At 38.2% G+C, this 121,896-nt stretch overlaps 5 protein-coding genes across 10 annotated transcripts in view; 2 read left to right on the forward strand and 3 right to left on the reverse strand.

The window, feature by feature from the left end:
• LOC139974043 (uncharacterized) overlaps positions 1-6,276 on the forward strand; it is a 20,132-nt gene extending 13,856 nt beyond the window's left edge. The window contains exons 10-11 of the mRNA XM_071980958.1: positions 300-390; positions 3,506-6,276. Coding sequence (XP_071837059.1) covers positions 300-390; positions 3,506-4,274 — 860 coding nt within the window. The 3' untranslated portion in view covers positions 4,275-6,276. The remainder of the gene's footprint in view (positions 1-299; positions 391-3,505) is intronic.
• A 5,080-nt stretch (positions 6,277-11,356) lies between these two features.
• On the forward strand, positions 11,357-29,967 carry LOC139973270 (uncharacterized). Its single transcript, XM_071979825.1, has 7 exons — positions 11,357-12,116; positions 16,111-16,458; positions 18,820-19,215; positions 20,011-20,289; positions 23,106-24,017; positions 25,439-25,523; positions 27,592-29,967. The coding sequence occupies exons 1-7, from the start codon at positions 12,032-12,034 to the stop codon at positions 28,448-28,450; spliced, it is 2,964 nt and encodes a 987-aa protein (XP_071835926.1). The 5' UTR covers positions 11,357-12,031; the 3' UTR covers positions 28,451-29,967.
• Positions 29,968-30,310: 343 nt separating this feature from the next.
• On the reverse strand, positions 30,311-91,644 carry LOC139973268 (uncharacterized). Of its 4 annotated transcripts, none has more exons than XM_071979822.1 (31): positions 91,475-91,644; positions 89,958-90,069; positions 88,482-88,628; positions 87,034-87,160; positions 76,977-77,074; positions 71,985-72,095; positions 70,429-70,517; positions 68,302-68,479; positions 67,805-67,857; positions 66,709-66,754; positions 64,262-64,366; positions 62,244-62,307; positions 60,420-60,586; positions 58,062-58,187; positions 56,148-56,292; positions 55,056-55,910; positions 54,239-54,329; positions 51,778-51,908; positions 48,720-50,140; positions 47,589-47,677; positions 47,008-47,080; positions 46,063-46,308; positions 43,452-43,580; positions 41,370-41,522; positions 40,063-40,135; positions 38,537-38,758; positions 36,750-36,928; positions 35,497-35,591; positions 33,821-33,961; positions 32,952-33,099; positions 30,311-31,758 (listed from the first exon to the last, which is right to left on the reverse strand). In XM_071979822.1, exons 2-31 carry the CDS (start codon positions 89,991-89,993, stop codon positions 31,702-31,704), a joined length of 5,595 nt encoding a protein of 1,864 aa, XP_071835923.1. In that variant the 5' UTR covers positions 89,994-90,069; positions 91,475-91,644; the 3' UTR covers positions 30,311-31,701. The 4 variants fall into 4 exon arrangements, with proteins under 4 accessions (XP_071835923.1, XP_071835924.1, XP_071835925.1 ...); XM_071979823.1 differs by having other exon boundaries at positions 51,787-51,908; positions 62,244-62,310; XM_071979824.1 differs by having other exon boundaries at positions 46,063-46,272; positions 62,244-62,310.
• A 1,479-nt stretch (positions 91,645-93,123) lies between these two features.
• On the reverse strand, positions 93,124-97,889 carry LOC139973271 (serine/threonine-protein kinase mos-like). The gene has a single exon (XM_071979827.1). The coding sequence runs from the start codon at positions 97,276-97,278 to the stop codon at positions 96,040-96,042; it is 1,239 nt and encodes a 412-aa protein (XP_071835928.1). The 5' UTR covers positions 97,279-97,889; the 3' UTR covers positions 93,124-96,039.
• Positions 97,890-104,971: 7,082 nt separating this feature from the next.
• On the reverse strand, positions 104,972-120,331 carry LOC139973543 (uncharacterized). Of its 3 annotated transcripts, none has more exons than XM_071980297.1 (5): positions 120,046-120,331; positions 109,643-109,939; positions 108,976-109,203; positions 108,280-108,385; positions 104,972-107,805 (listed from the first exon to the last, which is right to left on the reverse strand). In XM_071980297.1, the coding sequence occupies exons 1-5, from the start codon at positions 120,107-120,109 to the stop codon at positions 107,100-107,102; spliced, it is 1,401 nt and encodes a 466-aa protein (XP_071836398.1). In that variant the 5' UTR covers positions 120,110-120,331; the 3' UTR covers positions 104,972-107,099. The 3 variants fall into 3 exon arrangements, with proteins under 3 accessions (XP_071836398.1, XP_071836399.1, XP_071836397.1); XM_071980298.1 differs by lacking the exon at positions 120,046-120,331 and adding an exon at positions 115,663-115,827 and having other exon boundaries at positions 104,972-107,802; XM_071980296.1 differs by lacking the exon at positions 120,046-120,331 and adding an exon at positions 115,663-115,825.
• Positions 120,332-121,896: the final 1,565 nt, after the last annotated feature.

Consider the following 121,896-nt stretch of genomic DNA (forward strand, 5'->3'; position numbering starts at 1 on the left):
GTAACGAAAGAGGAGAACAGGGAAGGAAGTGAAGGGGTCGGGGAGGGCGCCGTGAAGGGGTAGGGGTAGGGGGAAAGGGCATGGCTTGCGAATTGCGACTCTGGTATGTCGACCATCGTAATTTTTACGAAATTTCGACACTTAATCATTTTCGAACATTTGCATCTTAATGTCACCGCTCTTCCTACCGACACAAGTGGTTCCTCTAATATAGGCAGACCTTTCTACGTCATATGTACGTCATGTATCACACGAGGAGATAAGAATTAACATTTCTTTTATTTATGTTATTTTATTAGAGACGTCTGTGCCTGCTCTGGTCTGGATTCTTATCGTCATCGTTATTATTTGTCTAATCATATTCCTCGCAGGATGCATCGTCATAAGAACGTAGGTCAAAGTTCACATGCATAAATTATGGCAACATCTCACCGAGAAATGAGAAAAGTGGAAGAAATGATATAGCATTTGGAACATATCTTCTGTCCGATGACGTGATACGAATGTCTCGTTCAACAGGCAGTGCATCATTTAAACCCTCTTAAAAAAAAAACAAAGACAAAAAAAATCATCCAATCGCCATTGGCTATTTCTTTCACTTTTGTCATTTCTCCGCAAAAATTATGACACCACACCCCTAAATTCATGATCAGCTATATTCCCAAATCTTGTCGTCAAAAAATACCAGAAGTATTCTGTTATTAAATAAAAGTAAAATGTTCTGCGTAGGACATGAATAAATCGGTAAAAAGGAATGCATACCGATATTAGGCGCTCAAAACATAATCTCGCTTACTTATAACTTCCATCAGAGTAACAATATGCCTGAAGTTTTACTTTCATATTAGACGGAGTCTGACAGATATTTTTAATAGCCGATTTCTGCCAAGGGAAAATGGTCAACATGATAAGGGTGCCGTGTCATAACTTCAAATACCGGTGGGCGTTTATTTATCTTAATATCATCTACTTCTTAACATCATATTTTCTCTTCCCCCCTCTCAGAGGGTCCCACTTCAATATTTTGGATCCTCCTCATATTTGGGATTATCGCGATTACGATTTTACTGATCGGTTGTATCGCGGTGCGAAGCTGCAGCGAACAGGAGAGAAAGAAGCCACAGACCAGCTCGATTTTAGTGGTCCCTGCCGAAGACATGAGTCCGGAATACCCTTCATTCGGTGACATAAACAGCGGCGATGAACGTATCTACGAGGAACGGACTTATAACTACAACGATGGTTATAGCTCAGGTTCTAACGGTTACGAAGGCCATAAGTAACCATTCTCTAACGTCAAGAAAGAACCACACGTCATCCAGTGACGTCATCCAGTGACGTCATCCAGTGACGTCATCCAGTGACGTCATCCAGTGACGTCATCCAGTGACGTCATATGGTGACGACCTTAGTTTTTAGTCACTACATTGCCATTACCAAAGCTATACTCGTATACACGAATCTTAACCGCTGTAAGTAGAGGAGAATAAACCCAAACATCCAGTCTTTTTAAATTCCTATAATTTAACCTGCTCGAACTCCGCTGTACATGATATGAAGTTTTAACTTTTAAAGGTGGAAATGTTAGCATTGCACCAATCACGTTCGATGGTGTCAGCTACGAAATTCTTACGACACAGTGATCTTTATGGAGTATTGTACCGTGCGACCTCGATCAAATATTACGTACCATCAGACATCTTCACGCTTAGTTTTGTATATGGATCAACGCAGAACGCATTATAACGTCCCAACGCGCTTTATTCTATAAGAAGAAATGGCAGAACTCAACACGACGCCTCTGCGGATACGTGTCAATTGATATGGATTTTATACAGAGAACTACAGTACGTACAGACGTCTATATACGTTTCATTATATATAATGAACACCTCACGGCGATGAAGAACACAGTGCTTAGGCTATACATATATCGTATCATATGCACAGAAGACTACATTCAACAAAGAACCAGCATAATGCTCACAAATGGATCCGTTTTCCGGCTGCAACTTTTTTTCCTTCTACAATGTGTATTTTCAAATTTGACGTTCCCATAAAACTTGCCTTTTGTCAATTATTGTTGAAACGTTGTTTAGCTTGCTAAATATGTATATGCTATTATGAGAACGCTCCACGACCGTTGCATAGCAACGTTAAAGAATCGAGGCAGTTAATTCCTTAGTTTCAATGCTCAACGTAAGGCGTACTTTATTTCAGAAAGTTTGCTTAGATTCCTTAACGTGATAGACTAATACGCGAAATAAAGTAACAAAAATTGTGAAATCAGAAATTTAGTTTAAAAAAAAGCATAGATATGATTTATATATTGGTTTAATGTAGAACCAAAGCAGCTTGACTTTCGTTAAGCCATATTTATATTATTTCTTTTGTGTGCTTAATTTGTTTTTGTTTTGGTAGGCCTATATGTTTAAAGCTTATAGTATTAACCCTTCTTCAAGGTGACAGTATATGGAGAACATTGTATACGCTTGAGTTCAAAATATAAGATTACATAATGGTTAAAAACAAAATTCCGAAATTTTAGAAATGAAAAATTCAACTTGAATAAAGGTGGCATTTGCAAAGCTTAAAGTTATTTCATTTTTGCTTTCAAAACTAAAAATAACTGTCCTTATCATCTTGAATTGTCTGTGAATACATTTGGAATTTGTGATTGCCCTGTTTGGATTCTTAAAGTGTTACCTAAGTATCTTATAGGAAGTGTGCATGGTTGCGAGCATACATGGTTGGAAGCATACTGGTTGCGAGCCTCAAAGGACTTTCATACCGAAAACAAATATGATTAGCCCCCTCTGTTACCTACTTGATGAATGTACACTCGGCCTTTAATTGTAAACTTTAAGTTCTTTCTGAGTAAAATAAACGAAATATTTACGATTGTTCCTGTTACAATTATTATTATTATTATTGAGTACTTGTTTTTAGTATTGAAATATCTGTTTAGAATATTTACGTTCTTAAGCTTCTGATTTTTGTGGTTGTTAAATGTATTGTCATATTTCTAGGGATTATTAGCAACAACGCCGATGATGATATTGTTCGAATATATGTAGTGTTTTATTCACTTTGACGCCTCTATTTAAAAAAATATTAACCAAAATATCAAACAGTATATTTCTCAAAATTCGTGATATATTCGTATTAAAAATTTGATGTAACTGAGATGGAAGAAATGTCAAACCTCTTTCTTGTAGACTGTTTAGGGTGGCACTATAAATTTAGAAGTACTGTAACGTACGTGTTGGCAAGGCAATGAGATGGGTTTTTTTTTTCAAATGCGTAAAAAAAAAAATTATCTTTCTATTTTCCTAATTGACTCAAAATGTAGCATTTTAAAGAAATGTCGTTTAATACGGAACATAATGTAGTGTATTGTTGGCATTTCTATTATTGTCAAAAATAACTTTGGAAAAATATATTCAGTTGATTATAAAAATGAACATATGTCTGACTGTCTTTTTTTTGTCTGCTTATGTTTCAGCGGTTCTTCCTCCGGTCCTCGCGATTATAAACATCGAGACCCTTACATCAGTGACGGTATCGTGGTTACTAGAGATGGCGATAAACGGAGAGATCAATCAATGAACCACCACCATATTCCAGCCACCACAGGGACCGCTTTCGTTGGTCCCGCCGGTACTACCGTTCCACGTCGCGATCCTGAAATCGGTATACCAGCAGAGAACTATAGCAGTCGGGCAACATCGGTTGCATCCGGTACCCTTCGCGGTAATCAGGGTTTGGATCTCACCGAGACTGACGCAGACAGGTACATCGATTCACTGTTCGATATCGAGGGTTTGGAAACAAATAATAACGCAAATAATGACGAGGTGATTGGCCCCTACCATCCAACGATGGGTGGTTTTGGTACCCCATCGAGAGGGCCGAGCCCATTCCATCACCCAGAGGATGACGATTACCCCCCTCCCCCACCCGAAGCGCACCAGTATCACGATTTAGAGCGACAGCGGTTAGATACACCGCCGCAACAAGGTATATACGCTGACACCCCCGGAGGACGAGGCATGGACCTACCGGCACACTCAGGTCCCTCTGGGTCAGGATCGAAGAATATGTACCTCCCTCCCTCCCACGGTTACCCCTCTGTATCGGACCCAAATAATGCACCCAGTCCAGCCCCATCGGAGGACAAATCTACGCAAAATCCAGAGAAAGAATTTCTCGACGAGGTGGACGACTTTTTCGATGGAGTTAATAATAAGATCGATAATTGTATGATGCAGTAAAACCGATATCGCAAAAACACCGTGAACTTGAACACCGGATACAAACACACCGTAAATATCGTTACACCCGTTGTGGTTTCATAAAAAGCTTGGTGATCAAGATGGTTCTGCTAAGGCTAGAATGTCACCCAAGGCAGCCACATGAAAGAGAAACTTATGCATGCATTCAAGTCAAGTTAACGACTTCTACCGAGCAAGGCACTTTAGTCCGGTGTGGTTGTTATCATCACCATCAAGATTGGATGTGGTTTCTCTTCAGCCTGTTAAAAAACAAAACCGACACTAACCGATCGTTGTCTATGACACAGATATTTGTTAGCGTGGTATGTTGTAGAGAAATGATTATTTCGGATACACGGAAGCAGATCGATTATACAGGTAGTATGAGCCACTCAGAATAACGTGGATATCGGTAAATCGCTGCTGGGACATTTGAAGGTAATTTTTAGTCCTGGTCAAGAACGCATGTTTATTGAGTAAAGGGGTTCTAGAAAGTATATGCACCACATTTAACCAAATAAATATGAAAATGAAAAAGTTACAACTCCTTTTAACAACATATTCTTAGGTCGGGCAATATAAAACTTTGATTTTCTTTTCTTTTCACTTAATTTATGGGTTTTGTATTTTGGAATATCAACTAATGTTGTTTCTACTTGAAGGTCAAATGTTGCTTTCAAATGGTTATTGAAAAAATTAGGAAATCTACCGACATGATAAAAATACAAAAATGCGAGGGAACTTGATACACTTCACAGGGCATGAGTCGCCATGATGATCACGTGATCACAGTTATGATATCAGAGGATTGCGATTCAGACTATGGGATAAATTTACCATGGTGCCCTAAAGAATAAACTCCCCCCCCCCCCATCCCCTTATAAGATTTTAAGAGTCATGTGAATTTACTACATCAGACAAAAAAACAAATGTTTATAACTTTCGTTTATGTTGTCATGGTAACATACACCCTTAATTGTTACTTTTTGGGGGTAACTGAGATGATTAGTGTATATACTGTCATGGAAAAATTTGAAAAAAATATTTACATTTTAGAACAAAATTGTAGATATTTGATGTCTATTGTTTTATACTATAGTAGAGTTATTCAAATGAAGTTTTAAAATCTATCTTTCTCTTTTCATGAAGACATTTATAGCCAATCGGCAACATTGATCTTTAAAACTTTAGACAAGATATAAGGATATTAGGGAGGCTTGGAAGCAGAGAGGAGAACAAATTCGAAATTGTTGGCAACACAAATTGACTTAACCGATGTCAAGTTTCTTGGTGGAGTCCGTTTGATGTTGTTAAATGAAAAAAACAACCATTACGTTTCGGAATATAGCTGAAATTTACTCAATTTTCCAAAACATGAATGAACCCAAATATAGACCAACATATAGGCTTGGCCGGCTGATAACGAAGTCCAGAGATCTCTTGCACTTTTATCCAACCAAATGTGCCAATCATGTGCAGTCAAAATATGGTATTCAGATTATGAGAAAGAGTAAACATTATTCCACGGGTGTTTCAATTTATCGCAGGGCTGGGAGGGTGTGTGTAGGTAGTGGATGGGGGCGTGGTAGTTTCTAGTTTTCGATTCATCTAAGATTTTTCTTGGGTTTCAAAGTAAGTCCGGTAGATTAAGAAAATTGGAAGAGTGGATTAAGTTTGTGAACATGAGAATGAAATGTTTATATGAAAGACGAAATATGGAATAACTGTGTTACACTGGTTTTAGAAATTACTTAAATGAATTCATTATTTAATTACGAAGATATATTATACGTCTCTTTCCCTTCAAACTATCTATTTATCCCGTTTCATAGTATTATGCATAAATTGCTATTATAAATTGATTTTTCTAGAACAAAATTAGTCGAAACGAGAAGATTCTCTAGACTTTCATGCAATAAATGTACATTTTTTTTTCCATCTTTGACAAATAAAGAAAAAAGAAAGTCAAAACGTATAGTATTGACACGTTTTCATAGAAATATGCGTCCTAATCAATTATTCTGTTAGTGTTTCTTAATTCTTATTTAAATATGTAGTAGATATTGTGGTGGATTTTAACAGTCATGTAAAATCTGCAAATACGCTAGAAATTAAGAATATTCTCAAATAAATGTCCCAGAATAATTGTCATAACTTCCAGGACGAATATAGTTAGAAAGTGTTAGCAGACTAAAATGTTGGATTAATACCAATGTTTTTAGAGAGGTGATTCAATTTGTACCTCGAGGACGACTTGAAGGGGCGTACTGTGGTTCAAATTGTAATAGAATATTGACTTGTTCAAGAGTTTGCGTATGATGTTGATAACTATAATGAAAACTGTCTCTTTAAAAATGTTTCATTCAATATTGGTTTAGATTTAGCAAAGCCATCAAGAACATTAACTTGTTCGAAACTTTGTCCCAAATATGAATGAATTTTAGTCTTTTTTGTAACAGTAATCAAGTTTGAGTATTTATATGCATCAACATAGAAAAAGGTTATAACTCACAACTGATGACGTAATTAGTGAGAGTGAGTGGAAGAGAGAAGGACACCAAATAATTAATACTGTTTATAGTATAGTAATTGATAGTAAAGCATAGTGTATATAACGTACTGTGTTTCTTAATGCTGGTTTTACACTTGGACGTATAGTAAGTATTTACTGGGACGATGTGGCGAACTACACACACATGGTTAATAGAATACGAACAAATAAGGCTGGAAGTCCTCCCTCCTTACCAGCCCCCCCCCACCCCCTCGTCCCCAGGGGCTACGATGGGCACGTCTGGTTCCGACGCATGCTACATATTTGCTTCTTGAAAACGAAATTTCGATTCGTTTGTCACGTCTGTCACGGATCGACTATGGAGTACGTGGTTCATCTGTATATAAGATGTTGTTTGTAAAGAGCGCCCTCGGAAATATAACCTACACTAACTGGGTGGTTCCAATGCACCAACATAATTTTACGATCCTATGTGAGGTGCAGATGCTTTATGACGTCAGACAAATAAGAACATTCACGATGTATTCGATGGTACAAAATTAGTCTGTTTCATTGCAGGATTATTGTCTTATCATAGCATTACGGACTCGGCCTTTTGGCTAAGATCATGTGTAGTATCTGTTCCCTTTCGAGGGGAATCGTGATACTCACCTCACGATGATCACACAGTCACAGTCTCGATGCAAGGGGACTGGTGTCGAGAGCGGATCAGTCGTTCGGTTGTTTGGTTCTTCGTGCCCAGGTTCTTTCCTGGGTGACTTTTCTTAAAACGTAGCATTACGGACTCTGACCTCACACACTATAAACTATCACATAATATGGCATATTACACTATGGCAGTCACAACAAATGGTCACGTGCATTCGCCGAAAACCTGCCAAAACATGAATAAAATACAATAAATTGAAATTGAAATCAAAAAATAATTGTTAATATATGTGTTAGTGCCATCTAGTGACAAGTATACATGCAACTTACGCATTCATTTCGTCATGCGATCAGTTGGATAATCACACTCGTAAGAAACTAACCGTATAGAAGTAGCTGTGTAACTTGGATAACCAAATAATTTTACTCATCGCCGGGTTCACTAAACATTACCTGAGTCACGGTCTTGTAGACATACGAAGTTTATTAGTATTTGGTTTAAAACGTTAGCATGTATTGTCTCAGCATTAGACTGTGTCATTATGTCTCAACTATAGACATACTACAATGCATAGAATACAAACACACTAAGGAGTGCAGGCTACAATTAGTATGCCAACTATTTTAGTTGGCGCGCATTGATATTATTCTTATAATGTGAGAGGTGGCACATGAACAAACTGGAACATAGATTTTACCAGCTCAGGGATCAACTGAAAGCTATGGGTCCTTTAAATCAAACCAATATTTGGCGCCATGGACGAAACTAGCACCTTTCGCGACTCCAGAGGAAATATGTGTCTCCAGTCGCTAAACTTGGTGACGTCTTCGGCGCTTCTGACCCAGCAGCCAATCAGCTCCGCCGAAACGATAGGCTGCTGGTAAGCCCATTCTTCTCAGGTTGGAAATACCTCTGGCTCGGTAATTAATACAAATAATAATCAGCAGTTATTTTTACGACGCATAAGCGACCACAAATGTGGGAGAAGCCTGGAAGGGCTTATGGATTACAACTTACACGTCGGGTGGCTTCCAATTCAACATTTTAACTCAAATTTGGAATCTTTTCAATTTAGAAAGTCATTTCAGGTGGGAAAACAGTATAGATTGCTCTTGGATGAAAACCGGCCACCTTACTATGACCCGGCCGGGTAATGAACTAAGCATCATTGCTTCAAACGCCACCGCATTTATCCACTCGGCCACAGCACCGGTAAAATGGCGCTATGTTAGTGAAAAAAAACATGCTATAGCCTATACCACATAATGGACATATCTATTAAGACGTATGTCTACTCTCAACGTGAAATGGATTTTATTATTTATATGATATTGATTTAAGTACGCTCGCATTATCGAATTTATTATCCGGTAATTATTGATTAGTATTTCTGGTCCCATCGAAGAAAAGGAATTGCCTTCGAAACCATGATTGTCGTGGCTAACGCTATAGGCCTCGTTATACCATTTAATGGAAAATATGTTCATAAACCATCCTTAACGCATCACCTATAGGACGACTAGTCTACTGCAAGGGCTATATACAGAAGTGACTCAACAGGACGATTTTCTTCTGAGGCAGAGTAAAACAAAGACAGAGAAAACCAGTTCTTTGTTTTAAAACCTTTTTTTTAAACCCCTTTTTTTTAAACCATAGGAGTGTTAGCTCAGTGGATAACGCCGGTACCCCCTTTCAATCATAAGGTCCCCGTTTCGAGTCACTACCAGATTAATGTATGTCGTCCGGTTACAGAGTTGTTGACAATTGACAATTCATAATCATGGACGTTAAATATGAATGTAAGAGACTGACTTCGGTCAGCTTGTGGCTTTGATAAGCCAATGATGGCTTCTTCGCGAGTTCCTGCCTGCAGGAGGATCTAATATACATACATACATTTTTTGTCTGCCACTGAAAAAGATCCTGTACGGTTTGAAACGTCTATGCCCTCTAACATTCACATGTTCTTACAGGTAACCCGCCATGCCCTCTCACATTCATATGTTCTTACAGGTAGCCCGCCATGCCCTCTAACATTCATATGTTCTTACAGGTAGCCCGCCATGCCTTCTCACATTCATATGTTCTTACAGGTAGCGCGTAATGCTCTTTCACATTCATATGTTCTTACAGGTAACCCGCCAGACCCTCTCACATTCATATGTTCTTACAGGTAGCCCGCCATGCCCTCTCACATTCATATGTTCTTACAGGTAACCCGCCATGCCCTCTCACATTCATATGTTCTTACAGGTAGCCCGCCATGCCCTCTCAAATGTTCTTACAGGTAGCCCGCCATCATCCTCTCACATTCATATGTTCTTACAGGTAGCGCGTAATGCTCTTTCACATTCATATGTTCTTACAGGTAGTCCGCCATGCCCTCTCACATTCATATGTTCTTACAGGTAACCCGCCATGCCCTCTCACATTCACATGTTCTTACAGGTAGCCCGCCAGCGAATATTTTTTCCCCAAACTGAACTGACACTGAAATTATTTCCTCGATTCTGATTGGCTGATCAAAACCGGAATGGTAGTCGGCGTTTATGAATGAATGTATGTGACACTGTTAGTGTTGATCATACCAATCCTCATGGGCCGCATCATGTCAAAAATACGTGTGTAGGCCTTATACAGGCTAAGTTAAAGTCTGTAGGCCTACGTGTGCCTTCATGTAGATACAATGTGAGGCTTCCAGTTATCAAGAGCTACTACAAGGGCGGTAGGGCCTATATTAGTGAATTTGAGATCTCGAACTAGTACGAATACGTATATACGGTTAATGCAGGCCTACTACTGTATGTCACCATGTATAAGAACTTCTAATTGTGCAGGTAAACATATGTGGTTACGTACGTATAGGTTATAATGCTATATACAACTAGTTAACAAGTCAAAAGACACAGACATATCGTCAAATGCCATGTTTGTGTACACTCACTGGCTGACACACACTCGCTCGCGCGTCTTCATGGCCACTACATATTCGACTAGGCCTATCATGATTCATTGACTGAATACATTTTGAATTTATGATTATAAAACTAAAAGTATCGCAACCAAACGCCACGGTACATATGTACATCGGCTACATGTATACAATTACAAATGCACTGTGTGTTATTGTGTTGTATACTATACACAGTACAATAGGCTACATTACATGTATGTGTTGTGTAGAGCGGAGTCAAGCGAGTAAACAAACGAACGAGGACTGCCTATAATGGGCGCAGTAGTTGGGAATAGTTGCTTCACTCTATACTTTCGTTCAAATATACCTACTAAAACTTCTGGAAAGTTGCTAATGTTAATATCTTGAATTTGAATGTGTTGATCATACTGATATCGACAGATTATGGAGGATCCATGTTGAAAACTAAAGTATATCACGTGCTCGCTGATAACCAATCAGAATCGAGGAAATAATTTCAGTGTCAGTTCAGTTTGGGAAAAAAATATTCGCAGCCCGCCATGCCCTCTCACATTCATATGTTCTTACAGGTAGCCCGCCATGCCCTCTCACATTCATATGTTCTTACAGGTAACCCGTGATGCTCTTTCACAATCATATGTTTTGAAAGCCCGTCATGCCTTCTTACATTCAAATAGTTTTAAAGAGAGCCTACCATAAGAATAATTTCCGCCCGCTACGGTATTACCAATCTTTGATAAGACTGCTTGAAAACTGTATCCATTTATTAAAGGACCATTCCATTGCATTAATATCTGATTGGAGAGTCCGCGGTACCCTCATTATTTCCCTTTGCACTTCAAACGACTTAAATCAAGTCGAGTGATGACGCGTTTAGACACATTCCTCTATCCAATAAATTGGTTTTATTTGTTATACAAACTATACAATAGAGTCCTGCCGCATACATTGAATAGCATCCTCACCCACTTTATGGAACCCCGTCAGTAGCACTCGCTTCATCGATCATCATAACAATAGAAAGTTGTTGACTCTCTTTCAATACACTGAATAGACACGGAGCGAATTCAATGTTTTGAGTCTAACGGGAATAAATGGCAAAAGGCAAGTTTCTCTTTGCAAGGAGGATAAGAAGGTTCTCCGACTATTCATCAGTCCATGTAGAAAAGAATGAACCTTTCGCTGTGGATGTAATGGCTGTTTTCTTCAGTTCATTCTTAAACAGGCTGAACGTATACTGTGCTTGAATTTCGTGAAACAGCAAGGAAAAGTCTTTATTAGTCTAAAACATTTGACCTTCTTATCTTATTTTTTTGTTGGAGGAGAATTTGGGACACTATAGTCAACAGGACATTTTATTATCTCTCTGGAAGGAAGCATTAACACGTTAACCATATCATAATATTGCTGAGATGTAAAGAAAACAAAATGTTGTCTTCAGTCAGTCTCGGGAAGAGATAACCTTTTCTGTATGAAACGTCACCGATGTAGAAAAGGTCACCAAAACGACGTTGTCATGTAAGGGTTGTAGCGACTGAGTTATTTTGGAAGCTTTTTCGTTAGAGAAACATCGCATTTTTACTACAATTGATATTTCTTGCTTGTGTTTGTGTTTTTTTTTTGTTTTACTAATCTCTTGTCGGACAGTTTAAGGAAGTAACATGGGCTACGTAACTTTATTTGTAATACCAGTCATAATCTTCGCCAGCCTAAGAACGTGCCATGGAATAAGAGGTGTCGATACAGGTAAGTCCTCAATAAATGATAATTCAAGCATTGATACTAACATTTTACCTGTAATGTGCTCCGAAGGTCTGTTACCGATAACATTTCATAATTTGGCTTACACAATTTTGAATTAGATTATTAGACAAGAATTAACGAGCAATGTGTCTTGTGTTCTAATAATAACGTTCATTGTTTAAATTGCCTTTTTAATATAACTGTGCTTCATGTGAAAATATAATGCCATGGACGTGTTGCCTTGATGATGTATACTGTTCATGTCAGTTGTCGTTGTGATTGTTCTTACTCACATTAAGCCTAAGTATTCATGATTGTGGTATGTAACACATTATAGCCTAACAAAGACAATGCACCTGTTTTATGGCCATAGTATATACTCTACAGGTAGTAACAATCGATGCATTTATTTTCATGGATGTTACTTATCGGGACTGTGACATAAGATAATGTTACTGTAGTGCTCTTTACTGAGAAAAAAAAAACACAACGGAAAAGTAACGTTATTGGAAGAGTTCTAATTTGTCAACCTTACAGCTGCCTGAGTTACTTTATTCATCAGTGGGGTGGTGGCGACATAGGGGTTAGGGCGGGGGGGGGGGGGGTGAAAAAGTGTCCAGTCGAGTGGGCGAGAGGCAAGTGAAGCAAACTTCTTTCAGTATTTTTGACTATTTAAAAAGGGTGTTTCAGCTTTCCATGGTCTCGTTTATTTATTTCTTATCAATATATTTTGTTGCTATTTGAAACACCATAAAAACCAAAACTTAAATAAAAAGAAATCACCTAAGGCCTACACCACGTCTTGGAGATAACATTTCATGTTTAGTTTACAAACGGTCCCAACTGATGTAGAACTCAACCATACACACATGAATGGGGTCGCCAGTTGTTTTCGCCATTTGACAAATAGTAGAGGGTTAATGCGTAATTGTTTGAAACAAAACACCCAATTTTCTGGCATGCGAGCAACCTGCTCTGTGTGTGCTTGGTAGGAAAATTGAGGGGGTGGTAGTGTCCATAAATGAGGTGCTAGGGAAGGAGCCCGAGGGTGGAGTGGGGATGGGGTACTCTGTTTAACTTTCAAAGAAATAATTTTTGCCTGCTAGAATTACATAAATTTTCACTCAATAGCCTACAACATGCATGATCATTGTGACCAGGCAGAGGTTCACGTAATCTTCCAGATGTTTTACAAGAATGTCTAACGTACTATAGTTGCATATATAATGTATAAACTGGATCTAGAGCACCATAACACCACATAATATAACACCATCTAGTTTGCACCATATACAGAAACTGTTACCCGTACGGTTTCTTTATACAGTAAACCTATATACCTGCTCCACATGTATACAATACAATCACGTAAAACTCCACACACTTGCATTACGCTGCATACAATACACGATGCGTTAAGTCTACAAAGACTTAATTACGCAATAAGATATTGTGGTTACAATTAGGCTAGCTTCAAGACTGATATTACTGACTTTCTTTTAACATTCTGTAATGATCAGGTTAGGCTTATAGTAATAATTGAGCCCATTGGGATATTAACGATTCACTGATTGTGACTGTAGAGGCAGGAACTTTTGATTGTTTACATTGTTCACGGTTAACATAAAAAACGGAAATAAACTTTTCATAAAATATAACTCTACAAGAATGATTCAGAATTTGAGTTAAGATGTTGAGTAGGAAGCCACCCGACGTGAAAGTAGTAATCCATAAGCTCTCGCGGCCTTTTCTCACACCCGTGGTCGCTGAAATAACTGCCTGATTATTAAGTACTATATTGACATTATTATTATTATTATTATTATTATTAAGAATTTGTCACGTGAGACGAGGGAGAAGTTATAGAAAGGTGAGATACAAGTCTATTTTTGTTTAAGAAAAAGTCGCCCATTTCGCTCTCGTTGTGTTAGTCCATGCTGTTTATGCTATAGGTGATACAGTGTTTTTTGTGTTACTCAAAAGTTTTGCGCTCCATCGAACATAGATGATACACGCCACACAAAAAAGAGCTTACTCTCATTTGCACGATGTATAGTCACGTGATCTCTTTACTTGGATGGGTAACTATAGGGACCGAGCTATAGTCCCTGGTACTTTTAGCAGCCAGGTGTTTGTGCTGTCCACCTAACAATGCGAATCAAGATGGCACATTGCACAAACTTGTATGCACTTTTATGCGGTAATCCTAAGACGGGCCCAAACACCTCTGCCCATATGGAAACTTAACGGAGTGGTACCTATACTGTAGGTTTGGTCTATGCACATAACATATAGCCTACCATTTGAACGACTGATATGAAGTGTGCTGAGCCATATGCACATCATATGGAATACCAATAATAATAACCAGTAATGAAATTACCTATATGCACACGTATCATCCCAACAATACTGTATATATGGCCTACCGTATGTATACTTCGAATATTTAATGTGGTTCTTTCTAGACCGTTGAGGTATTAAAATTTAAATTAAATTAAAAACCAAAAACGGTCAATAGTCGGAACTTGATACAGTTTCTGTGTCATATTCAAACTGTACTGTTTGGTATATCACTGTTATCCAAAGTAAGGCATATATAGGCTACAATACCTGCCAACATTAATGTGCGACTAACGATTTGATGTTTTTGTCTCAAGGTGGAATCTCCAAAATCTCACTTGACAAAATTCCTAAACCTTCAAAACAAAGGGAGCCTTAAGCAGATTTCAATGGGAGTTGTGTAATAGGTTACGTATAGGACTATTATTGGAAAGAGCATACAAGTTATGAGAAAGGAAAAGAAAGGTGTCTAGGAATACAATGACGCTGTGAACACAAAAACAAAATGCTAGAATGATATACTAAAACGATGATGTTTATATGATTTTAGAAAGGTTTGCTTTTAAACAATTTACGTTTTTAGCCAAACATCTCGAGTTTTTGTTTTGTTTTCTTGGGAACATTCAGGTCAACACTAGTTTGGAGGTGTGGTTATGGTACACCACTATATATGTTCATATTACTTTAGTAGGTAAACATGTTGTCCGCTCTTCCAGTAATAACGTCGGTATCAGGCACCAAAGGTATATAAACGGTCCGGCGAAGAGATCGTGCATTTAGAAGTGTAAACGTATATTGATTCATCACGTGACTTGAGTAAACATATCAAACTAGTGTGAAAATTGTCTGATCTTTATGGTATATTGTGTGTATTTCGTTAGGTGATTATTACATTTTAACCCTCTCCTATTCATTAAATATCAGATCATGAGTCAAGGTGTACAATTAGAAAATGTTTCGACGGCTTGTTAATGAAGCAAACGGATAAAAGCCTATGCACTTAACGTGTGCTTGTGATATAAAAGGATCTGTTCCGAAATGAATCGTTAATAACTCGTTTGTTGAGGATATCCACCCCCAGCCACCCCACCCTTTTAACAGCCACCTTTAAGCAAATTCTGAAATACTTCGCATATAGTCCCGAATCCAGATTCTTTTCCGAGTGTATTGAAAATAATGTACTCGAAAGCAAAACTGAAAGTGTGTAGTTTTATAGCTGACTTATTCTGGGGACTAAATTAATAATATGTATGACAAGTAAATATATAGCATACCTATAATATTAAACTGCGTGGAAATAGAAAACTGGAATTTGCACGGCATTCGGCAAGAAAATGGGGCTAAAGCGACCGCAAATGTGGGAGAAACCTGCAAGGGCCTATGGATTACAACTTACACGTCGGGTGGCTTCCAATTTAACATTTTATCTCAAATTTGGAGTCATTTCACATGAGAAAACCGTAGATTGCTCTTGGATAAAAAACACCACCTTATTATGACCTGGCCGGGTATCGAACCCGGAACCTCCCGATTTGCTAAGCCTCGCTGCTTCAAATGCCACCGCCTTGATGCACACTGCCTACAGCACCGGTATTTTACCAAACATAACCAAAATCAACAGTTTACATACATATTTATTAAATATATTTTACAGATTTCTACAGAGGATGCTTTTGGGACAACGCCAACGACCGTGTGCTTTCTGACCTCATCTTCTGTCCTAAGAGTGAAGCGGTCAACCAAGAGTGCGTTAACGACTGCAGCCTAGGTCAACCCTACTGTCAAAGTAACAGTAAAATGACCCTTGAACTCTGTAGGTCCATCTGCGAGGCGCAGAATTTCCGCTTTTACTCGCTACAAGCTGGTAGACAGTGCTTTTGTGGCGGTGATTTTTCGCAGTATGATGTTGGAGGGCAGGCGCTTTTTTGTGACTATCCGTGTACTGGAAATAGTACGCAGTTATGCGGTGGCGAATACCGTATGGACGTATATGAAATACCTGGTGAGATATAGTATGGCTTGTAGCATTCATACAGTGTATGTATTGTGTTGTATATGTTTGTGGTTTATAGACTATCCCAAGTTGGAAAATGGGTCTGGTAAGACCTGACGAAGGGAGTTGGAGGAGGGGGGGGGGGTGCTGTCAGGAATGAAGGATACTCTACCAGGGCCCGGGGTCGATTTAGGGGAAACCAAGGGAAATATTGAATGCAAACTATTTATCCATAATATGCACTTCCGGAAAATGGAGACTTCAAGAAATGGGGCTCGGTGACGTATTTTGGGTAATAGGTGGCGATTTGTCGCCCAATCCTTATGGTGTTCACGGCTGTCCTAATACATATCCACTCTACAATAATATTCTTTAGGAGGGATGGAGATGGTCAACATCTGAAGTCTGTCTAGCAAATGCAGTTTGTAGAGAATCTTAGTGTTAATTCCAAAGTTATACTGGTTTTGATTCCCATTCCAGCCAATTATGCCTCGCTCGTTTAAATTTGATGATATTTATACGGAAGCGTAGAAAGGACATGCCAATTGACGTTTTGATGAGATGCAATCATTCGTCAAAATGACAAGAATCTGAAAATTAACATTTTGTCGACCAATAGTAACTTAAGCACATCTGGGAATTGACGTTTTTGACGAGATGCAATTTATCTCGTCAATATTGAAAATATCTGAAAATTTAGGATTTGGCGAGATGCATCTCGACAAAGTTTCCCGATTTTTCTTCATTTTGACGGTCATTCTTCTCGACAAAAAGTCAGTTTTCAAATTGTTGACATTTTGACGACTCGATGCATTTCGACTAAACGCCGTAAATTTTCAGAGTTTTGACATTTCGACGATTATTTATGATGTCGTCAAAACGTCAATTTTCATATTTTTGTCATCATCGCGAGTTCAAGCACGGCAACACCGTAATTTTTCAGATTTGCGACACTTTGACGATTTAGAATATATCGTCAAAACAAAAACTGTCAACTTCTTGTCATATTGACGAGTTTTCTGCATTTCATAAAACGTCAATTTATATGTACCTTCTACGCTTCCGTACAGAACCGAGAGAAACAGGAGTTTATTTGAAGCTGAAAGGAGAGTCTGCTCTTTTATTCAAATCAAAATATGGACAAAGCACATTCAGCCTTCAGCTATTTTAAAGAGATTGAAAAGGTTATAATACGGTCTGATAACCTAGAGGTTACTGGTTTTAATAATTGTCACGAATGTAGTCTAAAACCTTTGTCAGTAAACCTCAATAAAAGCCGCACATGTTCGGCCACGTTTGGTATTATGTGCAAGACTTACAGATCGCACATCTTGATTATAACACTCACAAAAGACCAAATTACTAGTAATTGTTACCCAGAGATTTACTTCGTTCCTCGCTTACCTGTCTCCTCACAACCTTAGCACCCCTTCTACCGTGCCTATAATGTCCTTGGTAACCCTTAAACACTGTGCGCCCTCTATAACCGGCTCCCCGGTCATTGCCCCTCCTTCTCATTCTACCATTTCATGTGTCTACATGCGTTTTTATCGATCAGAATATTTCCAAAATAATTGTTACTCAGAGTTTCACAATTTGAGCAATCATCAGACAAGAGAGTTGTCCGATGATCCCTAATTGCAAAGTCAGATTGCAAAGTCGGCAATTACTATTCTTGTTAGATTAGTTCAACAATGCGACACACAGAAACGATGTACTCAAAGCCGAAGACTTTGTTGGTACAAATCCTTTGGCCAGAGAAATTTTGCTATTTAAAATCGTAGGGTCGGCACTGTTGTTCAATGTTAGAGGGGAAAAAAACATTCAACAGGTAGAATAACTCATCCAAGGAATATTAAAATTGTGCTTGGTATTATTAAATTATTAAATGTTGATAATATTATGTACCGTAGTTAACATGTCATAAAATTTTAAAATATGTTGTGTTTGGTTAAGAAATTGTTAACCCCCTATACAATAGTCCATGCAGCTGAAACTTTGTAGGTTAGTCCACTATGCTGATAGGGGTAACGTAAGTTGGCTTTAAATAAAAACATAAATGGACATATTATGTCTATAACGGAATTAACTACTTTACGGCAGTTGACGTATCAGGAACACATTGATTTTTATGTATTCTGAAATACATTTGACTACTCATAAATGTATAGCACATGCCAACCTACGAATAGAACCCATGTGACATATCTTACGCGGTGCAGGTAGGGGGGTAGGGCCCCTGCAATATTATCTGAGAATTAATCAGGTCACACTTCCAGAGTCTATGCATGCTAAGTTTTTCATTACCGCCCTACGTACCTCTCGGGAAACATCTCTTACTGTAGTTTTGGTTTTTTCTCTCTTTCAAAGTTCCAATCATAGGCTCTGCTTGCTTTCATCCCGGTTACGTTGACAACGCCGCCAATGTATCGCCTATCGATCCGGTGTTCTCCGGTGGATCCATACTCTCATACGGAGATGCTTGCCCCGAAGGATACCTCCAGGAGGGATCCAGTGCACTACTATGTCAGTTAACGGGAGGCTGGAACGTGTCTCTCCCAACATGTACCCGTCGGTGTTCAGATCCCCCGGTGCCGATGTTCGGTGAAATCCGTATCGGAGGTCCTAAAACGGTGTATTTGGCTGGAGATTCCTTCTTGTATATTTGCACCATTGATTCTGGGAAAGCCTTTGCGACATACTATAACTTGAAATGTAGTGAGGAAGGTGAATGGACAGGGAATGGTCTTAATGTCGTTTGTCCAGGTAAGAAGCCGGTTTTCGGTTTTTAAGTCGGTTTGTTAGGTATAGTGCATTTAGTGACTTAAAGTGTTAAAAAATTCTTTTCGACAGTCCATTGCGTGTGTTACTTACAAGAATACCGTAGTTTTGTATTCTATGCGTATTGGTACCAGTTTACCATTGCACCCCCTGTAACATACCTAACGTGTACATCTATGTATTTATATATGAATACACGTATGTGTAGACCTATATATACACCTACATGTACACCTACATGTACATCTGTGTGCCTGTGTGTAGAGCTATATGTATTTCTATGTTCATACTATGTGTACACCTATGCGTATATCCCTACGTGTACATGTTATGTGTACACATACAGTATGAATACACCTATGTATGTATATGTAGAGCTATGGATCCACCTAGGTATGTATACATCAATGTGTACACCCACATGTACAGCTATATGTATTTATATGTTAATACTATGTGCAAACCTATATGTATTCGTCTCTGTGTGTACATGTTATGTGTACAAAGTCAGTATGAATACACCTATGTATGTATATGTAGAGATATGTATCCGCCTATGTATGTTTACATCAATGTGTACACCTACATGTACATCTGTGTGCCTATGTACAGCTATATGTAATTCTATGTCGACACATAGCATACACCTTACGTGCACACATATTAATACACCGATGTGTAGAGCTATATGTACACCTTTGTATATATACACCTATGTATTCCTACTCTGATACTTCACATGATCCTCACGTTCTATTTGACGTCATTTTACATTCGTAGATCCGACGATAACACTTCCCCCGTCAACAACAACAAGAACAACAAGATCAACTACGACGGTACCGACGACTACAGTAAGAACAACAATACAACTAACGACGACGCCTCCATCACAGACGACAACTCTGCTGACTACAAAGGCTGCGACGACATCTATGGCGACTACACAAAAGACCACTGAAAGTCAATCAACTGAGAAAATAACTACGAAGTATGAAACCAGTCTGCCTGTCATATCATCAACCGCTGCCGGGTCCACAATACCTTTAAGCACAGAAGGTGAGTTTCGAGTCAATATGAGGGGGGGGGGGGGGAGGGGGGAGGGGGAGCTCTCCAACGTCGTTTCGAATCTACTATTATTTAACAGTATAGTTCAAGGTTAACTTGTATTAAACTGATGAAAAGGGGTACAAATTCTCTTTTCTTGGTGAATATGGAATTCCTGCGAAGAGTTTCCATGTATTGATAATTGCAGGCGTAACAGTTTGTACCTAGTGGACTTGAAGCAAACATGTGTGACGTCATAGTTGTAAACTGACAACAATTTTTTTCTGCTTAGTTCTATTTTTTTTTTTCAATTTCTTATGGCCCTGGATTCGGTTTTTATACCTTCGGTACAAATTGTGTCAGCTTCATGTCTTGCTATCTCGAAAGAAGATTTCATCGCGATATTCAGAAACATGTTCCTTTTTCATCTCATTTATTTACTCGCAAAACGAGTTAAATTTTATTCTATTACTTTTGTAAGGTTATCCATTCAACTAGCCTACAATAATAATTCTCCATTCTAACTGCGTTGTATGCACCTTTATAATTGTGATCTTAAAGCATGTGCGATCCTATTTTTCGCTTAATAGGTTTAAACTATCAGAGAATGTTCAGTAATAAAATAGCAACTAGTAATCCCCGTTATTTACAGAAAGCTAAATTTAATTAAATCACCTTGACGACAGACGGTCTAATAAAGACTTGGTTTGCCGTTAATTGCTACTAAAGGAAACCAAGACTACAGCAGTAGCTGGTAATGTAAACAAGGCACCAGCCTTGACATGTTGTGTAAAAGATGCCTGCCTATAGGAATAGTTCCGTTTTAGTTCCATCGGTGCGTGGGTTTGTCTCTACGTTCGTTATGTTAGAGATGTGTCCTATATATTGATTATGTACTATGTATAGTATCTAAACATAACAGCCATGACTATACATAAGAATTGTAAAGTTTCCAAGGAGAGCATTTGCAAAGCGCGTAGATACATCTATAATATAAAAAACAAAACAAATTAAGAATAAACATACAGCACTGAATATAGAAGTTATGTTTGTCATAACTGACGTTCCATGCTTGAAGAGGAGTAGGATTAAATATCTAGTGTTTGCCATTTTGCAGGAGATGTAATGGTGTGAATGCCATATCTTTGACGGCCTTCTTATGTCATACATGACAAAACCACCGTCGGTTTTAACATAAGGTCATAAGATCCCCCACCCCCCCCCCCTTCCATATTCTCACCGAAAAATCCAACGCTGTCCATCAAACGTTTTGGAGACATGAAAGAGTGAACTATGATCAGAGGCAGTGGAAGTGGAGTCGATCTAAAGAGACTTGGAGATCGGGGGAATGGAAGGGGAGGGGGGGGGGGGATATTGGAAAGGGAAGGTTTCAAGGGAAAGGGGACATCAGGGGAAATTGAGGCATGCTATACTTGTGGGTGAAAACGACGGAATAATCCCTAAGATCCGGAAGGGAGGGAAACTGGGCGATTTAGTTCGCTCCTCTCTTATACCTGTCTCCCACTCCACACCTGCACTTTCCATCTTACTGAGCTACACATTGGAACGTTTAGAACTGCGCCCTCGCTCCCTGGGACGCCGCCCACTTACGCCTCCTTCCGTATCTACCATCCAGGAAGAACGCTACGCATTTTCGTCAGCAAAATTTGCTCTAAACGTTTTGAGGAGTGTCCGAGAAGTGGGGCGCATTCCAAAACGTTCCAATCATGTAGTTTTGGTAGATAAGAGAGTGCATATGTAGCCTTGGAGACAGGTAAGTATTGTCACTCGTGAAACCCTAAACCAGTTTTCCAGCACTACTGTGAATGTTCTTCAGCAAATCGGCACTTTGTATCACATTTTCTATATTTTTCTTTTAAAATAAGGAGCTCTTTTTAGCTATTTTTGATCCTCTAGTTCGCCAAAGGGACCTTTTCTCTATGACAGCATGAATAAAGAATAATTTTCTTTAAGAAAAAGTTGCGCTTGTAAATTTATATAGATGGACTGAGGCACTTATGATGTTTTCACAAAACTGGCAAAGGGCGGGGAAAGGGGCCACTGTACTCCTCGAACATTATCCCTGCACTGTGGACACATAAAATCCTACTCTACATATAGGCTTATTCGATTCCCTTGTTACGTAGTGTCATTCCAACAGCGTTATATTTAACTATAGTGCATTTTATGAGAATTATCACACCAATGAATGAACATCTCAACTTGATAAAGCGACCAAATAATTTCATTGTTGCTATAGAATATAACGCAATCAATATTTGAGTCTAAGAGCAGGCTTTATAAGCTGTGATCATATATTGATTGTAGTTTTCATAGTTTAATATTATATTAATATGTTGGTCGATTTACATGAGATACGCAATTGGGCACCTGATGGTTGTAAATGATCGATAGTTAGCGGTGAAGTATACAGAGGTCGCGAATTAACTGTTCAAGTGTAAATAATATCGTGCATTAGCTGTGCTGTACTATAGTTATTATCTTGTTTCCAGGTGGGGGAACTGTATTGATGATAAATTGAACGGAATGTTAGGTGCCTGGGGTAGTCGGTTTCGTAGTATCCAAGGACGGGGTTTATTTGTTAACACTTTAAAACAATTAAAAACGTACTTACTGCGTGAAGTCTCAATGTTAACAAAAATATGAGTCAATTGTGAACCTTCCGTCAACTTTCTTATTAGAGAATGTGATGTCACTCACTCATTAGTTCTAGTATGAAAAAAAAATGAAGGTTAAAATACACTTGGTGTACATGTCCGTTTGTTTTACGCATGTGTTCACTGTTCTTTTTTCTTCTTTCAACGCAGCCACGCCAACGATCCGTGTTTCTACGAACGGTGTGAAGAATACTGAAGCCCATACCACCCAAACTACTCAGACACAGAACATTTCAACCGTATCGTCGAATGTCACAGATGAACCGCCAGCGGTTACATCGGAAAGAGTCACAGATACACCGTCAACTGTCACAAGTTCTTCGCTGGAGGTCTCATCCACAAATCTTGCAAGTACCCGTATACCTTCGACGGGGACAAACACACCGTCAACAGTGACCAATACACCGCCCACAGTGACCAATACACAGCCCACTGTGACCAATATACCGTCAGCATTATCAAATACACCGCCCACAGTGACCAATACACCGCCCACAGTGACCAATACACCGCCCACATTGACCAATACACCGCCCACATTGATCAATACACCGCCCAGAGTGACAAATACACCGTCAATAGTGACCAATACACCGTCAACAGTGAGCGATACCCCTTTAGTTAGGTCGAGTGCCGTTATGCAAATTACGACAAACAAACAAACAACAGCGAAAGCCACGGAGGAAGTCACTACAGCTGGACCGGTAAGTACTGCGGCACCATCGAGTCTGCCAACTACCCAGACGATAACTGGGAAGGAGGTAACAAACCTCCTCACTACTGAACGGATGACGCATTCAATACCCCCAGACACCACACGTGCATCTACAAGAAGCTTCACGGGAATAACGAATGGTGGGACACAGCCCACTATCTCTGCGTCTGTAGCAGATACAACAACAACTAATAATGTCACAGGAAGTGACGGCACAGCGTCTTCAGTGCATATCGTAGCTATGACAACAGCTTCATCTAGTGAAGAACCGGAACGAACAAGACTTCAGACGATGATCCCTAGACTGACGAAACGACCTGATGTTGGTGGTATAGATACCGTCAAAAGTAAGATACCTTTCCATCATTGCAAGTTGCATGTTCCATTGAATTCGTCATACCCAGATGGGTACCATCATCGATAGGTACCATCATCGATGGGTATCATCATCGATGGGTACCATAATCGATGGGTATATTTTCGATGGGTACCATCATCGATGGGTACCATTATCGATGGGTACCATTATCGAAAGGTATCATCATCGATGGGTACCACTATCGATGGGTACCATTATCGATGTGTACCATCATCGATGGGTACCATCATCGATGGGTACCATCATCGATGGGTACCATTATCGATGGGTACCATCATCGATGGGTACCATCATCGATGGGTACCATAATCGATGGGTATATTATCGATGGGTACCATCATCGATGGGTACCACTATCGATGGGTACCACTATCGATGGGTACCATCATCGATGGGTACCATAATCGATGGGTACCACTATCGATGGGTACCACTATCGATGGGTACAATCGGCAAAGGGAACTTAGAACGATAACCTCTCTGTATCTATCACTTTAGTCAACCAAATTGGCACCAGGAATGATGCAATTAGCAACATTCAATATGTGGGACACACAATGTTCTGGAGTAGATTTAAAGGGTTATTAATAATTCGCTGATAAAAGTCCAGTGAAAATCTTGCAAGCTCTAAAATATCTAGTCTAGTCTAATCAATGATGTGTAAATATTCTATCGATTGGTAAACATAATGGTTTCAACCCAAAACAGTTTTTAACCCATCACAGAGTGCGGCGTAATGATTTTTTTTTTACAGCACAATATTACAGTTTTGCATGACAGCATCTCGGTTTATTTACCTCACAACATTTCTTGGCTAGAAAATGTTGTATTCGATTGGCTCAAATGTCTCAGTTAGACAACACTTTTTCACCTCAATAGAGTTTACGTAACATTTAATTTAGTATTATAATATTGCGACATGAAGTTTCATCTAATTTACGGAGTGGATCTGTTAAGATATATTTAACTTATCATTATGATGTGTGGAACCTTGCAACATTCCAAAAGATCTTTACAATTAAGTTATTTTGCCAATAAAATAAAACTGTTAGCAAACTGCTTATCCACTAAAGAGCCTGCGTAAGAGAAGGTGTAAAAAGCCTCTGAAGAAGATCCTGCTAGGATCGAAACGTCAGGCCAACTTACCTTTACACCAAGTTATTTTGCTGTCAAGTTTGAAACTCATACCTACTTATAGGAAACGTAGCATGAGAAGAAAAAAATTGAACGAGTTTGTAAGGTGATCACAAGAATCATATAAAAGTAGTTTTTCTTGAATAAAGATGCCCACTAATGCTTTACTTATGAAAAGATATATATATATATATATATATATTTTTGATTTTAATGATATTTATCATCTCTGTAATTTCTCCTGCCTCTCACCAGCTCTTCTCCCTTACCTTCTGGCGGCGGCAGGTCTCTTCCTTTTCGTCATCATTATGACATTTGCAGCTGCTGTCACGTGTGGCAGGTAAGATGCAGTTGAACATAAGTACATCACGCCACTCTTACCTGTCCCCATGCGTATGCACCCCTTTCTACCTAGCTTAGGATAATCGGTAACATTCTTGCACAGCGCCCCTCCCCCTTTGACTTCTCCAATTCGTGACCTTTGTCCTTCCAAATTTACCATTCTGAAGATTCCGGCGCGATTCTAGGTAGTTTAATTTTTCTCAATTATTATTTTTTCTTTCTACGCGAGTCATAAAACAGTAACATTGGATGCATGGAGTCACGTACCAGACAATCGAAATCTAACTATACCCCTTCCTACAATGCTGAGCAATGTACAAGGGAGGCCCGTAGGATGCTCGATCCTATATGGCTTTAGGGTACACATATACGACCAGTGCAAAATGAAGGGCCTACGTTTTTCTTCGTGCCAAGATCGAAATCTTTCGCCCAGTTTGGCCCGGTGGCCCTCAACTGAGAACCCCTGATGTATGTGGTTATATGTGGTAACTACATGTGATCGCAATTCAAACAGCAGTTTGTCCTGAAGCAATTAACATTTTGACGGCCAGTTTGCATAGGGAACTATTATAGGGCTCTTTTAATGTTTTTTTTAAATAAATATTATAGTGAATTTGTGGCAAAGGGGAGCTGTCTGTGAAAGGATGGGAGGGTGTCGGTGAAGAAAGTTCCAAATGGTTGAATATATGAACGAAACTGGGCAATTGTGAAACCGTCCGTCAAAAGAAAAAAGAAAAGAAAAGAAAAGAAAGACCAATTTCTTTCATGAAATTCAAAACGTCCGGAGACAAAGGTGACTTCTTCACCCAGTACCGAAACTTGGGCCCCTTTTGTGTAAATAAACCAATGTATTTGATGGCCTTGTGCAGTGATCTATCGTTCCCTATTGAAGAACACGAAAGTCACCAAGGCGTGACTTGAAGTACCTATAGTGATGATAGAGGTGTAAACTCACATGCACTGAAATGTGACTGGATGATCTATAGCAATGGTTCATTGAAAAGTGTGGGGCGGGGGTTCAAAGGCCAATTGATATCCAGCATGGGGAAGATTTTAACGACTCACAGAATAGGTTACTTTGCATGAGTGGGATTAACATGCGATGTACAAATGTAAGGCTTTATATGAATGTGTTCTAGCAGATTATTCCCCCCCCCCCTCTTTTATGAAGAAAATTACAGTTGTAAATTGAGTTACAAGCGGAATCCCCCCCCCCTACACACGTCTCTTGGGGTTGCGTTGGGTGGATAAGGATATAAAATATGGGGGGGGGGGCGGGGCATTAAGCGCCAATCTACAGTGTAAGCAGTTTGGTTAATGGAGATCACTTTCGTTAAAGCAGCTCGCTTTTACTAATTTCACAAATAAGAATATCTTGTAAGGCTTATTCAATTCCTTTACCAAATGAAAGTAATTATGTCCCCCTAACAACCAGTTACTGTATTGCAGTTCTCTATGCTACTTTCAAAGTATCTCCATGTGTGCTAATGACGAAGTCCACATAATCAAAGGGGATGAAATAAGCAAATTGAGGTCCAAATTTTTACATGTAAAATTAGGAGAATTCGCGTTACTCTCTATAGTTACGAAATCACCGTAGGTTATATATACTAGTTAAACGTTGATTATCTAACTTTCTCGGGTAAAGCTTTCTCGGGTAATATATATTTCGTGCCAAACAGAGTGCAACATCCATGAAAGAACTTAAACAACTGAATATCATTTCATTAGCAACATTTTGGTAAAGTCTTGATCAAGAACCTAATAGACCACACGTAGCGCAGACCAGTGTCCTGCTGTGAAAATAAGAGTGCGCCCTCGTCTACCTAGAATTTGTATTCGATGCTAATTATGCAGGTAACCCTCGAGTGTGACAGCCTATAGTGAAAGCGCGCCCTCGTTTACAAATTACAGAGGAAGTTAGTGTTATTTACCGCTTTTGCGCCAAGTTCTAAATAATCGGCATTTTTTTGTGACATGTTTAGTTTTGAAATATTATTTTCCGTTTCTGATTTTTCTTTATATCTCCCGTTTTTTTTTCTTTTCATTTTTAAATTCCACTTTAGAAAAATGCCGCAAGATAAGACCAGACTTACACATGGGCGTTCAAACGGTCAGGTCAATGGGAGAATTAATGGACAGTCAAATGGCGGAATGAATGGGCATGCGAATGGTCACGTCTCTTCAGCAGATAATAATAACTTTGCTAACCCTTCATATAAAGAAGGAGGCGCAGCATTTGATAACCCGGCCTTCAGCGATGATTTATCTAACTTTAGTGGTTCTCCAGCTCGCACTGGGTTTGCTTCTTTTAGAGAATCAACGACTTATGACACTGTAGATGAAAAGGGCAAACTTTCCGCCTCTCCAGGAAGTCCCATTGCTATAGGAGGTGCTCCACCAACACCACCACCCCTTCCTCCACCTCCTCTCCCATCATCAGGACCTCCAACATTGCCAAGGAGGCAGGAACGACCACCCCCCGCTGTCCGGAGGTTACCACCCCTTGGGGATGTACCAAGGGGGTCTTACACGCTACCTAAACCTTCAAAAACTTCTCCGAAATGGGAAGAGACACCTTCCAGGGGACCGTCGACCCCTCCAGCGACTTTACCAAAACCAGTTAGGAAATCCAGTTCCACAAGAAAGGAGCCATTAGCATCAACTCCGAAGGGAGCAATTTCACATTCTGAACTCTACGCAGCTATTAACAAGAAACCCAAACTAAAGAGGACACACGCGGTGGCATTGCCTATCCAGGCCGGTGACTTAAACACAATCGACAGCAGTTATTTATCGGTTAGCGGGTATTCGACACTGGACTATGATGAAAAACCAACTGCCTCCAAATCAGATACACTCAGATCAAACGCCAGTGAACAGTTCTTTGATGAAGATGCAAAGCAGTTGGCGACAAGACTATAGTGAATATTCATACTGAATTTATCATGTGAATATTCATATTGTAGCTCTTATGTGATGAATATTCATATGCAGCAAGCTCTCATTCAATTGCTATGGACAGATACTTTCAGAACAAACGCCAGTGAACAGTTCTTAAATGAAGGTGCAAAGCTGTTGGTGACAAGACTATAGTGAATATTCATACTGAATCTATCATGTGAATATTCATACTGTAGCTCTTATGTGATGAATATTCATTATGCAGCAAGCTCTCATTCAATTTGCTATGGACAGATACTCTCAGATCAAACGTCACTGAACAGTTCTTAAATGAAGGTGCAAAGCTATTGGCGACAAGACTATAGTGAATATTCATACTGAATCTATCATGTGAATATTCATACTGTTGCTCTATGTGATGAATATTCATAGCAGCAAGCTCTAATTCAATTTGCTATGGACAGATACTCTCTGATCAAACGTCAGTGAACAGTTCTTAATTGAAGATGCAAAGCAGTTGGCAACAAGACTATTGAATATTCATACTGAATTTATAATGTGAATATTCATACTGTAGCTCTCATGTGATGAATATTCATACACAGCAAGCTTTCATTCAATTTGCTACGAACAGATACTCTCAGATCAAACGTCACTGAACAGTTCTTACTGTAAATAAAGGTACAAAGCAGTTGGTGACAAGACTAAAGAATGTTCATGCTACAAGCTCTCCTTCAAATTGAGGCACCTTTGGCATTCTAAAACTATGTTTTCATTGTGATTTCTACGGAGTGGATAAACTTATTGCTTTTAACATTGTGAGTCATGAGATTGGATCTAACTAAAGATATATTACTTTATAATATGGTGCTACAAATGGATGAAGGAATGCTACTATTGACAATTTGGCTTTCGATAGATACTCAAACTTGAGTGGAGTTTTTTCTTTGAAGAGGACATATTCTGGGAAATCTGGACTTATCCATTACTAAGGGTGGGTGGGTGTGGGGGGTTCCCATTGAAGAATCAATACTACCTACATATTTGACCTAGATTGACCTGCTTAGAATCATGTTTCTGCTCAGAGTCTAACAGACAAGTATTATTGGAAAATAATAACTGTTATTTCAGTCAATAAAGGAATTTAAATCTAGACTGTGTCACTTACTTTCCACAGGGTGAGGGCCCTCCTCCCAAAACTCACCAGATATTAATTTTACGCCACTTGGGTTTCATAAATTTATATTTTTCAAAGATGACTAATAATTTAAAGTTATTTAATGTGCTCGACTCGGCCATAAAGTATGCTAGATATGCCAACAAATTACAGGACCTTCAAATGTATATATATTATTAACATACCCGTCCAAGTTTCCATTATCAATTTTCTTTGTTGCTTTTTTATATCATTTGAAATTATATTCAAAAGACCTTTTAGGAAGTATTTACCCATTATCACTGTAACATCAAAATTTTCTATTACTTTATTCCACTTTCAACAAGATTATTGTAGCCAAAATTAAATGGACTAAAGTGTACACATTTTGTACCTATAAATTACATTGTTACAATGTAATTTAATTTATGTTAAATGGAGAGGAAATAACTCAGGAACATTAGTTACTGACAATGTTCTATTTTAAACAATCACAGAGTGTGTTTTTTCGTTCTATTTGGTGTCTAGATCAATGGCATTATCACTCATAATGGTTGTAAGACCTCTGTTATGGAAGGTATAAGGAATGTGTTATGTAATTATAAAATGATATCAATTTTAAAATTATGTTGTTAAAAAGGTTTAAACAGCTAGTGATAAGTCCGAGTGTGAAAATAAAGAACAATCAAAGGATGAAGAAAGACACATAAAACACTTTTCACTAGTTTTCTTTATTTTTTATCTGAATACTGCAAACAACAATAATGAACTCAACAGTTACTAACATATAGAAATACTGTCCATAAACTTGGACAAAATTGAGCAAAACTATCAATTATAGGATGCTTAATTAACGAGGGAGGCTTGCTACAGGGTTTTATCTGTTGTAGAATTTATCTGTATCAATGATAATGTAAACTGATGTAGACTAGGTGATTTCAGACATGTTTAAAAGTCTTACCCAGGGTATTATGATGGACCGACTATAAAGTTTCATTCTTTACAATATCATTCTTTGCAATAAAATGTTACTTATTATGAATTTTTATTTTTTTCATTCTAATTTTTAAGTGACAAAATTTTGTATATTGTTTCTGAGCATATTAAATGTGAAAATATGAATAAACATGAGGGTTCATTTTAAAAGATGCTAAATCACAACTTAGATGAAGGTCCGACAATATCATATTGACATCATATGAAAATATGAATAAACATGAGGGTTCATTTTAAATGATGCTAAATCACAAGTTAGATTCAAGGTCCGACAATATCATATTTACATCATATGAAAACATGAATAAACATGAGGGTTCATTTTAAATGATGCTTAATCACAACTTAGATCAAGGTTCAACAATATCAGACTGACATGCTAACACCGACAAGTGAAAACGCTGATGTAGGGTGGAAGAAAGAATTATTTCAGGTCTCGGGCCTGGTTGCACTTTCCAGGAAATATCTCGAATGAGGTACTGATGCTCCACCAGCCTTTGGAAGCAATTATAGCATCAATATTAACCCACCAACAGCTATTAAAATTGTGGTTGATTTCTATCAGATCTAACATATCAAAAGGCAAAATAACTTTGCCAAACATTTGGTCGAGGCACAAAAACCATGTCTTTCCAGAATATAAATAATTAATTTTTTCAACAAGTTAACTTTTGCTTGAAACAAGTAAAATATAAGAGTAAACACAGCACAGTGTGCTGTTAGAAAATTCTTCCAAATTGAGAGAAGGAAAATTAATAAATTATCAATAACTTATCATCTTTTATTGTTTTCTTTTTGCCATTTTCTCTCTCTGCGTAAATTCATTGCAGATGTTATCTTCTTGCAGAAAACCTAACCCAAAGTAGAATGTAATTGACTTGCAAAGGTTTCCCTCTGTTAAAGTTGTGGAAATATGAGAATTTGTACTCAAGTGGCCCATATTTCAACCATATAAATATGATAAACAATGCTACAGACTTTTTTACAAATCGATCAAGATGCAGATGGCACCACTTACTGGATTTTATGTAAATACAAAAATTAGCGGACGTCTCACATCTGAAGAAAAAACAGCAGATTATTGTTAGAGATGTTTCGTTAAACCTCAATCTTGTGTCTTTCACATGCAGAGGTAAAAGTTCAATGCTTTCTTCATTTGGTCCAGTTCTTGAACACGCTGTTCAAAAAAGAGTAAACATGTATTCATTCATACTTAGTAAAGATTCCTAAATCCTATTGGTCCATTCAGGTCAGCTGACCGTGGTTAATCCTGTGAGTAACGCACGGTAAAATTACGGGGCATCACTTTAATAAATCTTTGGTTATATGTAACCAAAAACGTTTTGTTTTATGATTTTTCCCCCACACAAATGGTAGTGTATGAATGAACAGGGTTAATCAACGGTCTAGCGTGCGTTACTCACATGATTAATGCACTCCGGGTGTTAATGCTATCGCTGGATGCACTCGGGCTCCGCTACGCTCCGCCCTCATGCATCGCTTGCATTATCCCCCGATCGTGCATTAATCCTGTGAGTAACGCACGCTAGACCGTTGATATAACCCCTTATTGATCATTTTTCTAACTATGTATGTTTTTTTGACAATGTCTACCTATGTCTTCATGTTATATGGGACTTAATAAATGTGGGCTTTTTCATTAATGTGGGGTTTTCCAATAATGTGGGCTTTTCCATTAATGTGGGGTTTTTAATTAACATGGACAGATGTTTGTACTATGTATTCTCACCTTAGTGAATGTTGCTTCTTAGTCTGAGGAGCATTACATCATACCGAGGTCCAACAATGATTGATTGATTGATAGATTGATTGGGTTGCACCTTCCTTTTTAAGTTTTATATTTATGTGAGCTAAAATTAAACCATGCATAGTCGTATACTCCTTTTCCTAACTATTAAGACTGTGGATACAACCAACCACTTGACATTGGAAGTGAGTGACTTGTAAACCATTTAGACATTTTCCTTCTGCCTATTGACTCGGTAGTTCTTTGCCTTAGGGTAGGGTGGGTAAAAAAAATTGGGGGGTCTGTCTTAAGCCACAGTAGCTTGGTAAAGTATTTGATACCACCAAGAAAATGGACAGGAAATTCAAAGTGCCAAAGTGCCAAAAAGATACAAACATATAGTTATCAGCTACAACAACTAAGAGTTGAACAGCTAATTTGGGAGAGCACAGAAACTTTTTTCACAGAGGTTCTTAGGTCAACAGTTCAAATCCCATTTGACCCAACACTTTCCCCTCTTCTTTCAAAATTTGTTAAACAATGTCCCAGTGTTGTTATTACCTTGAGTTGTGCAAAAAGAAATACAAACAAAAGTTAATAATAGTGTGCTCATCTACACTTACCATGTCACTGACAATCTTTCTCCTTAACGATGACAGTTCCTGGTCTAATATGGCCGGAATGGTCTCCATCAGGGCATGTCCGAGGTACCCATCCAACTCTTGAAGTTTTTGAACATAGTTCTCATGTAGGGAGCGGATGACCTTTAAACTGAAATGATAAACAAAAACATACATGAAAAGATGCTGAAATTGTCATTGATGAGGACAGCTTATTTCACCATGGAGGTAAATGAATACACACTTGTCAAATGGAAACCATAGAAGAGATAGTTGTTCTTCAAGGTTGTAGGAGAGGACAAGAAGGGGATATTATTTTCCACAAGCTATCCTGACAAGCTATCCTGACGAGCTATCCAGACGAGCTAACGTGACGAGCAAACCTGGCGAGCAAACCTGACGAGCTATCCTGACGAGCAAACCTGACGAGCTAACCAGACGAGCTATCCTGACGAGCTATCCTGACGAGCTAACCTGACGAGCAAACCTGATGAGCTATCCTGACGAGCTATCCTGACGAGCTAACCTGACGAGCAAACCTGACGAGCTAACCTGACGAGCTAACCTGACGAGCTATCCTGACGAGCTATCCAGACAAGCTATCCTGACAAGCTATCCTGACAAGCTAAGGTCAAACTTTACATATGACAGCTGTTACGGATATAGAAAAGCATAACGATAAGTACATTGAAACACGAGGACATGCAACTAGAACTATTAATTGTTTAGGAGTTTAGTTGGAAGTATCGCAGCATGGGTCAATGACCAATCCTGACATGCCTGGATAATCAATGTTTCTATTTACATGGCAGAATGTGGCATTAGTCACTTCACTCAAATTTATACACAATACTTTCAAACAACTAACTTACTATTTTGTATCATCGAAGCTCTTCATCTTTCGAGCTGTCGCCTGAAGTTTCTCTGAAGCTTTTACCCGCTTTTCCATGTCCATGTCGAGACCCACAATCTCCTTGAACAGACTCTCACGGAATTCATGCAGGGCTGTGCTCCTGTGAACAAGATGAACCAGGTACTTTAGATGGCAATATAATACGCAATGAAAGAGATAGGACGAAATCTTTATTGGGCTACACATAAACATTCTGTTACATAGAGGTTGGTAACGCCAGTGAATGTGATGGTCAGTGGAACATTGCAACAATCATTAGCGCAATGAAGTAATATCACTGCTTTGATTCCTCTCACATGCCCATACACTCCAACTGTAACATCCAAATGAAACCAAGACATGTTGAAGTGAGCAGTATAGCAACTCTGCTACTGTAGAGTGGCCAGATAGCAACAACTGTATGCCTCCACCAGTTACAGAAATTACCTCTGGGTATACACTTGGCATGAAGAGCAAAAACTTCAGTGTTTGTTATCAAGAATTGGCCCTTGAACTCGTTAAATAGCAGGTATAGCAACTCTGTTACAGATTGGCCAGATAGATAGCAATGTCAGCTATATGCCTCCACCAGTAACAGAAATTACCTCTGGGTATACACTTGGAAAGAAGAGCAAAACCTTCACGGTGTTTGTTATCAAGAATTGGTCCTTGAACTCCTTAAATAGCAGGTGTAGCAACTCTGTTACAGATTGGCCAGATAGATAGCAATGTCAGCTATATGCCTCCACCAGTAACAGAAATTACCTCTGGGTATACAATTGGAAAGAAGAGCAAAAACTTCACTGTGTTTATTATCAAGAATTGGCCCTTGAACTCGTTAAATAGCAGGTATAGCAACTCTGTTACAGATTGGCCAGATAGATAGCAATGTCAGCTATATGCCTCCACCAGTAACAGAAATTACCTCTGGGTATACACTTGGCATGAAGAGCAAAAACTTCAGTGTTTGTTATCAAGAATTGGCCCTTGAACTCGTTAAATAGCAGGTATAGCAACTCTGTTACAGATTGGCCAGATAGATAGCAATGTCAGCTATATGCCTCCACCAGTAACAGAAATTACCTCTGGGTATACACTTGGAAAGAAGAGCAAAACCTTCACGGTGTTTGTTATCAAGAATTGGTCCTTGAACTCCTTAAATAGCAGGTGTAGCAACTCTGTTACAGATTGGCCAGATAGATAGCAATGTCAGCTATATGCCTCCACCAGTAACAGAAATTACCTCTGGGTATACACATGGAAAGAAGAGCAAAAACTTCACTGTGTTTATTATCAAGAATTGGCCCTTGAACTCCTTAAATAGCAGGTGTAGCAACTCTGTTACAGTTGGCCAGATAGATAGCAATGTCAGCTATATGCCTCCACCAGTAACACAAATTACCTCTGGGTATACACTTGTAATGAAGAGCAAAACCTTCACGGTGTTTGTTATCAAGAATTGGCCCTTGAACTCCTTAAATAGCAGGTGTAGCAACTCTGTTACAGATTGGCCAGATAGATAGCAATGTCAGCTATATGCCTCCACCAGTAACAGAAATTACCTCTGGGTATACACTTGTAATGAAGAGCAAAACCTTCAAGGTGTTTGTTATCAAGAATTGGCCCTTGAAATTGCTCTGAACATGTTTCTCTCACCTTCTCCTATTTTGTCCCACCCAGAGTTTGCTGAGATAATTCTGTGTTGTCTTCAGAGCTGCATCTGTCATCAACTTTGCCTGGGTTTTCTTCTCCTATAAAACAAAGAGAAGCCAAGGAAATTAAAATTTCAAAAATGATAAATAATAAACTAGCAGTAGGTGCAACTGGAAGAAGAGAACAGAAATGGACACATTTATTTCATAAAATCTTAAATATCTTCTTTTATCCTTCCGTTAGATCTCTATAACCTGCACTAGATGAAAGACTGTCTAAAATATCAAATTCCTCAGTAGGCCCCTAGCTACTACATCACCAATAATCAATCGTCTTCTTTGCTCAAGTCAATCTTATCCGAAAATTATCTGAAAAATATTTTGACTCGTCGTGACGGTAAATTAACCCCAAATTGTTTGGTGTAATAAAGGAACAGGAACGCTTTTGTCTGTGAGTCTGACACAATACCTAAATGATGTTGAGTTCACATATTGTGAGTAGTATGGTTTTGACGAGAACCCCACATATGTGCATGGGAAATAATATAGTATTCACATTCTGTATAGCTGTAGATTAATATATAAATGGTAAATTAACCTCAAATTGTTCAGTGTAATAAAAGAACAGGAACACTTTGTCTGTGAGGCTGTCACAATACCTAATATGATTTTGAATTCACATATTGTGAGTATGGTTTTGACGTAAACCCCACATGTGTGCATGGGAAATAATATAGTTTTCACGTTCTGTATATCTGTAGATAAATAAATTCTGGTTCTAATTAACAACTGATGAGTCGCTAGAAGCGAGTCGGTACAAGCGAGTCGATATTCTTAGTTAGCATAGTTGTCTGTACTTGTTCTGGTGGGTTTGTATTTTAACACTGTAAATGGAGCAGTATGGATATATTGCACCTTGCACATCTGTATCGTGTTTGGGGCCTCTTAATCGTACTACAGGAAATTCTACTCTTACTCAAGCTGCTGCACTATTAACAGAGTGTTTAAAACTGGTATTATACATCTCTGCATTTGTGTAGTAATTAGCATAGTGAGTTGCTATACAATAGAGGAGACATTTATTCGCTGATCATGTGACCAGGCTTTAGGATCAAATCTGTGATCACTACACCAAATCAACAACACTATGAATGCTGTATACCTCTCTAAGGGAATTCCAATCCAGATGGAAGTGCCAACTAACTATGCAAAAAACTACTTTTAAAGATCTTTCATAATTAGTGAAGTGATTCTTACACTCATTTGTTTCTGTAGCTTCTCTCCTACAATGGCCATCATATCCGGGATTGGGAGGCTACCGGTAGAATGCAGCCAGGATGATGTTGTTGAACTGGAGGATGGAATAAAACTAGCATCCTCATCATACTCATCCTCATCTTCAAGGAAGTCATCAGTTGTTGTCTGCTTCCCTAGCACTGAAGACAAAAGCCAATTGTTTCTCTTATGGTTGGGTTATGGACTTGAATTCTTGAGCACATCTTTCTTGCAGGATCAAGGAACTTCTTTATTTTATGTCACTCAAACCAATCATTTTTGTGCTTTTTCTAGGCAACAATTTTTAATTATTCTCCGTTTAATAGCTTCCTATTTGTGCAATGCTTCACAAAAGTTAATGCTGTTAGTTATATGGCTTTCAGTGTCCTAACATATATACCAATATCCTTGGAAAAACAAAAATACAAATATATCTTATCTTCTTGATACCTAGTCATTAATCAATAGTGTACAGACCCTCCTGTTTCCTTCCTGCTAACCTCTCCTACTTTTCGTCTTTTATCTTGAGCTGTGCCATGCAGACATTGTCTACTAACATGTGGGTGTCACGTTCAATACATACCTCAACACTAAAATACATACCATACTAACATTACTTCATGTGGGTTAAAATCAGCTTCATTACATACTTCAACACTGCATTACATACTAACATTACTTCATGTGGGTTAAAGTCAGCTTCAATTACATATGTTAACACTGCATAACATAACATACTAACATTCCTTATTGTGTGTTAAAGTCAGCTTCAATACATACCTCAACACTGCATTACATAACATACCAACATTACTTTATGTAGGTTGTCAGCTTCAATACATACCTCAACACTGCATAACATAACATACCAACATTACTTTATGTAGGTTGTCAGCTTCAATACATACCTCAACACTGCATTACATAACATACCAACATTACTTCATGTAGATTGTCAGCTTCAATACATACCTCAACACTGCATAACATAACATACCAACATTACTTTATGTAGGTTGTCAGATTCAATACATACCTCAACACTGCATTACATAACATACCAACATTACTTCATGTAGGTTGTCAGCTTCAATACATACCTCAACACTGCATAACATAACATACCAACATTACTTTATGTAGGTTGTCAGCTTCAATACATACCTCAACACTGCATAACATAACATACCAACATTACTTTATGTAGGTTGTCAGCTTCAATACATACCTCAACACTGCATTACATAACATACCAACATTACTTCATGTAGGTTGTCAGCTTCAATACATACCTCAACACTGCATTACATACTAACATTACTTCATGTAGGTTGTCAGCTTCAATACATACCTCAACACTGCATAACATAACATACCAACATTACTTTATGTAGGTTGTCAGCTTCAATACATACCTCAACACTGCATTGCATAACATACTAACATTACTTCATGTGGGTTAAAGTCAGCTTCAATACATACCTCAACACTGCATTACATACTAACATTACTTCAGCTAAAGTAACAAAGATTCTGCAGAAATCTTCTTGGGCCTTCTCATGCTTGAGGTATACAACATTAGGCAAATTTGAAATCCTCTCCTCTCTTTTCTGCTATGAACTTTATATTAATTATATATACTAGCTTGTCTATTTGAATTGGATAATTTTATCACTCCTACACTCAGCTCTACGGTCACTTAAATGATGTTCATTTCTAATGAAACCATAGAGCAAAAATCTTTGAAAAACATCTTAATCAACGGGTACCTGCATGCCTTCGCTGTTTAATCTCCTCCTCAAAGAGTCGGCGAGGGTTCATGGATCTCCTGATGAGAGGAGGATTGGGGCCGAGATTGGCGTCATCTAGTGACTCCTCTGGGTGAGAGTCATCTTCCTCATCCTCTGCTTCATCCTGCCTGATGTCTTCAATCAGATGTTTATATTTATGCCTCAGAGTAGACTGAGTCAGGTGGCTCATCTTTCCTGGTCCTGTATATGATAAGATTCAGATACAAACTGGTGAGAAACATCATTGGGGCTGAGCAGTGACACAAACGGGGGTTAGACATCAATGGGGCTGAGCAGCGACACAAACGGGTGAGAAACATCATTAGGGCTGAGCGGCGACACAAACGGGTGAGAACCATCATTGGGGCTGAGCGGTGACACAAACAGGGGAAAACCATCATTGGGGCTGAGCAGTGACACAAACGGGGGTTAGACATCAATGGGGCTGAGCGGCGACACAAACGGGTGAGAAACATCATTGGGGCTGAGCGGCGACACAAATGGGTGAGAAACATCATTGGGGCTGAGCGGCGACACAAACAGTTGAGAAACATCATTGGGGCTGAGCGGCGACACAAATGGGTGGGAACCATCATTGGGGCTGAGCGGCGACACAAACGGGTGAGAAACATCATTGGGGCTGAGCGGCGACACAAACGGTTGAGAGACATCATTGGGGCTGAACGGTGACACAAATGGGTGGGAACCATCATTGGGGCTGAGCGGCGACACAAACGGGTAAAACACATCATTGGGGCTGAGCGGCGACACAAACGGGTGAGAAACATCATTGGGGCTGATCGGCGATAAAAACGGGTGAGAACCATCATTGGGGCTGAGTGGCGACACAAACGGGTGAGAGACATCATTGGGGCTGATCGGTGACACACACGGGGGAGAGACATCATTGGGGCTGAATGGCGACACACACGGGTGAGAAACATCATTGGGGCTGAGCAGTTACACAAACGGGTGAGAACCATCATTGGGGCTGAGTGGCGACACAAACGGGTGAGAATCATCATTGGGGCTGATCGGCGACACACGGGCGCAATTTAACCTTGATGCAAATACTCTCAGAGACTGTGCTTGCACGTACTGTAGACTTCAGAACAATGGTACCATCTAGACGAAGAGTGACTAGAAAGCTGTTTCGGGAGAGCTAGTTTGAACTAGAATGGATCAACGACCTGACAGCAAGGTAAAATCTTTCATTCAGGTATGGTACAGTGTGCAATAGTTGTGTGGAGACAGGTGAGTGAGGAGGCAAGTATCAAGAAATATAATCTTCTTGGGAATCATCTTGATGTGTTTTTTCTTAATTAAGTTAATCATTTATACAATTTTCCTGTATATTTTGTGTTTTTGTTAACTCTTCTAAAGGGTCCCCTTCTTGTAAATATCATGTAAGTATTTTTGTGTGCTTGCAAGATTAAACTAAATAGTTTACATGTCAACAGAAAGAAAACGAAAGACAAAGGAAAATTAAAACCAATTGAACCTACCTGAAAACAAAGCAGACTCTGCATCATCCATATCATACTCAAGTAGATTGTCTTCTTCATTTGTATCATTCTCCTGAGATAAACATATAGATACAGAGAGCAATTACATCAGCAGAATTATGGGATATAAAGCTATTGGTCGGGAGAGTTCTGCTTGGAAAATAAGGAACAATGCATCAAGGAATTAGGGGTATTGGGTGAAGGGGAGGGGGACTGGGTGGAGGACTGGAGGGGGACTAGGTGAAGGGGGACTGGGTGGAGGGGGACTAGGTGAAGGGGGACTGGGTGGAGGACTAGGTGAAGGGGGACTGAGTGGAGGGGAAGCGAGACTGAATGGAGGGGGACTGGGTGAAAGTGTGGGGCTGGGTGAATGGGAGGGGGCTGGACGGGGGACTGGATGAAGGGGGACTGGGTGGAGGGGGACTAGGTGAAGGGGGACTGGGTGGAGGACTAGGTGAAGGGGGACTGAGTGGAGGGGAAGCGAGACTGAATGGAGGGGGACTGGGTGAAAGTGTGGGGCAGGGTGAATGGGAGGGGGCTGGACAGGGGACTGGATGAAGGGGGACTGGGTGGAGGGGGACTAGGTGAAGGGGGACGGGGTGAAGGGGGACTGGGTGGAGGACTGGAGGGGCACTAGGTGAAGGGGGACTGAGTGGAGGGGGACTAGGTGAAGGGGAGGGGGACTAGGTGAAGGTGTGGGGGCTGGGTGGGGGACTGGGTGAAGGGGGACTGGGTGGAGGGGGACTGGGTGGAGGGGGACTGGGTCAAGGGGACTGGGTGAAGGGACTGGGTGAAGGGGGACTGGGTGAAGGGGAACTGGGTGAAGGGGAGGGGATGGGTGGGGGACTGGGTGAAGGGGGACTGGGTGAAGGGGTACTGGGTGACGGGAGACTATGCAAAAGGGGGAGGGAATTTGTTATGGCACAGATTATTACTCGAGAACAGGGAGCTGCAATTCAATAACTTCTGTCCATATTCCAATGTGGAATTTATAACAAACCTGACACTTGGTGAGGCAATCTCATTGTGATGGCTTTCAGTGTGCCAGTATTAACCAAATGGTACTGATGAAATGCTCATGTCATGGGTTCCCTGGCCTGTGGCTGCTGCCCTAGGGCTAGATCTGGACCACAAATAACAAATGGCCCACATTTGGCATACAATCTTTTCTTACTTTTAAGGGAGAACTTTTTAATTCCACATTACCTGTTAAAAAAAAGAAATAACCAAAGCCACTAGTTGGTTGTGTTACTATAGCAACTAGAATGATATTGAAAATAAAATATTGTACATAAAACAAGACTTACTGCTGATGTGAGGTCTGCAGTATGGCTGAGAGGGGAGACAATTACGACTTTAGATTCCTTTGGTTTCACGCTTCTTGATCGCTTTGAGGACTTGGAAGCACAAGACAAGTCAGGTGTGAAGTCAATGTCATGTTGAAGTCCAGTTGCTGAAATCTTAAAAAAAAAAAAAAAAAAAAAATTGTTGAAAACAGTTATGGTTTATTCAAACTTGAGTTGAAATTTCAGAAACCTTACTTTATGTAGAAAATGCTTTCTTTTAATGTCTATGTGGATGACATATATATTTACAATAGAACCCAAACCATAGAGTCACACAGATGATCTATTTGAATATTAGTGAGACATTAACACATGGTTGATGATATGCACAGTATCTTGTTTCTTCTAGACCATTGTTATAAAATGTTTACATAACTATGTCTTATTGTTTTTCTTGATCAAAAAATAGTAGACACCAAGTCTACATACAGACTACTAGGTTATTTCTTCAGATGTAACACATAACTCACTTGACCATTGCATCTAGGTAAGTTAACCATTACACCAAATTACCATGGCTCAGAACATTAGGTCAGTTCTTCAGATGAACCACATGACTAACTTAACCATTGCATCTAGGTAAGGTAACCAATACTCCAAGTTACCATGGCTCATCAACTAAAGTGACTGGACTATATCGTCTAATACACAGACTATAAGGTCAGTTCTTCAGATGTACCACATGACTAGCTTAACCATCGCATCTAGGTAAGGTAACCATTACTCCAAGTTACCATGGCTCATCAACTAAAGTGACTGGACTATATCGTCTAATACACAGACTATAAGGTCAGTTCTTCAGATGTACCACATGACTAACTTAACCATTGCATCTAGGTAAGGTAACCATTACTCCAAGTTACCATGGCTCATCAATTAAAGTGACTGGACTATATAGTCTAATACACAGACTATAAGGTCAGTTCTTCAGATGTACCACATGACTAACTTAACCATTGTATCTAGGTAAGGTAACCATTACTCCAAGTTACCATGGCTCATCAACTAAAGTGACTGGACTATTAAGCCTAATACACAGACTATAAGGTCAGTTCTTCAGATGTACCACATGACTAACTTAACCATTGTATCTAGGTAAGGTAACCATTACTCCAAGTTACCATGGCACATCAATTAAAGTGACTGGACTATATAGTCTAATACAAAGACTATAAGGTCAGTTCTTCAGATGTACCACATGACTAACTTAACCATTGTATCTAGGTAAGGTAACCATTACTCCAAGTTACCATGGCTCATCAATTAAAGTGACTGGACTATATAGTCTAATACACAGACTATAAGGTCAGTTCTTCAGATGTACCACATGACTAACTTAACCATTGTATCTAGGTAAGGTAACCATTACTCCAAGTTACCATGGCTCATCAATTAAAGTGACTGGACTATATAGTCTAATACACAGACTATAAGGTCAGTTCTTCAGATGTACCACATGACTAACTTAACCATTGTATCTAGGTAAGGTAACCATTACTCCAAGTTACCATGGCTCATCAACTAAAGTGACTGGACTATTAAGCCTAATACACAGACTATAAGGTCAGTTCTTCAGATGTACCACATGACTAACTTAACCATTGTATCTAGGTAAGGTAACCATTACTCCAAGTCACCATGGCTCATCAACTAAAGTGACTGGACTATATAGTCAAATACACAGACTATTAGGTCAGTTCTTCAGATGTAACATATAACTCAATCAGGAAAACAACACTTTCATGGCCTCGAACCACCTTTTACAAGCTTAAATCAAGGTCAAATGGGCTTGAATGTCATCCAATGATGAGAGCACTCTGTTTTATATGCAGTTAAACAAGTTTTGATTCAGTTATCAGAATTTATAACAGAACGGATTAACATAAACATTAAAGGCATATATACCCTGAGGAGCTGACATCATCATCAATTTAGCCTTTAAGGTGCATTAATATATCTTGAAAACTAGAATACCAGCAATAGAAACACTACTATATAGCATTACATACCTTCTGTATTAGGAACTACTGTAGCACTACATACCTTCTGTATTAGTAACTCTGGCTTTCCTAAAACTTGATCTCCCGAGCCTTGAAAGTAGTAGAGATTTTGATATTCTCTGTCATCTTCTCCAATAGAATCCTTCTTTCTTCGCTTCTTAGGTGCAAGGAGCTATCAGTGAGTGATATTCAATAACAGGACATATTAATAACTACTGGAACAGTTAACACAGCCCAGACAGGACCATACCAGAGCACACCTTCCTGTTTAATCTTTAGTCTATGCATAAATGAACGAAGGTCTGGAATACACAATGGCTACTGGAACAATTAAAATACCTTAGATGGGACCATACCAGAGCACACCTTCCTGTTTAACCATTAGTCTATGCATAAATGAACGAAGGTCTGGAATACACAGTGGCTACTGGAACAGTTAAAATACCTTAGATGGGACCATACCAGAGCACACCTTCCTGTTTAGTCATTAGTCTATGCATAAATGAACGAAGGTCTGGAATACAGAGTGGCTACTGGAACAGTAAAAATACCTTAGATAGGACCATACCAGAGCACACCTTCCTGTTTAACCATTAGTCTATGCATAAATGAACGAAGGTCTGGAATACACAGTGGCTACTGGAACAGTTAAAATACCTTAATGGGACCATACCAGAGCACACCTTCCTGTTTAGTCATTAGTCTATGCATAAATGAACGAAGGTCTGGAACACACAGTGGCTACTAGAACAGTTAAAATACCTTAGATGGGACCATACCAGAGCACACCTTCCTGTTTAATCTTTAGTCTATGCATAAATGAACGGAGGTCTGGAACACACAGTGGCTACTGGAACAGTTAAAATACCTTAGATGGGACCATACCAGAGCACACCTTCCTGTTTAATCTTTACTCTATGCATAAATGAACGGAGGTCTGTAATACACAGTGGCTACTGGAACAATTAAAATACCTTAGATGGGACCATACCAGAGCACACCATCCTGTTTAATCTTTAGTCTATGTCTAAATGAACGAAGGTCTGGAATACACAGTGGCTACTGGAACAGTTAAAATATCTTAGATGGGACCATACCAGAGCACACCATCCTGTTTAATCTGTAGTCTATGCATAAATGAACGAAGGTCTGGAATACACAGTGGCTACTGGACCAGTTAAAATATCTTAGATGGGACTTCACTTCAGAACATGATTTAGTAAAAAAAAAACTAAAAAAAATCTTCAATGGACATTAGCAGATATTCATAATAAAATCAATCTTCCCCTTATGTCTCTCTACAAATTACGTACATGTACTCTTGCAGTTTGTATTTGGTGGTACCATTACTCTTACCTTTGGAACCCATGATTGGTTGGTACCATTATTCAGCATGACAAATCTCTTTTCCATCACTGTATTACTCAACAACACCATTAAATTACACATCATGAACCAGAAGCCTTAGTGTTACATACTTAGGGTTACTGTACATACAGGGCCTAAAGTGTTACATACTTAGGGTTACATACAGGGCCTTAGGGTCACATACAGGGCCTTAGGGTTACATACAGGGCCTTAGGGTTACATACAGGGCCTAAGTGTTACATAGTTAGGGTTAAATACTAAGGGTTACATACTTAGGGTAACATACAGGGCCTTAGGGTTACATAATTAGGGTTACATATAGGGCTTAGGGTTGCATACTTAGGGTAACATACAGGGCCTTAGGGTTGCATACTTAGGGTTACATACAGGGTCTTAGGGTTGCATAGTTAGGGTAACATACAGGGCCTTAGGGTTGCATACTTAGGGTTGCATACTAAGGGTTACATACAGGGCCTTAGGGTTACATAGTTAGGGTAACATACAGGGCCTAAGTGTTACATACTTAGGGTTACATACAGGGCCTTAGGGTCACATACAGGGCCTAAGGGTCACATACAGGGCCTTAGGGTTACATACAGGGCCTTAGGGTTACATACAGGGCCTAAGTGTTACATAGTTAGGGTGATACTAAGGGTTACATACTTAGGGTTACATACTTAGGGTAACATACAGGGCCTTAGGGTTACATAATTAGGGTTACATATAGGGCTTAGGGTTGCATACTTAGGGTAACATACAGGGCCTTAGGGTTGCATACTTAGGGTTACATACAGGGTCTTAGGGTTACATAGTTAGGGTAACATACAGGGCCTTGGGGTTACATACTTAGGGCTACATACAGGGCCTTATGGTTAAATACTTAGGGTAACATACAGGGCCTTAGGGTTGCATACTTAGGGTTACATACAGGGCCTTAGGGTTGCATACTTAGGGCTACATACAGGGCCTTAGGGTTAAATACTTAGGGTTACATACAGGGCCTAAGGGCATCATTAGGGTTACATACAGGGCCTTAGGGTTGCATCCTTAGGGCTACATACAGGGCCTTAGGGTTACATCATTAGGGTTACATACAGGGCCTTAGGGTTGCATCCTTAGGGCTACATACAGGGCCTTAGGATTACATAGTTAGGGCTACAGGGCCTTAGGGTTACATACTCAGAGTTACATACAGGGCCTTAGGGTTGCATACAGGGCTATAGGGTTACATAGTTAGGGTAACATACAGGCCTTAAGGTAACATACAGGGCCTTAGGGTTGGATACCTCAGTAGTGAGCTCGTCAGCAGGCCTCTTCCTCTTATCCTTCTTGTGACTGATCTTCTTGGTGCTCTTAAAAACACCTTCGTTGTGTCTCTCCTTGGTCCATCTTCGTCTCTCTACCTTTGAGTATGTCGATACTCTTACTTTACTCTTCTCCACTAACCAGCTTTTCTCGCTCTGTCTGTCAGACATACAGGAGCTCCGTCTTTGTGACTGGAAGGAGAGGCAGTCTTCATCATCATCATCCAACTATTAAAAGTAATGAGTGACTAAACTTACCACATTTGTGCAGTATCATGCCATATTAATGCTGGTCTGTTGTTTGCGACTTGTAAAAGACTAGAGGTAGATCCAGGATTTCAAAAGCATGGAATTGTGGCAGTGGGAGGGGGCGGGGGGAGGGTTTTGAAAATAACCTCCTTTAAGAGGGGTGAGGGAATTCTATCACAGAATTTTTTTTATATGTGAAATGGTGTTTTCTGAGGCATGTTTGGACTATAAATTAGGCCTATAATTAGGTCTAAAAGCAATATTATGCTGATACTGTAACTCCTTTTGCTTTAGTGTGGGGTTGAAAAAGAGGGAGGGAGGGGGTGGGGGCACATCCCACTGGATTAGTCCCTGATGACAGTGAATATCTGTCCAAATTCCTATACAGAAAGTAGGCTAAATTGAAATGCATCTATGCAGAGAAGGTTAATTTGGATGCATCCAACATGAAAGCATTGTATAAAAGGCTAGGGAAAAATGTCAGTGTTTTTCTGAGAACAATGTTAATGAATACCATCTACATATAAAGGCTTGGTTCTATTATATTAAATACTTGACAATCATTGATATTAGAGTTCTGTTACAATGTCTGATTGACTTAGAGATTTCAAATGATCTGACCGATCAAGTAAAGGATAAATTGAACATGATATTAAAAACAATTAATATCAATGTTACCTGGATATCTAGGGGCTCTAAAGAGGTTTCCTCGAACGACGGATGCACATCATGATCATCATCAGAGTATGATCTGGGGAAGATGATATCGGAAGAACGTGAATATAAAATAATATTTTCCCTTGTGGATGGGATCAAATTCATTTTCTGCTACCTCCTTATTAGTCAACAAGGGACCTGTACCAATGAATATATTTTTATAAAGAAGTTTTTTTTCTTCCTACAGGATTTCTAGTAAATTCACAGAATAGCATCATGTTCCTTTATCAGTAAATTGCCTTTCTATTGCCCAACAATATCCACACTACAACTTTCAACTAATGTCCCAGGGTTTGCTTCATTTATCTTGTACTGTACGAGCAATTTCTCTGTCTACACTTAATTATTACTGTTGTATCCTTGCATTAGTATGTTGTGCCCTCTAGTACCCTCCACACATCCCTCCAGGAACTAACAATCGATGTCTATTAATTATAAGGCAAGCACCCAATCACAACATTTCCTTGCATAGTTCTGCACCGTCGTATGGCATGAAGAAAAGATGCAATTGTTGGAGCAGAGATTCAGTAACAACCACTTACGTATCCTGGTCCGTGTAATCAACTTTGGGCAATCGTCTCTTGGAACGATTCTTCGCAATGCCTGCATCACCCGACTGGTGGAGTATGTTCTGTAAAGCGTCAAAAAATCATAATAAAAGTAATATGAAGTAACAAATTTGGATGAAGTAAATACAACCTATGAAGAGTCTCAATGTGTTATGTGTTTGTTCACATTGTATCAGCTTCTACTGATAGGTTCAGATATTTGATTTTATAATCGACAAGAAAACTAGCCCAATGGTATACATGCATAAATACATGAGAGAAGAGGAAGACAAGCAAGGCTTTCACCGGCAGTCCTCCTTTATCAAGGCACATATTACCAGTCTAATATTACAGAAACTAAAAGGAACATTTCAACAGATATAAAGAGTTAACACGGATCTAACATCTCAACCCAAGAAAATGAACAAGAAAAGAATAAATTCCAGGGAACAAGTTATCTGGTATCGTTACAAAATGCTAGATGGCTACATTTAAAAAAAAAATGAAAGGATTCATGGAATGATATTTATGCTTATACTCTTTGTGTCATAGCTATTTTGAGATAACCAAAATGAAAACATCTTGCAATATGCATACAGAATTGAAGCATTTAATTATTCCCTGATTTCCCTGATTCCCTGTAACTTTCGTCTCTGAGTTGTTCCTAAATATTGGTTTTCATATTTGAGTGTGCATTTGATCCCAGTTATACTGATTGCATTTGCTTTTAATTTAACCAAGATAAACTCATAGCACTTGGTCAAGATTAAAACTAAATGCACTTGATCCCATTTATACCTTAATGTACACTTGCTCCCCCATTGATCCCAATTATGCATATTGCACTTGATCCCAATAATGTTGATTGCACTTAGAGCTTGATTATGCTGATGACACTTGCTTTCATATGAATCCAATAACAATCTGACCGCACTTGCTCCCTACATTCTACAAAAATAAAAAAAACCTCACTGATCCCAGATATACTGATAATGTAATTTAAAACTTAATCAAATAACCTTATAAACTTGAATAATAATTATATAGTTAACATTTTGGTTCCTATATGGAGATCTTCTAACACTACACATAATTGCACATTTATGTTTTGCATTCACTACTGACCTGACACAACCTGCTGAAGGACTGAACAGACGTTTCTCTTCTGGTATCATCTTCAAATTCCAGGTTCAGATCGCTTGAACCTTCATCCTCCTCTTCTCCATCTTCTATCTCCGATCCGTATCTGTCACAGTCTTCCTTCGATAAAGCCTTCCCTTTCAATTTCTCCGACTCTGAGACGGTTTTGTCCTGTTCCCTCAATCCGGACATTCTTCTTTTGCGGGAAACCTGAAGCTCTTTACCCAAAGCTTGCAGTTCCTCCTCTAATTCTTCAATCGTGCCTCCATGCACAGAGGAAGACTTTTCTGATGTTGTTTCTCTTTCACCCTCTCTGTATCTTGTCTCCATCGATGACAGCATCCTCCCAAATAACTGCTCCTCCACTGCACCCTCTGTGGGTTCCCCATCTTCATCTTGAGTCTCCTGCAAACCACTTTCCATCAGAACATGATTTCCTCCTTTGTCTCTGGTGTATAGCATGGTCTCTCCTCTTCCTGCCTTCTCAAGGCTCACCAGCTTTCCAGCCATCTCCTTACTAGCACCTACCATGAACTGGTTGAGTGAACTGACAACCCTGTGCAGTTCATCATCTTGGAAGTCGTCCTCAAAGTGGGGAACGTCCCTCATCACCTCAATTTCCGGTAGCAGCAGCATCTCTCTCGAAGCAAAACTGACATCCACATCTTTGTCATCTCTAGGAGAAATTTTGCTCAGAGACTTTTCTGTTTTTCTGGTATCCCTTCCATCTCCTCCTGCTTGCATCCTTGCTGCCTCTTCCTCCCTGACTCCACCAGGATCCTCTCCCTGTCCATCTGCGGGTAGGACTTCATCACTAACACCTATAGGACTCCCACGGCTTACATTAACATCAGATTCACCACTCATTTGTTTCTCCACCTCCTCCTCTTCCGTATTCTGCCTCTCAACCTCTCCTCCTAGTTCACCTTTATTGTTTACATTTTGGTTACTATTCTCCTCACTATTCTTATTATTTCTCATATTCTCCTTCACCTTACAACTCCTTCCAGCAGTCACACCTAGGGAATCCCCCTCACCATCAGCACCTCTTCCATAGACTGATTTGGCTGCTTTCGTGCTGGTCAGAAATTTACTTGGAAAGGACATGAATGACTTTTTCCTTAAAAATGCATTTCTGTCGGGTACGTTCAGGTTTGGCTTGGTGATTCGTTTCTTTTTCTGCTTTTTCACTCTCTCAGCACTTTTAACCTTTTTATCAGAACTCTCCCTGAGGTCACTGAAGAGGTAGGGATCTCCAGACTCAATGCTCGGAGACAAGGCTGGAAGAGACTGGCTGAGAAACTCTCTCGTCTGATGTAGAGTGGAACTCTCGGAGCCTGTGTCATCCTCTTTGGTTTTACGATGCTTTGATGTCAAACTCTTTGAAGTTCTTGTACGAGGTTTACCTGTTAGAAGAAACAGATATACCCATAACTTTACAAATATTAGAGTGCATTTTTGTTGCAACTGAATGCAAAACATGTAGTATTCACAGAAAGTTAGATGTCGGGCTACACATTTGCAACAAATGATGACAATGGTTTATATGATCGAATTCTACCAAAACTGTAGGCATGTTTACAAATATAAAACTCCTTTCTTAGAGCCTTACAGCTGAAGTTGCTCATTCTTTACAGCAGGGCTAAAATCTACAGCAAAGGGTTTCACGCACCTCATTGTTAATGAAGGAAAGGCATTTTTTTTTGTAGTACCTATCACTACTGAGGATATGAGAGGTAGGTCACTAGGTCAGATTATTGGTTTGTACATGTTTACAATGGGATGATGGATTTTATAAAATGTACTATATAATATTATATGAAATATAGATTATATCAAATGAATTATATTACTATATGAAATATAGATTATATCAAATGAATTATATTATTATATGAAATATAGATTAAAGAAAATATAACATAATATTATATTATATAAAATATAGATTATACAAAATAAAAATATAATAGTATATAAAATGTATAAAATATAGATTATAAATAATATATTATATAATATTATACAAAATATAGATTATATATAATATATTATATAATATTATACAAAATATAGATTATATATAATATATTTTATAATATTATACAAAATATAGATTATATTCACACTAATTAATCCAGCCACTTTTTAGTTGATTTGTCTGATGTGTTCAAGTGGTGAAATGTCAAGACTTAAATGTGTTGTAGAAACACAACCAGGATTGACAGCATTGTTTTCCAATGGTTTACAACCACGGTGGTCAAACTTTTAATTGGTGACGCGGGACTTCCACCTTCATCATCTTTGTGACACTTCTACCGTAGCGGATGTTGTGACCTGAGAAAGGGGTCATTGGTGAGGAGGGGCCCTTTTCCCTTTAAGAAAACTTTCATATGAGTAAGGGTGCTTAGTTATGGAATGATGTAAGGCCTATATTTTGCTTTATTTTTACTTTTGAAGTAACTAATGTGAAAGCTCTTTTTCACATTTTTGGCAAACCTAAAAAAGGGGCTCAACACCCAGTTTGACTACTAGGGGTCATCAACACATCATAATTAATGTTATGACTAAGGTCCCCCTTTAACATTATTAAGTCATGTAATATAGTATGCAACTGAACATAGCAAGTCCCAGGGAAAGAATGACCAGACCAAGGCACCGGATCTAGCCAGATAGAGCTGGCTAGACCAGCTGCCCTTGGCAGGCTACGGTATAGTTGGTGGTAGTTTTATGTTGTGAGTTGAGAAGTAATTTGTCCAGAAGGTAAGGAGTTCCCGATGTAAGTTTCCCAGTTCTTTATCACGGATGTGCTGACCAACTTGACCTTTACTCTAAGTTGTCTAATGTCACAAGTTTAGCAGGCTGACCACACCGAGGAATATACACACATCTCAAAATGTTGATTGAGCATGATTGTTTGACAACCTGCGTGTCTTTATTCAAAATCTATTCACAAAATAAAGTCAGAGCAAGCTTTTTAATTCTTTCAAATCTATATTTAGGTTTCCCAAGTTCCTATTTGCTGATCTACTGATCTACTGACCTACTTTACCTTTCCTCTTTCTGCTCCGTCGTGGCCTCTGCTTTGCTTTTCTTTTCTCCTCTGGTTCAGAGCTTGTACTTTCTGTCACCTTTTCAAGAATGTCACTCAAGTCTGGACTGGCAGATTTCCTTCTAAAAAACGGAAAGAGAGTAAAGAACTTAATTAAAGTAATTCCACACTGTTTACTAGTACAGCCAAATAGTTGAAGGACACACTAACTTGGAATGAGACATCACTTTTGAATGAAATAGTAACTTTGAACGAGAGATAACTTCAAATGAGACATAACTTTTAAAGGGACAATAACTTTTAAAGAGACAATAACTTTTAAGGAGAGACAATAACTTTGAATGAGACATCACTTTTAAAAAGACAGTAACTTTGAACAAGACATAACTTCAAACGAGACATCACTTTTAAAGGGACAATAAGTTTGAATGAGACAATAACTTTAAATGAGACAATAGCTCTGAATGAGACAATAACTTTGAATGAGACATCACTTTGAAGGAGACAATAACTTCAAATGAGACATCACTTTGAAGGAGACAATAACTTTGAATGAGACATCACTTTGTATGAGACATCACTTTTAAAGAGATATCACTTTGTATGAGACATCACTTTTAAAGAGATATCACTTTTAAAAAGACAATAACTTTGTATGAGACATCACTTTGAAAGAGACATCACTTTGAAAGACACATCACCTCGAATGAGACATCAACAAATCAGGGTTGGCATTTTCCCAGGAAAAAACCTGTTTTTCCCACTAAGCGGTAAAAACCAGGTAAAAACCGGGAAAAACTGGTAAATACCGGTAAAAACCGCCTCCGTCTCGAAAACTAGAATTAATTGTCCGTAAAATGCAGGGTCATCAGTAGGCACGATATTGTTTCATGACAGGCATATTTGATTGAATATGGGAGTTTCTTAGCTTCATTTTGAGCTATTTTATCACATTCTTATTCTACTTTTTGTGGAAAAAAAGAGTATTTTTTGTATTGCACATGCATAGTTATTCTGTCACGATCTCTTTAGCAGTATGCATTGCCTATTGCCCAAACCATTATAGGTCTACACTGGGACATTCACCCCTCCTAAATTCTTCAGGCCTAGTATGTGGCATGAACAGCGGAGGATAGAACGAAGTGGCGAACCATGGCATCCAAAGCCTCAAAGGGAAGGAACCATATAATAATATAATATTATGTGCTCAGACAGTTCATTCCATTAATACTATAGGCAACAGTCTATTGAGGTGAACTTCAATCCAGGGGGCTCAATAGAAACTGCTTTGAAACTTTGTAAGGCACATGGGCCCAATTAAAGTATTAAACGCACAATGGCCCTATGGAGCCATTCACACAACCCAACTGTTTACCTTGATGCAAACATGGTCCAATTATTATACAACTTCATGCATGAGTGATTAAACACTTTGAGGTTGACAGGTGAGGTGATACTGGGCACTTCCTGTGTATAGGCTAACTGAAGAGGTAGGAGTATCAACAACACAAGTAACTGTTCCAATTGTTACTTATTCTCAAATTAGTTGATGTCACAACAGTCACTTAGTACAGTGCCTATAAGCAATATAAGCATAGTACAGTGCCTAGTGCGAAGTGTGAACAGAGTACAATTTATTGCAGACATGAAGTGATGGTTCTTGGATGTGAATCATCATTTGGATCTGAGCAGACTAATGTGGCATGTATAATATGACGAACCATAGCCCTAGGAGGCACCAACAGTTTGATATGAGTCCATTCTCTAGATAATGGAATTATGCATCTCTATAGGAAAATAAAGTTGGTTGATTTGAGCATCCAATATATTATTTATTTGAATTATTTATAATAGTCTAATCGGTAAACTCACAAGTTATAGATCATAGCTGTTCTTTGGATGTAACCCAACCCCCTACCATAAGATGCCATTTTCTTGTAGATTCTATGCTCCTCCACAAGTTCCACATGAGTTTTTAGGAATTATATATAATTTGAGGTTTTTCCCGGTTTTTCCCAGTTTTTCCCACTTATAGGTGGGAAAAACCTCCTGGTAAAAACCGGTAAAAAACTTGTTTTTACCGGGGCGGTTTTTACCGCCCGGTAAAAACCGGCCAACCCTGCAACAAATACTGAGAAGATAAAACATATAATGGCTCTGAATGAGACAAAAACTTTGAATGAGACATGACTTTGTATGACACATCACCTCGAATGAGACATCAACAAACACTGACAAGATGAAAAATATAATGGCTGACCAAAAACACAAAACAGCAATCACGCATACCAAAAACAAAGCATGGAGAAAGTTACTACTAATGCACTTCCTGGAGAAGCACATGAAGGGTGTCTACTTCATTTATAAAGTACCAAATTGTCTAAATTTCCTTCAAAGGTCAGTTAGGAACACCTCTAATCGTAGATAAAACAAACACATTTGATTAATTCACCTCTCATCATATTTAGGTGCCGCACAGTAATCGTCAGGTACAAAGTCCTCCATACTATCCTGGGATGGGTATGTACTGGGAACGATCATCCCTGACAATAGAAAACAATCAAATTGAAAAAGAGAAAATGATAATTAATTACATGCTAATAGTAATGTTAATTGTCATATCATTTCTTAAGGGAGAAAGACAATCTGTTAATCAACTGAAAATTCATTTCCTAACTAGATGTTCAGAAACCTCTTACATGCAAAGTGACACCAGGAAAATAACTAAATGGTGAGAAACCAATTATTTAGCGGTAGTATATTACTTGATAGTTCACCCCCACCCCCCCCCCCCCCCACCACCCTCCCCATCTCCGTCTACATCTACTAAACCTTTAAGTAAATCAATTCTGAGTAATAGGTGACTCAACAGTTTGTTAAGTTTACCATACAAATTCAACATCACCAACACTCATAAGGCCATCTAGCCTATCCTGACCACAGACATAAGATTCCATTTTATCAGACAAAAGAAAAGAAATCAACATTCTCTCAATGGATAATGCCGATATATTTAACTAAAAACACCATTCCAATTATTGCCTACCAGGTCAGACACTTTAAACCAGTGATTCAAATGGATACATTCCCCAAAGGGCATAGAGAAATTTAGAAGATTCTAGAGAAGGCACAAAGCAGCATGGCCCACCCCTGCACCATAATAGGTTGCATTTACCCTGTGACTTGTGTCATACGACCTAGAAATATAAAGAACGCAACAGCTTATAGTATTGTTAAGTACTGTACATTGAAATAATGTATTGTCTAACCTTCATCTGGATCTTCGAGGAGTCTGCTCTCTTCGGAATAAAGCTGGAATTTACCTCTCTGCGATCTCCTCTTCCTGCGGGGGCTGAGTGCGTTGAGATTCTCCAAGGCCTCCAGGCGTGGACTTCGTCTTTTTCTGCCCCCGGTCGGCCTGGGCCTCGTGAGTTTGTTCTTTTTTGGTTGGCTTTTCTCACTCTCACTAGCCTGGCTGTCAAATCTATTTTGATTGATGGATTTATTCTCACAAATATCTGCAGTGTCCTCTTGGGTTTCATTTATCACAACTTGGGACCCTTGGCTTTCGGGAATGACTTGGGTAGTCGACAATTTCTGGACTTTATCCGGCTTCCGACCTGTGGTATCATTTCCTGAAGCCGTTAAGCCGTCTCTGGGAATGGAAGATTTGCGTAGGCCCTCACAGGAAGTTGCTTCTGTGTGATTAGTTGCAGTCGCAACTGAAGAACTTGTTTTTTCGTTTCCATGAAGCTCCTCGTTAGCTTGTGTTACACAGGTTTGCTCACCTCTATCCTCTCCCATGATTTCATCACCGCAATGGACGACAGCATCACCCCGAACGTCACCATCTGATTTCCGCTGTGGGGTACCATCATCTTTGGTACCTCCCTCAGCAGCGTCTTTACCACCGGATTTATCATCTAATCTCTTTGGTGCTGGATAATCCTTCTTGTTTACTGCCACAGGGGGAAGGCATAGCTTGGGATCGGGGCTTCCTTTCTTTGTCTGTCCTTTGTCTGTGTCACTGCCAGAGGACGCTTTGTCTGAGACTGTCACATTTAGGGGAGTCTTCACCCTCTTTGTAGGTGCAGGGTGTTGAGGAGTCTTTGGTTGGTTCACATCTTAAGGAGGGAAAAAAGAAGGAGAACATTTATAGTGTGCTCAGAAGTGGGGCAAGAGTCCACTCGTTGCAACTGACAAGTCTCCTCTATGTTCAGAAATTTCCTCAAATCGACAGCTGAACGTTCGTGGTTTGTGGTTATGTTTTCTCTGAACATCTTAGCTGAGAAGAATTGTTACAACATGCAACATTACTGGAGAAGATTTAACAAATAAAATGATCAAATTTTCAAAATCACCTGGATTTTTCTTTTTTGTTGTACTTGATGATGGCTTCTTTCCTTGGGTACCACTGGATCTGCTTCCAAGAGGAGAATTCATGGAGTTGAGAGGTGCTGATATCTTGGTCCGCTTTACAGGTATGGTAAGTGACTTGGAAGTTTCCTTGGTAAAGAAAATGAAACATTATAAAAAAGTATAAACAAATTTTAAAAATGGAACAAAAGAAGTGAAGTGGGAGATGTGGATTCTCAATGCATAATTACAACACTTTTTCTAAGGTCCAATTTCAGAGACTATCATCAATTACCCACAGTTGAGTTACGTCCCTGCAATACTGTATGTCTGTGAGGGAAATCTTCAATCATTTCATTTTGACTGGTTGCAACAGTGGTAGGATAGGAATGTCAAAGGTCATCATATTGGTGAGGTGAGGTACAGGAGGAGGTGGACTGTGTTCACCACTGTCTTGTCTTGCACGTAGCAAGCTGGAGTCCCTTTGGACTGACAGTAATCACCCCCTCCATGTCCACCTTGTGAGACAAGTAATCCCGCACAGTTGTCTGCTCAGGCAGCCTTCTTCTGTTTATTCCAATACCCGCTATCCTTTATCTTTCATACCTCAGGCTAGTAAAATTCATAATATTAATTTTAAATGTTAGATTTGTTTTCTTGCCATATCTGTACAGCCTGCTGCTTTTTCATGCTTACTGTCTTTGTGGTTTTAATTCTTATTCTTTTATGTTTTATTGACTTGCAAGCACTGCAGTTTCCTTCTAAGGATCAATAAACTTATTTTAACTCTTACTCTTACTTTATAACCCAAAACATGCTAGAAAGTAAAATGGTGAATTCTAGCCTTCAAATTCAATAGTACATGCAGCTGCCTTCGATGTAAGTTGCTTCCCCCGCCGAGACATTTTATTATAATTAAAACTGAAACATAAATCACGAGTAAAAGATTGGAACTATTCAGGATTAAGACATTGTTTTAATACCACGCTAAAGTTTCAACTTCAATTCTGACAAGGATGGAGAAATTAAAAGAAAGAAAAAAAAAGACAGGAAATAACAGAAAGAAATGAAAGAAGAAGAAGCCAAAAAAAAAGAATGATTGCACAAAGCACTCAATCAAAAGGATGGAATAAATTTCAATATTTTATGCCTCACCACTGTTCTTGAAACTTAGCATGCCTTATTGGAAATAAAAAAAAAAAAGGGGAGGGGGAATTTTCGGCTACAATGGGATTCAATCCGGTAACTTCATGGTTTAATGGTTCAAATCCCATGCTAACCAAAACTTTTATGTGCTCATTTCCATTATAATGTATAACTTCCCAGTTTCTGTCATTTTGCATTTAAGTCTTGTCATACAAAACCGATATTTTCAACTTGAACTTTTTTCCTTCACCTACCATCATGTCTGATAATATTTCTTGGCAAAATGTTTTAAAATAGCACTCAATGACCTAACAGTTACCATGCACAGTTCACATGTAATGCATCATGGAGATTTCATGCGGGTTGAGCAGTTCAATTGATACTTGATCATTAATTGCATTGGATGACATGATCTGAGTGTTAGAGTATGAATTCAATACATACCATGGTACCCATACTTTTATACAAATGACATTTCCAAATCTTTTCAAGGCCGAATACAAAGTCATAGTTTACTGTAAAGCCTACACACTAATGATAACCTATCATGTTAGGTTACCCACAGTTAGCCTAACAATTGTAATTCTTGCAAAAAGTATCCTAGAACTCCATTTCATTAATTTTTTGTGAGCCATGAACCCCAAACATTAGATGCTGTAACCATGTACCGTAGTCTTCAAAATAAATGACATGAAAAGCTTACTTACAAAGTAATCATCCCTGCGATTGAATAGACACAAATGCAGATTATTCACAATTAATCGCTGACTTACCGTCTTAGATTTTCCTTTAGGCGCGGTGCTCTTACCACCGTAAAAGCTTTCTGTAGCAATGCCTCTTCCGTCACCCATCCTCTTGAAGAGAACCTTGATGGTGCATTCAGATGATTTCTTTCGAACCTAACAAGACACCAGACAGAGAGAGAGAATGTTAAAGATGCTAAGAAATCTCTGACTAGGCTTTAAGGACGGTTCAAACCAGAAATTTTGGGCCATTTTTCACTAGAATATGGTTCAAACCAGTAACCACATGTCAAGTTTTCTGTTGTTACTAGAATAATGTTCAATCCAGTAACCAAGTTCTTTTCTCTACCGCAGATAGGTGACAGAATACTTCAATTGTATAGGACACAGGCCTAACACACCTAAAATTTGATTTATATCTCCTTATTTTTACTCATTAAAACACTAATGCCTGTTTGCTTCAAGTTCACTTTTGAGACAAATTGTAATGACTTCAAATATATCTTAAAACTGGCAGATAGAAATGAAGTTCACAAGGAATTTAAACAGTTCACCCGTAAAGTTTATCCTACCACAAAACACCTCTTTGTTTACTTCTACAAACACAAATGGTAGGCCAAACTAAAAATTTATCTGGCAAATTATGTTTTTTCAACTTCTAGGCTTATTCTTTTTACTTTAACGTTATTGAATTTGCAGCTGCCAGAAATATTTCCCTAGTGCGTCATGATATTTTTTATCCTATTTTTCATCTAGAATTGACGAAAAAAGGTAATTTATCCCTCCAATATCTTCAGCTGGCTTGCTACAGTATATATGGACAAAGCGTAAAGAAATTACTTAAAGTTGCAGAGAATGACAAACTTAACCAGTCACATACCTCTTTAACCTTCTGAAGCAGTCTTTACTTGTTATGAAATATCCATCACAGCAGCAATTAGCTATAATCATCAAAGACTAGTAATAATATGTTAGCCTGTCATAACTTGATGGTCAATATCAAACAAATTGGGTGTTTACCACAAAAGAACGGTTGTTTATGAAAGGAACTTTCAGCAGACAGAGTCAAGAGACTTCTTCTTGTGGTTGTAATCTGCAGGGACCCTTGAGATTTGGTTATTAAATAAAAAGATCTCTCGACAGTGAAGTTGAAAAACCCCAAAAGAGGAAAACCGTTGCTATATGTATATTCAGAGATGTGCCCACGCTGGGCGGCCCCGCCCAGCACTAAAAATTATTGCCCAGCACTGTCTTAAAAATCATGAATCCCGCCCAGCACTATTTTCATCTAAAATCCCGACATTCCTAACAATATATTCAACATAAATTGGGCCTAGTCTATGCCAAAATCATACAGACTAATAATGCATCAGTTACGCATGCAAGAAACATTATTTACGGCTCTCAATCGGTTAAAAAATGTAAATTGTTAGCAAAACTACTACTTGTGTATGTGCTTAAAAGCTAGACAAGTGCCAGCATTTGGCACCTGAGCACAATCGAAACACCCCCCTCCCCTTAGACCCCTTCCCTCGGGACAGCGATCAGTATACCCGGCACTCAGGAAATCCTGGGCACATCCCTGTTTATGATATATATTGGAATGGTAGAATTGGAAAGAAAAGGTGCAATGACCAAGAGAGGGTCATCACAGCTCAGTGCAAGCATGTTATTGATTGTTATAGGCTCAGTAGTAGGAGTGCATATGCAGGGAAGACAGGTAAGTGAGGCATGAAGGAAATATTTGATTTGGCATCACGGTAGGTTGCTTTGTGAAAATGACATTTATGAATGATGATAAGTTGGATTGGTAATACCATCATTCACACAAATAATGATATGTAGCACATGCAAGTTTTGGGTCATCAAATTGCTGACAGTCAGCCCGAAGGTAAGGGTCCGCTAAACGGGGTCCACAATAACAATTACACTAAATGAGTGGTCTCTGTCATAAATCAACGGAAAAAATGTTTCTGAATCTGTTTCAGAATTTTGAACCAAGGGGTAGGCTTTATACCTGGAATTTTATCAGCTTACAAGCTGTACATATGAAATACACTGCATGAAGTCAAGCTACGGTGGGTGGTGACATATGTACATGTGCTAAAAGCAGACTGACTGAATATGTTGGGCAATGATCAAATTATTGGTCACCGATCGCTTTCTCTATTTGTAATAAAACTTAATGGAAAGAAAAATTTGCAAATTAAAACTTCCCATGGTTGCTTCTTGAGGCAACTTTACGACTACTTTGGAAGGTCTTGGTTTGAACCTGCAAAAACTAGATGTGCTGTGGCTGCTATCATCACTCCAAATGCTACCGAGTTTGAACATACTGTACAGCGCACTGGTAACATAATAAGAAGGCAGTTATTTAAGACGACTTACCTGGCTGTGGATTTTATCAGGCTGAAAACATGAAGTTAGTGGACACTGCAAGTCATGGTCAATAGTAAAGACGATGAGTATACGTTTAGCATCACTCTTAGAGCAAGGGAGGATTTTGGAGGCGGGTACTGACAGGGATATCTCTACATGCTGGAAGTCACCGACCCCTAGGCAGAAGACACACCGACAGGACAGACAGACAGACAAATAAAGGAAACTTAATAAGATAAATAGATATAATGACAAAGTAGCAGTGGCAGCAAACAGATGCAAAGCAAAAAGAATGAAAGCATCAGAGAGTGTAGACCATGCAGCAGCTATCAATTCATTTCTCTATCAGGGCAAAGTGAGAAACATGGAGTGGAGCAAAGGAGGGCCAGAGAGAATCAATATATATATATATCATTTTATAATACCCATACTGAGCAATGTGCAGGGTAGGCTGGTAGGGTTCTATAGCCTATGGCCTTAAAGGCCTGCTGCTAACCCAATTGGTAGAAAATTGTGGCTGATTTTCTTTTTGGAGACGGGTAGCCTGTTGAGTACCACTGGTTTAGAATCATCAAACAGGAAATAGTGTTTGTAGTTTACTCTGTCCTATCAATGAAGCATTTAGTAGATTTCTTGCCAAAACCAAAATCTTCAAATTTACCTCCATGAACATTTATATTACTTTCCAAACTGAATATTGCAAACAGAAAAATAAAAGAGTAACGTCTGAAGAGCTAGACAGCAAAGAAAGACTGCATGAGGACTAATTACAAAGCAGCTGATGGTCTATGTGACTGGTCTATGTGACTGGTCTATGTGACTGGTCTATGTGACTGGTCTATGTGACTGGTCTATCTGACTGGTCTATGTGACTGGTCTATGTGACTGGTCTATGTGACTGGTCTATCTGACTGGTCTATGTGACTGGTCTATCTGACTGGTCTATGTGACTGGTCTATCTGACTGGTCTATGTGACTGGTCTATGTGACTGGTCTATGTGACTGGTCTATCTGACTGGTCTATCTGACTGGTCTATGTGACTGGTCTATGTGACTGGTCTATGTGACTGGTCTATGTGACTGGTCTATGTGACTGGTCTATGTGACTGGTCTATGTGACTGGTCTATGTGACTGGTCTATCTGACTGGTCTATCTGACTGGTCTATCTGACTGGTCTATGTGACATAGTTTCTCTAAAAAAAGGGTCACAAATATATATGTGTTGCCACTCTTAGTTTATTTTTTTGGTTGCTATTAATGTTGACACTCATTTGAATCTCACCCTAAGTCTGATGCTTCTCAGAAACAACTATCAATTTGAACCTTTCAGCTTTACCTAATGTGTTTGTCACTTTCTTATTGTACTGTATGTAACCCTTCTTAGCATATAAAAATGGGACAAAAGATGTTATTATTAACTAACTAAATTGTAAGGCTAGTTAAATAGCTAAACCCACATATGGGCAAATTTTTGCCACAGGGCAGATTTTCTACAGGACTTTAGGAGGCTGTTTGCCAATTTATTAGGACTGTTCATCCCGCCTGCATCCTGCTTACTTTAACTCTTGCTTTTATATATATATATATATATATATATATATATATATATATATATATATATATATATATATATATATATATATGACCAACATGACATTGGGTGCAGATGATTTACATAGCATGCATGTGATTAACATTCAAAGCATTGTTGAATAGGAGAGGAGAGAAAAGCAAGTTTTAACAAATCTGTAACATTAAAATCAAGGAGAAACAACCAGATAAATGATTAAATGGCCCAAATGTCCAGCAACCATGTTAACAAGCACACTTACTTTTAACGTCACATTTGTTAACTGCATCATCTGATATGGTAATTGTTTCCCACATGCAAGATTCCTGCTGGAGAAGAAGTTCAAATAGTGGGCAGTTACTTTTAAAAGGAAAATACTCAAAAGCAGTCGAAACCAACAAAAAACAAATCCTTTGATAAAGGGTTAAACACAATAATGAGCAGCTACTACTATCATGGAGGGAAAAGTATTAAAGATCTATGCTGTAAATTACTCCATTGGTTTATTATTTCCATGATTGCAAAACGTACATAGATGATCGATGACACGATGTAAAATCTGGTCAAATCACGTAGCAAGGGACAATAATGTTAATGTTACGTTTTGACCAAACGGTTAATTATGGTTGATGAATTTTACTTGTAATTACATAAAAACAATAACAAATATTAAGTTACTTCTATGGTTATGTGTACACAAGCTGCAATACATTCTTACTGTAATTTGAGCATTGTGAACAGCAATTTTCTTTCGAATATATATATATAGTATATACTACCTTCACTTTGAAACATATTTGAACTAAAAATTTCCTCATGGGTATTAACCAAAATTCACTGATTTAAATAAGTTGAATCTGCCTCAAGCTGTATGGAAGCCAATGAATATGGGCTTGGATTTTATTTCTCAGCTGTTTTAAATAATAATAATTTTTATTTTCCTAGCAATATCAAAATAATATAAAGCTCAGTGTATAAAATCAAGGTGAAACATACTAACCAAAATATCAAGAAATTAAAAAAGAAAAAAGAAAAAAAAGGAACTTTAATACTAAAAGGTAGATCTGAAAAGGATCTGAAGAAAAAAAGGAGGATGTTCAAAATTCTTTTTTTTTCTCAGAAATAAGACTTTTACTGATATAGCTACACTTATCCAACTCTGAACAGCTTTTAAAGCAGTTTTAAGGAAATACATAATTATGGACTTAACATAGTTACAAAACTATTACTTTTACCCTCGACATTAAAAATAATTCAATTGGTGTCTGGCTCATATAAGTGCTACATGATTATACTTCATGATGGCAATGTTTAGTCAGTTTCCACAAATATCTTCCCAAACAGACTGGATGATTTCATAAGAGGAGAGGTCAAGTTATATGACCTTGCTCTTACCGGTTATGTTGAGTGGTAATACATATTGCAACAAGTTTGTGGATTACGGAGGCCACGTGCATCACTCAGACACAAGCACAATTAACAATTTGAGAATACCAGTATTTATTTATAACCATTAGCATCAGAACTCCGGATATATGGAAGGTTTATATTGCATGGGACAAAATGTTGGGCATCCCGTTAGCACCCATAGTAAACACATAGTAAACGGAGACGATCTGTGCAATAAGTTTGTGGATTACGGAGGCCACGTGCATCACTCAGACACAAGCACAATTAACAATACCAGTATTTATTTATAACCTTTGGCATCAGAACTCCGGATATATGCAAAGTTTATATTGCATGGGACAAAATGTTGGGCATCCCGTTAGCACCCCATAGTAAACACATAGTAAACGGAGACGATCTGTGCAACAAGTTTGTGGATTACGGAGGCCACGTGCATCACTCAGACACAAGCACAATTAACAATTTGAGAATACCAGTATTTATTTATAACCTTTAGCATCAGAACTCTAGATATATGGAAAGTTTATATTGCATGTGACAAATTGTTGGGCATCACGTTAGCACCCCATAGTAAACAGGGACGATCTGTGCAACAAGTTTCGTACTATTACAGGGAATAAATTACCTGTTATTGCATCACAAACTGCTGGGCAAAATGGGAGAACTTTGTTATATAACAGTGCAAATATGTATTGCAGTTTTTTGCACACAGAAACCATAGTGATTCATTAGAGACAAATTTGTAGCCTTCAAAACTTTACTTCCTGCAGTACTGACATCACTGGCTGAAGGTGGGGGGGGTGGGGCTATGGTGGGAGTGTGGTGGGTGATGAGAGATCTATGTAAGATGGGAGAAGGGGTTGCATGTACCTCATTTGCGTCCTCTTCCTCTGCCACGTAGATGGTTATCGTCCTACTCAGTTGATTGAAATCTACCCAAAATTCAGTCAGTTTGTCACCTTGCGGACGCTTCGCCTTGAGGACGATAGGGAAGAGAAAACACAAAATAAAAAGGCACCGGTTGAATGTTGTCAAGTTTACATGAAACATAGTTTGAGAGTGGATTAGTAGACAAGGGATGGAGAGAAGAAAGAAAGTCCCTCTACTGTTTATCTCCTACAGTACCTCTCCTCTTCCCCTGTTGGCTTCTTTCGCAAGAGCTAATGGATTACAACTTCAAGTTGGGTGGCTTCCAATTCAACATTTTAACTCAAATTTGGAATCTTTTCAATTTGGAAAGTCATTTCCGATGCAAAAACAATAGACTGATCTTCGATGAAAAATCCACCTTACTATGACCCGGCCAGGATCTAACCCAGAACCTCCTGATTGCTAAGCCTCTTTGCTTCAAATGCAACTGCCTTTATCCACTCGGCCACAGCCCCGATTCTTATAACACTTCCTTTTCAGACCTATGCATGCTAAATATTAACTGAATCAACTTTACGTGTATACTGTTGTGGAATAACAAATAAATGAAATGAATAGATACTCCTGCATTCCATAAGGTGTCATAGCTGTCTATGTTCCATGTTGCTGGCCTATTTATGTTTTGTTTATTGCCAAATTAACAGACTTGTGAAAACTGAGAACTACCAGTCCTGAAGAAACAGACTAACAAGTTACTTTGTGCTCAAGTGAAGTATTGAAAGCCCAGCCCCACAATAAAGTACAGCAACCTGTTATTCTATAAGTGTAATATAAATGTAGGTTTACTGCAAAGATAAAACAACTCTTTAATCAAATAGCAATAGTCTAATGGTTACAATAATATTTTTTTGGGGGGGGCATTGTTTGAACTCTGTGTTACTACAGTAGTTTGTGAACCATGGATGAACAAATATTGCTGGTATCAACCCGCAACACATTCATATCCACTTTGGCTGTTACAAGATTAACTCAATTTTATACTTGTGTTTATAATACTAGGAGCAAACAGTAAAAGCTAGGTTGCAGTTGAAGCACCAGTTTACAATTGACCTAGGCAGAAGGAGGAAGTCAATTTGACGATGCCTAGAAGTCACAAAGCAATGTAACTACAGTAATACACTTTATGTCAGGGGGCTATCCAATTCACAGTTTTAGCTCACATTGGAATTTTCTTTTCATTTTAAAATTTGGAACACCATTTCAGATGGGAGAAGACCGTGGATTTCTCCTAAATAATCTGTCGGGAGGTGCAGATAAACAAAGAAACAAAAATTGTTGTCAACAAATTTATCAAGATGGAGTGAAAAGGGTCATGGATGAGAATAAAGATTGTAGTGTGGTTACTGTTCATTATCTAACTAATTATTCAAGTTCATTAGCATTATCCTCACACTTTACAGCACTAAACGTTACATCCTTATATAAGATTGTAGTGTGACAGGTTACTGTTCATTATCTGTTATGAGGACTGACTGATTATTTAAGTTCATTAGCATTATCCTCACACTTTGCAGCACTAAACGTTACTGTCTTTATGTGCTCAGGCACTGGGGAAAGTTACAAGTCAAACATTGTAATTGCTTAATGGAGGAAAATGTTTTACAGATGGCTGCAGTAGGGTGATAGCTAAAGTTTGACCATGAATGAACATTTCTTCAGACTAAGCCTTCTTAGCTTCTTGCATAGTTTGGTGTAATACTGATGAATTTAAAAAAATCTGTCTGTATTCTGTGCATGTTTTTGTCCCTTCTGTTACTGTTACTTGTCATTTAGCCTCTGAAGAATATCCTGCTAGGATCGAAACGTCAGGCCAACTTACTTTTACACATTCTATTACACAGGCTCTCTATAGTGGATAAGCAGTTTGCTAACAGTTTTATTTTATTTTGAATTTAAAAAAAAAAGAGGGTTCTCTGACCCTGTTTCCACCAGACTTAGCATAGAATGTACCTGGTTCACTATCAAACTATTACACTCACAAAGTCTCACAAAGAATCTAAATGCTGCATGTTTACACTACAAGCAGATATGGACTAAACCAGTGGTCCACAAACCTGTAGGGCCACCACCCAGGATCTTCCATGAGGACTGTGCTGTGACCCAACAGATGCCTATTACCTCAGAATCATTGCTTAGGATGCATGAATGCTAACTTAGACTATGGACTCGATGTTAACAAATTAACTTCAAGGATTTCTGTCGGCAAGAGCCGAAAACTTTAGACAAATTTTCTGACGTCTGTAAATATCCATCGAAAATTTTGTCGAGACTCACTGTCAAGTCGTGACCCACAGTTTGAAGTCTGTCAGAATATAACTCAAATTTAAAAGCCTTGTTTGTTACACGATGGTAATTAATTTAACAAAAATGTAAAAAGAAAAACTTACCAGGTAGGTTCCAAGATAGACTTTGTCGCATGGAATCGAAAACACTCTGAAAATAATGAAAATGTTTAATATATTGGACCAGAAAGACGTGTACTTCTTTGCCACATTTCTTAATAATTAGTCTTAGCATCAAAACAAAACGTGCAATTAACATTCTAAGCTAATAAAATATGTCAACATCAGACAAATGTACATAAATAATTACATTATTTACTATGGTTTGAATAATTGTGAGGAGATGGCTATTTATGTGTTAGGAGCAATGTAAATGTTGCACCAGGTGGTACAGGTTGGATATAAAGTTCAAAGTGCAGTGGATGATTTAGGTAGGTAGGTAGAAGAATATAGAGTATAGGTAGGATTCAATATATACCAAATGGAAGAGCATGATGCTCAAGACATCAGAGTGCAGTAGTTGTGACAAGACAGGTATACAAAGGGCTAAGGGGAGTACAAAAGCAGGGCAGAACTTTTTAACTGCATTCCGATCGTCAGAGAAGACCAAATTTCTTTTCCGAAAACCAAAAATCGACTGTGGTGGTCGTGGGAAGGAGGACTAGCTGTGCAGATCAAATCCAGATGGGATTGTAACTACGAATATCCCCTAAAATAGATCAAATGATCAATTGGTGTTGTCGTATGTCAATTGGAGATATTGAAAAATCAAAAAATAGTCGTAGGCCTATGATCCAGCAAGAGAGGAGTTTTGATTTGCTAGCCTCAAGCTGGTCATCTACTTACCAGGCCCACACATCTCTTCTACATATTGTTCATTCTTTTCGTTACTTTGCCCACATTTTCTGGCCGATAAAAATTTGTAGTTTGGACAAGCAGAGAGTCAGAACTGGTGTCCGAGAGGGACAACCAAAAAGAACCGTTAAAAATTTTCACCCGAGAGGATTAGTGCAAAAAGCAAGGTACCATCATTCACAGAAGATCAGTCACAGTTCGCATTCATGGACATAATAACATCAACCCGTGAAGCTCAGTCGCTTCAGGTTAAACTTGTGAACAGAATGGAAATTGCAAACATCAAAGTCTTTAACTTATCAAATTCATAATAACAAATATGATCATCTTTGTTTTGATTTCTTACAGTCTCTCGTTTCCCAGCTTTTCGTTCAGAGTGTTCAAGAACATCCGACAGTCCTGCAGAACAGAAAAAGATAAAATGTATGACATTGTATTAACTCTGTGAAAAGAAGCTCAAATATGAAGAAACCTTTCAAAATACTGTACTCCTGTCTTAAGCTTAATACAAGAAAAAAAAAATTACAAAACAAGACAGTTCTACTACAGAATGAATATGGATGGTGCCAGCCATTACTCTGTACATTGCTCTGGAACAATTTACCAGATCACATTCGAACATGCTCTAAACTTTCTACATTCAAAAGTCTACTTAAGACCCATCTTTTCACTTGTTCTTTTGTAAACTAATCTGTTTTCTTTGTAGAGCGCCTTGAGCAGTGGCTTTTGTACACTGATTTGGCGCTATATAAGTCTCATTTATTATTATTATTACACAAAACAGCTGGTTTGACAGAAGTATTAAATGAGCAGCCATTATCATATAAAAAACTAATAGCTTACGACTTCAAAGCAGGCATCTTGAATTTTCAGAAAGCTTTCAAAGACTGCATCATCTGTGAAGCATTTTCTGCCAAAGTCTGCCCGATCGGACTTCTTGATAACTCGGATCAATGCTTCTGCGCAAGCCACTTGCATCTCAAAGTCACCAGTCTTTGGTAAAGATTCTGCCATTAGGTTTCTAAGCACAAAACACAAATAAAGATGTAACAGTTGACAAATTATTAGTTATGTATGGAGAGTTTTGTGTTACTTCTCGTGTCGTTGTTGGGGAGGTTGGGCTGAGCCCTTTACTTATTAACCGGTTACAAGCTAACAGCAGTACAAAAATTGAAGTGCAAAAAATGGGCTAAGAACTCAATATAAATCTAATATTTACATCTTAAAGCTAGAATCTAGTTTACTGTATTTTTCTTTTCAAATAGAAATAGACAGTCTATTGGTAATGCAAAACTAACTCTGTTAAAACAGGATAAAATATTGTTGATGTTATCACAACTTCCAAAGAAGGTCAAATTATTAAAGTCAATATTTGATTAAAACATGCAAACTTCTTGTCTTATTACAGAAATGTTTTGTTTTCAAGGTAATGTTATTCAATGTCACATCAACTTTAAATAACTGCCCAGAGTTATTTAAAGATAGAAAACCTTTCTAGCATTTCCCACATCCTAAAAGAAATATCCCCCCAAAAAGTCAAATTAATTGAGTATTGATCTAGTCTCTCAGCTATGGACTTCGGTCTCTGGGGCGACATCATAATGGTTCCTTGAAAGTTTCCAAAGTTTTAAATCCACCCTTGAAGATTGTGTTTAATAATAAGGTCAACCAGGAATCATAAACTGAGGTAAACAACGGTTAAGATTCCCCCCCCCCCCAACCTCACCACCCAACAAAAATTGGTTTTATACCAAGTAACCCAATGAAGAAATTACACATGGTTTCAATATTGTTGAAAGTCTTACTGTAAGTTTGTGCAAATACCATATCTATTTTTCATTGACATAGTAATATTGTAGAATTCAGTCACGAATCCTGTCCACGCTTTCCTGTAATGGGAGCTCAAGCTTGATTATAATCTTATAATAATAATCTTAATGATCAGGCAGTTGTTTTAATGACGCTAAGCCACCACTAATGTGGGAGAGGACCGTATGGATTACAACTTTCATGTTGGGTGGCTTCCAGTTCAACATTTTTAACTCAAATTTGGAATCTTTTCAATTTCGAAAGTCATTTCAGATGAGACAACCGTAGATTGCTCTTGGATGAAAAACCCGCCTTACTATGACACAGCCGGGTATCGAACCCGGAACCTCCCGATTGCTAAGCCTCATTTATTCAAATGCAACTACCTGTACCCACTCGGCCACAACACCGGTAATAAATACAGCTTTATATGAGGAAACTGTTTAAAATTGTATAGTTTAATACTTTTTCATAATTAATTTTAAATATGCATGTTTGTCTTACTCGGTTGGTTTCCAAGAACTCTCTCAGCTATAAAAGAACCCTTTTTTTGCAAATGTGAAAATATTCAAACATGATTTGTTTAGATATGGTTGCATGCTCTTTCCATTTTAATTTTTTGAAAGAAAAAATTAGTGATCGCTATCAGCTGGATTCAATAACTGAACAGTCAGTAATGTCAGGGATATATATATGTTAATTACAAACTAGATACCTTACGACGAAGATTCCATTTGGATAAAGATTGCTGCGGCATGAACTATGTTATTTATTAATGTTTTTTTCGTTTGCTGCTGTTGTGCACCAGATTTACAGAACTAGGTGTCCTAAGGTGTCCCTAGTTTGTATGGCGATCCTGTTACCAGTTCTCAACTTGGAAATTTACAATTTTCCAATCAAGCTGATGCAATATTGGGCATTCTAAAGTGTGCTTTATGTAGTGAAATAATTATATACCCATCTCACTGACTAAGCAGGAAACATAACCAATTATAATTGTCGATATAAGTGGCAGAGTTAATATAAGTTCAATATTTTTTTATTTATGGGGGTTTCTCCTTCAGCCATCACTTAAATGTCAACTCAAAATTTCTTCCCTTTTTTTTTTCTTACAATATTGCTTTATAAATAAGTACAAAATCATACTGTCATTAAACTTACAGTATTTTCACAATAGTGCCATCATTTTGTAGTGCTCTTAAGTATTTCGCAGGGCATCCTTCAAGGAGTAAGTTTAGGGTTCGCAAAGACTGTAACGAGGAATTATAGAAAAAATATCATCACCGAGTGAATTTAAAATCAATAATTTCAAATAACAGAACCATGCCTGAGCTGAAAATTGCATCATATGATTTCATTTCAGTTTTATTGCTGTTTACTCTTCGCAACAATATTTCATAAAGACATCATACAGTATTTGATTTAGTGTACAGTGTTGTTGTGGAATGAAAGTTCTAGGACGCATCTCTTTCTAGGAATAATCCTGTGCAGAAGAAGAAAGAAAATGACAAAGCAAGGAAAAGAGAAAAATTAAAATGTGTACAGGCCCCCAGTGAAAAAAATGGGGGGCGGAAGTATCATTCTGAGCCCCCGCTCCGCAAGTCAGAAAACCCCTTTTTCATTTCCAAATGAGAAAAAAATCTCATTTGGAGCACCAAATTGCATCTAAGGCCAGGTGGAAATGCAAAATTATTTACAAAATAGAGTGGATGTTGAAGTGTGCTATATTGCACCAAATTGCATCTGAGGCCACCTGGAAATGCAAAAAAATCCGCCTCCCCTTAGACCTCTCCCCCAGGCTGGCCATCAGTCTTCAGCCCCCCACTCAAAAGTACCTTCCTACGCCACTGACTGTGATATGCAGCAACATAATGTAGTCACACATGATATACTTCAATCTAACTAAGATAGCCAAGTACTGTATGTAGTTTAACCATCAAGCTGCTAATAATTAGCCAGTTGTTAATCAGTTTAGACAATGCAAAAACTACTTGGGTGTCTAACAAATGAAACCAATGCAATGCTTTATTTTTACATTAATAAACTCATCATTCCTAAAGCAATGTCAGTAGATGAAAGCAAGGGGTGGGCATGAATTTGGCAGGCGGCAGTGAAAACTATGCACCCAATCCTTGCACAAGAATTCCCTTGGCAAAAATGGACACGTGGCATTGTTTGAGAAATAAAAAGATTGGGTCAGCCATACAGGTTAAGCCATGATATTATATAACGAGAAAATGATATTGAGGATACCTAGTAGAGCTGATAGTTGTAATCGATTCATCGCAATTACACTTTGGAAGTTTGATTAATCGCGCTCAAAACCTAAGTTGCAATTACTTGACTACAAGCTAGCACTACACATAATCTGCTTTTGAAAAATATCCTAAGCTATTAAAAACAACACTGAAGCAGTTTGTCAGCAAATATCACAAAAGTATTCAGGTTCTCACCATGCTACACTAGCACTGTGCTGTGTTAAAAATCAGCAAGTACCTGCTCCGGTTAGATTAATGCATTTGCTTGTCAGTAATATGCGTGTTCTACAGTGCCACATTCAGTCCTAGCAATGTACTTAACCAAGTAATCCCGAGAAGAGCTATGCAATTAATTGACTACAAAAGAGTTGACTATCAGCACTAATACCTAGTCTGTAAACCTTGACATGAACCAAGAGGCAAGAGCCATCCTCTGTTAAGGTTGATCGATTAACTTACCTCCATTTTGGCAGCAAAATTCTGTTTGACATTGACGATGAATACCATTAGCTTCTCAACCAATAGGAGAGCGACATTTGCTTTTGTGGAAGAGCCAAAGTCAGCGATATCCTGGGTGTAAAGAGAACAAAGCAAAATTTTTTCATTATTTCTAAAATGATGCAGCAGTAAAGCAAAGATACAGAATGTAAAAATAATGTTTCTGTTGGAAATAGTCGCATATTAAATGTGAATTCTTCTTCTTAATTTTAACTGGCTACAAGCTTGAACTTCATAGAAATATGGGAGCAATTAAAATAAGCGAACAAGAAACAACAAATGTGACTGTGCACTTCTCTTTACACACTTAAATTAAATTTATGAACACAAAAATAGCAACTTTGTTTTCATAGGTAGTATTGCTGAAAAGCAGATTTAGTTACTGAAGAAGAAAAACCTTCCTAATTTTTCTTCATCAAAATGGTAACTTTGGTTAATGAGCAAGTAGTAAATGATAATTCTTTTAAGTTTTCAACAGTTTACTCATTACTAGAAATGGCTAAGTCAATCTAATCAAATAATAATGAACTAAGATGATAGATAATAATTAGTTATCCAAGTATTATTTTACCTAACATTGAGAAAATACCCACAGAGTGGTATGGGGTGGGGGGGGGGACAGGAAGTGGAAAAGAGCATGGGTGTGGTAGGGCTACTCACTGCATAGATACACCACAGAGTGGTATGGGCTGGGGGGGGCGGAAGTGGAAAAGAGCATGTGTGAGGTAGGGCTACTCACTGCATAGATACACCACAGAGTGGTATGGGCTGGGGGGGGGCGGAAGTGGAAAAGAGCATACGTGTGAGGTAAGGCTACTCACTGCATAGAAACACCACAGAGTGGTATGGGCTGGGGGGGGGGGCGGAAGTGGAAAGAGCATGTGTGAGGTAGGGCTACTCACTGCATAGATACACCACAGAGTGGTATGGGCTGGGGGGCGGAAGTGGAAAAGAGCATGTGTGAGGTAGGGCTACTCACTGCATAGAAACACCACAGAGTGGTATGGGCTGGGGGGGGGGGAAGTGGAAAAGAGCATGTGTGAGGTAGGGCTACTCACTGCATAGAAACACCACAGAGTGGTATGGGCTGGGGGGGGGCAGGAAGTGGAAAAGAGCATGTGTGAGGTAGGGCTACTCACTGCATAGAAACACCACAGAGTGGTATTGGCTGGGGGGGGGGGCAGGAAGTGGAAAAGAGCATGGGTGAGGTAGGGCTACTCACTGCATAGAAACACCACAGAGTGGTATTGGCTGGGGGGGCAGGAAGTGGAAAAGAGCATGTGTGAGGTAGGGCTACTCACTGCATAGAAACACCACAGAGTGCTATGGGCTGGGGGGGGGGGCGGAAGTGGAAAAGAGCATGGGTGAGGTAGGGCTACTCACTGCATAGATATACCACAGAGTGGTATTGGCTGGGGGGGCAGGAAGTGGAAAAGAGCATGTGTGAGGTAGGGCTACTCACTGCATAGAAACACCACAGAGTGGTATTGGCTGGGGGGGCAGGAAGTGGAAAAGAGCATGGGTGAGGTAGGGCTACTCACTGCATAGAAACACCACAGAGTGGTATGGGCTGGGGGGGGGGCGGAAGTGGAAAAGAGCATGGGTGAGGTAGGGCTACTCACTGCATAGATAATTTGTAATTCCTTTTTTTTTTAATAGTTATTAGCTTTGTAGATCTGTTATCTTCAGGAGTTGCTATAATTGGGAACTTTCTTTTACATAGTACAGATAAACTCAAATAACACTACTACTCTCACTGAGTGCCAGATACAGCATTTACCTACTGTATTAACAAATAAGTTCACATATTTAGGACATACAAGGAAACTATAACAACCTTCACTGGAGTGTAATGTTTATGTCAGGCAGGTTGCAACAACATGGTGCCTGAAATCACTATGGAAAGTAATATCCAATGCTATAGAAACCAGCAATAAAACACCACATTAACAATCAACCAGGCAGTGAACCACCTTCATAATAAAAATGAACTATATTCATCTCGGATAATAACATAGATCCTTTTCTCCCCCCATAAATAGGCTAATAGTTTTACAGTGCTTCTAATCAATGAAACAATCTAAAACACTTCATTTTTTGTGTAAATTTATCTCCTTAGTGCAGGTCAAATTTTTAACTGTCCTCCAATCACCTGAAACATCTGTTTGGACGAGCAAAATCAGCTTTGGAGGTCCTGGCTAGTTAGTTGTTGACAAAATATTCATACTGCTTTGTACTAACAGTATAAAAAAACTTAATATCCCTCAAATCTGTAAAATAATCAAAATAGAAGTATTGACCTCAAGACTGAGATAAAACAAAAGATTGTGATAGGCTGATGATGGGTGTTCTATTCACCAGACCTACACATCCCCTTACAGTGTACATATGAGTGTTCTATAGACCACACCTACACATCTCTCCTACAGCGTACATACTGGTGTTCTATTCACCAAACCTTCACATCTCTCCTACAGTTTACATATTGGTTTTCTATTCACCAAACCTACACATCTCTCCTGCAGTGTACATATTGGTATTCTATTCACCAAACCTTCACATCTCTCCTGCAGTGTTCATATTGATCAGGCCTTTGTCATTTTTCTACAGTTTGGGGGGCAACCATGGTTGCTTTTCCGACGACCAACAGGTAAGACCTCATTGTCAAGGGGACGACCAGAGATAAAACCCTGTAAAATTGTCCCTATTTTAATTTTGGGAGCAAAGAAGTGGCAGAGTATAAGATCTATAGCAACAGGGTGGGAAATACTACACTACTGACTTGAACAGCTACAGTAGCTACTATCATTACTTTTGTTGTTTGACATTAACTATCATAGTAACAGGGTGCCAATGACCAATTGAACTTTTCCATAGATACCAACTACTCCCATATCAGACAAAGTACTTAATGTATTACCAGGAAGGCTGCACCTTCTACTGTTAGACATATTTAAACATAGCAGACACATATTACAGTACAGTCAAAGCTACAGAAGCTGGAATAGGTATTAATTCATATAAATATATATACCAATACAATGTGGCATGAGTACACATGAAGAGTTCCTCAAGCACAAAAGGAAACTTCCAAGTACATTATTGAAAGCAAGCAAAGAGGAGCAAGATCTTTCTGTCAGTATGATAAGGGAAGAAAAACGTGTTAACTGGGAATATAAAATGAAAACAAAAACCATCACCTAAAGTTTAAACAAAGTCAGGAAATATCCGGATGAAAAATCCCATGGTTCATTTTGCAGAATGGTAGGTTCTGACAGAAGCGTGATGTTGGCGGTGCCACAGAAGTAGGCGAACCGTGCTAAAACGTTCCGGTCATATAGTTTAGGATTATAGGAATTTGAAGAGAAAATGTAGGGTTGGAGACATATATGAGAGAGGAGGGAAATAAAATTGATTAATTTGCAAAGCTCATATCATGACTTGAGCTCAAGTAAAACTTATATGAACAGCTTGGGGATGACTTTTATGACACTGTCCATGTCAGTGAGCAATCCTTAACATGGGATGCAGGCAAGACACAGGGGTGGGTGTTAGGCAAGCTGCCAGGGGCTATGAAGCTATCTACTAGGCAACTTTATGTGCAAAGCAACCATCCACGGCTGGTAAGATAGGGTGCTTTTAATGCTAAAGAGTGAGAGTAGTGGAAATGGAATTGTAACATTTAAGCATTGTAAATAATATGTGAAAAGAATTGATAACAAAGCAACTAGTATTGCTAACTACTTGTATATGTTTAAAGAATCAACGTTGGATTGCATAGTCCAGTAACCATGAATAACTTAGCTATGCAAAGTTATGCAGAGCAGGCGAGGGTTGTCCTGGGTAGGATTTGAGGTCAGGTAACCGAGTCAAGTCTATCAATATATTTCGTTGGAGGTAATGGGCATGGCAATCGCTCCATCGCTGAACCATGGAGCTTGGTCTCCACAGCCTTTGTAGATTTGGTGTAAAACTATATTTTCCTTGCAGTTCGTATCTAATAGATCACCTATGGGAGGCATTCCCGGGGGTTTTAACGAAAGTTATGCCCAGTTTCTACTTATGGTCAGAAGTCCAGCCACCTATTTTCAATCTGTAAATAATAATCAGTACACACAACCTACTCCAAACCCTATGTCGTTAATCAGTCTACACCCATTCTACTCGACCCTCCTATGGTGGCGAAACACTGTTCTATGTCATCCAAGGAGCTACCTGGATCTCTAATCTTTTGTAGTTACAAAAGAATTGCAAAGCTGGTTTGTCCAACAAGATAGATGTGAAATAAAATGTCTGGCAGAGTCCTCCTTTCAAAATCAGGTTTTAAAAATTGCAACGAATTTGGTCATGGCAGACAATGGAAAAAGTAAATGTCTTAAAGTCACTCCACTTTGAAGCTTATTGATATTTCAAAATCTGATCTCCGCAGGTACCTAAGTATACTTGCTCCGTTGCAAACAAGAATAAAGAGTTACTTTGTTAACCTCCTTAAACCTACTGCTGTTTGGAAAATCCCCTTTCCACAAGATTGTTTTATTTCCTCCATAATTACATCAACCACCCCTCCCTGCAAGATTCAAGGTACTCTAGTACTAATAGAGGGTGCCACCTATAAAATTACCTGAAGGCAACAGCATGTATTGGAAGTAGCAGGTAGCATTTCATTTATTAGCTGAGCCAGGAGCTCTCAGGTATGTACAGTATAGTTTCAGGATGTATAATAATTAGAGCCTGGAATGAGCTAATCCTTGTGCATATGCTAAATTAGGCTAGGCCTACAGTACATTACACTATAATTGTTCTGGTTATAAACCCAAACAGAAATTTGTTCGCCTCGGGGAAACCGGACGACCATTAAGAATTTGCCGCTCGGCGAGTGAATGCTGTAAACTGGTTGGAATAGCTACGACTTGTGTAATTATCACTGAAATTAACCAAATTAATATTTCTTACATTGACTGTTTCCAGCAACTGAATCAAGCAGTGGTGAGCTGTAGATTGGCATGTTGTATCGCCATGGATGTGTTTGATGACATCTTCATATACAAACACTGTAGAGGGAAAGATAATGGGAATAGAAGATCTATTGCACAGTGCATTTACTGTAAGAGAGACTTATAAAAATACAGGTGCATCTCTGAAACCAAGAATTTAATGACATGCTATTATTAAGGACAATATTCTGTAGAACAAAGCAAAATTGATTTTTTTTTTTCCATTTTTATTTTAGCGAGTTAAAAAAAAAATTAGTGTCATTTCTAAGGCTATATTGTAGTCACACAAGAGGATCACGAATGAGGCTAACTAACCAGTCACACAAAAAAAAACATATATTTAGATTTATTATCACTTTGCAGCTTTGCAAATTTACACTAAAACTAAATGAAATTGAACTTGGTATAATGACATAATGATGTCAACACTTATTTAATTTTACCTTGAATATATGAATATAAAAACAAAGAGAAAGTAACAGTTTTCAACTTACAAACTTAGAGCCCCCCCCCCCCCCCCTACACATGACTCTCAAACAAGGATATCTCCCAAATGGAGCAACATTTTCCTTAGCTGTAACAAGAAGCTACTCTTCAAAAATATCTGTCATATTTCGCAATGTCAGAAGATACAGTAGCTGGTTTGTGTCTCTTTTAGAGTACAACTTACAGTAATGAGGTTTAAAGTTTAAACGTGACTGAAATGTACTTTAACTCAATGACTTACCAGACCTCACTAAATATATCAAGTACCAGTACTGAGGTGTGAAGTACTATTTATTTTTGGTTTTAAGTGTACAGATCATACACTGCCTGAACTTTTATTGTACAATCAGAGGGTCAGAGCACTTTTCTGTCCTGTTTTTTTGTTTTGTTATTTATGTAAGAAACAAGTTTTTAGTCCGAAATAAGTCACAATTTATCCCCCACTGGGCTTTCTTTTATTTTTGGTGAAAGTTTGCCCAAAATATATTTCTTTGAAATTTACAGCATGGTTACTGCCTTTCTGTTTATAAGAACTTTCCTCATTGTGTATACAGTACATGCTCTAGTCTGGTGACTGTGAATCTTGAACTTTCACATATGAGACGAATATAGTTTTAAATTTTGCATAATTAAGTATTTGCATTAATTGCACAAACTTATGGACAAAGTCTCCCACCTAGGATGTGTGGGATTTCATGCATAAATTTAGAAGAAGTGCAAAATTAAGGAGAGTTCTAGGAAGACATTTAACGATACATTTATAATAACACATAAAAAATAAATAAAACTGTTAGCAAACTGCTTATCCACTAGAGAGCCTGTGTAGGAGAATGTGTAAAAGTAAGTTGGCCTGACGTTTCGATCCTAGCAGGATCTTCTTCAAAGGCTAAATGACAAAATTACTTCTGTCTCTTTGTGTTCACCATGCTCATTTACCTGTCTGTATTCTGTGCATGTTTTTGTCCCTCCTGTTACTGTTACTTGTCATTTAGCCTTTGAAGAAGATCCTGCTAGGATCGAAACGTCAGGCCAACTTACTGTTACACATATAATAACACATGTATACACTGACAAATTCTGAAGGGCCATCCAAAACTCAACAAGTGGGTTCAAATTTCCAAACAATTCTCACAATCAAAGACCTCTGATGTAAAATGACACATGACCTTATTGTCAGAGAATATTTCCAATAAAATATTGCAAAAAAAAAAGTTTCCTATGTTACAAAACCTGCCATAACTTATATACAGTTTGCAAGTTTGTATATCAATTTGCCTAGCATATGGCTATGTGATACTAAGTACTGGTTTATAATTAATTCATTAATCTGACTTCAGGTTCTACTCTTGATGAGTTTAGAAAACTTCACCAAAACTAAAAACATCCAACAAGTTTCCAATGGATCCAAATCACAAACCTTGTAATCAGAACTTGTAACTTGTAAGCCTTCAGGAAAAACATAAAAAGCGTGGAACAAGGCTCAACGTGGACAATGACCTTGGAGTGGATCTGTCCTGGGTGTCAGGGGGTGTAATTTATTTTCTCTTGTACAGTACTAAACAGTAGTGCACTGTGCATGTCGCACGGTATATGGTCATTGAGGATAAGTACTTATTATGAGTGGTCAGTGAGGCGGTCAGCAACCCCGGCTTAAAGGGACTGTACATGGACACAACAGGTTAAAATCTGAAAAGCAGGTTTTTAGCATTCCAAACACCAAACTTTGGGTGGATTTAGGAATTGGTGATTTTGGGCGGCAGTTGACCATCAGAACTCAGGTGGTATGGTTGTATACGATTTCCAATGGCCAAGAATCTGGTTAGGGTGATTTTCCCTTGTCGAAGAGAAAAATTGAGGAAAAGTTTCAACAATAAAATTAACTGGATAGCTAGTGTGCCAGGAAATGTGTTTTGTTGACAACCATTTTCTGTGAGTATTTATTCTTGGCTACTTGTATGTAGGGGTTGAGGTCTTTAATTATGTCATGTTAAGTAGATTTTATGGATATGCAAATGACTTGTTGAACGACCCCACTGGTAACATTTGCAGGGCATAAACGGTTTTCGTATTTCAATTCTTTGATATATTGCAAAGAGATATGGGTAATTGTTAAAGATACTGATCAAGGCATTAGTGAATGAATATTTACCGCCAGTTAAAGCGTGTCGTGTAGGCTGGCTGCCATTTTGTTTTGTTTGAGAAGTTCTGATTTCATCATATCTGGCTCCATTTTAGAATGTGGTTTCCTTATATTCTATTTGTGAAGGGTGTTTTGTACCGGGTACTGAGAGGGTCACTCAGGGTGCACAGTCCGGAGCAGAGGCTGGGGCGTGAAGGTGACAATCCGTGGATTCGGAAGCCTGTAATCAATATTAAAATTTGAAAAGCGTACCGGGAGAAATAAACGTGTTGGCATGGAACTTGTCAGCAGACAATTATGGTGAACACTCATACAACTCTAACTCGCAGGAAACACACCTTAAGCGAGTCGGATCAGATCAAGGTAAAACAGATTAATAACTTCAATTTAAAGACGACAAAGCTCACAACTATGGAAATGAAGATAGCGTACTTTCGCGGTGTGGATCACTCACTCCGGATACATATGGAAGCAACCTTAACTTAATTCATAATTTTTTGTTTAAATTGTAATTGTATTGTGTGTAATTGTATTGTGTGTAATTGACCCTGTATATATAGTCTGATAGTAGTCAACAAGAAGGCTGAAATTTACTATTTGCCTTGTGTGTTTATTGCAATTTCTTAGTATCGAGTGACAAGACAATCAAGGTTCAAAATAATTTAAATGAACCATAGTTGCGCGTGTGACGCAGTGGTCACAACGTGACACCGGGGTCGGGTATTTTTAATAGTTATAAATGTTTGTTAGCTACTAGGTAGACTGGCATGCATGACTTGGGTGGAAACAGGTTAAAGAAGAGTGAATTCTACTTTTGCAATGTCAGTCAGATGTATCTTTAAATATATGTAATATTTTGTTTTTAGTTTATACACATACAAACACATATATAATTAACAGTCCGTTCAAAGTATCTCTTTTGGGATCCAGCTTTAGGAATCACAAATGATTTTGAGTTGGTTAGCATCATGGTGATCTCTAAAGTAAGGCAAATATGTCACCAAACAGAACTAGTATTGTTCGATACAGGTGAAAAATACCTTCAGTGGAATTACGACCTTCCTTACTAGTTTCGAACCTCTGGACTTACAATTAGCGTCCAAAACCTAGTGGTTAGGGTGTCCGCATATAAAGCAGGACACTGGAATTTCTTTCACTGTTCTGGATTTTTCAACTCACAACAATTTCAACTATAATATTTATACATATATGTATGTATATATGCCATCAAATACAGCAAACACATGGATTTCTCAACCTTTAAGGTTGATGAGCCTGAGATTCCACACATGTTTTGTTTTGTCACAAAGCTACATTCTGATTTGATTTTGCAATTTAATATGTCAGGTGTTGTGAGGGTTATTATAAGCTTGACAGCCACAATGACACAAAGTTACATCCCCTGTGGACTGCAGACTCTTGCAAAAGCACCCACAACTCCCCCCAGCCATGTACATCAAACTCCATACATGATCAGTTTACCTCTTAGCTACAACCTCTCAACAACAACAAATGAGTCTGACCCCCACTTCATGCTCCCCTTCCATACCACCAGGTTGCAGAATACTAGCAATTTTATCCATTAAGAGTCACCCCCTAATGTATCCACTCTCTTTTTTCAAGCTGCCTTTAAAGTGGCCAGGACACAAAAATTTGAACTTCCTGTCTTTTTTGGGATCCATCTAAGCATGCTCTCTAGAACATATATCAACCATTCTGCCAGTTAAAAATTTGATTATTCCCTTTGAAAATTGAGATTTAATTTACCCTCTTCAGGCTTGAGAAGTTCGTTCAGCTGAAAATTTTCCTAATCTCATGACGTCATGTTATGAACACGATTCGGCTCTCGCTGATTCCTCCGAACACATATCATACTTACAGTACGACAAGTGTACATTAATACACAAAACAATTGATAACAAGTCAGCGCGAAATCAGATCGAAATTTCTGGTGGAATGTCAGATTTAGAACCAAATGCGGCAACCGAAGTTCAAAGTGATAGTGGTTCTTCACCAGGCAGTGAAATTGGGCTATAATTAGAGTGCTCTTTCTCATATTTGAAGCAGAGAATGAAGGCGATGATCATGCCAATATTGAACCGAACGTTGAGGGTGGACCTGAGGTGTTCGAACCGTATCAGTTCGAGCCTGTTAAACGAGCCGAAATTGAAGCTCCACAACATATCGAAGAACAAACCCGTTCGAAACTATTGCAAGGAACATACAACGTGGTAAGAATTTATTAACGAAGCATTTAAAAACAAAATCCAGTCCATTTTGTGCATGTGTTGTTGAAATTTGCGGAACTCCCTAATCCGTATTGTGCGTTGTGTTACGGTGACTTACAACCCATATGTACAGTGTGTTGGCTATGTATTCATGTACAAGGATCGCCACTTGCCCCATTGGAGGTTTCCTGTTCTCCAATCTGGTCTTCGGAGGTTTTAATGTGGAATACTTGACAGAAGAACGAATCGTTCATGGTGACCCGTTAAAGCCCATTTGTTTTATTTCATAAAAAAGGAGGTATCGTAGTATGCTTCCGTGAAGTGTTCGCTACATACGGAGCTGTATACTGGCTAGGCCCAGTGAATCGGCGCTGGTGTTGTGCACTAACTTGGTCATAATCGCCGTGTTTTTTTCGTCCTTCGGCCATCGATCAAGGCTAATTGCATGGGTTATGACATTTGTGCAGCCCCAACAACACAACGGACCGGCATTTCTCTCGGATATTTTACAACATGTTGGAAAACAAACTTGAAATTTCTAGCGATATAGCGTAAAACAGTGGTTGTTCTCTCAGTGTAAATGTGCGTGTATGTGTGACGGTAAGATCGTCGCGCATCCGATACGTGCCTGGGCTTGGCACTTGTGTTCCTAACATGACGTCATCATTGTCTTGTTTTGAAATCGCATTTTCAGATATCTATTTTCAGATGCGAATATTAAAACATTAATTTCTAATTAGTCCTTGAGGTTTTCAAGGTGATGAGGATAGTTTTGTACATAGATTTTCTCATAGATTCAGAGGAAGTTACTCTTGATTAGTTGGATTTTTCGTGTCATGGCCTCTTTAAATTAACAGACCTTACCTCTTGAAAGCTGTAAAGAATAGACCTATATAAAAGCCTGAGTGCTTTGCATTCTGGGTAATAAGTCGTGTAGCTCCTCGATGATCTTGCATAGTTTTGGCGAACAAGAAACTGGGCAATTCTATATAATAATCAATTGATTTAAGTACAGTCTCCTCATGTACACTGTAATTTGGAATTCATCAGAACAGGGAAAAGTCTAACGTACTGTACATTACACATTGTGCCACAATTATTGAGGTTTATGAAGTTTGCTTCTTATGAAATTTAGTGAGAATACTGGTATGCCATGACTCCCCTCAGGAGAAAAGATTGCATCTTGTCTATATATAGCAGTTTGATCACATTGAATAGTATTTTGTTGTGGGATCATACCAGATAAATTTCCTTCAATTTAGCAAGGGTAACAAACAGACTTAAAGAGTGATTAAATGTTCAACTGTACACAGATACTATGCTTAATTGTATCCAATGAATGGTAACTACAGGCAGGGCAGACCATATATGATACTAATACTGTGTAAATAACCTAATAAGTCCAGCATGGCCAATGCATCGAATGCAGAAAATTAATTGAAGTAGTACAATAACGACTTCCTCCAGTTATTCCAAGAATAGTCCCACATGATATCAACCAGCATGCACCACTCAGACTGAAATACGAAACTTATATATCATGGCACCATACACTTAAAGGGTAACTCTGCATGTCAAATTATACAAATACCAGCAGTTGCTCAAGGATGCCACATTACTGTAGCTGGTTCATATCAATCTACAGTATATGTACAGCACAGTAGAACAAAACCAAAGACACTGAGCAGTCATCATTAAATAACTTATAAGCCAGGATTTGTAACTGTTTTATAAATGAAACACAGTCCTACCTCAGTTATGTTCAGCACTCACAGTACAGTATAAATTGCTGTCATTGCACTGTAAGTAAACACTAACTGACAGAGTATTCTAAAGTTACATTTTAACTCAAGCAACATACAAATCTAAAAACAGATGCTATTTGATATGGAAACCACAAAGTTAAGTTGTGCATGCTGTAACCATGAATTACATTTGACTGACTGGTTCTTTTGTAGCCCTTTAGATATATATGCCAGATGATATATTACAGAAGGAAATATTTCTCAGTCCTTGATTCTGTATTTAATATCACACAATGATACATGTACAGTACATGTATTTAGTTATAATTTTATCGTAGCTATGAGAAAGGAATAAATTAAACTTGATTCCCTTGACTAATGCTCTCGCAATCTGCAATATTTTCTATAGTACACCAAACTTGTACAGTATTCAGTGATCAAGTCTCTACTCAGTCACTCTTGAGTACCTATTTCTGTACTGGTTCTGACGGGTATGTATTTGTACTCCTAATCAACACAAGTGAAAAACATGTGCTGGTACTCATGGCTGTATACTCGTGATCATACTTCCACTCCTAACCTTGTACACAAACTCCCATTAGGGACCTTGAACTCAAACTCCCACTAGGTAACTTGTACTCAAACAACGACTAGGGAACTTGTACTCATACACCCATTAGGGACCTTGTACTCAAACTCCCACTAGGGACCTTGTACTCAAAATTGTAACCTTGTACCCATACTCCCACTCATAACCTTGTACTCTTACACCGACTAGTGAACTTGTACTCAAACTGGTAATCTTGAACTCATTAATCATACTCAGACTTTGCACTCATACACCCACTAGGGATCTTGTACTCATACACCCAATAGGGACCTTGTAATCATACACCCAATAGGGAACTTGTACTCAAACTCATAACCTTGTCCTCATACACCTACTAGGGAACTTGTACTCAAACTCATAACCTTGTAATCATACACCCAATAGGGAACTTGTACTCAAACTCATAACCTTGTCCTCATACACCTACTAGGGAACTTGTACTCAAACTCATAACCTTGTAATCATACACCCAATAGGGAACTTGTACTCAAACTCATAACCTTGTAATCATACACCCAATAGGGAACTTGTACTCAAACTGGTAACCTTGTGCTCATTGATTATACTCCCATTCGGACTTTGTACTCACACACTCCCACTCGGCAATTTGTACTCACATGCCCACTAGGGAACTTGTACTCAAACTAGTAACCTTGATGTTTTGCCATCACTTACCTCAAACTAAGTTAGGGTTCAAGAGATTGTAGACCGAGTTCAATAGTTAAAAGCACTGTTGATATCAATATGAGTCATTTGATCCATGTAAGTATGAGATTTCAAGCACACAGATCATATGACAGTTATACTGATGACAAATTTTCCCAGAAACCCTTTGCATCATTTAAATTACAGCAGTTACAGTAACTAAACAGATAACACTCTTACTAGGTAACTCTGACATAAATTCTCTCAATAGTCACTTGGAAACAAACAGTGCGGGAATAAAGAGCATGGAACAACCAAGCAAAGTGTTCAACATGTGATTAGTTGCTACATTATAGGCCATCAGTAAATGCCCACAAATTTAGCATACTGAAATCTGCTAGAAGATTTCAACAATAGTCTCCTGAGCATTCTAACTCTTCAGACAAAAGCATATATCTAAGAGAGGTGTAAGTACCAAGGGATTGACAGTAAAATCTTTGTTGAAGTGTGACAATTATGGGTGACCTTAATTTGACTTTCTAGCATATTTGGGGCATAATATTGATGACTTTAAAACATTTCAAAAATATCACTGTTGATAACGTTTATATGTGCAATGACTTAAAAGACTAGTCTAGACGCTTTGAGTACTGCACTTTAGGAGTGCCCTCCGGAATACTTTATCCCGCATCACATCACAAAATCCTATGCAAATCTGGCAAATTGCTATGCATATAGTATAATATAGTTATTGTACCAGATAAATGTTTCCCTGCAGCTCTAGGACCAAATTGTGAGAGTCAACTAGAAGTAAAGAAGTCAGTCAAAAAACTTAATGATTTGTGGTTTGCTGATTGCCACTTATTGCAGTTTACCGGATAAATGATTCCCTGCAGCTATAGGACCAAATGTGATTGTGAGAGTCAACTAGAAGTAAAGAAGTCAGTCAAAATACCAATATGAATTGGAACGTCATTCCTCAACAGAAGTAGACATTTTTCACTTTACAGATTTACATTACAACTTAATACAGGGTTAAATACCAGTAGATTTCGAAATTTGGCAATAGATTAAAAAATAAATAAAACTACAGACCATGCATTTTTTGCACCAGAAGACATTAAGAACAAAAACACTAGAGAAGCTGGGTAACAATCATCAGTCACAATTAAAATTGCATGATTTTCCAATCCCAGCCCCCCCCCCAAAAAAAAAAGAATGCCCTGTATTAATGATTATTGTCAGCAACTATTATTGGGCTGATCCCACTTTTAACCACATAAAGTAACTGATGTGTGTTAACTTGTAATGTAGGAAAATGTCAAGAGTGAAAAAATTAGATCTTAGCCAGCAATTTTAATTTTAATTTTAATTTATCAACTATCACTTCGCAAAATGCTACCCAATATGAGCAACTTGCGATACATATCCAAAGATGTACTAGAACTGTATTTGCCTGCAAATATGCAGTATTGTAGTGCACGTGGAGTGCTTGCAGTATTAGGAAGAACTTTTTGGTTGTTCATGGTGTTAGTTTTTGGGCGGACAACACACCAGAGAGAATAGTCATGTAGGTACCTACAAAGTGAGGGCGCTTGTGAACGCAGTGACAGGCTCAGAGTAAGTTGGCTACGCAGCTAGCCTCTGAAACTGCAAATATACAGAGACTGTATGAAGCTTTAAATTTCAACGACCAGTCATGTAGGTATCTTTCACTTGGCCAGTAATGCCAATAATAACAGTTTTGTACACAGGAACCATATTACTTTATAAGAGACCAATATCAGAGCCTTCAAATCTGCTAGACAAACTTTGAACACTAAATTATTCCTTGTAGGGCACTAAAGAATCCGCAGTTGTGTTTGATAAAACAGAAGCCAGATCTGCCAAGTTTCACATGAAGATCTCAAATATTTTGAAATTACCTGATTAGATTTTGGGGTATTATAAATTACAATGCTTTTAAAATATTTCTCAGCTTTTCTTTTTCTTTGCAATCAAATAATAATGAAAGAATAACTAGTTATATTTATCTATCATGAATACTCTAGTTGAAGGTCTTACTTTGACTGAATACTCAGCAGCATTGCGGAAGCTGTTCTGAAGATCTTGTTAACTTAAACAGGAAAAATGAATTGAATGAATAATGGAAGACTTGTTACCGATCAATTCCAGTAATCCGTTTTCGAGAAGCACAACTATTCCTTTGTTTTCGGAACAATCTGTGGCAAGATGCTGTATACAGGCCAAGATAGTGGAGACATTGTGATGATGGTGTTCTTTCAACTCCTATGGATGTATGCAATGGAGAATAAGAAATACATAATTAAGAAAAAAGAGGGCAAAAATAGAGAAAAAAATAAAAGTAAATGAAACATGTTAGGACTTTCAACTCTTGAGAATTAATATTTGAAACAGAAACGAACTTGAACGTGAATAAGTATTACTGTAGCATGCATGTATCAAGAATAAGAATAGAAAACTTTTAATTCTTGTACAGTTCCTAATGTAACATTATAAACAAATAATACCACACAGCTTCCATGCCCCTGCAATGTTCAGATGTCTATAAATGTGCCCACTGCCCACCTAAAATGGGTTACACCTTTATTTCGATATGCAATATTTAATGAATTGAATTTTTGCTTGCTAAATACAAAAAATAAGAGCAAAGGTACTGGTTGTTGCCATGCAAGCTCAGGCAAACTGTGGGAAATGGAGAGGGGACAAATATGATTTTGGTATCTTTTTTATTGTTTTTTCTTTTGGGGGGGGGGGTGGCTAAGGAGACTACTTGGGCTCTTGAATGTTTCTTTTTCACTTCATTTTCCAAAAGAATTTAAAGCAAATCTCTGGATTTAATTTCCAGGGGGAGAGCAGTCTTCTTGTATAATTATTTGTAGGATCTGGTGCAGACTTGTCTACAGACATTTTGTACTACTAATTCTTCTACTAGTAGAACTCTCCTACAGTAGAATGAAATAGTTGCTAGTACTCACACTTATGGATTTTGGCTCTTTCTTGTAACTTTTCATTTAAGACAAGGAGAGCGAATCCAATCCCCCCTCCTTAGCCTTCATCTTTCTATGTTGATTAAGAGACTAAAATATTGGTCACTGCTCTGTTTAGGCAAAAGTAAGATGCAACATGTTTAGGCCAGGCTGCATAGCATAATCACACAGGCTCCATAGGTTTGCAAAACAGACAAGGCAGGTCTGCAGAGATAAGTCCTATTGTTCGATACTGATGCATCATAGCTAAGCAGGATCTTTGCAGCTGCTGCAGCTTAACATTTCGACACTCAAGCATACTTGGAGCAGGCTGGGAGTGTTAGCTCAGTGGTTAACGCCGGTGCCTTTCAATCATAAGGTCCCCGGTTAGAGTCACTCCCAGATTAATGTATGTCATCCAGTTACAGAGTTGTTGACAATTAACAATTCATAATCATGGACATTAAATATGAATGTAAGAGACTGACTTCGGTCAGCTTGCAGCTTTGATAAGCCAATGAGGCTTCTTCTCGAGTTCCTGCTTGCAGGAGGATCTAATATACATACATACTGTACATACATACATACATACATACATACACTGGGGGTCAACTCCATACCTGTTTCACTGTTGTCGACAGAGCCTCCATCAACGCTGGACTACATTGTGACTTTGTTTCACACCTCTCCTTCAGATTATGTAAGCAATGTTCAATGTCTTCAAAGGTACCTTTGTCTTCTACATATGCTTTCAATGTATCTTCCAGCTGTGAAATGGTAATTATTTAGTTAAAGACCAGAAATGAAGTGGCAGAATTTATGAAGTCATGTTTCACAAATATTTCAGCACTTGCTCATTTAATACAAAAGCTTCACTTTCCAAACACCCCAAATAGATGGATTGCGTACAAAAACAAAAACAAAAAACTTTCGTCTCTGTTGATCCATAAATTGCTAGAATTATATATCTGATTTAAAGATTATTATATGTACACATATAAGTCTACCAGTAACAAAACAACAATGTAGCTGCTGTCAGCCAGATTATATATACCTACAGTATCAGAGCTTTACATGTATGTTCTCATTTGTTCTGATAACAAAGAAAGCGGTACTTCAACCTATTTAAACTGCACAATCTAGGTCCTCCTGGTTAATTTGTCCTGTAGCACACATTATGACAGACTTTCCAGAAACAGCTAGACAAATACAGAGCTCTTTCAAATGCAATGGACAAAGGAATGTTTTGGTTTTTCTAGGTGTGGGGCTGTTGGAGGGGCTGGGGGGGGAGGATGCTATCACAATCGTGAGGGAGCCTTTTGGTGGAACACAGAATCATCTTTAATTTATGACTTTCTGAGAAGAGAAATGGTGACTTCACTCAGCAATTGCACACAATGTATTTCCTACCCATCCCTGTAAAATCAAAGCTAGTATTCTTTTCTCTATCATCTTTATGTTCTACATTTACAACCTAGTATTGTGAGGTAAGTTGTTAGCAATACAGGGTTCTGCATACATGTGTCATTCCATATATTAAGGGTGCAACAAGTATACAGGTTAGGGGTCCTGATCACAGTGCGACTCTGGAGTGGCTAATCCTTATAAAAGCAAGGCATTTTTTAGAACTTTTTGTAGTTGTCCATCCAACAACCTTGTCGTACTTTTAATTTGTCCAATAAATTGAAACAAAATAACAAAGGATGACCAATATGTACACTGTAGAAGAGAGTAGTGTAAGTCTGATAAATAGATCACCATCTTTGGGCCTGTATATCTTCCGTATGGGTGAACCACAGGCCTACCGCAATTTTTGGTATATTTCAACATCTCCAAAGTGATGGAGGGTGATACAAACTTATCATGTAACCTATTTGGGGATATTAAGTTACAATGCAATCTGGACTAAAGCTGGTTGTCTGTACAGAAATTTGGTCGTCTCTAACGACAATTTGAAACTTCCTCCAGTAAAAGACTTGTTAATTTTTAAATTCCAGTGGTAAAATATCGATGGTACTGTGTATATTGCAAGAAAGCCATGAATGTCGCCAAGTTGGACCACTTATACATGAAAAGGTAAATGGACAGCAACCTACAAGAGTGTTTGATTTCTCTGAGTCTGCAACAGGCATCTCTTTGTTGTTCTCGTTTAGCTCTAGTTATCACTCTGGTTATCAATAATTCTGTGCTGTCAAACCGAGATTACATCTGAGGAACAGCAAAGCACACAAAAACATCAACATCATTTTAAAGACGTTTGACAAGATTAACCATGCTGAAAAATGAAATACAGAATGATTTCTTTCATGTCTTCGAAGAATTATCAGATGTTTCTATAATACAGAACTAAATAAAATCGGCCTAGGTATTAATAATTAATGAATACTACAAATAAGTTGTTCATTATCCATGGGTATTTCTGACAACTCTGGTAAAACCAATACTGTCCATGGCACCAACAAAATATTTTGTGTCACAACATGGATTATTCTCCCTTAACCTTCTACAGCCTCCATTGCACCTGCGGTCGCCTTTGATCAGTAGAAGGTAGTAGGCCTAGTGCATATTGTGAGTGACAATTCTTATAGATCGTCTAGCATATAGGCCGATGTAATTTAAACGAAAGCCTTGGCATTACGTTAGTCTAGGGCTAGACCGAGAAATAATTTTATATCACAATGAGAACAGCTTGCCAGTTCAAAGTCATACATTGTCCAAGTTTAAATAGAACCCACCATGCTGGGTTAATGTTAGCCTGAAGCCCTAGCTCAGCAGCATCATATATACACACACACAAAATTTCCTGTATGCTAACTAAGATAGGACTAGCATAAACGAACAAAACAGCTGTCAATCATTGACTGTTATCAGCAATAGGCCTATTGCTGTCAGGCTAATCCTAGTACACTGTCACCTAGTCACTGTACGGTGGTGTACTGTAGCCTACAGTACACCACCGTACAGTGAGTGTCAACCATATAAGCAGTATGCACATTAGGGGACATGGGAAGTAGCCTACAGTGTAGGCTACTTCCCATGTCCCCTAATGTGCATAGCCTACTGCTTTATGCGTACGTAATCGTCTGACACTATTTTAGTATTTAGCAAAATCAAAGTATATATACAGTCAAATTCAATGCATGTGTGAAGTTAGAATTTGTTAATGGATTCATTGTACTTCTCGTTCAGTGACTATTTTGAAGCTGGTTTAGACTCTGAGAAAACTGAAAAGGCCTAGGCCTAGGCCTACTAGGCCTAGGCAAGGTCTTCTGTAGCTTAATCCTAAAGGCTTAACGTTAGCCTAACGCTATACCTGGCGTACCTCCCTGTATCAATGAGTCAGTGGACTCTCACCGTTCACTACGTCCGTCTTGTCTTACTTTAGTCCTAGACTCTTACTAGTTTTAGTCTTACACTTACACAATAAGCCTAACTTAGGCCTAGGCTAGTGCTAATGCAGTGCTACTGCTACTAGCCTACTAGTACTAGGCCTACTAGTGCTAGGCCCTAACTAACTGTATATTTGCCAGAACTGCATTGAGCTACTGACACTGATACCGGTAGGCTTAGGTTAAGTCAATAATATATTCTTAGATTAATTCGTAAAACCAACTTTAAGAAGAAATCATAAAGCGATGAAGCAGCAAATCATTGAATTGTGGTGCAAAGGTACGATGAGAGCTCTGGACTACATATAAAGGTTCGCAATCACATGTAATTGGTAGTATGCTAGGATGAGCTAGCCTAAGTTGATGTTGTTTCTGCTACTCAGAAATTAACTTGGTAGGGCGACGAAGTTTGTCATGTCGAAAACAAAACATCGCGCGCTACCAAAGCAGGTTAGTTGACTATTATTATAGGGGTCAGTAAACTAAAAAAGAAGAATTTTATTGATTAATTTGCACAAATATATTGCAGTTATACACAAAATTCCAAAATTTAACTAATTAAAATAAAATGTAGACCTAATTTGTCATAAGCGCTTGGTTTGTTGACATTCAGTTTTGTATGATTGAATATATTTACTTCATTAATAGTGGTAGAAGCGAAGCTGAGCACACTGTAGTGCAGATTTAAAGCAGTCTGGTGGTTTTGGAACGCCATTGACTAAAATATAGGGGGAACTATCTGACTAGGGTCGAGAGTGGATCAAATTGTTTAGTTTTCGTGCCCAGGCTCTATCTTGGACAACTTTCCTTAATACATATGGATGTGTAAAAAGAAGACAGTGGCGTTCTATCCAGTCTAAATATGCGTAAAGAATGCTCTATAAACTTTTTTTTTCTTCGCATCACGTTCAATGACACCACAACCGCCCCTCTCATTTGTAAAATGTGTTGGTCCATATGTCGAGGGACTTGAATTTGAAATCCCCAGCCCTTCCCCTTACTTTTAAACTGGTAAAATGTAGTAGCATGCCTATTTCCTTTCCCTTGGGGGAAGTTGGGGCTCGTGATATTCGCTTCAAGGACGTCGTTATGATCATACGGTATTAGTCTCGTTGTTCTAAAACGGGGGTTGAGAACATTCGGGCTTCCTTTTTCTCGTGCCCAGGTTCTATCTTTCTTTTACGCATTTCCTCATGAGAGGGTTATAATTAAGTACTGGTAAAGCGTTCCAAGGGACTTGAGATACTCACTTAACGTATCATGATCATGTGGTTATGTTAGGAGAGTAGAATTAAGTGGATCACTGGAGAGAATAGATACTTCTTTACATGCTTAACCGGGTATATGCGCGTCGCGATGACATATGTATATAGTAAGCTTGAGCACCCTTGTTGGTCCACATAAATGTATAGAGCTCACGCTAAATAAGTCTAGTTACATATTTTTTGTCCGTCTGTTGCGCCAACGACTTTTACGGCTCTGGTTAACTATTGATTGTGACCCCCTGGCCAATGATGGTTCCCTCTCCTTTTCTCGCATACGTCATATTAAGGGGCGGGGGGGGGGGGGACGTAACCATCATATTATTTAGTTAATATATGAAAGAGATCTCAGTGAAGAACAACTTCCCCAAGCATCTAATAAAGATTAACTCTATTTTGATAGAATGTTGACAGTATAATATGTATATATATATATATATATATATGTATTGACATTGAAGCCAGTACCATAAGGATGCCATGTTTTAATAAGTAGCACATGTATAGCTCAATGATGTCATATCATGGCTTCAGCCTTGTGTATTATACGTACGGAGATCAAATAAGAAAGGAGGGTCTTTTTTGAGATGACACAGTGAAAGCAATACAAAGACATGTTGATAATTTAATTTAATATTTTTTCTATATTCTCTTAGGTTTCTGATAAAATGGATTATAAAAATACGTAGAAGTTTACAACATAATGTAGAAAAATACCAATACATATTAGTAGAGAAATGAACAAATAATAGTAATAAGCAAAGAAAGAATCAAAATATAATAACTACTATTTGTTTCAAAAATGTTAGTAAACACCAAACGAACACATCTCAATACAATTTAACGATATTTTTTTTTTTGTCTTTTTAGCTTTAAAAATGCACAAATAAATTTTAAAAATTGTTTTGTTAAAATTGTAGAACCGCATTCCTACCTTTTTGTCGGGGTAAACATTTACCGGCATTCCTTCAGTTAAACTCAGAAGAAAAAGGCATTATTACAGATGGTTATTGATCTCTTCATACACAAAAAGGGGGGTTGCAAGGTACTAAGGCTGAAAAGTCACAGAATGCATTTTTTATGTGATTTATATGATAAACTATCCATTGCAGGAAATGAACCGGAAAATCGGAAATCGGTGTAGGAGTGTGATTTGCGTTCTCTTACCCATGTACGTATATAGGAAATAAGTATATCTGACAAGTGACACAATTTAACCTTCTGTGATTTAAGTTAAGGTACTTCAATAGACTTATAACAATTCAGATAATATTATATAGATATTATATTATATATATATATAGTATTTTTTCAAAGAAGAATATAGTCTCTATATGCATTGGCAAGAGGGTACTGTTTTCAACACAATACAATATTCAATACAGGACATGATCGTCAGGTACATAATTCCCTTATTGTTATTTAAATGTGTTTCATACATTACAATTGAAAATACGTATAAGTGGTCATTGGGCGAGCGCATATCGTATGTCAGTGGATCTTGCATTTTTTATAAGAATTTATAATTGGAATTTATCTAAAATAAAACATTGCATGTAAAAAACAAAACAAAAATAGATCGCATGCTTCAGTTTCATTGTATGTATGGGAGAGAATACGACGTTCTCTAAAGTGAGCCTTTTAATATTTATCGCCCCTGACTTCATTGAGTGAGTATTTGGATATTCATAACCCCATGTAATGAATAATTAATGATTGAATGTACAGTGGCAGTTTTAAACGGACACAAAACGACAATGAAACAATCTTACCAGTTCGAAAAATCAGCAACTATTTCCTATTTCTGTAAGTATTTTTCTCTAGAAACATTCGACAAAAAACATTTGTTTCGTCGAATTGAAAGACCAATGAACTAGAAATTCGTGGGTGAAGGGAGGGGGGGGGGGGTCGATAAGAGGTAAAAAGAGGTAGATTTGACGAAAATGGTAGCATAAATTCACGAATTTCTACAGATATGATATTCGCTCTAATTAATTTGTCACTGTTATATTGCTGTATCATGGAAGTTCCATGAGGAAACACAACTACACTGTGTGAATGGTGCCACATAATAACACGAACGTATGAACGATGGTACTGAAAAGCATAACTAACTTTTAACTAATTTAACTAACACGTTCTGTTGATTGGTTAATTTAAGACAATTGACTGTAGCTTAAGTTGAGCTAGCAGACCCCTGCATTTCGTTAAGCCAACGTATAAGAAAGAGTCATTAATAAATACATTAAAATGCAAAGTTATACTCATAAAGTACTTAAAACGTTATTTGCGAGTTCAATCTGTACATGAATGACAAACTTGTATCAATGTAATTATATATACCCATTATGGAAATTGGTATAATCTGGTATGCCTGGGAAAACAAATACGTTTCATACCCACAACTAATGAGCCTTTGGAAATAATTACATCTTGCAAAAAGTACAAATAAAACTATAGGTTTGAAGTAATATTAGTCAGATAGTTTGAGATAAGTTTGAGATATGTTAGACCAATTCCCGTATGATTCTTATAGTTCCTTCCAGGTCAAATCAATAGTTAACGAAACATTGCTCAGCTTATTGACAAAACTAATATTAGCAAAACAATTATAACGAATGACGTCAGTTGCTTCGCACATAACATATTTTGTCTCTCATAACTATAACCCTGCAGTCGCGTGGCTTATACCACCACACGGTAAATATTCAACCAGCTTAAATATTCAAGCCTACGTCAGGCGGTGTGACATTTTCTCTAGGATCTTCTTACAAGCGAGCGTAAATTGATATCAAACGAAAGGCGTAGCCAAAGCATACAATACCGTATGAAATTAACAATAATTCTTAAGTATGTCGAGAGATATTGTATATGTGGTTAAAGGTTGTCATGTGTATGGGTAAAGTTTGCATTGTACCTTGCCACCATTCCGAGTTCATGAATAGATTTTATATCATCAAAACTTGCTACAGTCAATGCACAATACAGTAAAGTATACACTAAAAAGGTTCACTCAAAGTTCGTTCCCATCTTTTCGCCAATTTCCCCCTATACCAAATATTTACCTATAGCAGGATTTTCATTGCCAAGTCTCTTAGCACATTATTGTACAGCGAGAGTTGTGTTATGAACATTGTTTGAAAGTCATTTTGGCACAATATTTTATATATATTTTATATTGAAATAAATGGGTAAATAGCGGTTTTCCCCTGCATGTCTTCAATTGCATTAAAACATGGTATCAATGATTAATAACAAATCATAACCATAAGGTATGATAGCATATGATATCTTACTGTCAACGAGCTCTTATCGATTTCTGCTCTCGTCTTGGCCACCGCAATGTCGATACCAATGAGATCCACACAATTCCTGTAAAATATTCCTCCTCGGCTATCTTCGTTCCACGTTAGACAGCGACGATCTTCTCAGCAGCTGAGATCTTCAAAAGAATCTTCGGTTTACGTTGAAAAACCACAGAGAAAGACGGCAATGAATGCCATTTGCGTCAATGGTCGTGTCGTCGTTCAAGCGTTGTCGTATCCATGAGACGAAAATATGTTTACGAGGTCTTCTGCCGCTGGTCGGTCGTGAACATTAGCTTTCCAACTCATTTCGACAACACCCCTGTACCATCCTTCGTTAGCATTACGCAAACTGATATCAGGGAACTTAGGGCGTAAGTTATGAGCGACGACTCCAAATATGACCACGTGGTGGTTCTCCCTAGCGTAGGGGGTCTCACGTGAAAGCATTTGCCAAAGAGTGATACCAAATGAATAGATGTCGGCCCTCGTTGTGGCAACGTCACCTCGAAGAAGCTCAGGTGCTCGGTAAGCGTAGGTCCCAGTTAGGTAAGAACGAGTTGGATGACTTGTCGTTCCTTGACCATTCTGTATTCTTTGTGAGCAGCCAAAGTCGCCAATTTTACAAACATCGTCATCGTTGACAATTATGTTCGCAGGTTTAATGTCCAAGTGAGCGATACCTTCAGAATGCGTGTACTGCAGGCCCCTGATGATTTGAGATGCGAAAGTACTTCTCCTACTCATCGGAAGAGCCTCATTTGTGTCATTAATAATTTGCTGTAAATTTCGGCGGCCGGCATACTCCATAATGATAAAGGCTCCTTCTTCAAAATCTTGCAGAGCACTCGTAGCTAACACGTCGACAATGTTATCGTGCTTAAGATACAAGGCGTTGAATTCGGCTCTGAAACTATGGAACATGGCTCGCTTATTTTGGCCACTCTTTTTCAAGTTTTTAACAGCTACTTGATGGCCGCAGTATTTGGCAAGGAAGACAGATCCGAAGCCACCGCTGCCAATGATACCCTCTATCGTGAACTCTTGGCTAATAAATGGCCTGGATCCCGGGATCTGAAAGTTGTCGTTGTTATCACAAGGTGGCTCCGAATGAGCCGAGATGTTGAAGAAGCCATCGACGACCATATCCGTGCAGGCCAATCTTTCACCGGGAAAATCGAGCTGGTTGAAATGGCTAGGCATTGTAATGTTATCGGTAAGTTGAAACTTACTACGATGAAGACAGTAATGACAATTTCCACAAAGTTTGCAATTAGCAATATCGTCAGAATGATACTCTCTTTTCGTTCTCGTTCGGAAGTCAGATTCACTCTTCTCTATCTGAACTAAGTTATCAACTGATGTACTTCTCTTAAAGCGCATTAAATATGCCAGGTAAAGTCTCCTCAGAGCGAGATGCCTCGTCAAAAGCCGTAGAATAACCTGGAATATTTTCGTCATTGTGAAGACAGCTGAGGCTCTAAGTCTTTAGATTCCAAAATGAAAAGGGGAGACAATAGGCTATTTAAGTAGGAACAACGGAAAGTCCAAGACCTGGAATTCTAGGTACAATGCGATTATATATATATTTTTTTTTCCAGTAGCTTTTGTTTGAAGAACGAAATGCTTCATGGGAAGATCAAAATACAAATCGATTATAACAAACAATCAAGTCGGCTTGATTGTATTGTATTTTCGCATGTTGTTTCCACATGTTTACAAACAACAAATTATTTCTTGTCACAATATGAAGGAAAACTGCAAACATTCGACAACGTCGCGTCAACGTGAACAAAACGCGAGCACCCATCCTGCGGATCCCAACAACGTTCTATTAGCCAAAAAAACAAAACAGTGATAATTCATTCCTTGTAATATTTTATCCGATTTGGGTTAAACAAAATGAGAGAGTCTCTTGAGAAAATATGTATTGCAACACTATTTGGTACACAATACAAAGTGAAGTATAAAATATATAATTCTGTATATCAAGATACGTGTTGCTATATAGTTTTACTGTAGCCTTATAGCCTACTGTCTCTCTGGCTGGCTGTGTGTGTGTGTCTGTGTTGGAGCGATGTATTTTACACTCACAAGTTATACATATGAGATGTGTTAGCTTCATTTCTTGACAGCTTGTAGTTTTCTACCCTCACATTTTACACGAATTCTGACATAGTGTATATATCGTTTGCCATTGCCTTACGTTCACTTTAAGTACACACGATACACAAGCGGGTACTTTTCATAGCGTCCTTGTATGTAATCGTCTGGCGCGTGTGGACAACGTGATAAAAATCCGGGTCCCAGGGACCAACTAATTACATCCAGGGGTGAGATGAATACTACAAAGTAGACACACATGGTAAGACCTTTCTCGAATCTTTCAGAGGAACGTTTGGTAATATGTTCACATTTCTTTTAGCTAATTCAAACCGTTAATTGTATTAAGGATTTTAACAATTGACGTTTTGACTTTGGACCTTGGACTGTATGAATACGTTATGTGCTTTCAATTACTATATGGTATAACATGGAAAAATACATGCACTCACATAATTTGAAAGTCCTCTATGGTTAAGGAGGATTGAACGGTACAATTTGTCGCAAAGTGTGAACAATATATACCGTCCTGTTTGACTCCCATCCCCAAACTGATAATTCCAACCCATGTCATTCTTGTATACAGGGGGGTAGGAGCGGGGGGGGGGGGGGAGGATAGCAAATGTTCCCTACTGCAGCAAATAAAATGTGGTCCTTTGATGAGGAACTGTTTTTTGGATATATTAAGCCTTTGTTGATTTTAATATTTTATTTTAATTATTTATTTTTAGTCTGTACATGTTATTTATAAAATGGCATCCCGTATCTTTTTGTAGCACGGTTAACAATAAACAATCGCAATAAATAGTATTGATAGCAAATACTAACACATCATATATATTTGAGTGATATGGCCGGTGTGTATGGGTTTATAGTATAACGAGTGGTGATTTTGGAATGCACAAGTTGCCTCTCTGATGGTGTGCCCCCCCCCCACTTTTTGGAAACTTCCTACCCCCTGCTTGTACCCAATAGTTAAACCCTCTCCCGCAAGCTTCTCACTCCTTGGCCTTCGTTAATGCACACTATCCCACCAATTTCAGTCCAGCCGCATAACCGGACAGCAATTTAAATAGCCGACCAACTAGATAACAAAGTGGTCTAATGATTAACAGAAGTACTATCGCATCTTCAGTATGCATTGCACGTAAAGATTGAACGTAAATGTTTTATTACTGCGACCACCTTTTAAATGAATCGGATACTTAAAATTGCTCGCAAAGAATTGTTGAATCAGAGTATTTATATCGCATGAGACGGTTGCATTTTACAATCGTGTTCATGCAGTCTTACGCAATCGGTACAGTATATTAGCCGTCAAAAATGTTGATTCAATTTAGAACAGTCGCGCAAATATAGGACGCCTACTAATACGAAGGAGACGAATAAACGATTGTTTTCCGTAACCTAACGGTTTTGCTTTGGATTAAAGTTTTGATATTATCCGTTAACGTGGAATAACAATTGTGTTGAATTAACCGGGGACCTCACAATAAAAAGAAGTAACCATTTTAAACCGTCGAAGTTGCACCGGTTAAAACACGATTGTTTAAAGAGAGAGAGAGAGAGGGTGTACAGTTTTTGTTTTGTTTTGTAATTACTACTTTGGAGTGTTGGAGGGGCACCAGCGGTGGAGAGAGGGCAGTGTTAGTGGAGTGTTAGCTCAGTGGTTAACGCCGGTGCCTTTCAATCATAAGGTCCCGAGTTCGAGTCACTCCAAGATTAAAGTACGTCGTCCAGTTACCGAGTTGTTGACAATTGGTAATTCATAATCATGGACGTTAAATATGAGTCTAAGAGACTGACTTCGGTCAGCTTACGGCTTTGATAAGCCAATGAAGGCTTCTTCGCGATTTCATGCTTGCAGGAGGATCTAAAAATACATACAATACAGACATACAAACAATTTAAGCAGGGGGCAATCACTTGTGACCTGTAACTTGTTCAACTTTGTGTATACACGGCAGTGGCCAAAATTGGGAGGCACAGTAGTCTGTGCAGGGAGAGACAGAGAGGAAGGGGGGGTGGGGATGTTGTGGGAGACCCCCTGCCCAAGCCTGCCTACAGGCCTTATCATAATACAATGCTTGGTAGGTTTGGTCAAATTATGTGCCCTTAAGGTCGGGATGTGACAGTTGTCTCACTTATTATATGATAGTCAGTATACTGCTGATGTATTGGGTATATAGTTTGCCTGAACGTGATACGTTTGCGACCGTTGGATTTCCTGTTGAGAGGTGGCAGAAGATGGTTCAATCTCCGGAGAAGGGGGAAGGGAAGGGGCAGGAGGGATAGCCCTCGGACAGGGTGGCATGAAACTTGATTTGAAAAAGCGAACTGCAAGATCACATCAAAATGGCTTCCCGTGAAAGTGGGTACACTGTACATGCACTATGTGCCTGCACAATTTTCACTAGTTTTTCTGTTTCCTTCAGATAAACGGCACAAAAATTCCCGGTATCTTTTGTTAAAGGACACATTGTCAGTCTCGTTATCATAGGTCTCTCTTTCAGTAATAGCAGAGCATATTTGTTTTATTACAAAAATGTAAAAAGATAATTACTCATTCATAAAAAGTGCACTATTCCCCCCGCGCCGGTTCCTGAAGCCAGCAATTTGGGTTACCTTGTAACCTTAACCGAGTTATCGAAACATGAAGCCCACACGTTAAGACCTTCTAATAAATGGTTCCGTAAGTGGCGCAGGAAAATTACAGCATGCGTACTTTCATACTTACCTCATGATTACATTTAACATATAACTTCTAAGTTTAGAAAGCCTGTGTCAACATTAGACATTTAAACCTACATATTTATTCTCTAAAATGGGAATATTTGAATGCAGATGACAACATACGTATATCTGGAAAGTATTAGCTAGTAGTCCATCGGGGCAGGCTTCAAAAAGTGCTTAAAAACGAGTTTCGTTGCACATATTTAGTACCAAGTTGTGTTGGTTGAAAGTTGTAGAGGGATGTCATCGGAACAATTTTCGCAATGTTGGATGATTGGAGAGTTGTTATTTTCGAGTAAACAACAAACAAATGACGTCAATCTTATATGGTGTACGACAATTACAACATAGCAGTCCCTTGTCACAGCAACATGAAAATGGCATTTAAATGTTGGTAAAGAAATGTCCTAAAAATACTTGAAGGAAGAGTTGTTGGATGCTAAAAGAGGTAATACTTTACGAGTAAACAATAAACATATGACGTCACTGTTATAGGTTGGACGACAATTAAAAACTCAGGAGTTCCTTGTAACAGCAACATGGAAACGACATAATTTAAATGTTCTTGCACTTATTTAGAAACAGGATGTGTTGATTGAAAGTAATAGAGGGATATCAAAATAATATTTAAAGAGTTGTTGTGTGCTAGGAGAGGTGTTATTTTGCGAGTAAACAATATACATATGACGTCACTCTTATACGTTGTACGATAATGAAAAGAGAGCAGTTTCTTGTCACAGCAAGATGATAACATAATTTAAATGTTCTTACACTAACAGTATTTAGAACAGATAATGTTGGTTGAAAGCAATATAGGAACGTCTGAAGAACATTTTAACAGTTGTAGGGTGCTAAGAGAGTTGTTATGTAAAGAGTAAACAATAAACAAATAACGTCATTTTTATACGTTGTACTGTACGACAATTAAACAGAGCATTAAACTTGTCACAGCAAGATGATAACATAATTAAACACAGTATTAAGAACCAGGATGTGTTGGCTGAAGTTATAGAGGAATGTCCGAAGAATATTTTAAGAGTTGTTGGATTCTTAAAGCAGTGTTATTTTTCGAAGAAAACGAAAAAATCATGTTGTGATAAACACAATTTGAAATGAATGCAATTTTAAACACTGTCCGTCTCCTGAAGTCTGCCTCGAGACTCACCTTTAACGCAAATGTAGCTGGTCAAAAACGCAGTGACTATAGGCAACAATATATTTTTAGGTTTGGGAAAATTACAAGTAGCACCTTACCATGAGAGTATAGGGCCGGTCAACTCTGAGATCGTGGGTACAACTTGAAAAGTCTTAATTAACGCTCACACAAAAATAAACATGACAATGAACATGACAAATAAAACATGAAATAAATGGTATCATAAAATAACAGATACCAGTATATAGTAGCTGTCGATCTATCCTTCATGGGTGCTACGTTAATCACTTCTAGTCCAAGGCAAACTAGTAGAAGTAGTATGGTATTGAAGAACCTTGTACTAAATTTTTATAGTTGGCATTCGTATCACTTGAGGAAGTTATGTATACTTTCTTGTCACAGTAATGCTCTAACATGAGTATTAGTTCCCGGCTAATTACCTTCATCGTTCGTGTATTGTATCATGGAAGCACCTCCTATGCCTATATAGCACCCAGCAAACACAAAAACGTTTTTAAAACGTTATTAAAACGTTTCGTATTTTGTCTTGATAACGTTATTTGTGGTGTAATAAATATGTCACGAAAACGTTTTCAGGCTATGATTTCGTTAAAACAGTTTTTTCGTTAAAACATTAATATAACATTAATATCTCATAAAAACGTTATGCCGACGTTTTTATAAAACCGCAATTAACGTAATAAAAACATATTTAGAGGCTCTTTTAAAAATGTTATGATAACGTTTCATTACAGCATCAGTGGAAAAGACCAAAGCTAGACAGAATGGCAATAGTGATTGTGCTCCATACCCTTCAAGTAAGTTAATGTGGCTCAAGATCTCCACAAGGCCGGCTTAGAAGGTTAGAGATGCTGGTTATATAGCAATTAACTGTACCTCTCTCATTAACATATGCATTTAAGTTAGTCATCGTTCTTATTGGAAGGATCATTGACTCATGGCCAGTGCGTGTCCAAAAAAAATCCTATAGATTTCAAGTAGCGTCGCTTATGCAATGATGACATAATCTGCATTCCTGTGCAAGAATTTGTGTGAAACATGGGCTTTTCTGAAAAAAAAAATCCTTTGTGGTTACGGTACTGCTCATTTTGTTATCTTCATCGGGTTTCGAAGGGGAGGAGGAGGGGAGGGGTGGGTACGGGCACTTTTTTTCCACTGAAAATATAAGTAATAATTATGACCTAAATACTGTGCTCCTTTGTTACATAGGGTTGACTGGCTCCAACCATTAGACCATTAACCTGTTAATATTTGGAACGGTTTTCGACAACACGAAGTGTGCTTGCTCTCTCTCGGTTTCTGCTGCGGACGAAGAATATACAACCATTGACTGCTATCTATCTGTCTGTCTGTCTGTCGGTCGGTCTTTCTGTATGTCGGTCGGTCGGTCGGTCGGTCGGTGTGTCTGTCTGTCTGTCTATCTATCTGTCTATATATCTGTCTATCTATCTCTCTGTCTGTCTGTCTGTCTGTCTGTCTGTCTATCTGTCTATATATCTGTCTATCTATCTCTCTGTCTGTCTGTCTATCTATCTTTCTGTATATCTGTGAAAAAAATACCAACAGTATCAAATAAATACTAAAGAAAATTATAATCAAGGAAGATTGCAAGTTGAAAACTTAAGTTTCTCCTGAAAATGTAACAACATAGTATACTTATTACAATATCACTTATCACAGTATCAGTGGAAAAGACCAAAGCTAGACAGAAAGGCTAACAGTGATTGTGCTCCATCCCCTTCAAGTAAGTTAATGTGGTTCAAGAGTATACAGTGCCGGCTTAGAAGGTTAGAGATGCTGGTTATATAGCAATTAACTCTCTCGCTCTCAATAATATATTCGTTCTTATTTGTTCTTGAAGGATCATTGACTCATGGCCAGTGCGTGTCCAAAAAAAAATCGTATAGATTTCAAGTAGCGTCGATTATGCAATGATGACATAATCTGCATTCCTGTGCAAGAAGTTTTGCGAAACATTGGCTTTTCTGAAGAACTCGATTTGTTATCATCATCATCGGCCTCCGAAAGGGAGGGGAGGGATGGGTGGCTGAAATAGGCACTTGCTCCCCTGGAAAATAATATAATATAATATAATATATATAAATATATATATATATAACTTCCAGCTTCCACCGGCATTCGAACCCGGGCCTCCCGCTTTGTACACGGACACCCTAACCAACCAGGCTATGGACGCTCATTGGATGTCCAGAGGTTCGAAACCGGTAAGGAAGGTCGTAATTTCACTGTAGGCGAAATATATATATATATATATATATATATATATATATATATATATATATATATATATATATATATATATATATATATATTCACACGACATCATATACGCTCGTAGCTGGGTTTACCAAGATCACACCAGGGAAGATAAAATTAATTATAAATTTCATACTTATTTGAAAATGATACAACAAAGCACTACTTAAGACACTACATAGCTGAAAATTTCGGGGGAAAATGAAGCATAGGAAGACCTATATATATAGGTAATAACCGCGAAAATGAAATTGGAGGGGAAAACATAATGTTATACATAGTTACTATAGAGAGAAAAATCTACTCCATCGAGATAAATATAATTCCACAAACGTTACAAATGTCTGAGCTCAAAGATTTCATTCCGCTTCTCGGTGGCTCCACTTTTATAATTAACAAATATGTATTTTGACGTGAATATATGAAACCTCATCAGTTACTTACTGTTGGTTTCAGTTTTTGATCCTTTAATGTTTCTAAAAATATTAATCGACTGAATGGTGGTGTATAAATGATGTCAGTATTGTTCATTGTGCCGTGTGATGTGTATGCTGATTAGTGGTGACACTACTTTTTATATACACGGGGGAAAAACTTTTCTTCATTCATTCCTAAAAATAAATGAAGATTCTAAGAACATTCAAGGTACACGCAAATAGTATATTATAACCAACCCAGACAAACATAGAAAGGCTGCTTATATGTTTAGAGCGGATGTTAATCAGCCTTATATCCGCAGAAAACGCTGCCCACCCCCCCCCCCCCGCTCCTCCCTAGATATCGTACAAATGGCGAAAACTACAAAAAAAATGACAAGTTGAGGCGACGTGGAATTTAACTTATCAAAGCTAACTTTAATATGTATTTAATATGATTATGAGTAGAATAGCAGAACAGAAATACTTCAAAAGAGTGTAACTTGTTGATGAATTATTTTAGGTGCATCATATAGCGAGAAATCGTCGACAAAATAGGATACAAAAAGTCGAGAAATGGTCAGGAGTGGTTTATAATATAAGCCTATACAGGGATGTGCCCAGGATTTCCTGAGTGCCGGGTATACTGATTGCCGTCCTGGGGGAGGGGTCTAAAAAAAATCTCAAAGAGGAGGGGGACACCCCTCCGCTTTGAGAAATTTTTGAAGGTGATTTTTGAAGGTGCTCAGATGCCAAATGCTGGCACTTGTGTAGCATTTTAAGCACATACACTAGTTTTGCTAACAATTTACATTTTTAATTGTTTTTAGTGAAATATATTACGTACCTGGTAAAAGTTATTAGTTTGTTTCAAAGAGATTTTACAAGGGACCGATTGAGAGCCGTAAATAATGTTTCTCGCATGCGTAACTGATGCATTATTAGTCTGTATGATTTTGGCATATAGGCTAGGCCTAATTTATGTTGAATATATATTGTTAGCAATGTCGGGATTTTCGATGCAAATAGTGCTGGGCTGGATTCACGATTTTTAAGACAGTGCTGGGCGGTAATTTTTAGTGCTGGGCGGGGCCGCCCAGTGCCGCCCAGCGTGGACACATCCCTGGGCCTATATGCTAACGGCTATACAATTCCCTCAGATCAGGTTGTTGATTTCTTTACATTTATGAGCGAGCTCTTTCGTGGACCTAGTAGATACTACTTGGACCAAGTAACAGCTTCCTGCATTTATAAGTTCTCTTCTTTTATCTTGGTTACGGCCAAACTCTGCCTCAATATCAGCTTCACATAATGTGCAGAGGCAAATATAATTTCAAAGAAATGCAATGATTCAAATTATAAGTAAGGAATACACGCGTTGTAATTATTCCACATTTCTGAGACGCATATATATACAAACATCTTTTTCTTCTAGGATTAACTTGACTATACCTCAATTTAATAAGGCATTCAGCTGTATACCACCATTGCAGTTAAATGTGTTTTCTGTCCGTTTGTGAAACACATTTTTTTCTCCTCCAGCTGTTGTTTCTGTTATGATGCCAATGAGGCAGATCCTGGTATAGGACCATGTCATGTCATTTGTTTGTTCTCACATCATGCATTTAATATTTACAATAATCGGTGGGTAAGAAGAAAGTGATAAACGAGACACGGTGTGAAGGAAGTAGAACAATAAAAACCCCGCGGGCTTGACGAAGTGCCCTACTCCCTGTAATTGAAGTAGTAGAAAGAAATACTACAGTATATGAAAGCAATCTAAAACAAAAAGCACAAATTGAACACCCCATCAACTGTATACGCACATACACACAAAATGCACGACTGAAATTACCCATCTACCCACCTCCATTCCTGCCACAGCTGAATACCTGCATCCAAACAATAAAAGAATGTAGGCTTTCTGTCAGTCTTAAAGAAAGTAATATGTAGACAAATGATCAGCGTCAATAAGTAATGGAAATAAGGAAATAATTTAGTACCCAAGTTATATTTTAAAGATCTTAAACTATAGGTTTGTCAATTAATGTTTCGGGTAAAGAGTTCCAAAGGTTAATGGCGCGATATCGAACGGCATCAAACGGCAGGTTCTCTAACTTTTATATGTCTACCCTATAGTCTACAGAATCGCCAACTGTTGTTGACCGAAATTCGATACCATAAAAATGCTCCAGTTGAATTGCTAGGGATTACTCACAAAGTGGAGGCGTTATTGCTAAATTGTTTCTATATAGCCTAGCGTGTCAGTGTGGCGCTTCTGGATAGCTAAAAATCTTCTCTGTAGGGTGAGGCATTCGGGAGAAATATTTTCGGAAGTCTGACCGTGTTTTGGCCCTAATTTAAAACATTCGGCATGGGAAGGGTTAAGTACATTATCATCTATGTCGTTTGCTCACAGATTTTGCTCCCTCTCTTCTTCTTTTTTGCACTAAAAAAACAAACAAATTCCTGTGCAGCATGAACAGGAATTTGGGAACATCGTTATTTCCTTTCTGTGTACAATTTCAAATAATATGATTATATACCCCTGTTTCGGCCGGACTATCCAGACAAGGTTATATAGGAGTCAAGTATACATCTTCCATTCTGGACTGGTCTTGCGACTCGGTTTCGTCAGACCCAACACTTGTCTCTTTGGATACCCTGGTGTATTTCGGAGTTACAATCTCACTGATGTCCATATTTTGGAACCTTCTGGGTATCTGTACCTCATATTCTTGCTGATCTGCAGTGGTCTCTTCAGAACCTTTTGCGTTTGCCCAGTCGTAGACATCACCGTCGTCGATGTTGTTCCAGGCCTTATTGCCCGCTGCTGGTACAGATGCATTTGGTATTACATAACTGTTGGATATTCGCTGATGTTCTTCCACGGTTTTCACACTTTCGTCCAATAAAGAGGGGGTTGTTTCTAATCTAGGCGATGGCACAGGACGGTATGGATCAATCGGCTTGTACGATGGCGATTCATCAAACCCAGTTTGATCACAAGGACCTGGATCAATCTGAACTTCTTCAGTATCATAAAGATCTTCATTGGCTGTTTCCAATGGGTATTCTGCGTCGCAGGAAGGGAGTACAGAAGATAAATCGTAGTCGACAGTGATAGTCGCATGCTCTTCTTCGTTCAATGTTGCATCTGTAGCCTCATGAGAAGTTGCATCTGGTTTCTCCAAATCTAGGTCGACGGTTCCATCTCCGTCAACTCGTTGAATTGTTGGTCGATATCGTGGAGCTTGCGGCCTGTAGTCACTCGTGCAGCTACTGATATATAACGTATGAATATATAAAGATGAGAGAGTAAAACAACAGAAAGAATTTATTTAGAAAATACATAGAAGACGAAAATGTTTGATCCTTGAGTGAAAAATAATGTAATGTATGTAAATAAAATCTTATATAGCGCACTATACGCGCGATGCATCTGTGCGCTTTACAAACAATCTAGAAAATACAATGCCATAAAATATTAAATAGAAAAAACAGTAAATACACCGCATGTTACTAATAATAATACTAATAATAATACCGCATGTTGATGAAAATTGGTTAATATTTTCCAATTAACACTTAAAGGAAAGAAATGTGCCGAATTGAAAATAATGTCATTCTTTATAATTATTGTCTTTATTGTAAATGCAGTAAAAAGTGTTTTGATCTTTAAATAATGTAAATATTGTGATCCAATGGACGTAAATAGTGGGTCCAATGAATCAGAGGAGTAATCAATAATTTTACCTTTTCCGATTGAGAACTATCACTGTCACAACAACCGCTGTAATTATAACAATGATGGTTATAATTATTGCAACAAGAACGCCTGTGTTTCCTTTCTCTGTATTACCTGAAAAACAAGAACATTTAACAAAGATTTTCTTTATTCTTCTTAAAGGTATTCCAAATCAAATTTCCTTTACCTGTCGAAGGCTATCTTGATAATTACATGTTGCATTGAAATGACATATATACTAGTTAGTTATGTAGAGTTTACCGCATAACTTAACTGTGATTACGTTTACAATATGACATATGCAGCCTTCCTTCAACTAATATCTCATCATAAAAATTATTACTTCAAATCGCTTTGTATTGTCACGAAAGAATATTTCTAAGACTAACATTGGTGACAGCCGATTTTCAAATTTTGACTTCCCTTTTACCGCCACTGTCATAGCATTTTGACGCATTGACATTACAATCTCTGATTTCACACGTCCAAGTTTGTCTAGTCAATAATTTATATACCCGTATATGAGTTGGGTAGTCTGAATTCGTTAAATTTTGAGTCGGAGTAAAAGGGCGTGATCTTTATCATTTCTCGGCATTGCTTCAAACACAGACAAGATGAAGAAGTTCACATTTCAACCCTTTCAATAGTTTTTTCTTTCGGCTGATTACTTTAATTCAATCCTCTGAAGTAGTTTTGCATCAAACCTCTCATATCATTGTCTGATTCTGTTGCAGTTTCTTTGCAGGTCGGTGGTGTTCCTTGCCATTCCCAAATATCACCATTCTGGTTGCACTCTAGCATGTCATCTCCAGTTAACTGGTAACCATCGTTACACGTCAGATACACCCTATCCCACTCAAAGTGAATGACTCCGTTATCAAGTTTGGAGAGGCTTGGACAGTCACTTGATTGCTGAGAGGAATGATTTGGTACTGGAACATTAACAAAAAAAAAATTGCATATTCAAAATGTTCGTAAGAGTAGGGGAATGAATATGTGTCTCCGACTTATATCCTCTTCGTATTTCTTTTATCATATCTGTACTGTGAGCATATGATTAAATAAATTTATACGTATCGATAAGTCAACTAATGCGTCGCTGATTTTGGAAACCAAGAAGGTGAATATACGACAGGTACATCGCATTTAGAAGTTTAGTCCCCCAAACAAGGAGTAACAACCGATCCGTAACTAAAATTAATTTTTGACCAATTAATGGGGAGAGAGGGGGGGGGGGGGCGGTTGGGTGCGTGGGTGAGAACAGGAAATAAAGGGGTGAAGTAATATTTGATAGAATTATACGTTATGATCGTTATGAGCATAGCGAATGACCACGTTATCAAGTTCTCAAAGTGAATTGCTACCAATTACCAAGGTATACGGCGACAGTTCCACTCTTTCCACAGTATTCAGTGTCTGTGTCTGCAGTGCGTTTGCAGTCTGCCTTGCATTCGATATCATCTAGTCTTGCTGTGTCATTGAAAACATCAAGACTTTTAATACACAGACAAATATTCCCTCCGCTTAGGCCAAACGTAGTTCCTGTATCATTGCTCTGGTCATCACAGAATGATGAACACGTTTTCGGCGACAAATTGGTTGGCACGTACTTCCCCGTTGCTGTTGTCGTGTTCCAGGAGAAGTGAACACACCACAAAAACTGCAAATCTGCGAAGAAAATAAGAAATTATTTAAAGATCAACCAGTGGCGTAGACAGAATGGAAATTCGCAGGACGAAGCGGGTATACGGCAATAAATTGGCCAAAGAAATATAAGCATTGACACAATTTATCCTTTACCGACTTTTTCTGCTAATAGCAGTTGTACCATGAGGTCATTGTCTTAAACTCCAAAAGTCACAAAGTAGGATTAATATTCGGCATAACTTTTTTTCTAATAGGGTTGCGAAATAGTGGAACGGTTTGCCTGAGAAAGTGGTACTTGCAAGTAGTGTCAATGGGTTTAAGAATGTTTTGGACAAGCACTTTAAGCATTGTAATCGGGTCTGAGTGTTTGTGTTTTCAGTTTTTTCTTCTTCTTTCCTATAGGGTCCTTGATGGGGACTTGAGTGTCCCTCCTGATCCTTTTTTTTCTACTAAACCAAACTAAACTAAACTAAACTAATATCTATGATACAGGATAGGGCACTTATTCTTAATAGCATTGTTTGGTCGGTTTTTTACAAGGTTTTCTTCATTAGCCATTATCAAACAAATAAACGAGATTTCTCTAACAAGTTAACTTTGATTCAGTGACTGACATTTTAGTCAGAGTCTCGTACTTCGCATTGAACATTGAGTATCGTTTTGAATGAAAACACATGTGAAGTTGGGTCCTGAAGTTAGCCCCGAATTAACCATGGTCCGACCATCATTAGCAGGAAGAACCCTGCGTGTGACCACAATTGCGTTGTCCGACTATGGATTTTACCGTAAACATTGACATCATCTACTACTTACAACTATAAAACCCGCGAAACATCGTCAAAACCGTGACCACTGACCCAACGCAACTGCGCATGATAGCTTTGCAAAAGCATAATTAACTCACTGATGCATGTGTCCGCGAATAACGACCGTCCGAATATATATCCAATAAGTCGTGTGAGTACGCCGCGTGACCGTTACCGTAGTTAGTTTAATATGGTCGGACTATAGTTAAGAAACGATGGTCGGAAGATGGAATTTTATACGTGTGACCGTGGTCTAATACTTACTTTATTTGTTTATACACGCTCGCTATATACACGTTCAACATAACAAACATAATAGATGTATCCATACCTTAGATTCCTTAGATTTGCATTAATTAGCGTGTATTTAAATGAGTATTACGATATCACAAATTTATTCCAATCATGCACAACATCTGGAGATTATTTGGCGGAGTCTCGAATAGCCCCAAGTTGTTGACATTCCCCATATTTCATAATCTACCAAAACGGTTATGAAATTCAAATCCGGGAGCTCCACAATAAATCATGAATCGTATGATTGATAAAACTTTCCCAAATGAAAGTGTCTTTCTGGCTCTGGTAATTTTATTGCAGATATATGTCAGTCAAGCCTTAACAAAGGAAACGTTGAACAAGAACCACCTAGAGCAAGAACAAACTCAACTTTTTGCAATAGTATACTTACATCAATGAGTAACGGACTCATTAATACATTAGATATCAAGGGCGTAGGAACCGGGGGGGGGGGGCTGGGGGCGCCAGCCCCCAGTGAAAAATGTGGAGGGGCGGAAGTATCATTCCGCCCCCCGCTTCGCAAGTCAGAAAACCCCTTTTTCATTTCCAAATGAGAAAAAAATCTCATTTGGAGCACCAAATTGCATCTAAGGCCAGGTGAAAATACAAAATTAAGTTTAAAGAATGGAGTGGGTGTGGAAGTGTGCTATATTGCACCAAATTGCATCTGAGGCCACCTGGAAATGCAAAAAAATCCAAAGGGGGAGGGGGACACCCCCTCCCCTTAGACCCCTCCCCAGGACGGCCATCAGTTTTCAGCCCCCCCCCCCACTCAAAAGTACCTTCCTACGCCACTGTTAGATATTTATGATCATTGCCAAAAGTCCAGGTGATTTTATTTATTGGAGGGTTAATCATTAGTGACTGATTAATTGAAGTATTTGAAAAGCCTAGGAGAAGGACCATTGACCAGCTCCTCATTAGCAATACAAGCTGGCATCATCAAATAGTTTGACCTCAGGAATAAGTACTATAAACAGGTAGTGTATCTTCAAGTAGACATTTGAGTGGAAACTGATTAACATTTCAAAGCTAGTCTATTGTCCCATAACAATGGAAATCATTAATTTCTTTAGCTTACTTTCATTTCAAGTAGTGAAGGGAAAGTAGAACAATCTGCAGTTTCCTTTTTATGTGCGTTTTAAATATCACAATGAAAAGCTTCTGGCCGACGAAATACTATGGATTGAATCAAAGTCAAAACATCTAGAAGGATAACTTAGTTTGGTTTTTTACAATTTATATTTTCATAAATACTCATATGTTTGTAACTCCAATACCTGCTAGAAGAAGTGAATATTTATGAAACAATTCATTGCCCCTTTGTTGATAATGACATGTCATATGAGCATTATAATTCGTTCTGCAAAGTTACCCTTACACTGAGAGTCCGCATAAGTAAAAGAGATTGGTTACTATAGTTTACCTTACACTGAGTGTCTGCATAAGTAAGAAAGGTTGGTTACTATGGTTTACCTTACAATGGGTGTCTGTATAAGTAAGACAGATTGGTTACTATGGTTTACCTTACACTGTGTGTCCGCATATGTAAGAGAGATTGGTTACTATAGTTTACCTTACACTGAGTGTCCGCATAAGTAAGAGAGGTACTCTGGTTTCCCTTAGACTGGGTGTCTGCATAAGTAAGAGTGGTTGGTTACTATAGTTTACCTTACAATGGGTGTCCGCATATGTAAGAGAGATTGGTTACTATAGTTTACCTTACACCGAGTGTCCGTATAAGTAAGAGAGGTTGGTTACTGTATTTTCCCTTACACTGAGTGTCTGCATAAGTAAGAGAGGTTGGTTACTATAGTTTACCTTACACTGGGTGTCCGCATATGTAAGAGAGATTGTTAACTATGGTTTCCCTTACACTGGGTGTTTGCATAAGTAAGAGTGGTTGGTTACTATAGTTTACCTAACATTGGGTGTCGGAAAAGGAAGAGAGATTGGTTAGTGTAGTTTCCCTTACACCTTACACTGGGTGTCCGCATAGGTAAGAGAGGTTGGTTACTATATTTTACCTTGGTTGTCTGCATAAGTAAGAGAGGTTGGTTACCATAGTTTACCTTACACTGGGTGTCCGCATAAGTAAGAGAGGTTGGTTACTATAGTTTACCTTACAATGGGTGTTTGTATAAGTAAGAGAGGTTGCTTACAATAGTTTACCTTACACTGTGTTTCCGCATAAGTGAGAGAGATTAGTTATACTACAGTTTCCATTACACTGTGTGTCCGCATAAGTAAGAGAGGTTGGTTACTATAGTTTACCTTACAATGGGTGTCTGTATAAGTAAGAGAGGTTGGTTACTATAGTTTACCTTACACTGTGTGTCCGCATAAGTAAGAAAGGTTGGTTTCTATAGTTTACCTTACACCGAGTGTCCGCATACCTATAAGAGAGATTGGTTACTATGGTTTAAGATCACAGAAGAAGCTTGAAATGAAACTTTGCCAATATTTTCAATGCTGTGCATGTATCATCCTTTTGAACTGTGGATCATTGTTGGTAGACCTTAAGTCATGTATCAATAACTTCCTGAAAGTATTTCAAGTGATACGTGCTGGGAGATAGTTCATGTATTCTTTTGTAAGGTTGAGAGCACCATGGGGTACTGATCTTATGCTTCTATCATTAATGAACTATTCGGAAATTAAAGACACTCGTTATTGTCTGCTATTAATATTAGGCTATACAATCAGTCACACATGAACGAGTTTCTTGTCCTTCTATACTTGCAGTATAATGCCCTTACAAACGAGGACAGCTGTTGTGCCCCTTTCATATAATTGCCGTGGATGTTCCCAAAACGACCGATTCTCATAGAGTTATAATAAGTAGTGAGTGGTTATAGGCCTATGTATTTAAATCATGCATCCGTTATCGTTAGGCTGTGCTTAACATCTTTGCAGTTCTTACTGTCCTTTGCAATTTACCTTCACCTTATTTTTTTTATCTCCTCTCCTTTTTGTCTTTCAGAATAAACAAAATGTAACATTCTATCACTTCCAGGTGACAACCCTGTGTCCGTTACGAGTCGGAAATTTTTACCACGCGAAACAGTCTATTTCAGCGATAGAACGCGAGTGTTTAACGTTAGTATATGGGCAGTGTCAAAATTCCTTATTTTTTTCATGCAGAGAGCAATTTATTCTTAAAGAAAGGCTATCGCCCAATATTACACTTATCAGAATCTAACCTGATAAACAGTAGAATAGTGTGGTGGGCGCTTTGTTTTACAACAACATCGATATATTGTTAGAATAATCACAAGCTCAGAAAACTATGGCCCGGCGATACATCAAAGACTGAGGTATACAGTGTTGTTAAAGTTGAAATGGGACAATGATTACGACTACCGATCATGTCCATGTTTATATTATCGATCGTGTCTTCAAAATAAAGGTTAATTATAGTAAAACACTTGAAAATTGTTATCATGATTTATTTCAACCGATTCACACAGAGATTACATCAGTAACTATACGGCAAATTTTAAAGTTTTGTACAACAGTTAAAACTGGATCGTGCTGATAAATCCGGTAGCATATGATATTAGGATTACAGTAAGAACTGAGGATATGTGTAATCCCAACAAATGATTCAAACTCGATTTGTTGGGATTACACATCCTCAGTTCTTACTGTAATCCTAATAGCACATGCTACCGATTTATAGCACGATCCAGTTTTTACTGTGGTACAAGACTTGAAAATTTGCCGTAGTTACTGTAAACAATACTTAAAGATTGACAGTAGAGTTACTGGCTTCTCTGTGTGTATCGGGTGTTGAAATGAATAATACTAACGAGAAATACCAACTTATAATGTGGGCCTATGTCAGGTGGCAACAAAATCATCCTTTTATATTGCATCCATATACACAAAGGTTTGGTGGAATGTTGTAGAATTTGGTTGTATATTTAATTAGACAAAGCATGCACGTGGTAAACACTTCAGACAAAACCTTCAGAGAGATAACATCAGTGGAATCATACCTCTTTCCACCCAGTACGCCGTGTGTCTGTGTAAACTTAATTCATGATCAAGTCATGTACATTGGGTAGAATAAATATTATCTTTTCCATAATATACGTAAGGAAACATAAAGAGTTCATAAAGGTAACTTTTTGACATAACTCTCCTCTGTCCCGACCTAGCCCTCTGCGCATGTGCATCCACAACCATATTTAACCCAATACAGGCTCACTTCACAAATATTGAATAATGTTCTCTACATTAGGGGAATATATACAACTTTTATATTCTTCCATAAACGGTAGAATAGTCCAGTGTTTGTTATAATCCTCAACATGTAAACAAGAAAAGCAATATTGGCTACATTTCTGATTCTTATATACATGTATAGATGGCTAGGTTAGACATCGCTGCTATGATAGTGTATTAGGCTTATGCTAATTGCTGATGTTTGTATTGAAAGTGACTATTTCAACTTCCATAAGATGTTTAATATCTATTTTAAGGCTATTAAAACAAAGTGAAAGGAATCCGTTGAAAGTTCTGAGAACGAAAGAATGGAACCTGAAGAACAAGCTTTTTTTTTGTATTCATGAATGGTAAAGCATTTACGTAAAAAATAACAAATTTAACAAGAAAAAGAGTTTGTCGGCTACTTACGAGATACTTGTACGTGACTAGACAGAATATGGATCATCATACACACAGTAAAGGTAGCACGAACCATTGTTGTGACAAAGCTTCAATATAAGAGTTTTACTATTAACCGACTAAAGTATCAGACTGAAAAATGTTGAATAAAACTAATTTTCGTATACTTGATGAAGGGAGATGCTCTGGAGAGAAGTGCAATGACCATACATGAGTTAATAGCTTCTTTTTTTTCATTAAAAAGTAACCAAGAAGAACGAAACTTTCAGTTTCATCGCAACAAAATTAAATATAAATTAAAAAAAAACAACTTTTTGGTTATATATACATGTAATTTATAATTTTACCGGTTTATGTGATAATATACCGTACAAATAGTTATAGTTATATAATGAACGTGTAGCAAGTGGTATAACAGATTTACAATCAACTATTTCCGATAAATACATCATAAACAAAATCCACTTCACGACCTGTTCGTCCTATTGGGACTCATCAGGCGAACTTGGTAGGAATCACACCCGTGACCTTTCTGTCACATGACAAGTCTGTGCACCAATCAGCCACAGTGATAACTACTGATGTGAATGTGTATATTAACGGCGTTCTATGACTGACAGTGGGTGGGGGGGGGGCGTTTTTCCCTCTTTTTTTTTTGGTATCGACTATATGGAATAGAAACATACTCCTGAGAAAATTTAGAGAATCTTGATAGCGCAACAAATATTCCAAATTGATCAGGCATAAAGGATGAATCAACACGAATATAATTAATAATAATGATAATGATCAAAATAATAATAATAATAATAATAATAATAATAATAATAATAATAATAATAATAATAATAATAATAATAATAATAATAATAATAATAATAATAATAATAATAAAGCTTTTGAAGAGCATTAACCGCTATGAATACATGGACCACCTATACTGAGATGAACTGCTGACTGACGATTGTCACGATTGTCACTACAGGGAGAAAGTTAATATACCCCGATATTTCTTCTACTGATGGCGAATAATTACACAGGTTTTAGGGCCAACAAATCACATCATGGGTGGGTCTTCTTTTGCCTTACAAGATATTAAAAATGACGCTAATATAGTGTATGTATGTTTATTACGAGCGTTTAATGTACATGTTTATGTTAATGTATATGTAACTTCACAGACATTATTTCACAGGAAAGATGAAGAGCAACCACTTAACCTCTTTTGCTTTCATTTCATTTGACAAAGCACACAAAATTAATAACATTTGCCATTACCACAACAAGGGCTATTGAAAATAAAGTACATTTAATTGAAGTGGTTATATATATATATATATATATATATATATATATATATATATATATATATATATATATATATATATATATATATATATGTATATATGGAGTTCGAACGAAGGTAACATAATTTTCAGCGGACAAGTCTTAATCACAAATTACTGGAATGATCACTCCTATTCTGTTAAATTCATATGGAGATACCTTTCCGATAGAGTGTGGTTTCATCATACACATACCCAGCTTCCCGTCACTTGGTCACAGCAACAACCAGAAGTTTAATGATTTACTGACTCTCGATAGATGACACGAACGCTTTTAAATCGCTACCTATCCGAAGAAGGAAGTTGAATGCTTTGTTTCAAATGTATTCTAAGCCCTACAGCCTATCGATAACATTGCTTACACGTATGAATTTCTTCTCTAGCAGTTACCGGAATGGAGCAAGCACTTAACATAAATGGCGAAGCCAATTACTTCAATCTGTGAGGGAGGATGTTCAGCGAGTATACTATATCCTCTCTACGCATCAAATTTATGAATATCTTCTGCTGAAGTGGAAAATTCCTGTCCATTCCAAATTTCTGTAAATTCATATTACTGTAGACCCTTTATACCATGTGTATATGTTCATTTAGACCCTATTAACCATGTCTATATGTTCCTGTACACTTTTTTAAACCATGTGCATATGTTACTGTAACCCTGTAACCATATGTATATGTTCATGTAGACCCTATAAACAATATGTTTATGTTCCTGTACACCCTTTAAACCATGTGCATATGCAACTGTAGACCCTTTAAACCATGTACATATGCAAATTAAACCATGTGCATATGTTACTGTAACCCTGTAACACATGTATATGTTCATGTAGACCCTATAAACCATGTGTATTTGTTCCTGCACACCCATCAAACAATATGTTTATGTTCCTGTACACCCTTTAAACCATGTGCATATGTAACTGTAGACCCTTTAAACCATGTACATATGCAAATTAAACCATGTGCATATGTTACTGTAACCCTGTAACACATGTATATGTTCATGTAGACCCTATAAACCATGTGTATTTGTTCCTGCACACCCATCAAACAATATGTTTATGTTCCTGTACACCCTTTAAACCATGTTCATATGTTACTGTAGGCCCTTTTAACCATGTGCATATGTAAATTAAACCATGTGCATATGTAACTGTAACCCTGTAACATATGTATATGTTCATGTAGACCCTATAAACCATGTGTATTTGTTCCTGCACACCCTTTAAACCATGTGTGTATGTTACTGTGCACCCTAAAAACCATGTGCATTAGTTACTGTGCACCTTTTAAACCATGTGCATATGTAACTGTAGACCCTTTAAACCATGTGCATTAGTTACTGTGCACCTTTTAAACCATGTGCATATGTAACTGTAGACCCTTTTAACCATGTGCATATGTAAATTAAACCATGTGCATATGTTACTGTAACCATTTAAACCATGTGTGCATGTTCCTGTACACCATTTAAACCATGTGCATATGTTCATGTATACCCTTTAAACCATGTGCATATGTAACTGTAGACCCTTTAAACCATGTTCATATGTTACTGTAGGCCCTTTTAACCATGTGCATATGTAACTGTAGACCCTTTAAACCATGTGCATATGTTACTGTAGACCCTTTTAACCATGTCGTCCAGTAACAGAATTGTTGACAATTGACAGTTCATAATCATAGACGTTAAATATGAATCTAAGAGACTGACTTTGGTCAGCTTGCGGCTTTGATATGCCAATGATGGCTTCTTCGCAAGTTCCTGCTTGCAGGAGGATCTAAAATACATAATATACAACATACATATGTAAATGTACCTGTACAACCTTTACATGTGTATATGTTCCTGCACAACCTGTACACAGTAACAGCTTTCGTTACACAGACATTATCTATCGCCTTAGATGTTCACTTCCACTCACCGTCGCTCTCCAGATTTACTATGCACTAGTCTACTCTAGGATATCCTACTGTGTGGAAACGTATGGTATGACCAATATTTCCGTTCTAAAGCCTTTACAAGTTCTACAAAATAGAATTCTAAAAACGATCACATTCTGCAGCGCTAATTCAACATTTCAATTATATGCAAGACAGAATAATAAATCCGAACTTTCTTTAAAGTGTACCATAAACTATTTCATAATCTACACTGTAACCTGTAACAAAACTTTAAAGGTATTTTTTTTTTCACCTTTTTTTAATAATTTCCTTAACGCGATTATGCAAATGATGTACTAAAAACAAAAGAGAAAACAAAAGAGATCCTCAATCCAAGTACTCTTTGTTCCCAGTAATGGTCACGTGTGGCAGCATCGGCTGAGGTCGTCAGCTGGGACGGGCGCCATGGGCCAATTATGTCACTATGGGCCCTTTTAGGGAGTCTTAATTTTTTCAATAAGTACATCATGAATATGACGAAATACATTAATCTTTATCCGATATTTTCCTCGGGCCACAGGGGTGTCCCTCCGATCTCCTTATCGTCGTGACTAAGTATACTATATCACATTACGTTAAATAAACACTATGACCAAAATTCAGCGCTGGTTTGTCTAGTAGATATAGCTCACATCCAAATAGAACTAACATCGCATTCAGCTATAGCAGCCTATATTATTAAACATGAGTGAAATTAGTGTCAGTCAAGAAGTGTAATATCGTTAACGTAACTTCCAAGTTTAAATCCATCCAGAAGGGTTCTCTCCTTATATATCATATTTACCAGAGGACTTTACAATACCGAAAAGCAGCACAAGAGACGAGCCTATAATACTATAGAAAGGGAGAGAGGTGAGAGGGGGGGGGGGGGGTTGAGGGTATGACACTGTAGTATATCCACCTGTGTTTACTACTCTGTTGAGGAGGCGAATGCACTAATGCATTAATGTTTTTTTGTTCCTTTTACAAACTTTATCGCTAAATTATGATATTCTGTATTAAAATAACAACAGAAAATTGTCAACATGTGCCAGGTGTGAAAGTAGTTTGAAAGAAAGTATCCCAAAATTGTGATTTTTTTGTTTACTGTACTCACCAGTAGTTTCCACGTAACACGGAGTATAAATCAACATACTTAGAAGAAAGGTTACTCGAGCCATTGTCGTAAAGGAAACTGTTGCACCCCAAGAATTTTCTCGCAGCTGGGTAAAAAGAATATACGAGTCGAACGAAAAACTATAGTGTTGTTATCATGTGTCTCTGTATAGTCTGTTAACCAGCAACAGTGAATGTATTCGTTGTAGCAAGACTTCAATATAGACCAATAAAGCCATATAACATCCATTAACTTTCAGTTTCAAACTATACAGACAAGTTTGAAATCCCTCCATTTATTTTTCAAATGAACGTAAAGCCAACACAAAAATATATCCGACAGGAAATTATCGTAAGAGCAACAAAAAAAAAAACTGTATGAACAATTTTAGCACGTTGGCTTGATGGAATTATGTCAATGACCTATAGAGGAAGAAAATGATATTTTAATGGAAAACTCATCACAATAGGTTACAAATTTTTGATAATTACACCATCTGAAAAAAGGAATAAGTGAATTGTTTTGCGTTGCAGGGGTGGAACTAACCCGGTCGAGAAATTGATCGAGCTTTGTCCGAGGACCCGGATTAGAACTGAGTCCACCACCCTCAAAATAATAAATTTAATACGCCTGAGCACAATTTTTGTACCAACATTTTAACCACATGTATATTTTATTTTAAGAGTGAACTGAAAGGAAACAAAAGTTCTAAAGACATGCTGTTCCTGTTTCTTCTTTAAAGGCATTGAAGACTCGCCCCAAACCGCGTGCCGCCCTCTGAAAAAAGGTTAACTTTCCGTTGCATGCAAGTGAAGTTATTTTTCTTGTCGCTACAAAATACAGACAGTAATGAAACGTGATACCTAGACCTGAGATGTCCATCACTGCTATGTAGACTGTGTTGTGGGTATTGACCGTATATCTAATGTATTGACTGTACACTAGTGTCTAATTACCGACGGTAGCAAGCTGTGTGTGTATTTACTGGGATCGATGGTGGTGTCTAACACTTCTGTTACACCTCATTCGAAACTAGGTCAGATTAACGGCATCAGACGTTTCTTTGTGCGCGAGTCTTCACTCCCTTTAAACTTATGTTTCCAGCATGTCACAGTACTGGGCACCATGTTATCCCGTTCACACTTTTGTGTTTAAAGAACTAGATTCAATGGGGCATATACCCATGAAGAAAACGTTTTTATAGAGTCCCCGACACTTTTACATTCTATGCCGGGAGTGGAGGGGGTGCAATAACTGTCTTTGCCCGGACCCAGATTATGGCCGACAGTCCACCCCTAGAACAGTACATATATACTGTATAGATGTATAGCCCGAGATGAAATGATAATTACTGTTACCCATCTTTTTCCCAAAGGTAAAACCACAAAAACGAACTCAACTTGCCGTTACATTTTGAATCAATACAAAGCAGATTTTTCTTTCTTCATTTTCTTTTTTTCCCCTAACAGCCTCTGCCAATACGCAAATCCTCGCCGTTTTATAGTCCCACGTACACACCATTTAGACAGTGTACAACTTGACATGACATGAGCGCGGGTATATCATTACAAGTAACTCGTTTATTTACTAGTGGAAGGACTTGGCATTGCGCAATACTGCTTAGTTGTATGTAGTTTGGGGAGGTAGGAGAAGGGGTGGGTGGGTGATGGGGAAAATAATAGTGGTAATATTTTCTCTTTAGAGGAGTCTGGTGATGCGATATCCACAAAAGGAGAACGGAGATGGGGAGGGCGATTAAAATAACGGATATTCATTGATGTTCCATGCATGGCTAAGAAACTTTAGAGTTGTTTCGGAGATTGTCGAAATCATACAAACAAAACGCTGTTC

Source organism: Apostichopus japonicus, chromosome 9 (assembly GCF_037975245.1).
Source record: "Apostichopus japonicus isolate 1M-3 chromosome 9, ASM3797524v1, whole genome shotgun sequence".
NCBI lineage: Eukaryota > Metazoa > Echinodermata > Holothuroidea > Aspidochirotida > Stichopodidae > Apostichopus > Apostichopus japonicus.

Excerpts from the sequence above, each read along its gene's own strand:
- LOC139973270 (XM_071979825.1), top strand. The coding sequence starts at position 12,032 with ATGGGCTACGTAACTTTATTTGTAATACCAGTCATAATCTTCGCCAGC. Across the intron at positions 20,290-23,105 it reads AATACCTTTAAGCACAGAAG|CCACGCCAACGATCCGTGTT; the intron begins GTGAGTTTCGAG and ends CTTTCAACGCAG. Across the intron at positions 25,524-27,591 it reads GCTGCTGTCACGTGTGGCAG|AAAAATGCCGCAAGATAAGA; the intron begins GTAAGATGCAGT and ends ATTCCACTTTAG.
- LOC139973268 (XM_071979821.1), bottom strand. The coding sequence starts at position 89,993 with ATGCCTGTTGCAGACTCAGAGAAATCAAACACTCTT. Across the intron at positions 51,909-54,238 it reads GCACCTAAATATGATGAGAG|AAGGAAATCTGCCAGTCCAG; the intron begins GTGAATTAATCA and ends TCCGTTTTTTAG. Across the intron at positions 36,929-38,536 it reads TAAACAGCGAAGGCATGCAG|TGCTAGGGAAGCAGACAACA; the intron begins GTACCCGTTGAT and ends TTTTGTCTTCAG.
- LOC139973543 (XM_071980296.1), bottom strand. The coding sequence starts at position 115,729 with ATGGTTCGTGCTACCTTTACTGTGTGTATGATGATCCATATTCTGTCT. Across the intron at positions 109,940-115,662 it reads TAGTCACGTACAAGTATCTC|ATTTGCAGTTTTTGTGGTGT; the intron begins GTAAGTAGCCGA and ends TTTTCTTCGCAG. Across the intron at positions 108,386-108,975 it reads ATCAGACAATGATATGAGAG|GTAATACAGAGAAAGGAAAC; the intron begins GTTTGATGCAAA and ends CTTGTTTTTCAG.
- LOC139973271 (XM_071979827.1), bottom strand. The coding sequence starts at position 97,278 with ATGACGAAAATATTCCAGGTTATTCTACGGCTTTTGACGAGGCATCTC.